Below are 108,900 nucleotides of genomic sequence, written 5' to 3'. Positions count from 1 at the left end.
CATAAGCACTGTCATTGTTGACAGGGCTAAAAGATTAAAAGATTATAATGGGAGACAGCATTGCACTGTGTCAAACAGTCCATCATGACTTTGTTTTGTTTCAACTCAGCTGTATTCTCATTCTTTATTTTATACGTGGGGGGTTGGGTTGGTGCTGTGTCTGGGTAAAATGCCACCGTAGACAAAACGCAAGCGAAGCGATTTTTATAGGCCAAACAACATCATGCATTCATGTCTGAGAGGGCTACGGTCTCGTGGAACCATTCGATTTTTCTTGCGCTGAATTTTCTCCCTGTGTCGCAAAATTGCATACAGGTAGCATAGATCAATGGAATGCTTCTTGGTATCACAAGACATTGTAAAACATCACATTTTCCCTTCCCTGAATACACTTCCAGAAATCACAAATTGAGTCAGAGAGTGCAGTATCATGTTTTACATCAGTACACAAGGACAGCACGGAGGAGTAGGAGACAGGGATGGTGTATCAGATCTGCCGGTGCCTCAAATCTTGACTTACGGGGCAGTCTGTCATAATATCTGCTCTCCATGTTTCCATGGGTTCACTGCTATCTTAACCACCATGCAGGCAACCCTCAGACAGATTATGTTCAAATACAGAGAGCAATTCCTTTTTCTGAGTTGCTGAACTTCATGTCCTGCTATGACCCTGAGTGCGTCTGAACAGTTGATGCTCAAGGCAAATGTTACTGAGAAGTGCAATTCGAAACTGAACGTACATGCTGTTGTCACATACAATTGTCATGTCCATCTTCCACAAAGAAGGCTGCACTGGCCACCCAACCAGTTCAACAAGGGCAGAGATGAAGAAGAGGATGATCCGGAGCATACATAATTTGTGTGTGTGTGTGTGTGTGTGTCTGTATGTGTGTGTGCGCTTAGAGACTCTGAACACACTAGCTTGCCCTTTGCCTTTAGCCTAGTGTCCACCGTCTAAAGATTGTAGAAAACATATTAATACAAGTTGCTGGATGTAGCTGCTTTACTGAAGCATTCAATACTCCAACAGTGCCGCGAAATATATCAAAACATTTTCAACACGTATAAGCATATTATTTACAATGTATATAGGTTGCATAACATTTACTTCAGTGTTTTTCGATAATGTGAGAAAACCAGGAAGAAATGATTGAACTGAAGCCTACCCAGGAATATGCCCTGTACTGTGTTGGCAAGTAACTTTCAACGGCAAGTTTTAAGGACGCAGATAATTGCTCAAGGTTGTGTTTAAAATTCAGACCTTATCATCAAGTGACTTGTTGTTTACTGCGTGAAGACAGATGCATGGATCTTCAGCCGAACAGGAGACACAGAATACATAATTCAGGCTACTTCTGATTACACACCTAGTGAATACCCATTGGTCAATTTAACAGTAATGGTTTTCCAGATCCGCTCTTCAAATTCTCTGCAGGCTTTTTTTTTTTCCTCAAATGTCAAATGTTTTGGTCATTTTTTTTTTCTACAGTAAACAGGGGTACTTAACACCCCATTGCGCTCCTGAGCAAAAAAGGCCAATGGTGCACATTGTCATACGAATGCCTCTAGTGATTTTAATATTATCACACAAATAATATGGAGCTTACTATGTTGACTATCATAAATGATAATTATTAGTGCTATATTCATGTTGTCATAAATATTTATCGAAAGACCAGCCCCTGTACACACATACCTTTGTGGCCTGCTCTTGACCTCAACTCTTTTTTGGGTCCCCTGACAAAAAATTTCATAACAAAAATTTCCTCTGGCATAGGTCGATTCACCTTCCATACTGGCAGCTTGCAACCATTCAGAACAACCAATTAAGTGAAAGACCACTTTTTAAAAACTCGCAACAATCTTTTTCCAGCTTCATGGTGTTCCGTTTATCAAATTCAGCAGCTTCATTGCTTCCATTTTGTTTCACTTGTGTTACTTAATGTAAACTTAATGCTAATTACTGGCTAACACATAGTAAAAATGATGGAAACTTAAATGTGTAGGAATTACAAATAGTCCTCTATTATTAAGGACTGGCTTTATTTCAACATGGTGTTTTTTTCTTATTTGTTAAATTGTGAAATATACATTTCATTAGCAAGCTGCTCTCAACTAGTTTACTGGTTGTATACTAATATGTTGTGACATGTATGCTGGCATACATATACAGATAACATATGCATCATTAAGCATGAATCCCTCACTTGTTGAGCTTACTAACTGCTTCAATAAACATCAAAATATACAACATATCAGCATAGCATGTACCCATATTAAATCAGTACCATATTAAATCAGCATCTGGCAAAAAAATCCCTAGTTTTTCTATTGAGCAAATAGCTTTGCTGAGAAACCTTACAGTTGTTGTACAGCAATATCAATTTCCATTAGGCCTTCTTTTAACCCTTTTTCCCTCTAGCACTTCATGGTATTTCTGTCCATATTTCATAAAGGCACTTGGGTCACAAGGGAAGTCTGTGATCAGATATTTGTGGTTTAAAATTGCTGGCCATGTAGCCTCTTAATATCACAATATTGACTTATACATAGCACACAGTACAAGTGTTTCATTAGGTGTTGAGATGATTGTGTGCGATGTTATACATTTCTGCACAATCTGACCACACACAGAGTAAATAAAATGTTTAATCACTTTTAAATGTAAGGGTAAAATAAATATATACATTAATCTGCAACTATCCAGCTGCCAGCAAGAAAGGGAGAAGCTCAATGTACTGAACCAAATTTAAAACCCAAAGTAAAAAAAAAACACTTCACAAAAATGGATACCTGTCAACCTTGTGAGACACTATTTATAAAATATCTGGCCAGCTAGCTATCTATATCAAACTTGCACGTGCCATAAACTACAGCGTAGAGTGGCAAAAGGCATAGATGCAAAGAAGAAGAGCAACCTCTGGCCTTTTTAGAAGGGCTTGGCTCCATTTGTTTTGTGTACATTGAAGACATTAAACTACAGGTTGTTCACATCTACACCCACATAGGAATTATTGAGTGTGTTCAGAAATATCTGTTTTGGTTTGTTTTTTAGGTGTCATTTCTAAGGGTGTTTTTTTTGTTCATTTGTGTTTATGATGCAATGAGCTTTCATTGGCTTTGTAAACCATCTGCCAGGAATGAGTGTGTAGAAATTATTCAAGCAATTCTGTTTTCCATGTCTGCTTTTTTCTTTGCCCAGATACATCACAGAAAAGCATACATGGTTATGAAATACCTTGGAAGCATTCCTTTGTTATATATGAGCAAACCAGAAAGGTTGACGGTGATGGCCTATGCCTGGCATTTTCTCCCTAGCTGGTGGGTGCAAACTGCCTTGTACCGTTTGTTTTGTGTTCCCTTGCTTGCGGTAAGAGCAACAACCTTGTGAACATGGCTTAGATAGACAAACAATGGATATTGTTTGTCTATCTATCCAATCTAGCAATGGATCTAACAATGGATATGGTGGGTGATGATCTCTGGCACAGACAAACAGCAGCTATGAATAGAGGATAAGGATTAGAGTTATACATTGAGGAAGTATGGTGGATTCTGCCAGAACACAATATTGTTTAATACCCAGGAGGGAGTGTTTGTTCTAATTAATAATGTTACACCAAAGAGACTTCTTAATCATCAGTCAACTGCCCCAACAGATTTTTATACATATGTGGGCCAACAGCAGTACAGCAGTTTACAATAACTAAACAATTGGTAATATGCCAATTTCCAATATCGGATTACAGAAAGTACTGTACATGGCAGTTGCCCAATGATTGTTCATTTATCAGCTGCCAACACTGATATATGAATGACAGGTGCCAAATGGCCCACTGCCCATTCCAGGCTTTAGCACACAACTGTATACTATAATTAGAAACACCCAACCTCTGGTCATCATCGGCTCATTGACATGACAGTTCCCCTCTGGTTGTTCATCAATTACCAGTCAAAAGAAAGGTCAGGATTGTTATGAATCCACAAAGTTTTAACTGATGACATAATCATATATTATTTATCTACCATGATATTATTCACTGTAACAGTCAATATAACAGGTCAACCTTGGAAAAAAAAGAAACAGTGCTGATTTCATTTTGTACAGTTGCCTCCAGCACCCCTTTTCTGAGAAGGACTCCTCACTTAACATGAACAAGTAGAATCACAGTTGGGTGTTAATTTTGTACAATTAGCAAACTGTCATATTTATGTATTGGCAATCCAGTAGTAGTGAGCAAAAAAGATAATCTAATGCAGGTCCAATAGAGGCATATAAAAGTAAATAGGCTCTGTGGGAGAGCATTGAGACAATCAGGATCAGAAAGCAATTAATAATAATTAGAAAAACTAGCATGTACAGTAAAATATTGCTAAAAAAAACCTCTACACATTTCCCATTATATAAGGAGTATGTCTGTATACGACATGTATAAACATTTGTATACTGACATTTACTGCACATTATTAGAATACAGAATACAGAATATTAAATGTTTTTAAATGTTTTTCATTACATATTTTATTTCATGCACAGACAATGGAATAGGGCACAAGTCCATAAATCACATAGAATTACAAATGCAAAATGTGAAACTCACTGACATTAAATTTATTCTTTATACTTTGGCATTTGCATTTCATTGTATATTAAACAATAGCTATATATATTAATATATATATTATATTATATATTATATTAAACAACAGCTGAGAGGGCTCAGTGTTGGCCTGATAACTCACCAACAGGACAATTCAACTTGTGTCACATGATGGTTAAAAATAGTTTTTTAATGTAAATATGACAGCCCTACTGCAAAGCTGAGAATACAGTATCTGTCTGATAACATTAACACAATGTCTGTGTAGGACAGTTGCATTTTAGTCACCATTACGTTAATATGAGATTTAATGGTGTAAGGATGACAACATGAATGTTGAACATGTTAAAGAAGGAATGTCAGATTTATGATGTTGCTGTGCAGATTATCAATTGCAGTATTATTTGAAGACCTAAACTGATTATCAAAAAGGTTATATAAGAGCATATTCTTAACATAGGGATACTTAACATTAATTTGCCATTTTTGAAGCAAAACATTATGAGGAAGGCAAGCTATTTTTCTTTCAGTAGCATTTCTCTCTAAAACTTTTGTTTCTGTAGGTTGTTAATACACTATATACAATGTCAGTTGATTTTCACTGACCTAGCTGAAAAAAATCCTTAGCGTCCTCTTGCCACTTCGCAGAAGTAGTCTGTTTTTGAAGCAGTGGTGTCCAGCAACATATCTAAAGTAACAGTGAGGGTGAGGATGAACGTTTCAGAAAGCAGGGTCCCCTTGTGATGAAATGGGCCTGTGTACAACAAAAAATGGTGGAATCCAGTTATGTTCCGTCTCTCTACATCTGTTGGGGTTGTACGTTGCAAAGCAAACTCAGTTGGAAGTCTACCCGATAGTGACACCAAGTGGTCTACAATGTGACCAAGTTAGGCAGAGGACTACCTACTCCATGTCTTTGAATCGAATGATTATTCACATTATATACTCCTCACATCCCTGGTATTTCTTAGTGTGAAGATGGGAGCATCACAAACAAGGCTTCCTGAGGATAACCTGGAGTCTCTTCCCCTGCCTCTGTAATGTTGCCTGGCTTTAGATTTTCCCACTCAGGAAGAAATTATTCATATATTTATCTCACAATATTAGCCAGACCTGACTCCCACTAGACTTAAGTAGAGGCATTCCATCACCATTAACAAATGTAATTTTCTCTACTTCTAAGTCAGTTTGTTGAAGCCATCTTAATATTTCCTCTTTTGATCCCGGTGTGTTTTATTTTTCAATAACCTGGATAATTTTAGGTGTATTTAAAAGTGTGCAAGGATCCTTTGGAAGCCAAATGATCTCTTCTCTGAGTAGCTGTCAAAGACCGCTTCAGATTTGCCTTCCACATTGGTGATCTGTGGCCCGCCATTCTGGTAGGCTGTTCCACCCTGCAAATAACTTTTAACGCAAAATTTCCTTTGCCATTCGGCTGATGTAATTATCAAACAACAGGCCTCAGTGTCACTGACTGAGGAAAGCAAGCTGCGATATTATTTAGTATTTTGTCCCAATTTCTTAAGAAATTTTGTACCTGCTAGTGGAAAAAGATGTTCTAGCTAGTTTGGACCAATGCAGTTTCTACTGCATTATTTTTGTACCTGATCTTTGAATAATACCCTGAAAAACAAATGCAAACAGGTTGCGCTTTATACCTATTGTACCTGTTAACCAGATCCAACCCCAGGAAATAAAGATGCAGATCATAAAGCGTACAACAGTTTTAAGCACATTTAAAAAAAAAAATTAATAAATTAAAATAAACATTTTTAAAGATTTTGGTGTAGGGAAAGCTTTTCTATTCTATACTAATCTCATCTCACATGTGACACCTCTGTGCTCATTCCTGCCATACACTCACACGCAACCGGCAGTTATTTTTCGCACTGCAAGTCACAGCGTACTACAGCAGATAGTGACATCATCTGAGCAGCTCACAGATGCCTGACAAGTCACAGGGTGCCTAAGAGCAGTGAGACGAGGACTCCCTTGGCAACCTACCCACCCCTATCCCTGGCGTGCTGAGGCCAATTTGTTATGCTGCTGTGGCCTCCTGGTTTTTGTTTGCAAATGACATGGCTGAGATTGAACCAGGCTGTAGAGTTGAGCTTGCACTCAAGGCAAGAGTGGTGTTTTTTTTTTAATTACTTAATTTGCCTTACTCTCCTTTCACACATATTCACATAAATTGCCTCTTTTTGCATTAGTTTCAGGACATGACAAGTCCATGACAGGTCCAGTGACATTATTTTTATGCTAGAGGCAAAAGGCTGGTGACCTGAATTCACAGGTCTAGCAATAACAAGAGAAAATACTTCCAACAAAGGAGACTCTGTGTCTCTGTATTTCACAACAAGTTTGCGCTTCATCCATCAAAACAATCCTATTCAATACTAATCAATTCAGATCCTATCAATATTTGACGTACGCACTTTTCGGAAGTGGTGATAAATTGGAGAGAGATCATTTAAGCTGGACAGAATATAAAATGAACACAAACTGAAGTTACTGTACATTTCCTACAGTTCTCAGTCATAATCACAATGCTAACCAGATTACTTACATATCTTTTTTAATTCTCTAATTTTCTTTGCCTGCTTTGTCTACTAGAGGCCAGATGAGGAAGTCAAAACAATATAGCAGTTCTGTGTCACTATTCCCTAGGATATAAATCGTTTCTGCTGTAAATAATGAATACTTTAACTTCTACTTTCTACTTTAACTTATTTTTAGTTCTATCATTCCATCTCCAGAAAATCCAGAAGTCCTGGAATAACACTGTTTCATCAATGCACATACAGAATGTCATTAAGCTTTTGAAGTTTACTCAATGGTTTACACCTCCCCCGAGTGAATGACAAATCATCAGTAATTTATATTTCCTGATTATATAACATAAACAACTGCTGAAATTATGACAGAACAAGAAAGCACAAGTTATTCAGAGAACAAGACTCAACACATCTATTCCAAATACAAACTTTTTGCTTTCTTCCTTTTTTACATTTTGTCATTTTACATGTCATTTCACATGTTGAAAGTAGTTGAAATGTTAAATTGGCAAAGAAGACCCAGCAATTGCAGCCTACTCCTGCAATAAATACCATCAGTCAGAGCAGGCAGTTTGTGTGGTTCTTGCAAGAAGTGACACAGGTAAATATGGAGGACAGTCGTTTGAGCATGACAGGAAAGTGGCAGGAAGGGTGTGATGGCCCACAGTAACTAATTGACAGAGGTGTGTTTGGTTTAAGGTTACTTCAGTGTCATACAGAAATGTACGACATGACCACTTAGTAATGATGTCAGTGATTCTGAACCCTCAAGAGCTGTTTATTGCTCTCTCTCTCTCTCTTTTTTTTTTTAATACGGTCACGGCAGCATGAAAGCCAACAGAGAGCTTCCACTTCAACTGTGGAGTGGTGGACAAGAGAGCACAAGACTGCAAGGGGAGAGACAGTCGTGGGGGCTCTTAGAGTGTCAAATGAGTCCCAGCTGTGTCTTGTTCCCTCATTGTACAGCAATGGATGCTCACAATGATGACATCACACTCAACATGAGGACAGACAGCTGTATAAGAGTAAGAATCGCACACGGCCTGTCAGAAGCCATATGCCCCCTCACACAATCATATGCTTTTCCGACTCTTCAATTCCTCCAACAGCTTCCAACGAGCTTGCATCCCCGTTGAATTCTGTACTTCATGGCTAGCCAGTCCTGCTGCACCTCTCAGCATTGCTGATCAGCCATTTGTGTGCAGGTGAGAACTGAAAAAAAGCAGGTAGAGCTGAAAGCAGTTGTTGAGGGCCTCTGGCCACAGTACCCCATGCAAGCATGTTCACTATCCTGCCCCTGAAAGGCTGCACCTATCCACCTCCCAGGGCCACAAATGCATATATTTACAAGTGGTTAAAAGCCACCAATGAGCATAGCTATATTTCTTATTCCAAAATCAAAACTACGGACACAAAAAAAGATATTTAATGGAGCATCCATTTTATAGATATAAACAGATGTGCATAAGAGATACTTAGAAAAATGATGAATCCCTGATGGGGCCAGAAAGCATTAACAACTTCTGTAAAATTGATCACAGGCTTTTTAGTCATTTGTTTTCAACAGCATGCACTCTCTGAGGGAAAAAGCTGTCTCCACTTCAGTGTGGTAGATATTTTGCATGTGAATGAAATAATTTTCTGTACCAGCAATGATAGATGGGATAGGAGGGATGCTGAGTTTTATACACTTAGTTTTTCCAGGATTTTTTGCTTTTTTGCTTGTTGAAAATGAATTATAACATTTACAACATTTATAAACTTTATTACACACCTTTTTAAATTATGAATTTGGGAGAGATGCTCAAATTCAGAGTGATTGACAAGCATATGGTAAAATATATGAAATGCATGTCATAGGAGCAACAGACACAAAGACAGGTGCAGTGCAGCCTGTAACATAATGAGCATGACAGAAAAAAAATCACTATTAAAATTAAAGCATTCAACGGTAATGAGCTTCAGTGCACATCTAGCAATCATGCATCACATTAATAATTACTGTAATACTGTATTTTTAAAATAAAATGGGATTATATTAAACAATATGATCTCGGGAAAAATCTTTCTATTAAATCAGCGCACATTATACAACAACAAAAAATCACATGCACTTGTATGCAAAAAAAAAAATGATATATTATCTACATATTTAATGATACATAATATCAGTTTGATATGTATGTGTATTGTACCTTTCTTAATCTAAGCATAATTTAGAACAGTAGGTAGTTTGGGTTGAGAATGAAAGAAAATGGTTCATTTCTAAACAATGACCGGTCAACAATATAATCCTCTTTCTTTACCTCTCTTTGTCCTATCACATATCGTGCCGTGCAAGGTGGCTTATCCTTACATGAGTGGCTAGCTAGCATGGTGACAAGCTTATATACACATTCTCTCAGTAAACATGGGGTGAATTGACAACGAATTGGAGGCAACAAGTTGGACAATATGTTCAGTGGAGGCAGTGGGGAGCAGTGGGCTGTCTGTGAGGGGGCAAGTGCCTCTCACCCGCCCCCCATGCCACCCCAGCTGCTACACTCCTGAATGTAGCTGCTATTAGAACAGGCACTGGCATTCATACATTGACTGACATGAAAGTAACCTCCAATTTTTGCGTGTGTGATATTGTGTGTGTCTGTGAGCATATGTGTGTGTGTCTGTGCATTTGTGGGCAGGTGAGTTGGCAACATCTTCTCCTCCATTTCTCAGTCTCTTGAGACTGACAGAGCGCAGGCATGTCCACATATTCCTCCCAAATGACAGTGTAAGTCACAATGTCACACAGTTCAAGGAAATGCACCTCTACTGCTTCTTCCACATCCCTGTGAGGCCCACTGCCCTTAAAGAATATGTCCTTGACTTTTTCTTAGAAATGTTTTTTTTGACGAGATTTTTAATCCATCCTTCCATTAATGAAAAGCCATTCTAGGGTTATCCCAAGAACATATAATCAAGAGGCCATGCATGTTACTAGTGTATGTGGTCTGTCAAACGTGAAATTGAACACACCATGACAGATCCATGGTAAGGCCTGTCTATCGTTGCAGATAGTTCATTTGCACTCTAACGCAGCAGGATTGCTCTGAGGGACCACAGTAATACCAAGTGTAAAGCATGTATTCGGGTTCGCTCTGTGGGGATTTAGAGATCACTTTAACATCAGCCCTTCTGTTGCCTTTCCATTTCTCCTGCCCCCTCATGTGCTGTTACTGCTGTGGTGATTAATATAGAACCCAGATGAGCCTCCGATGCAACTTACATTAGAAATTCTATGTAATGCACGGTACATGTTCAATATTCTCTTTGTGCTGATGATGACCCAATTTGCAACTTCGATCACCATGATAACTGAAAAGGAACATTACATATCATGGCAGCCATTAATAAATAAAAAAAGAAAATTTTTAGATGGTTTAGGACAAAAAGGCATTTATCAGGCATTTAAAAAGGCAATATTGCATCATAGGACAGGGGCCTTTCATATTTACTAAGAAACATTTGCTTTGAAAATCCATCCACAGCATGTGAACCCCCTACAGTTTTGCATGGTGAGTGCCTGTCATGTTAAAACAGCTGCATGTTCATTGGCTTCTCACCTATTGATGCCTACCAATTTCAAGCTGTGTAGCACAGTGATAAGGAGCAGGGCTTGCAACGGACAGGTTGCTGGTTTGATTCTCCGTTAGGGCACTGCTGCTATGCCCTGGGGCAAGGTACTTATCCCGGAATTGCCTCAGGATAACATGTAAAACTGTAAATGAAGTCTCTTCGGTAGGAGTATCTGCTATATTACAGTAACATGCAGACACAATTTTTGGTTCAGAATAAGGATGTGTTAGTGTATACCTTATGTATGGGTATAGCAGGCAATGTGAATGACAGACACATCTCCTTTCTAAAACAGGCTGCATATATCTATTCTAAATTTAAGACTTACATCCAATCAAGTTTTACTATTTGGTTGTACCTGCCAGGCGTTACTCATGTCATTCCATACAGCGATATATTCGCAGAAAGCGACATGTCTACATTACTAGAAGGCAAACGTTTGCGTCATGTTAAGTGCACACATTATCGCCACTAGAGGGAGAAGGGAACGACTCAAGTGTTCTCAATGAAAGGGCAGAGAAGCTGTACGCGATATACAGAACGGTGTATTCTGAGTAGAGGTGCTGCTATCTACTTGAAGAGAAGTACTGTAAGAAGGACGAGCAGGCAGAGTGGGTGAACGCTGAAAATTTTAGTGCGGCATCTACGTCAATATATAACGACGATATTCATGGAAGGTGATGTATTTTTTTTAAATGCTGGTAAGTAACCGGATTATTTTAGTTTTATTAGTGTTATTAGTATGACTAATATGAATAATTAAGTTGATATAGTTCCATTCATAGTTGTAGTTCTTTACCTCCGTTCTTAAATAGATACATATCAATCAGTGCATGATCCAAAAATATATATTTTTTGCAACTATTGAAACAGTGCTAAACGTGCCAAAGGCAAATGCAGAGGAACATGCATATTTTTTCTCTCAGGAAAAAGCATTGTTTTATAAGTAAAGTTGACTTGTGCGCATCATTACTTTAGGGTTGCCATACCTGTTAGGAAAATGCAAATCAGCTACCATAATACCATATAGATTTAAGAGAATAATATATTCAATTTATAATCAATAAATCGTTGATTTTACTTTCAAATAAATGTGTTTGTTTGTTAACGTTTTATCATTTGTGAACATCAGTGGGAACAGCCACAATGAAATAAAAAGGAAATTATGTTCTCTGACTGATTTTGTTCGTGCCGCATTTTGCTTGGATACTTATTAGCTCAAATGTAAATTCTATCAATAAATAAAAACTAATGTTCGTCGTTGTTATATTTGCTGTTTAAATTAAAATGTATTCATATCATTCACCATCCAAGAAAACACTTTTCATCATTCCTTTTTGCACGCAATAACCTGACGAGGTTGGAAGGATATTGGGTATTTTATCTTAACATTTCAAACCTCTTAAATGGCACGAATTCGAAACGAGTATGTTGCACAACTGTCATTAGGCGGGTAAGTCAGAGGGTGTTAATGGCGATACAATGCAGAATTACTGTAATACCCCATCTACGGATGTCGAAGTATCATTGCAGCATTTCGTAGGTGAGAGTAACACAATGATGTTGACATTGTAAAACTTTTCTATAGGAAAACAATTATGGTTTATTGTGTGCGCAGAAAGAGAGGCACAGCTCGTGGTAGAGTTCGCGGAGTTGTGGTATTGCAACGCCACGGGACTAGTTTTGGATGCTTTGGAGGTTTTTGTCCCATATACTGGTGTTGAGTTATTACCAGCAAGAATAATAACAATAATCATAATTATAATAATCATAATGGATCTCATAGCGCATTATAGTGAAGAGTGAGGGCATTAGTCACCTCAACTATCACCAATACACAGAATCCCCTGTGTGATGTACAGCAGCCATTTTGCGTCAGAACTCTCACCACTCATTGGCTATGGGGGGGGGGGGACCTTGGTTTCAAATCCCATCCAAAAGACAGCATCTCCTAAAGCCCAGTGTCCCCATCACTGCAATGCCTCCAGCTGGTGGGCTTACTAACACCACTTCCACTTGCGGTCTCCTCAGGGGGTCTCTCAGTCTCATCCATCAGACAGAAAAGGGTCACAGGGCAGTATGGGTTCGTGACAACATTTCTTTGCTGGTAAAAGCAAATTTGTGTACACTATAGACTTTCTTCTTGGTCCTGAACATCCTTCAGAATATTGTTGAACTCTCTGGTGGTTTATGATCTGGCTAATAATCAAATAGTACAAGGGAGCATGTTAAAATGAATTGGGCAGACTGCTGTAACATCTCAGAATAAAAATTAGGGCATTTTTTGGAGGCACGAGATGAGGTACATACTTGTAACCTAAACAGCTAGGGAATGATTTGGTAATGGTGGATAGTTACATTATTGCCAGTTAGCTAGTGAGCAGTGACATGAGAGATCAAAGTATCTTACATTAGCTAGCTACTGATAATTGAACATGCTCTCTAATCAACTGACGGGCCATATGCGCTGCATGGCCAAGGTAAACTTGCATGTCAACAAAAAAGGTAAACTTGCATGTCAATTCATCACATGTCAATATTTCAGCAGATAGGAGACCTGGTTAGGCTAGGGGAGTAGGTCTTGATAGCAAAATCCTACAATATGCACACAGTTGGGGGTGGGGCATGGAATGGTTGGCTATCAGACATAGGGTGGTACTCACTTTTTTTGCCATGTTGGCAGGTCTGAAAATGGGTCTATTCTTAAGTGCCTTTAAGGGCTATGTCCACATGTTGTGCGGTGGTACATGTAGGCTATTTTATTTCCTCTAAAGCAGTTTGTTTTGGGTGATCATCTGAAGACAGTACAACTTACTGTAACACACCTACTGCATTTTCAGTGGAACCTAGTGAAAAGTAGATCATATAGATGTATTTCTTTTATATTCGTTAGTTTTTTTTGTCATCCACAGCTGGTGTTGCTGGTACAGATGTACCTTGTACAGAAGGTAATGTCTTTGCAGTGTTAGTTACATGTGGACTCTGATGTTATCTCACCAGGATTTCTGTCACTAAGCCTCCAGACTCCGGCTACATTATGAAGACCCTGTGATTCAGGCCTGCAATAATAAATCAAAGTTACAAGTAAAGAAGAGCCAAACAAAAGAACAAAGGGAAAAAACATTTCAGCTTGAAGTCATGGGCGAGCCTAACAGCAGCAGCCTGGCTGCTGCACATAGAGAGTCCAAAGACCACCTGCTCGAGAACCTGCCCAGTTATTTTGCCGACAACTACGACATCTATGACTATGGCGTTCCAGCTGAAGAGGTGCCCGACACCACGCAGGGGCGTGCCTTCTTCGTTGCCACCATCGTCATTGGCGTGGTTCTTGTCTGTATCATGCTGGTCTGCGGCGTGGGAAACATCTTGTTCATCGCCACCCTGGCGCGGTATAAAAAACTGAGGAACCTCACCAACCTCCTCATCGCCAACCTGGCCATCTCGGATTTCATCGTGGCCATTGTCTGCTGCCCCTTCCTGGTGGATTACTACGTGGTCAAGCAGCTGTCCTGGGACCACGGGCTCATGCTCTGCGCCTCCGTCAACTACCTCCGGACAGTGTCTCTGTATGTGTCCACCAATGCCCTGCTGGCCATTGCTTTTGACAGGTGGGTATTTTTCTGTATTGATTCACTGCAGTTTCAGTGAGGTTCAATCACATTTTACAGCAAAGGAGCAGCTCTAAAGCCTGATTTAAGATGGCAGGAATATTGTGTTCAGCTGCGCTGTCCATCGCGTTCCCCTGCGCCCCATTCATGTAATCCATCACTTTAAGGTATGCAGTGACAGTAATCCAGCTTTTGTTGACTGCAGACTTATTCCAAAGTGAAAGGACTGTCACCTTATGATCCTCAGAATAAAAAGGAAATGGAACAATTTCTATGGGATTAACTACATTTTGGTGATCTTGTTGTCATTATGTTGTGACTGTTATTTTCAGCCAAGTCAAATTAACTTTAATCAAAACATGACCTTCAATATCTGAAGGTATGTGAAGGTGCCTATTCACTACAGATATCTACTGTAATGGAATTTCGGAGCTTTTATCTCAGTGCATAAGGTAGTCCTCCGAGAAAGAACAGGCTTTTATGTCCTTTGGAATCCCATGAGTTCCATGTAATATTTTGGTAAGACAGAAATTGAGCTGAGGGCATTTAATTGTGTCCAATTAATAGTTTCAAATGCCTGAAGGCAAACTATAAACACGAAAACATATAAAATTTCATAGTGCATGTGTTGTGAATTACAATATGTATTTGAAAAAAAAACCCTCAAGACTGTATTTCTCACAAAGAAAAGATGCTGAAAGCCTTGTAATGTAGCTGAGAGACAGGTATTTCTTGTTCTCTGTTTCTAAGGAAAATTATTTTATTAATTTGCCCTTAAACAGGGCAATTTATATAGCTTACAATTTTGTATTGTACAACTAAGTCTTTTTTTAAGGAATTTAGATCAAATGTCTCTTACTCAAGGTTACAACAGCAGGGTACATCTCACATGCTAAACCTGGTACCTTCCAGTAACTTAAATTCACTTAACTGATAAAGATGGTAATGTTTATCAATGGGCTAGCAATGTCTGGTCACTGATGCCTCAAATGATGACACAATATCTGCCAGTGATATCCACTAAGCATCCTTTAACAGATTGCATCTCCTTCACCCTCAGGTATATGGCGATAGTCCATCCACTGAAGCCTCGCATGAAGTACCAGACAGCCTATTGCTTGATCACAGGGGTGTGGATTGTTCCTGTCCTCATCTCCATACCATCCGCTTATTTCACTTCCGAGACCATGTACCCGCACAGCACCACCCAGAGCAACAAGATCTTCTGCGCGCAAATCTGGCCAGTCGACCAGCAGCTCTACTACCGCTCCTACTTCCTGTTCATCTTCGCCGTGGAGTTCGTGGGCCCGGTGCTGGCCATGGCGCTGTGCTACGTGCGCATCTCGCGGGAGCTGTGGTTCAAGAGTGTGCCGGGGTTCGAGACGGAGCAGATCAGGAAGAGGCTGCGCTGCCGGCGGAGGACAGTGGTGGTGCTGATGTGCATCCTGACGGCATACATCCTCTGCTGGGCCCCCTACTACGGCTTCACCATCCTGCGCGACTTCCACCCCACCCTCATCTCGCGCCAGCGCAACTCCCTGCTGGCCTTCTACATCATCGAGTGCATCGCCATGAGCAACAGCATGATCAACACCCTCTGCTTCGTCAGCGTCAAGAACAACACCGTCGGCTACCTCAAGAGGATCGTCCTGCACTGCTGGAGGTCTGCTTACCCCGGCAGCAAGGCTGTGGAGGAGATGGACGCCCGCACGTCCTCCATGCGGGTCACAGAGGAGGTGGACTGCATACGTCTGCAGGAAAGGGGAGGTCTCTGACTGACGACACTGTTTACATTGAGTTAGAAGATGGGGGTGGCATTATTACCAAGAAGGGTGCGGTTAGTGACAGTTTAATGGCGGCTACTCAAGGAACAAAAGTTGTCATGTTTACATTGTGTAATTACTCAAAGGGGAATCTCTATACAGTGATACTGTGAATTTTATTTTCATAAGGACTGCATTAATACAGCACTGAGAAAACCTCAGACAGTGAGCAGAAAGACTGTATTTAAAGGCATGTATACCATCTGAATGTAACAAGAAGCATTGTTAAATAGTATTCTGGTCATGGTCTGTATAACTGAAAAGCGTTCAAAGAGTCTTTGTTTGCTAAATATATAAAAATGATGCATTACTATTTGTATTTTTGAAGAAGATCATTTCTGTTAAGGGAATTTGTGGTTTACTGAGGTAAAAAAAAATGTAGTGTTGTGTTTTGACTATGTTTTTTGTTCTCCAGGCAAAAATAAAACCAAACTATTCCACACTGAGCCATCAGCACCCTGAAAGGTTATTTCTTTAGCAGGACTTAACTTCACCAAGTGATATGTCATTATTTACCTTCACATTACATGATTTGATATCAACACAGGGCTTTAATGAAAGTGACTTTTCTGTTCCAAACAAAATGGAATAAATAAAAGTTAGACTTCAAAGAGGACTCATAGTGTCATTTATTCATGCATTGAACTGGACAGCTGTAATAACAAAAAAAGTAAAATTTCAGTCACATTAGTTAAATTGTATATGGCAGCAAGAGAAAGCAATTAGAACACAGCAAAAACAACAACAAAGATAATCATAAGGAAATTACCATCATCACCTAGTTTACCATCCAGGCAAACTGAAATAGCAACAAAGAGAATAAATAGCTGAATATGCAAGTATATTGCAATTCTGCAAAAGAATCCAACCTAAAAAAATTCAGCTTTCATTTCTCTGGAGAATATTGTGAACATTCTGCTATAAAACTGCAAGCTATTTTAGATTTTTACCAAAATTATTTTTATTCCTATATGAACATTCACTGCTGTCTGCCAGAGAAAAATATGATCACTAGAATTTCTCTTGAGGTTAAGGCTGGATATTACATCAGAAACATGCATTAGTTTGTCATGTTTGGTTGTCTATTTATGTGTAAAGGCTTAGAAGTTTTAGTGATACTGTAAAGACTTTAAATAATACATATATTGTAACGAAGATCTGTTTGAAATGGCTTCAGCAATATTTTTTAGAGGGCAATAACAGTTGACATATTTCATACTATGCACATTGCATTGAATATTAACAATTTCTTACAGTATTATTTACAGTTACATTTTTTTTACTGTTTATACATTTTTTTTTAAATGTATAAACAATATAGCTGCTGACTTAATTTTACAGTTCTGGGAGAATATGTCCACAACAGGTGAAAGAGGACAACTTCCTCCCTAACAGAGGCAAGTATGTCTTAAATTAGAGAAAAAAAGATTTTTAAAATAAAAACAATAATGAAAAATACAGTATTTAATATTCAGCATACAGTACTCTTTTGGTTGTCCCTCAAGGTGTATACTGTGCTGTCTTGTTGTGATTTTCACATATCTCACCAACAACACAGAACTTTGAAAGATCTGTTGCATGAAATGTCGCTGATGTTTTAATAAATTTCACCCCTAGTTCCCACATGTTCATTTTTTATGAAAAAAGTTTTGTAGGTTTGTTGAGGTTTGTAAAACCAAAGAAACCTGAAGAGATCTTTACCAAAGACTCACAAAACACAAACAGGCCTAGGCAAGAGTACACACACACACATGCACACACATGCACACATACAGACACAGACACACATGGTCGCACCGCTTTACATGAGATGTAACAAGTTTTATTTGCATGGAATGGATGGTCCATGAGAAAGTATGTCTGCTGCTAATATGCATATTACTTAAAATGACAAAAAATCTAATATAGTGGAACCAGAAAATATAAATTGGGTAAATTTATGTTAATGCAATGGGAATATGTATGCAAAGCACCTTTAGACCCCTAATAATGGCTCTGTTCCTTAATTGTACATTTTCTATTACCTAAGATAGTAGTTGTAGACTTCAGCAAAGTCAAACCCATGTCCACCTAGCAGCAGAGTTCAATACATGTGATTCTGTCTCATAAATCGTATTTTTTTTCCAAGGTTCGAGCCCATGATTTAGATGTGTGATAATACTGCATTTGCTGGTTACAGTTATATGAAAACCCAGCCAAATATCTTTACAACCTGTCAAACACTACTCACACATACATCCATAAATGGAGTGGAGCAGCTGAACAAGATCCCAGGTTGAGTTACCTGGTTAAGTATTTAATATAGTTAGGCTTACATATGAAGACATAAATTTTAGTTAAGGATCTATCAAAGAGGCTGTCTCAATGAAAGTGTCAGTGGATAAAGGATCAAATGGAACAAGACTTAACAACTGCCCACAGAACTATTGCCAGATTGTGGATCAAGCCGAAAGTCTTTGCAGCACAGCCTCTTGGTGTTGAGCCTTTTGAAGTACAATGACAGATGCTCTTTGTAATGCTTCCAGAGGGAACACTCCTGGGCCCTGCATCTCCATGTGATCATTTTGCTGTCGTCCTATGATCCTAGTGATGGTGTAGAGACAGCAAGGAGTAAAGTCTTTATTGGGAGAACACCAGCTTCCACCACTTTTCTACACAAAAGAAAAACCTTGAGACATTGCATCAGGTGAGAAACCACCATGATCTGGACTGCTTTTAGAGGCCACTGGTGCACTTAAGAGTCATCACCACAAGGTCCAAGGAAGCTGAGAGCTTTGAATACTAATCTGAAGAGTATAATCAAGGGCATGATGTCTGATGCAACTGAATACGATAATACAAAGTCATCCCATCCCAGATCAATAAATCTTGCTTCACAGCCCTAATGTTTTATTGAAAACTGGCACATGTGTCGCATTTCTCTTGTCAGGGGCACTGATCACAAGAAACTTCACCTTCATGTGCTTTTCTAAGGGGAAAATAACATGTCCTTTGCACCCTAATGCTGAACCCTACAGTAAATTAATATTGGTTTCTAGTGAAAACCAAACAGTAAATACATTTTGTTGCAGTATATATGCTTGTAAATCAACAGTTTAGTGTTCGTCAGTTTAACGTTTCAGCCTCAATTAATATCTCTCATTGTCTTACTGAAAATCAACCTACAGTCCACTGGGTGGATGTGTCGTAAACTGTGGGCTACCCCAAAGTCACCACTCCACCATGTAAGCAATTTCCACCCAACCCAGCAACAGACAAGTATGTATGATTACAGCATAACTTTATTCGATTTTTTAAAGGGAGATGACACACATGAATGGCAGGAAGACTGATGCTCTGTTCCTAACTCTCCTACTACTGCACTGTATCTCTCCCTGACCTCACATGGCCTACCACAGGCAAGTGTGATCATGTGGTACACAGCATGCTCACACACACACACACACACACACACACACACACACACACACACACACACACAAGCACACACAGACACACACCTCTTATTTGTACCCTTACAAAGGAAAGGCAAAAACAAGGCACCTGTCCCTTTACCAATGCATGTGTCAGGGAGACAACAGCCACGGAGACAACGTCACTGACCATTTATACCCTTCCTTCTGCTGCCCTAATTACAAATGGGGTATAGCTGCTGACAGACACGTCATCTTTTCCCCATTTTTTTCCCCATCTTTTCATGTTGGCACCATTTCATTAAGCTCAAGCACAGATTCTGTCTACGAGCAAAGTAACAATGATGCTCTCAAAAACCTTACTTTTCCAAATCATGCCAAAGCAGGAGCTGATGTTATTAGGTTAAGTCCTGTTAATGTTCCCCATTAATTAGAGGGTGCTCATTTAGTGTTCCACTGAGTAATACCATTTGTTTTCCATTATGCTAATTCAGAATATGGCAATTTTAAAACTATGAGCCATTTGCTGTCATTTTTTGGGTGGTATTTATTACAGACATTCGTCTGTCCCATGACAGTTCCAGCTGTTCTGCAAATAGCAGCAAAATAAGTCTTATTCAGTTGTTCCTGGTAGTAGTGTTAATGGAAAATGCAACGAAATGAAACAAAATTTTTAGAAATAAGGAAACACACCCTTTTGGTGATACATGATGATGATGATGATGATGATGATGATGATGATGATGATGATGATGATGGTATGAAGGCATGAACTTCGAGGTATGAGGTTAAAATTTCCCACACACTACTACTGTATTTGGGCTTTTATTATTCTGTTTTTTAACAATCTGCTAGAAGTTATTAACTATAAATATCTAATCCTGGCAAGCCTTGCTACAACCTTATGTTTTTTCAAGACCTGTCACATCAGCCACGCACTGGTAAACAACTCATCCGCCTGATAAGAGAGATAATCCTTACATAATTAATTGGTTCCCCACTCCACACCGTTTGCTCTTAAAGCCATAATGAATTAGAGAGGAAATTAGCTTATTTAATTATCATGTTTAATCATCTCTTCAAGAAAGAATGTCACCAGCTGAAACAACACTCTCCAAAGTTTACAGCTTGAAACTTTGAAAGGGTGTTTATCTGCTGAGCGTATGAGCAAACTCACGTATAAAGTCCATAACACAGCAAGAATGAGGGAGAGATCTAAAATCACAATTTTTCTTATTCTGATAGAATTGGGCTTTGTGGTATATTTACAGTAAATTTGAACCGTTGCTTCTGAAGGTAACATTGTGTACCTAATTGAATTGAGGTTTGCCAAAGTGAAAGGGGTTGAATACTTTTGCAAACAGCATATTCCATTTTTCATTTTCTTAAAAAATAAATAAAAATGCCAGGCTGTTGTGAAGGTAACAAAGTAAAGGTGTGTGTGTGGGGGATCTCTGATTTATTCTTTTTGTAATAAAAAAGTTTATGAGATCATTTCCACTATAATCTGTTGGCCAAGGCTCAGATTTGGCATCAGTTTCTTTAGCAACAGTATTAAGGAGGAATCTAGGATTGTTTTTATTTTCCCCAATTAAGGTAGAAAAGTATGATAATCGGGCCCGTAAAAATACACATTTGTACTGTAAATGACTGTAAATGACTATCCTTCCTTGCCAGACAGAATGCCTCTAGATTTGTTTAGTGCCATTTTGCAAGATGCTTGTTTATGTTTACACATGTAATCTGTGTACCAAGGGGCCAGTGTTCTCTAAGTTGCTTTTTATTTCCTAAGGGATCTAACAGAGGCCAGGGTTTGGCATAAGGTATTGCTGAAAAACTCATTTGTGAAATTTGGCTATTGAGGTCTATTGAGAGAAATCTGAGAGCTTCATAAAATTTAGAACCGTGAGGGAAACTAAGGCATAACCATGGGATTTTCAACTATTTGATTTTGAGACAGGCGAAAAGAATCGCAAACAGCACTGCATTTTGCAAAAGAATAGTTTTTTACAGCCATACCAAGCGTGATAAAGAGATCTAACATGTGTTTCTGACAAAGCGTTGGCTCAGCTACACGCTGAATAAAACCAAGAGTTGAGAACAGCCATAAAGGACAGTTTTAGCATATCAGATACACTGTCAATATGAATTTTAAAGCACCCCCTGCAGATAAGCAGGCGTTCAAATCACACATAGTTACCTCACACGGTGCAGCCCCCTCAGTCTAAGAACACACACACTCAGTAGCTTAGCAACATGACAGTCATCACGCACTACCTCACCTACTGCTGCTTCCCTTACAGGCCCACACCCCTCCCCAGCAGAGTACTGCTTAAAGCACACAGAGCTAGAGCAAAAGAGCACTTACAACACAGACAGACAATTCACACAACTGATGTCAAAGCCACCACCCAAGATGAAAGACCATTGAAATAAAAACATGAACAAAAGCTGTTGAAATTCACCCCCAATGTCCAATAATAAGATAACAGATTTTTTTTTTTTTTCCAAGCTCATCCAGATGTTTCTGTAAGTCCACCATGATCAGGGTGGTTGGCTACGGTCTCCCTCCTCCTGCTGACCCCTCTTCCCCAGGTGGGTTCGGGAATATGTGTCTGATTTCCCCTTCCTGGCTGCTGTCAGGCTGCACAGAGCAGCTGGTTACCACCCTCTTCTGTCCCACACCACAAACAACGCCATCACCGCACAGTAAAAATCCCAAAGCAATTTTCTATATTTATAGATAAGAGAAGAGAACCTCTGCAGCTCAGGTGAAATCTGTCTCTCTTCACCAGGATAAGTTCTAGTCGCATGTAAAGGCCAGATTTTTTATATACACCAGTCAACCAGCCAGCAGCAGAGACATGAGCCTGCTGTAGGTCTCATCGCATCTGAAAATTGGAGTGGGACCAGAGCAAATTACAGACCGACTCAACCTTTTAGCAGTCGTGCACACCAAAACAGCATTATTTCTAAGGACTTCCCATTGCCTCAATCAGACATTATTTACATCAGCATGAATATCAGTTTTAGAGAATTTACGTTTACCTTTAACCAGCACCTCTAAATTTGTTTCAGTATTAGTCACTCTCACACTTGGGAGGTAGCTGATTAGGTTGGTGACCCTATGTTTATGTGCCTAACAATGGAGTTACCAATCAGGGGCACTATCTCAGCTGGTGAGGGGGAAAATCTGTTTTATAGGTAGATGTTGGGATTCCGTCAGAGAACTCGGTTTGCAGCTATGTGTCTTTAAAACTGCAACAACTGCTAAAGCACTGCTGGGACACTAGGTGACTGCCTACCTGCAACATCTGAAGCTATGAAACCTTCAGCGTCTTTAATTTTGTGCAGCCTCTGGATGTTACTCTATAATTCAGCAACTTTCTCTGCCAGTACAGTATTCAGACTACACTTGCTACAAGGGACCTTATCCATGTAAGCAGTATTGGTGGAGACAATGGCGGAGTGAACATGAGAGCCATAAAGGGTGGATTGCTCATTTTACTCATGTTTTCTTGGAAGGTGACATCCAGGTGGTTGTCGATGCAGGGGAAATATTCGCAGGATGTCAACAATATGTCCCAAGTGTTGATTTATTCTTGTAAATTTTCTAGGTTCAACGTTCCATGAATGATTTGAAGAAAAGTGCCAACCACAGCAGACAAAGCACACCTCAAGTTCAAACTCAACAGGAAAAGTATGAGAATACTGAGAATAATGGCTGTCACACTCCATTGTAATTTAACAAAAACTCAAGGATACTGCTGAAAAGATGGCCTGCATTAGTAACCATTTTCTTATTAGTACTAATGCTTTCCAAAAAAAGAAAAAAATTAACCTGTTTTATAAATGCAAACTCATTGTGCTTGAGAGTGTAAGGAACATGTCAATGTGTGAAGCACAAGCAATTCATCACTGGTGATTACTTCAAAGGTACTTGAGCTGGTACATCATTTTGACTTCCCATAGAATCAGTGAATACAGAAGTGATTCCCTGAAAGGCTTAACCACATATTCATTTAGTGTTTGAGCCACTGTCACGACAAAAGTGAACAGCAGATTAGGGCAAGTATCAGCCTCATCCCTGCTAAAGAAATGTCTCAACAGTAGAGAAATCCTGGCATTTCCTGGTGGGTTGTGTTCATATTGTTTTTTTTTTTTTTTGTCCAAACTCTGCTCTCTGATATTTCATTAGCTAGTTCCAGATAAATGACAAAGCAAAACAAAACAAAGCAAAAAAACAGCATGCATACTGCCATACAGGGATTGAATTTGATGCTGCTGCTGTAGGCTGAGACAGTACAGTGAGGGCCTGAATTGTACCTGAGAGAGCTACACAGCATAATGCACTTAAGATGACTCATAGCATCCAAGACGGAGGGGAACACTGTGTTTTGGTGAATGTAGTAGCCTTCACAGTCATTGCAATTACAGTGATTCCATCCACCGCCTTTGCTTTTAACACTAAATTAGACCATGGCTGACCTCATTCCCCAGGAAACACAAATAGTATTTTTCTTTGTTCACCATAAGGTAACTTCTTAGAAGCTCCGGAAGACACTTGAATTTCCCACTGCCATTCAGACAGCCGAAAGAAAGACTTATCATCATCATCATTTCTGAGTAGACCACCAGAAAGGAGGACATTCCTCAGAAATTTCAAAAATTACATGACTAAACTAAATTAGTATTGCTATCCAAATAATTGTCATAGACGATTCATCTTTTCCTTTAAATGTCATTACTGATGGTCCACTTTACAATTTGAAGAAATTATTTTTTTTTTTTATTTGGCCAATGACATCGAGAATTTGTCAGTTTCACAATAATACCTCACCCCAAACTACATGATAAGAATAATTTGCCCAAAGAAATGTAACAAATGGTTTATCATAAGTCTATACCTTACCATATTTTTGATAAGAACACAAGCTTTACTTGTGGGCAGTGTGGTGTAGTGGCAGGAAGCATGACTTCTAACCAATGGTTGCTGGTTTCCTGCTGGGATACTGCAGTAGTACCCTTGGGCAGGTTACTGAATTCAGAATTTTAAATGGCCAGCTGTATGAATAGATAAAAAGTAAAAAATTGTAACTTCAATAAGACTGTCTGCTTTGTAAGTAAATGTAAGAGGTTTATTCTGAGCTAATTTTTGTAATAAATTGCCCTTCAATTTCTTTTTTTTTTCTCATACGTTTGGATAATGACTGTCCATGAACTAATGAATTGTGTCATAGCTATAATACAACTGCAATGGCCTCTCAATGTGAAAATCATTTCCTGTTGCTATGACAAAACAGTCTGATAGTTCCTGTGGGGAGCTGCAGACACCTTTGGACTCCTGTTGGATACTGGCATCACAACAGGCCGGGGGAATAGTGTGCTGAAATATGACACTAACTAATCTTTACAGTGACATATCCAGGAAGAGAGCTCAGAAAGCATGGTTAATGACAAACACGTTTACAGAAAAAAACTTTTTATTCAAACCTTGTGAATGATTACCCCTCAAAATATAACGTAAATCAAAATTAATGTTTTTTTTTTTTTCCTGCAGACTGCACCTGCCTGTGAAACTGTCCCATGGTGTGTGTTTCTCTGATTTACAACACACCGCTGATTTGAAAATACTGCCTTTCAAAGCAACAGTTATAATACACGCCATTTTGATTCAGGCATTCCAGCAAATTGAATGTACAAATGAAACTAAGAAGCTATCATGCTAATTTTTAGCAGAAGGCTCATTCTTTGGATACCTCTGTCAGTTGAACTGGAGATGAAAGGATAGATGAAGATATGGGGCTGGAGAACAAGAGATAGCCGGCTGGTTGATTGTTTGCCACCCATCTGTAATAGCCAAGGCTTTAGACATCACACTTTCTCCATGGCAACAGAAATAAATTCAATCAATTGATAAAAAGGAGTTCCTTGTGACTCTTTCTTTCCTTGTTTATTTAAGGTGTCTGACAACAGAATGGGCAGAAAGTCATACCTTTCACTGTTACCCAGCTTTGCTATTCCCATCTGTACATCCTGATTGCAGAAATGATATACGTTATTCTTCCAAAAACTGCCCCTTTGAAATGTGTCCAGGCAAAGGTCAGGCCAGATGGAAGGGACTGACCTTCAGTAAATATATATCTGGTTTCAGTTTTAACATGTGGACCACAGGGGTGATGTCATGTTGGAATCATAAAGTATATGGCTTCTAGAATGTATTTAAAATAGAACCAGAGGGATAGTAAATATCCTGGTGTATATCAATTTACGCTAACAATTTTGTCAACATTACTTCATGTCAAGTAGACAGTTGCAATCAAAGAAATGTCACCTAGTATTTCCTAAATTCTTTTATGGCACTTTGCCCTGAACACAGAGTGATCTTTCAAATATCAGTGTTACATAAGATTTTCAGCAAACAAAAATGTCAAGGAATAAGAAACCTTTTCCGCTCTGTCTTGCTTTTAAGCTTTTAAGTAATTTCACATGGCTAAAAGAGTAAATCCTAGATAACAACCCTTGTGACATAACATAAAGCCATGTGGTTCATTTACAGTTCTGTTATTACATACATTTCCATAAACCGTCATTCTCTGTGTTTGAAGTGTTCAATATTTTATTTTATTTACTAAAATAAAAAACATGACTCTCTGCAATTATTTCAATGTCACTGTGGATATTCCTGGAGCAGCTCCAGCTACAATGCCAATCAGTCAACATCCTTAAATAGAAGAGAAAATCATATTTTGATATTTTAATATTATTAATTATTTTTGACTGTCTCCATGATAAATGACCTGCTATATCATGCCTGTTTGTATTCATGATATGACGCCTCTTTAGTCATAGAATCTTGGACAGTGTAGGCTGGAGAATGCCCAATGTCTGAGCCACATTTCTGTCATTGTAAGACTACTGTAAGACTCACAAATGCAGAATAACTTTTTCTTACCCCTGTCATGTTGACTGGCATCCTTGGTTAAACTGTACAACTTTCTCCTCAAAACACTGCATTTGTTAGGGGCTTTGGTAATTATTGTGGGATGAGATTTGACAAGTATTCAAAAGCTCTTTCCATTAATTCTGCACCATTGCACTCCATCGAGCAGTGTTTTCATTGATGTGCAGTTGTTTCTCATATCAGTGTTTCTGGACTGCTCTGCTCTTATATCCAAAAATAAATAAATTAAAATAAGGTAGCCTCCAGCCACATCTCCAAAAAGTGATATAAAAACACTTACTCAGTGGCACTGATCCCTGAATGTGAAATATTTCTGGAGAATGACATGAGCTGAGCTTTGCAAAGCTTAACTTATACCACAAATGAGGAGTTTCGGTGTGAGAGATTAAGTCATTGCAGCACCAATGTAATGCAAAGTAAGCTTTGCAGAGCTCAGATAATGTCATTGTCCAGGAATATTTCACATTCAGGGATCAATGCCACTAAACAAGCCTAATACTACACAAAGCGTTGCTGGAAAATACCTTCATCGAATGTATCAATAGCAAACTGTAGTAATATTTCTGCTTCTGTTTACAATGAAGTACTACATTGTTTTGAATAGATTGGTCTTGAAAGTCTGATGTTTCTACTCCAGGAAAAGGAAAGGCAAACAGCTCCAGAGCCTTTGGCAATGAGGTTTATTCTGGAACAAGGCAAGAAATGACTGTATTAAATCATCCTGATGCTTTGCCCACCAGAAACAATAATAAAGATAAATTATTCTGTTACCATGAACATTTGTAAATTACCCAATGACTGAGTGATCTCTGAACCTTCAGAACATTGAAAACCTGTTCAGATATTGTAGCCAGATTGCATCTTATAAAAAAATTAAGAAATTAGAATGGAAAACCCCATCCTGGTCCCCATCTGCATCTGTATCTATGATCATTTATCTATGATCATGTGTACAGCTAAACTTTTGCTGCAGTGGTCTTAGTTAAATTAGGCTGTGTGTGTCAAACACATAGGACTCTTGAGGGATACCTAACTATTACTGCTTTGATGCCTGAAGAAATCCATAGATTAAAAAACACATTGTGAGCCTCAAGCTGAATGCAGTTAGTATCTTTTATGTGTTTACTGTCAAGAGAGCTGATTGAAAATTCACAGGTGCTAGATAAAGGTTAAGTTTTTTTCTCTGTACAGATTACAGTTTAGTCGGCAGGAGGTCTTATTGTTCACGCTTACTGCAATTTACTCTGCAGTGCATCATTCAGACTTGTTACAGGTCTCTTAAATACCTGATTAATTCCCCATGTGCCCCAGGGAGAATTATTTATCATTATTATGGTATTTTTTTTCAGGGATCAGCACATCTTCAGCTCAGCAACTGCAGCCAGTCATATTGTATATACTATTGTCTGCCCAGAGCAAGAGGATTGATGGCCTCCACTCTCTTGTCTAATGCAGCAACATCCCCAGGGGTCGGCTGTTATTAGCACATCATTCCTGATCAGTGAGAGCTGAGGAACAGGTGGATCAATCACACAACACCCATAAATGGAAGGATCTATTTTGACTCCCCCCCCCCCTTCTTTGTTTTTCTTTTCACCTCTATGGTCCAAAAAATGACACAAGGAGCCTGAGTGGATGCACAAATATACCTTTGCACTTGCATGATCCATTAATATATACATGAAAACTCCAGAGAGGAAATGTTCTAATATGTTTAAGTGCATGTTTGCTTCGGGTTGTTGTTGTTTGTGGCATGCTTTCACAATTCATTGAGGATAAGGTCAAGCACTTCCTGATAACTCATTCCATTACTCTACAGGGAATGAACTGAAGGGGAAAAAATTTGTATGTTTTTCTTCTGTGAATCACAAATTGGAAAAAGAGAAACATTTTCCCTTTCGGATTTTTGTCACTGCTAGTAGTGTTTTCCTGTTTTGTAGTTATTATGTTTCGCAACAAAAAATATTAGGGACGACTGCCCTAGCATTCCAATTTGGTTTCCTTTTCTCGTATTCAATTTATTCCCTTGACATTTACAGTTTGAAGCCCACACAAAAACAATGGCTGACAGCGAGTGAGCTTGGAGAATGTGAAAATGAATCCTTTGATCTTTTCAAAGGAGTGTGTCTATAATAAGTCCCAGGGTTGTCAAATGAAACATGCATGCATTCAACTCCCCTCATATTATTAACACTATTCACAAAATATTATACATGCTATTTTACATGGTTCATTGGCAGACAATGAAAGTATCTGTAATAATCACTAAGATAGCTAGCTGTATACTAACTGTATACAGTTATGCCTCTGAATAATTGGACAACTAACTTCACTTTCTGAACACAAATGTTAACTACGTGGCTTTCAGGCCAACGATTACCAGTCATCAATATATTTATAATATATCTTTAATATTATATGTTTAATATATTTTTTGGCTGAAAATATTGAAACTTTGACAGAGAGTCATATCTGAGAAATATAGCACATTATGAATTTTTGAAATTTTGTTTTTTAGATGACCAATTATCCTCCAGTACAATTTTCGCACTGCAAAACGGACCAAAATCAACACTTATGATAATAATACACTGTGATGAAGAGGATTCACATGTATTGTTCTGAAGTCATAGATGAATTTGTATATACCTGTCTGAAAAATTAACAGTCCAACAGCACTGACCACAGCTTTGGCTGGTCTTAATCATTAAATCATCCACCACACATCCATGCAGGCATGAAAGCACATACACATACATACAAACCTCAGGCCACTCGAGAGAGTAAACATATGTTTAGGGGTCACAACCAGTTCAAAACTAAAACTACACAAGTGACTACAGAGTGAAAAGTGAGAACCTGTTGGTAAACATCCAAATCCAGCAAACCACCCCTCCATGAAGCTTTGAACATGCTGTATGATCTATGAAAACAGCCCTTATCAAACAGTATCCATGATAGGATAGTACAGATGCTCAGTTCTTGTAGTGAATTCTTGTCAAACAGAGACCAACATTTTGCAGAGTTTTTGGTGCTCACAAGCTCTCACAAGCAGTTACAGGCTGCAATTCATTTCCTCGCAAGTCAGTAATCACATTGACCACTAGGTGTCACATGATAAACTTGGGATACTGAACAGCTAAAAATGACAATTCAACAATGTCAGGTTCCAGCACCTGTTTTCCCAAGCTGCTTCTTGTAGAGCCAACACAACAACAAAGAAATGAGAAAGTCTTTGAAGAAGAAAAACACGATCACCTCAACATGATGTGAGCACCAAGGGGGAAAAACAAAGACTGGATAGTTGTGAAAAATCAGTTACTTATTAAGCTGTGGCTACACTGTGAATGTGAGAAGGTATGGCTTATAAAAATTAGCCACACATTCAAGGAGACAGTAACTATAACTCTTCAGTGAGAAAAATGTATGTTTTGATGCCAATCATAGTGCAGCAAGAAATCATATTCAGCATTGTGTCACCTGCTTAAATTTTAAGTCTCACAGTGTTTTTGTCTTAATAACAAGCCTGAAATCCAGCTGTGAGTCGACTTTACTAGTTGACCTTCTGACTACAACAGCTCTTCAGCCAGGCCTAACTTAAATCCTTTACCCATCATCATTAAATGCTTTAGGATGTACTGGTACACTCCTCTGCTGGTCCACCTCAGACACATCTGTCTGAATGGGAGAGATACAGCACTTCCATTGAAAACATATTTTGGCATTTAAACTTTCACAACAGAAACATCCAGCTGGCCCTTGGTCTTCTTTGCAAGTTTTATCAGACAGGGCCTTCCTTAGCATGGGGGGGGGGGGGGGGGGGGGGGGGTGGTAAATTAGGAAAGCTCTACATAGCTGGGCAAGGCTTAACTGTGAATGAATGTTGGTGCTATTGGAGGGAAAGGACAGGAATATCCAAGTACCATTCTGTGTACAAACAGCTTTGAGCACCAGTACACCTCTGATTACATCCAAAGCTGATTTCTAATATCTAAAATGACAGCTGTGCTTCCCAATGTTCTGTGTACTAAGGTTAGATATGATAATGATATTTCCTGGATGTGAGTCAATTGCATGAGCTACCTTGGCTAAGCTCTATAAATTGCAGAAAATAGGACTAACATATACAAGTGTGTGGAATACTCTTTCATATCCCAGGCTCCTGGAATGAAGTTATTTTTGTTTGTGTAGAGGAGATAGGTGCACCCACTGGAATCAAAAAAGAACATAAGGTAAGCTGTGATTTCTTTCACATCGCCTTACTTATGTGGGGAGAAGTAATCAAAATCAAACCAGAGTTTTACCATGTAGGTTAATGAAATCAACTTTTAACCAAATCTGACTTCATAAACAGGCAGGAGTCTGTAGACAAAATGTGAACTAGGTTGACCTTGTTAATGCATCTTAAGTGTCTCCAGTGTTAGAATCCATTAGAAGAGAACAGGCTGCCGAATGCAAACAGGATGCAGGAAAACAGGATGCAAACAGAATCTTCCATTAAATTTATTTTGTGAACAAACCTAATCGGGAAATCTGTGACGTAAAACGAGGAATACTGCGAAAGGTCCTTCTGTGTTGAAGTGACTTTCACATACCCTTTCTCAGAAGCTTCATAGCCTCCCTGGTAATGTTTGAAAAATTGAAAAACAAAATCTGAACTGGCTTAACTTGCTGAACTGTGTTAAGGCCAAAAATGGCATCTATTTTTTCAAAATTATTAAATTTATGTCCTGCTTTTGATGCCATTCTCAGTGTGTTTTGAAGAGCTTCAGTATTGTATAGAATTTCAGAGAAGACAGCCGTAATTGTTCTGCTCTCAGAAAAGCTGAATATTCTTACCTGAAATATACCGTATGTATGAATGCATTTCCTTTACTAAGTTACAATGCAAAATGACACAAAGCCCCAGTTCCAGCAGTGCTGAAACCGCCCAAGGTTATTTGTGAAGTGAGAAATTCTAAAGAGCTTTTCACATTATCATTCAAGTTCATAGAAGCGAAAATATATATTCACTTTAAAAATGCATATGAAGAAACTATTCATATTGAGATGGGAACCTAAACATGTGCCCAATTTCATATGTCCCTATTTGTGATTATATAACTGGTGGTACTATTAAACCTCCAGTACTGGAAAAAGTCAATAAAAAACAGTGTAGCATATGTTGTTATGTTCTTGAGATCGAAACAAAGATTTGTAGTCACTGAATGCAGGGGCTTATAAGAATTATAGCGCTCATTAAAAGAGCAGGGGACATCTAGTGAGGGCAGAAGATTCCAAAGAACAAACAACAATATCCTTTATCTTTCTAGTACTGTTCTCTTAAGTAATTTATTTGTGTGTAATAAATTTCCCTGTGGTAATCTCATTATGAAACATCCAGAATATGTTTTCACACCCCTGACTAAATAGAAAGACAGAAGGAATATAAAAGACAAAAATGTATATATTTTTTATTTTGTTCTGATTATTTAGTTCAACTGACCTAAAGGCAATTTGCCCCTAGCCTAACAGTGGCAGTGTAGTATGCTGGTTAAGGAGCAGGACTTGTAACTCTAAGGTTGCCAGTTCAATTCCCTGCTGGGGCACTGCTGTTGGACCCTTGGACAAGGCACTTAATCCACAATTGCCTCAGTAAATATCCAGCTGTATAAATTGATCACATTGTTAGAAAAACTGTGACTGATGTAAGTCGCGCTGGATAAGAGTATCTGCTAGATGCCAGTAATGCAATGTAATAATGTATTGGCAACAACACTAGTTAACCAGATCTCTCAGGGAGTGATATAACCACTGTAACTGCTCAACTACCTGCTACCCCACAGGTTTTACGCAGGGCTCACACGAGCTACTCACTTCAGCTCTGCCACACCCACTGTGAAATATTGTTGGAAGTTTATTGTGTTTGGGGGCTGTTAACGAGTAAATATGATCGTAACGTTTTTATTTTATAGTATGATTTGTTCAAATTTAATGGTCACGCTTACATATGAAGGACACTGTACATACAGACAAATTATTCTGCAGTTTTGTGCCCCTACAGTGTGCTGAAATCAGTTTCTCTCAAACATCTAAAATACCCTTATAAGACAAAGCTAGCTCATGCAAGGCAATTCATCATTTCTCCTCAAATTTGTTTTTATGTACCCTTTGAAGTCAATTTAGGCTGAATATGGAGCAAAAGCTTTTTCTCACTCTTAGATAATCATCTGTGGAAAGTCAGCAGGTTTTTTTTTTTTTTAATTAAAGTATTAGTCATGCCGTTCTACTATTATCTCTTCAAAAGCAATAAAATTACATCACTGCATGTCGTTCTTTAATTGTTTATTCTAAGTTCATTAATCTGTATTATCAGCCAAAGGCAATATTTTGTGAATTCCACATCTGCCTCATGTGAGTTTGCCCATGGAAAAGCAATTAATATTCCTATTTGAAATGTGTGCTTTTTATAATAAACACATCAAGCACATGTGGCATGTATTATATTTCTCAGCTGTGTGTGAATACAGTGTGGCCTTCATTAGACTACCCGCTGTCACCCCACTTATAGTTTTGATGGCTTCCTTTTTTCAACATTTAGATCTGCCAATTTAACACATTAAAACCAAAACATTCTCTGCAGTCACTCAGAAGCAGGGCAAATGCAATTATCTGCCACATTTGTGTGGCTGTATTTTGCATTAGACCCACAATGTACCACAAGAGAGCAAACACTAAATGAGGAATAGGTGCATCTCCAACAAATGTTATGCGAGCAACTGATTACCTTGTACACTTCTATCGATTCACCTGTGTGGACTCCTAGTCAATGTCATTCTCTGTGGCATAACCTGGTCATTACCTTGAGTCTGGGCTGTAGGGGTTGACTTGCACTATTCATAAGCGTGAAAGTGTGATTAACGTTGCTGTGCAATGCCTGGCTACCTGAGCAGAAGGTGCTGAAGAGTATCAGAAATGTTAGCGCTTCCCCTTTCAGTGCTAGAGAAGGATTGGACAAGCATTATCCAATGATATCTGTGGTTGTACAAAGTTAGCTGTTAGATGACTGTTAGTGCTTACAATAGCTGGGCCACAATTTACAGTACAAATAGCTTTTGTGACATCAGTGTGACTTTTTGCTATCCATGTGCTGCTAGTCATGGTACATTTTCATTGTTTCTGTTTTTCTCAGCTGACTCCAGTGCGTTTTCAGTGGATGATGGTCTGGGGAGATTGATTAACAGGAGGTGACACTGTAGGAGCAGGAAGCCAGTCTGGCTTCAGTGTTGGTCATTCCACAAAGACTATACATTTGTCCATTACTGAAGCTCTCCAGTCAGCCAGAGTGTTCTCCCACTCCTCAGTCTTAATTCTTCTGGACCTTTCTGCGGTCTTTGATATAATGGACCATTGCTAATATTTTACATCGTCTCCAGGTTCTCCCCATTTCAAAACCTTTCCTTCAGCCTAGTCTCTACAAGCTTTTCACCAATAACACTGCTACTGTCAAAATTACCTTGTGGTAATGCTTAATAACTAACTGTCCTTCTCCTCTCAGGTTGCAGTGGTGAGTTGGGTGTGCAGATTCTTTTTGTACAACATCTGAGGGATCTGTCCCTACCTCACTATTGATCCTATGCAGTTCCTAGTTCAGGCTTGGCCCCCTCACATCTGGACTACTGTAATTCACTCTTTGCTTGTCTTGCTGCCTGTGTCATCAAATCCCAACAAATGATTCAGAATACAGTTGCATGATTTGGCTACAACCTCCCTAAACATAGTCAAATCGCATGCCTCCGCATCTCACTTCAATGGCTTCCTGTTATTGCTCACACCAAGTTCAAAACCTTGGTGCTGGCATACAGGACAGTAAATGGGATGGCCCTCTCAAACCTACAATGAGTCTTCAAACCATATGTACCACCCAGATCACTATGCTCTGCAACCTTGGGGCAACTGACTGTGCTGGACTGTTGCCCCAGTATTTGTTGCCTGCCTGTACTAGTCCTGCAGTAGTGGAATGGACTTTCCATAGGGGTCAGGACAGCGGAATCACCATCTTCCAAAACAGACCCACATCTTCATACTGCATCCTCAGTTCCCACGCTAACACCTGCTACTTGTATTACTTGCTGTTTATTTTACGTGTGGTATTGCAATATGTTTTGGATTTTATGATATAGTGACTGATGTATGGTAGTATACTTGACTGCCCTTTCCTAGTTAGGTTGCAAAAAATAAACTGTGGTAGGGCTTGGATTGTGCTATGCTCACACTCACTGGCCAGTGTTGTTAGTCTGGTCTGACACTGTTGCTCTTTCAACTTGAATGAATACATTTGTTTTCTTGTGCTGGAAGTCACTATGGATAAGAATGCCTGCTGAATGAATGTTATGTAATTTAATGTAATTGGCATTACACAATGGGTAGAGGGAATGAATAGCCACATACTAAGAATTATGTCATTTGCTTTCACAATGTTGTGAAAAGTTGTTGCAAGCGTCAGTTAAGACCTTTTGTCTTCTTTCTAATCCATACGCTAACATGATTCAACATTTTAATGATTTATAGATAATAACTGTGAACTTAGCATTTGTATACAGTGGAGGAGGGTTTTTGTTGGGATAGAATAAACATTAGACCAGAATGTGAGACATTTCTCCCCAGCAGAAAACCCACACACACACACAACGTCCCTGAGTTTTTCAGTGATCCTGGCCACAGATAGCTGGGAAAATCCTTGATCTTTACACAAAGAGGCCATCACCATCCTCTATTCAAATCACTCCCTTCCCTGCATTAATTGAACAAGTACCCTTGTTTTCCTTTCCCCACATTGTTAATTGTGGTTCCTGTGCTGCCTTGCTCCCTCCTCATCAACTAAACAATCCTTCATTCTTTATTAATTAAGCAGATGGAACAGCAGCTCTATCTGCATACCAAAAAGCCAGCTGCTCTGTACCTCTCCCCATCAGCCAAGCAGGATGAGGTGACCCCAGAAGCTCTCGACCAGTGTCCCACTCAGCATGGTATCTTCTGGGGCAAGAAGCAAACCAGTATCTCAGGTAGGAACATTTTCCAAATCCTTCAGAAGGGTGGGTGATCTCCCAGCTATAAATAAACTTAATCAAAGGAATTTTTTCATCTATCATCATCTGTCCACAGTCTGTCCACAGCTGACATTTTAGGTGACATCTACTCTGCAGCTGATAAAAATAACTGAATCATGCTTTTTTCCAAGCCTCTATACAGTATATGTAAATGAAACTGCTGTCCATCTCTTCAGGAGGAGAAATGGTAAAAAAAAAAAAAAAAAATGTGAACATACTGTACATCCTGTTCTGCCTTGAAGGCACTTTCCCCATCTTTAAGATGGACAACGAGGAATAACATAAGGAAATATTTAACTCCATGGTGGGAGTGATAGGCTGAAGTATTGGTCTTGGAACAGGCTCAAAGCAGTGTGGGCCTCATCGCTTGGATCTCTCCATTACTTCCCCTCTCGACTTTCAGTGCTCTGTGAGACATCCCTGCAGGTATGGCTACAGCTCTGATCCCATTTCTTCATGCATTTGTAACAATGGAGCCTCACAAACTTGAAATACGGGAGGCAAACATGTTCCAGCAAACTGTTTATGGACCTTAACCTTTTCTGTTGTTTTTTTTTGTGTGTGTGTGTGTGTGTGTGATTAACAAGTGTCCCTCTTAAATCTAGCCTACTTATCTGCAACGGATGCATTTCTGATTAATCACAGGTAATGTTTACAAATATACAAATTTTCATAAAAAGAGACAGGTTTGTGCCAAGCCTTAATTTTAATCTTATTATTTTAAAACTATTATAATTTTCATGGTAACATTGCCACCGATCTCTTTAATTACTCATATAAAACCATCATGCAGTGTCCTAGCAAAGACTTGGTCCAGGTCTTTGAGGCATAAATGTGCCCTTGACCACAGCAGCACCTCTTCCCTTCTAATTTGTGTGCTCCAGTGCCAGCCACACCAGAGAGAAGAACAGAAACAAAGCAGCAGTTTGGTGTAGTTAAGAAACTCAGCCAGTAACCACATTGTTGCAGGTGTGATTCTGTTGTGGTGTTGACATCTCAGTGCTGCTCTGCCCTTGGGCAGCATACTCCATCTGAATGTATTCATCTCTTGTCCAGCTGTATAAAAGAATCTATAAAGAAAAAAAAAATGAAGCCATGTAAATTGACCGCACAAGGGCATTTGCTAAGCAAGTAAAATGGTAAAATATTCACAAAGATCGGGCACACAGGAAGTTGGAACCTCTAAGAAGGCTGTCTTGAATAAGAATTGAAGAGTACTGCTTTTAGGCATTCATAATTGTGTGACTCTTTGTAAGTTACAGCAAATGATGAGAAAACTGAAAATGCACTCAGAAGAAAGACGGCGCAGAGAATCAAAAGGTTACATGCTGCAAAGGGAAGCTATACTTACCTAGGCAGGTACAGAGCACCAGCTACATGTACTGAAAATCAGGCCAAAATAGAGAGAACCATTAAGTACTATGTTTTCCATAGATCATTGTTACCACAGAGCTGCACTATCATTTAGCCTGGAATTGATGTTTGCACAGATGTCATGTTGTGACAAATAGGTGACTGACCATAAGAGAAGTTGGGAGAGAGCAGGCACTGGCTGTCTGAGTCCAGCTCAGAAACTTGAAAGAAATAGGCCTTTAAAAATAGGTCAATTCTTCTGAATTCCACTGTGTGCATGTTTATAGACAAGATACTGTACCTCTAACAGTTACGTTCTCCTTTTGTGTCCCATGGTACACTTTAATGCATGAAAGTTGCTCACCCTCATCCAAAAATGTCCACCATAGTCATTTTCCATATACTTAAGGCAGGTGAGAAGCCTACCGCGGAACCAATACTTAAGGAATCAACTCCAAACTGCAATATGTTTTACAGTGTGAAATCAAAGGAAAATTATAACCTGTTCTATACATGTGCCTACATCCTTTTTTCTCTCTGTGTAATCATACTTCAAAGGTGTTTTTCCATTGAACCCCTAATGGCAGCACATAGATTGGATCTCATTCACCCTATAATTATCAAAGCTGTCTGTAACATAATCTGTTTAGATGGGATTCCTGCATTTGCAAGAAAATACATCAATTAATCAAGATGGTACATTAATTCTAGTTATTGTTGGTGCATTATCACAATGCACAGTGTTAGCATTAGAAAAAAAAACAGTTTTTAAAAGTAAAAAATACAACGGGACATTAAACCAAAAAAAGATAAGCAATGCCACAATGAAAAACAGACAGCAAGTCCATTCCATGCCAATGTCCCCCCTTTGGATACCGGTAAAGTTAGAATCAGGAAAGTCTTGCTCCCCTGTACAGATGACTAAAATGAGATTTACTGTAACTGCAACACAGATTTGCACACCCTTTACTATAGCATTTGAATCCAGCAGTCACCCAAATATAGCAAGCTCAACCATTCGAGAGGATTTCCTTCCTTTTCTTAGCCACTCAGTCAATGCCTTTTGAAAACAAACCTCAGCTCTGTCTGTGCAAGACAGCGTTGTTGCCCAGTCATTTCACCTCAAGTCTGTATTGAGTTTCAAGTCATCGGTACTCACATCCAAGTCCAGTCATGAGGCATGAAAATTGTGGCTCAGATTGCACTTGAGTCCGAGCGCTTGACTACAAGACTAGCACAAGAATGACAAGACCTCTCTTAAAAGATAGTGCCCTCCAAACTGGTTGCTCATGTCTGAAAGATACATATTCATGAAAGTTTTGAAAAAAAATCTTTGCATTTGGCTGTCTTTTATACAGGTTTATCAAAACATATTTGAATTTCAATGGAAAACTGGGGTGAAAAAATCATGTTATTGTTCTAGTCCTTCTGAGGCATTTATATGCGGGCAATGTGTGCTCATCGTGGTTGCGTGTCTGCAGTGGGCAATCCCATGTTTCAGTAAATACTAAGAGGAAAGGGGTTTGTGCCACAGTGCTGTATCAAAGAAGGTAAGTTGTTTTCGAACAGATGTGATTTCATTGTGTTACTCAACCTGTGTTTCCATTATCCACACATAGTGCAGTTGAACAGCCCATGTGGCTCTTAGAGTCACTGTGATGTCCAGCTGAGAATGGACCAGTGACCAAGGCAGTGCGTTACCAATTACCCCACTTACAACATGAAAAGTTCAAGGACTATAAAATGTCACGACTATTCTGCATTCACCACACATACTAAACGGCCTTGTTTGGTCCTGCTGTTGTCATGACACAAATCAACAGCAGAGGTGTTATCTTTCATGGCTTGTGCTAAAACCAGTCTTGGCTAGCACGGGATTGATTAAAGAAATCTGATTTGCGTATTGAATTACTAACTAGTTGTGTATCCACAGGTTATTCCAAGTATTCAATCATTCTTGTAAATACACTAATTATTCCTTTTATTCTTTATTCCAAAGGACATTGCTTTGTTTTTACACTTTGGGATGTGATGATTTGCCAGAATGAGTTTAATCCCCTAAAACCATATGTAAGTGGATCATTTTGAGCTCTTATCTACCCATGAATAATCAAAATTCAAAATGTATATAGCTGATGTAATATTAACAAACAAACAAATATATATATATATATATATATATATATATATATATATATATATATATATATATATTTTTTTTTTTTTTTTTTTTTTTTTTTTTTTTGCATATTATAAAATATATAAAAATGTGTGCATGTGAGTGTGCATAAAGTGAAAATTTTTAATATTCTTTTCATGGGTGTTTGTGTTTGTCTGGTACATTTTTGGCATATGGTGCCATCTTGTGGTATAGCATGTGAACTAAAAAATGGCACTTTCAAAAGGTCAGGATCGCATAGGTTTGAAACAAAGGAAAATGCCAGAGGGGAGGGATCCGTTCTTCTTTCTGAACCCCAAGCAAAGGTAAAAGCTGTACAGGTGTCTAATGTCATATGTTCAAGTGAGTGGCACTTCTGAAAAGGAATGTATTTTTAAAGCTGAGGAAGAGGATTGCTGAACGTTTGCCATTCTGAGAATTAGAAGAGGAACAACGGTTTGCTTGTGCTGTTGAATTCTTAAGAAAATTCACTTCCTGGCAATGAAGTCTAACATCTTCCACGTTCCTTCCATGTCTTACAGGGTAGTTTGAAATTTAAAACAAATAAACAAAAAAGACAAACCAGAGCTTAAAATCCTAAAAGATCCTAAAAAAGAGGTTAAAATTGAGCAGTTGTAAGATGAATAGTAACGAAAATGTTATAAAGGCCATTGTTCAAATGCAGTTTTTGGGGGAGAAAAATCAGGGAGAAAAATTGAACTACCATATTTTGCTACACTATAGATTAAAAAAAAAAAGATCACTTAACAGCGTTTAACTGCAGTGCGCCTGCATCAGATTGAAGGTCTAAGGCTCCTTCCTCTCACATTGTTTTCGCTTTCTGGGTAGCAGGTTTGCAGACGGGTGGAAGGCTTAAAACAGTGTTTGTGTATCTGTGGGTGGAGGGTGTCGGCTAACTGCTGCACGGTGTGAAGTGTGAAGCTGAGCATGGGGTAGGTTTGCAGGATGGCTGTGTGTGCAAGAAGCTCAGAATATGAATATGTCGCAACAATGGGGTTCACATGAAGCACTCGAAGTGGGTCTGAATGTCTCAAACTTGAGTAGAATACACCCCATGGTAATACTTTCCAGTGACGTATTTCAAAATGGAAAAAAAAATGTTCAGCTGCAAATAGTAAGACAAATACATTCATATAACAAATACATCCAATGCACAAAATATACATTTTATGATCTAACATATGTAATAAAACACCCAGTACTTTTTGTTCTGTTTTGGAGTGTGATGTTTTTGTCTCTCCATACAGCTGAAAATATCAGGCATGTGGAAGCTGTATGTTAGTTTAACCACATTAGACTGAAAACTGAATGCGACGGATGTGGTTTGTGATGTCCCTCTGTCAACTTTGGTGTGGTGGTTTTTAGTGGGTGTAGAATACTGTTACAAAGAACACTACCAAAGACTTTATATTAGACTAAGGCATCCAGCTATCTTGCTTCCTTTCCTGAGCTTTAGGTTTGTGCGCATGCATATCTGTGAGGACATGCACGTGTGTGTTTCTTTGTCATGAACTCAAGAACATGTTAATAGTACATAAAAATAACTGCAGTAAAATATATGATCAGTTAATATACAGTTAAGATGAATTGATTGGTTTGGCTTGCACATTGTATCAACCATCAGGCATATGTGCAGTTAAATACTATATTGTGTTTTGGAGTGATTAGAAATGCCGACTGTTCATCGTGGCTTTGAAACTCTTGGTGAATAATTATTTGTGCAACAGTGCTAGACATTGTCAGGAAACCCACATAAACCACCAAGCCCATTACAACTGACATTTGTAGATAAAATGTAGACGTTATGGTCAATAAAATGGCAGCTGTTTGAATACAGTGACAGGAGTTCCAAAGACAGGATATGATAAGAGTTTGTTTTGCAACAGGAACTGGCTGTTGCAAAGTGATTCTCCTAAGATAAGTCTCTGTCCTCAGCTATGTTCTACTCAAAATTCACTATAGTCAGCCAGGGGAGAGGTTGTCTGGAGGAAACTGAATTGACTGTGGCTCTTACTGATGTCTGTGGGCCTTCCTTTTACTCAAAGCAGAAACCTAAGAAGGTTACTGTGTTATAAAAAGGTTGTTTCATGCATTGGTAACCTTACAAGAGAAACTACAATCCATAAAAGACTAAAGAAATTATCATGATCACTTCCATTATGTCTTTCATTCAAGTTAAAAGGCATGCTATCTGAATCAGACCAGTCTGATACATAAATAAGTGCACATGACTTTTAAACAAGTGCAACAATACAAACAATACAAAATCAATGATAAAACTGAAGGAACATTAAAAGAAAAAATCAAATAGATTACAGATACAGTGAAACGCCCTCTCTCAATTCTGTTCATGACCCAAAAAAAAAACAATATTGATATAAATAGGGTATAAACAAATGATATAAATATCCTCGGTAACTCTTCATGAGGACATCGCTATTTTAAAGTTATGATATCAGCAAACTACAGCACAGAAATATCTTGCCCTATCAAGCCAGCCTTCTACATTCTACTTAATTTTGTAATAAGTATTGTATTGTAACAATCACTACTTATTGTAATAAGTAATGATTGTTTATGCAATGTATAAGTCTGCTACAGATATTTAAGTTTGAATAAGTGCAAACGCTAACATGTGACTTTAGAAGGAGTTAATTAAGGGCCAGCAATTTACCATTTATTATGTATGAGCATTAGACGCAATTACAATGTCAAAAAAGTTGAATCTACAATTTGTGATGACAACAGGACTGCCCTGAGAGAGTTCTGTCAACAAGTCACATGTAGTAAAAGTAGTTAGTATGGTTCCTCTAACCAGTGGTTGTGTACACAAACAGTAGTGGCAGTAGTGAAGTTGCCCTGAAGGCGTGTGTCTGCTTGAATCCCTGATATTTCTTTTTCTCTAAAACTCCTGGGAGATGAAACACTTTTCGCCCAACCAACTCTTTTTGATGAATAATATTTCAGTCTAACTTGCAAGTCCACGTCCATTTAGAAGTCCATTTCAGAACAGTCTTTAATTTAATGACTACTTTCCAGTCTTGGACACAGTGTGGATGGCTTTGATCCATTCTTTACGTTCATCTTCCGTAGCTGCCTGCAGAAAATAGTGTGTTTCATCCGACGTGATGATCTCAAACAGATTGCCATCCACAGAATACCTTTTAGCTGGAAAGAAATGAGACAGAAGAATCCTAATTACAAAAGAAAGAAAATAATACTCTAACGTGTGGCTCGTGCTAATGCACTCAATTTTATGAAGGGCATTTGCCACTGTTACTCCCTCACCATCCGGGACGTACTCCACCGCAGTCACGACTGAACCCCGCAGGTGTATGGAGCCTAGGGGTTCATCCTCACCCTGGTTAAGACAGACAGGCAGGCGGGCAGAAGAGCAAAGAAGGCAACTGAGTAGAGCTAACTGCAGTCTGCTGCTGACACAGTCAGGATCTGGTCAATGTATGGCATCACTCATAATCAAACCAGATAAACACTGACGATAATAGTTTGACAAACAGTTTCTGATCTTGTCCGATAATATAATATATTAACAATATAATTTCTGATAGCAGCATGTTTAATATTGCAGACACCACAATGATGCAGAACATAACCATTTTACATAGTTCTTGTGCGTACCTATAATTGCCATGTCCAGTGTGTGACCTAAAATATTATGTAGCTCACGTTAATATGGAAATTCTTTCCCTCACATGTGAAAATATGACTAGCAGGGGGGCAGGACTGAACATGCGTGACGTTAAAGAATGCTTTTTATAGCCATAGCTCTCTGAAGAGATGTGCCTCAGATCATTTGATGAGGTTAACAGGCCTACCTTGGTGGGGTCATAGTAATGCATGTATGCAGGATCATCTCTTAGGATGAACTTCCGCACCTTCCAGTTTTTCCTTCGATGTCCCTTCAAAAACAGTGAAACCCGGGTGTATAAGGCAGCTCAGTGACAAGTGATTATACAGCTCAATCTTGGTGTACCACACTACTGAATGAACTTCAGTGCAACGCTACTGTTCTGCTCATAGCCATAGCGCAGTGTGAAACATTTTCACTTCCTCTGTAAACGGAGGCCACAGCTACTGCAGGAGGTTATATTTAGACATCCACACAAATGTCTCAGTACTTCTCTTTCCGGGTTTTGTGACAGATATTAATCGAATGTGCTGTTCCTTGCATGGTTTAATGATAGCATATAAATTGGACTTTTTCTAAAGTTCACAAAGGGATTGAACTTTAGGTTGTTTTTATATGTGTTTAAATGTGTGTGTGTTTGAATTACAGAGTGGTCTAAGCTGTGTTGAAACGCCTTAAAGCTGTGAAAGTGTGTTTAAATGACACAATAGCTAATAATAATAATTTAATATTAAAATCTTTGCACTACAAGTGCATAGCAGTGAAGCAGGTGCCAATTGGTGCTACCCTAGCCATAGAGCTCAGCTTTCATTTGAAACCAGCCTCAAAACCACCTCACCAAATGAGCCACTTGGGAGCCACTCGAAAGTAATGAATATTTTAAATGTTTAACGGACACCTTGATTTGAGTCATCATATTCCAAAAACTTAATGTTTTAAGTGGAAAGCATTTCAAAGGCTTTATATTGTATTGGGCCTATAATGCTTACATTTACATATAGTCACTTAGTAAATAATATTATCAAGAGTGACTGACAGAATTACAGTACAGAAGTGCATCTAGATAATTGGAGGAGCATGTTGTAATACATGTAAGAACCATATCTTGCTTTGAAATAAACTTGGGTCCAATACTTTGACCAAAAAAATGGGATAAGACGGGAGCTTCTTTAAATGGTCTTCACTTAGACAAAAGCTTTTGGGATTAGGAATGAAGAGGACGAGGCAATGCCTTACCTGTTTCAATAAACATCCCTGTTTTATGATGGCCCCTCTGAACTCTTCTTTGACTATGACGTCCTCGTCACTGGAGTACCCCTCACAGAAAAAGCCACTGTCTGCCTGTAACACATGGCAAATAGGTTACACTCCAAAAACAGACCCTACAATAGTATGTACTGTTGTATCTCTGAACACTCCACCTTTTCACCAGCCTTTCCATAGGGACCCTAATCCAGGACCTGCTGCCACTCCGCGCCCTGTATTCTACTTCATTTATCCCTTAATACAACTGCAAACACACACTTTTCTCTCGTGCTCACTTCATCCCAGTCCCTCAACCTGCTGTGTAGTTATGTGTGTAGCAGACGCTAACCCCTTGTTAGCAAGGTATTCCAAGTGCATATTTCATATTCTTCATGTGAACACTCTTCGGTAGTTTTCATTTCAAAGACCAGCATTCGTTTCCTTCATTGGGCATCGTCCACTCACAAAATAATACAGTGCATCCAGCTGGTCCAGCAGGACTGATTCGGCTGCCCCCTCGGCTGCCCCCTTGGACAGCTCCCCGGCTGGTTGCAAGAAGCCCTCATTCAGGAGTCCTGTGGCCAGCATTAGCCCCTCCTGCCTGTTCCGTGCCTTCTCTTTAGAGATCAGCCAATCAATCACGGTGTTGCCTGCCAATGGGAAAAGATGGTCAACCAATCCAGCAAGTCCCATAGAGAACATCCAAAGACCTCACAGAGAAAGACAGAAATGTCATTATTTTATAGGTTTTGTAAGTGGTATAATAGTCAGTAGAGTCAGTACATTTCTCTCATATTTGTGGGTTTGCACCTGTGAAACAGTGGTTGAAGATTCTCTTCTCCTTTTCCAGTTTCAACTCTTTCACTCCTGTGTCTGGGTCTTTCATTGAAACATAGAGTTCACTGACAAAAAACAGACAATAGAGGGAGAGGTTTTCTTCAAAGATTATCAGAGCATTATAGTCTATACTCATAGTATAGCATATAGTATAGTATAGTATATAGTATATAGTATATACAAGTCAATACTCAGTGGTGACACATTCCAAGACATGAGTGGGAGGTAGCAGGGTGAGAAAGATTTGCCCATTAATGTAGAATTTTTTTTTTCCAAAATGATGACCTAATGAGGAACTGAGCTTTTGTGCACTTGCTATTGTTTTATAGTAAGTGTTACAGTTACAGAAACTGTTTACAGGTTCATACCTCAGATTGACTGTTTCAGGTAAGCGAATGGACCTGCGAGTGGACTTTCTGGCAAATTTTTTGCCCCCTTGCAGACAGGTGATGGCTCGCTTGATGTCTTTGATCCAAACCTCCCTGTCCTCCAGGTGGGTGGCCTGGAAATAATGGTCCTGGTTCTTTGAAGTACTGACCTTGAAAACAAGCTGCAGAAGAGAGCAGTGGGTGGTTGAACTGAATCTAACAATAGCGATATATGATTTATATACCACTCCCATTAATTAAAATTGCAGGTAGTTGTAATGCAATGTGAATTTGCTGACCGTCCTCTTGCTGAAGTCTTGACAGGGGCTGGTGAGGGTGGCTCCTTTCAGTGGAATCATTCCTTTAGGACTGCTGTCTGTCTTCTTCTTGTAGAACTCCACTCCGTCATCTGACAACACCACCCACACCACTTTCCAGGAGTTCAGCATTGTACCCTTTAGATGGGTAGGGAAATGTGGTCATTGACATAAGGAAAAATGGAAGTGCTTACATATCCTCTTGTATCACAGCAGAAAGAAAACAATTCAATAACCACTGCATAATATGTCAAACTGACTTGTTCTTCTTGCTATCGCAGGCAATTGCAGTTCATTGTTTAATGTTGTGCAATGCATTGTGGCTGAGATGCTATAAATGGACATCTGAGAAGTCTAGTAATCAAGAATAGACGCAGGGGAATTTTTAAGGTTAGCTTAGTCACATCAGTATAGTTAACCTCAGCAACTTGTGTAATAATATCCATTCTATGCAGAAGTTAGTTTAACAGATGGACTGCTGGTAGTTAAAATCACATTGTCAGCGATTTTATGTATTAAAGTATTATCAGCTGGTCCAACAGCATGTCTTTGTTAAATTTATCGGATAGTTCCCATCCACTGTGACCAGCTTTTCACCATTGTTTTATTTATTTTAGTTCATTTTCATTGATTTTACTCTTAATTCACAGAAGCTAAATGCTTAGTTGGATAAATGCTCAGCTAAATGTCCAATTGAGTTCCACACATGTACTGTATGTCATTTGATTTTTTTAAACTTTATTTTAGCAGGTAGGGTCAGTTGAGAACCACTTCTTTTTTGCACTGATTTATTGGTGTTTTTGGGTCAGAAAACATTCAGTTCTGAAAAGAAATCATTCTACCAAACTATACACATTTTAACTAACTGAAAGTGCATTTCTGTGAATTCAACAGTTACGAGTTACAGGAACCTTGTGATCTCAAAAGTGAGATCAAGAGGTTCCTCATTCACTTTCTACTTTTACTACTACTGGGATTAGAAACATTTTCTTTTTTAATTAAAGGGTATGGTAATGATATGTTGATTGACAATCTAAACTCAAGCAAAGCAATGACAGAATGCAATGACATCAACTACATCATTAACGTTTTGATGTATCCATCTATTTGTACATACTTATTTGTTTTGATTTCTAATATTAACCCAGGATACATAGTGTCAGCGGATCCATATTTTGAAAGTCACAGTTAGACAATAACAACAAAACAAACTGTTATCAACAGTTCCTCTAATGTAGAGTACTATAATATGGTTACCGCATTTCCCCCTTTGGCTTACTAATTATCAGCAACATATGACTCTATCTGACACACCAACCTGCTTCTCATGAGTAATACAGATAGTTCTGAGGGACACAGTCTCTCTATGTTACTACTATGTTACTCAAGTTTCACTCGGCACTTATGCCAAGAAGAAAAAGCAGATGTGTCTATCAGCTGTAAAAATGAGATGTTTTCATGAATAGCACTGATAAAAGCACAGTTGTGCAGGCCTAGGAGGTGAATTAATACAGAGAATTTGTAACTGCTGTTTTGTTGTAGCTGTTATGGTTTGACTGGAATGTAGATGTATGCCACACCTACAGCTTTCATAAGAAACCACTGGTTGTTGAAAAAATATGTAAGCATAATTCAGTGAGAAGGACACTGAGTACTCTTCTCTGAGTCAGTCTAAACGAACATGAACCTTTCAAAAACAATGTTTTGATAAGTCTATTTGCTAACTGTGTTCCTTCATTAACTTCACTATTCCCAGTTCCTTTTCCTCCAGAAAGGCCCTGCACTCCAAAAACAGAAATAAAAAAGGGCGCCAGAGATATTATGTCAATGAAAAATAATTTAAAGATTTTTAAAATACTTTTCAAATGTTTGTGGTTCAATGAGCACACGTGAAAGTTCAAATATAATAGCATTCTTACAGAATAAAATTAAATGTAAGCATATTCTGGAGAGAACAAATATTCTAGTACAATCCAAATTCACTTATTTTGTGGCCAAGAGACATGATAGCCTTCAAACACTTGCATTTTCTTTCATTTAAATACTAACACATTTGCATTTTACAGACAGTATAACATATGATGAACTTACTAATATCTCGAGCGACTAAGATATGCGGCAACAAACCCCAGATTCTCCTCAGCCAACAATATATTGTTGTCCATACTTTTACAAATACACATAATTAAAAATATCAGCATTTGACTGCATTAGCCTTGAAAACTTCAACAATACAGTTAATTCTGTAACAGACTACAGGAACATTTCATCATGGGTTGGTTTTGTTGCTGACTGGGACACAATCTTTATATTGCAATCTTTATATTACCTTTTTGACCAGGTAACCCTCTCTTATCTGCTTAGGCTCCATGTTCCCGCTAGCTCTGAATGCTACTTCGAACTGTAAAAGTAAAACTCGCCTCACTGCAGATCAGTCAGAGTCCCAGCCCACCACCTTCTGACTGAGCGCTCGAGGGCTTTCAGCAGGTCCACCCACTGAGCTCTGACAGACAGCTTGCTGGCTTCCAGTAAGACCGCCCACTGCTCTTTGACACATAGCACAACCCCAAAGGGAGGAAAATTCCTCATTCGGGTGTGCCACGTGGGGGTGCGTGCTGAACAACTTTTCATCTTTTTTTTTTAAGTCAGTGACTGTGAATAGTCACTGACTTGCACTGCAAGTGCAAATGTTCACCATTTACAATTCCTTCATATTTGTGTTTTATGAAGCATGATGCATTGGGATGTCCCGCCCATCTTAACATCTTGATCCTGATTTTTTCAGCATTCACAAGGGTCCTACTATTCCATCATGAGCTTTCTTGCATCATTTTCTGTTTACTGTTGAAAACTGATCATTGACAGTGCATCCTGTCTGACTTACACTATGCCCTTTGCTTTAGTAACTTGCTAGTCATATGCATAGGTACAATCTACAGTTAGCTTTGTTTGATTCAACCCTGTACTGTACTTTGATTCAATACTGTATGTATTTCAGGCAATTATGTTTAAAAATGAAGTTTCCCTTTTGTTCAGCAAGACTCTCCATTTAGAGTTCAAAACCCAGGCCTGTAGTAACACTTCCACATTCATTTTCAGTGAAGTCTCAGCACTTCATTCCCTTTCAATGCTGCTAAAGCATAACCTTCTGTATTACATTGCACTCAGTTGAGAAATAGCAGGTTGTAAGGCTGGTTTGTATGTTTTGCTTACATTATTCCTTTTGCTGTGATATGCTTCCCACAACACTTTTCATCATGGTTGAATCTTCAACCAGGCAATTTAATAATGACAGTATGTTTCAGATATTGTTATTTTAAATTATTTGTGATGAACCACGAGGGGAGGACAGAGGTGCGTGTGCGTGCGTGCGTGCGTGCGTGCGTGCGTGCGTGCGTGCGTGTGTGTGTGTGTGTGTGTACCTGTGTGCATAAATGCTTGGATCTGTGTAATTTGGCTCATGGTGGCTTGAGTCTGATAGGTCAATCTACTATAACCACATTTGCGTATGTGATGGCATCCTATTTTGGGACAGAAGAAATCATTTGTCAGATGCTCAAAACTGCCATAGAAAACTTATCTTGACAGCACATTTTGGGGAGTTTGGAGTAGTTTTTTGTGAAGAGTAACCATATTGTATTCAGATAGGAAAGCTTATCTCTTGGAAGCAGACAGGAAAAACATTTAAGCAAGCCGGTTAATGAAGGAAATATAGAAATACAAATAAAAATACATACAAATGTTTTGTCATTGTGCTATTTTCAGTTAGCTATTCCTTGCTTTGAGAGCGCCAGACTTAATTAATCATGTACTCTGTGGATTCAGTTCAATTAACAATAGTTAAGGGTTTCTTGCAGCTGAAATTGTTGGGGGAAGAAAGTACCTCCACAATTTTAGTCTACTGTAGGCAGTGTTTTGCAAAATAAACACTAGATGAATGGTAATTGTAGTATAGAACTAACCGTGTATCTGCTGTAAACTAAATGGCTCAAGAGCTTATAAAATATGGGAGTATGACATTGGATGACTTCACTACTTACTCTATACTTCATTAGATTCACTCTGTTAGATTACAGTTCTTTTCTACTCTCCCTTGCAGTTGGGTGTGGATTTTCACACACAAAGATAGTGTACATATAAGGAGTGTGATGTCAATGTCCAAGAGCGATGGCAATGTACTAACAACTTCCTAGCAATGGGCTTAAACTTCCTGCTAGCTTGTTCCACTCCTTAAACAAAAGTAGAAAGACAGCAATAGCTAGCTACGGGAGATAAGTGTCAAGCATGCTAAACGACAAAAATAATTTACCAACCTAGCTAGCTGAGTCAATCTTATGACAAGATCATGCCCAAGGTTCTTTTTCTACTACTACCTATAATGGCATAAATATTTTTTCTGAGTTTAAATACTGGAACATGGCTACTTCATGCTATACAATTTGGAGATTTTGATGAAAGCACAAAAACGTGGGTCATAGCTTATTAACCTGTCCATTGGTGTTTTTGAGTCTGATGATCTATGCTAAATGAATAGTTTCACTAAGGAACAGTGATGAAAGACTGGTATTTCATCTAAAACTATTACTTATACATGAAGGCAAAACCTAATTTCAAATGCAATTTGTGAAATCAAATTTTAATAAAATATACAATATATGTGAAATGTAGCAGTCAGTAAAGCTACAGTATGAGCTACGTTTTCCCATATAAACTATGGGGAAAAGAGCTAATGCTTTGAATTGCATTCTTCTCTTTTTGTTGGGGTGGGGGGAGCTTTTGTTCTCATTTCGTAGATGTGTGTGGAGATTTGATTGATATGTTGTCGATTACAGGGACTGGAGCGCCCTCTGTTGTTGTAATTATGTATCTACGTAATTTCCCCGTCAACCCATGCAAACCACGAAACAAAACATGAAAGCATTAAATCACTTGCGGGTTTTCTTTCGTGTCATTTCAATTAAAACGAAGCCGTGTTTTAATACTATATGTACTTTAATATTATTTATACTTTAACACTTCTAAAATCATTTCTCAAAAGCAGTCGACAAATATAGCAAAACAGTGAGTTTAATACGTTAGATTACTGCATTAATTTCATAGTACTCATTAAAACAAAGCGCAGATGTTGGGAAATGTGTTTGCAGGTTGAAGTCGTTTCCGTGTTGGTATGCTTTTCATTCCATTTCAGTGGGCATCCCCGACTGGATTCCGATGGAGTTGTGAATATTTTGGGATCCAAAAATCTCTGCTTCAGACTCTGTGGCACCTCCTGTGTCAGATGTCTCGAACGTCTTTGGAGTAATCAAAATGTTACTGAAATTAAAGCAACGGAACGATTTCAGCACTTCGGACAGAGCAATTTGGTATATGCACGGTTCGCTGTGCTCTAATGACCCTATTACTCTCGTAGCAATTGAAAATTTAGGAGTATTCTGGATTGCATTAAACTTGTGTATAAAATTTGCATTTCGATAAAGCTTTGTATCATCACTTATCCACGGTAAAATAAATTGCTTTTAAACGGGAGTTGCAATGATCAAAGAATGAAAGTGAATGAAAGTGTGAAATAAAGAGAAGTGTTCGTCATACCCCTTATATTTTCCCATCATGTGGATAGTTAAACGGAGGATTTTACTCTGTTTTCAGGGAATTATTGGCAGGCAGATGAAATTCTCCTGTAATGTTTAGTCGGCGATGCGTTTTTACGTTTTCCTTGCTGGGCGCACGTCACAGCATCCTTGCTACCTAGCTAGCATTAGCTACTACTGGGAAATCCGCTGTCTCCTTCCTTTCTCTATCTAGGCCATTTGACAAGAAAATCGGTCTACCAAAAGGCATTTTATTTATGAATAATGGGCGAGGTTCCACAATTGGTCAAAATCTCAGTTTCCTTGAAAATACAACCCAACAACGGGCCGGTGTTTTTCAAAGTGGATGGAACGAGATTCGGTCAGAACAGGACTATAAAATTGCTGACAGGATCAAAGTACAAAATTGAAGTGGTTGTGAAGCCAGGAGCGGTCGAGGCAACGTAAGTAGTCTATACATGAGCGAATAGACATTAAAGCCTGGATGATCTTTTACGTTTGTGTGCATTTCTTATCCATTATGCAGTGTACAGTCTATGATGTCTGTCGGAGCTACCTTTATAGTTATTCATTTCGTTCGTTATTTTATAGGCCTTGCATGCTCTGTATTCAAGCGTATTGCAAGTAAACGCCAACGAACATTGCTAAATGTGAATTTAAAATCGGCCTGTAAATGTATGCACACTGAATTGAATGCTATGTTCGTGGACTACAGTTCAGGGTGTGAACCATCGGCAATCATGATAAAGGTGTGTCCTGAACCCCCATGGCGGATGGAAGCGAAATAAAAATATTCCATTGGCGTATTGTGCCATAAACTGATGATTCGTGTTATCTATTGATATCCGAAATCAATCACACGGTTGAGTCGTGTGTAATTTTTTTTTAGAGTGTGATATATTGGATGCTTGGATGCTTTCCGTGTAATCGTCTAGAGGGAAATGGTAAAAGTCGCAGCCAGTTTGCCTGGCCTCACTGCGTCTGAAATATTTGCCAGATGATGAATTCACGATTTACGAAGGAGCAGGGCCTTTTGTTGCGGTTAGGGTGACGTCCTTTTCAACTCTGCTTTATAAACGATACAAACGGGGCAATAGAGGGTTGTGAGACTCGTTGGTTTTTCTGTCCTGAGGCTCAAGTGCGTGTGCTTTTTTGGCATGTTAAATAAGACAAGCCTATTTGCCACCGATCAGTACAATGAAAGCTTTACCTGAGAGTATTAGATTACAGTAATACATTGATTCATTTCACAGCACCATGAGCATAGGCGGGGTTACCTTCCCCTTGGAGCAGCAGTCCAAAGATCCTCAGTCGATCGTTTACACCGGCATCTATGACACAGAGGGTGTGGCGCATACAAAAAGCGGGGAGAGGCAACCTATTCAAGTCAATATTCAGGTAATGTCTATATGCCATAATTCATCCATATTAGATGTGATTTTGACATACAACACAAAATTACAGAAAATTTACAGAAGAAATGCAAAGACCTACAGATAAAGTCTACAAATAATAACCAAAAATTTTTCAGTATCTGAGTATGCATTCATTTTTAGGTTCGAGGCCTAAGTATAATGGATTACATCATCTAACTCTCATCACACTGCAATTCTGCCATGTACTGATAGAGACATTTTTTGTTCTGCATGCTGAAATAATGCACACAGCATTGTGTATTGAAAGAACATGTATAAAAGAACATCTGTTTGATAGTTCTGTCTTTTGTCAGTCCTTCCTCTTACTTTAATATGGATCAATGATTATTGACTAACTGACACTCCACCCCCACCAACCCTCCCTGCCCCCACAAACCACCAACACCACAGCCAGCCATGTACCAGCCATGCCTATTAACTCCCATTAATACCCATTAACTAAGGCAGCACAGCAATATTGCCAGCAGTGTATGTATGTAAGCAACATACCTCACCACAAAATCTCAATCTACAAGCTCATTGTAGTACATCTACAGCTGCATGACTGGCTACTGCAACTGGCTTTATGTGGACCATGGTATCACACAGATACACAAGGCAATACGTTGAAAACCCGGGATAGGTATTGTTTTATATTAGGCATTTATTAGCTCATATATATCATTTTATTAAGTTTCTCGTAGAAATTATTATTGAATATGCACAGGAACTCTGTAAAGCAGCTGGTTTGCTACTGATGTAGTAATGCAGTAGCACATTTTGTACTATCAGTTATTAAAATATATATTTAAATTTATAGTGAGCTTTAATAATTAGCTTTGATTGGGTTAGTATGTTTGTTTTTTCAGCACACCATCTCTCATTTGAAGGCCAGTTGTATTTTAAATACCAAATCCTCTATTTTATACCTATCATGGGAACTGAAGGTGTCTAGATTGAAATTTCATCAGATAATTGTCTATCATCTGAGCAAGCTCTGTGTCTCACTCTCTTTTCATCTTTTTTGCATGTCAGTTTACCGAAGCTGGCCTGTTTGAGACAGTGTGGCAGGTGAAATTTTACAACTACCACAAGAGGGACCACTGTCAATGGGGGAACAGCTTTGCCAGCATTGAGTACGAGTGCAAGCCCAATGAAACCCGCAGTCTGATGTGGATCAACAAGGAGATGTTTGTCTGAGAAGGACAACTGCCAGCGTGTGTCTGGCAAGACAAAATCCAAACACAGCACTGAACTTATCAAATGACTCTTCTATATCAGACAGTATGAAACCTTATCAATGGCCCATATATGAAAATAATAAAGCTTTCCTTTGTTTCTTCTCTTATGTAGAGTGTAGAGTACAGTAGAGTTATGTTGTCGCATATAAGTGTGTGCTGAAATTTTTCCTGCTGGTAATCTGTGTGATGAAGTGTTGTGTGAGTTGATGCTGTTATTTAGTTCCTCAGTTTTTTAGCATTTATGTGCAGTAAACATTGTATACCATTATTTATATTTATTTTCTACCTCTAAATAGCACAAGCCGAATGACAGCTACAGTACAACAAGTGTTTACAGAGTTTTAATTCTGGCACTTTTATTCTTTAATTGTTTTCTTAATGTATTTGCAAGCCAAGGTTATATCATTCTGTTATAGTGCTTTACCATATCGATGTTGCTTTCTTTGTGGTTTGTTTGCAGTTATTTGCTAGAAAAATAAATATCTGAGAAAGGCAAAATACATTTACACAAAGTTCAGTTGTATCTTTCTCATTAAAACGTATTATCTGTAATTTTTAAATTATCAGTTGTCTTGAAAAGAAGAATATCATTCACAACCAGCATATGCAAATGATGACCCCCCCCCCCAAAAAAAAAAAAGAGAACTGAACATGGTGCAATAAAGGAATTAAGAAGTATTTGTTCTTGTGCCTCATTTTTTCACAATGTGAAATGTGTGTGTGTGTGTGTGTGTGTGTGTGTGTGTGTGTGTGTGTGTGTGGTACCTATTATTTGTTGAAAACATGGTACTGCAGGAATGTGAATGCTAGTGTTCCATTGCCAAGTGCTTGTATGAAGAAGTACATGTACAAGAAGTCACCTGTAGGTGGAGCTAAGTGAGTTATCAACACACACCACAGCTTTTTACCTGAATCAAGTGGAAACAGTGAGATTCAAGTTTACTTGTTTTGAATGACAGATATTCTAATCATGGAACTTTTTTTCATAGTCCTCCAGTAAAATCAACTGATATACTATTGCTCTGTAATCCACTTACTAATTAGCAAAAATCTGGGAATTGATTCCAGCCAGAACTTTAACCACAGTACCAATAGGTGTATAGTGCGAATCAAAATGCTGTTCAGTGGCAAATGCTCATTGTTAAGACTTTATAATGAGAGGTTAAATAAGGAACCAAGGAAATTATTGCAATATATAATCCTTAAGTGCCTTAATACCATGAGCAGAGGCATGGATGAATCATGTCTCTGGTAAAATTCCAGTGTATACATTTTTGGTTTTATTTTTTGTGTGTTTAGTTATTTGTTCTGGTCAACCTCATTTTAGTAACAGAAGACACATTACAATTATCAGTTATAGTTACAGTTTAGATGAGAGACCTGGAAAATACCACACATTTGCCATAGGATTCAACTTATTTTCAATGCAAACCTTAATTTCCCAAAAAATCAAGTTAGTGTCAGTTTTTATGCAGTTTGTATTCACAAAAGCTAGAAGATAAATATTATCTGCAGGCAGAGTGAGACACAGCATGTTCCAAATGTGGCCTTCACCATGGAACATTGTGTAAGCAATATGTCCCTCTTTGTATGAGGCTGTATGAAGTGACCTTGCTTGTAATTTATTGACTGGTGATTAAACAACAAAATTCCATTTAAAGGAAATGCCTACCATACCTACATCCATGATCTGAACACAAAAATATTTGCTGCACAGTAATTCTTTTGGTTTTAATTGTGCTTCTTAAGACAACTGTTAATTGGTTATAGTGCACTTACTGTTCCCATGAGGATGACTTAACACAGATTATCGTATAATGTGAATACATATTATAACTGCCGGGTCCAAGAAAGTTGTTTTTTTTTTTTACTTCTACAACAGCTACAATAGCAATAACAATACCCTCTATGAATTACAAATAAGTTGATGTGGTGAGTTTGAGAATAATTTACTGGCAATGCATTGACAAAATACATATATACACGAGGATACTGCAATCACCGCTTGTTCAGCCATGAGTTGAACATGAAATACTCAAATGCATTCACGTTACAAATGGTGTCCACAAAAACGTAGCCGAATAGTCATATTTCAGCAATTTAGCGAGAAAGCCTGCTTCAGCGCAGTAACATTTGTAACGTTAAGGTATTTTGTCAAAAGAGCAAAGGGACCGTCGTAACCACGCTTAAAAGAACTTCAATGCGTTAAAAAAAAGTCTGTTAAATTGGATTTACTCCATCGTCCCACTTCAGTATAAGTAGACACATTCTAAAATACAGTATTTTATTTACAAACGACTACAGTTGTCACTTTGGGGACTGCCTATGCAAATTGTTCGTTGCACTGGAGAGACTATAGGGTAGCATAAAGGAAGTACCCGGATGCACTGTGCTGTTGCACCTCCTCCTTCCTCCTCCTTACACCAACACAACACCACCTCCGCTTCTCCTCCCTCCCTGCAGGTCCGTCGGAGCCACTGCAGTAAAAACCGTCATCAGCAGAAGGACAGAGAGCGAGCAAATCAAACGCGACTCCAAATAATAAGACTATCTGCTTGCAAGAAAACAGCGTAAAATAGTGTTTTAGTATATCTGATTTACGTCCTCACAAGTTCCCTTCTTGCAAATCCATTCCTATATCCGGGAGAAGCGTTTCAATATCCGACCCTCAAAATGGTAAGGATCGACTGTTGTTTTTAGCCGTCTAGGTAGCTAACGTTAGCCAGTTTACTAGCGAGCTGGGTAGCTCTGGACAGTGGATACGCCTTTATTTAGCTAACGTTAGCTAGCTAAGCAAATATGTTCATAACCACGCACCCACAGGCTAGCTACCTAACGTTAGATAGCCAGCTAATAACCAAATGTAAGCTAACTGGCTAGCCTATAGCGTGCGTGGTTAGGAAGCGAAGTGTGAGTTGTCAAAACGAAACCACGCAACTGGAGACAAGAAGACAGAAAATGACAAGGAAATTATCTTCGTGACTGTAGTTATAGCTGTAGACGTTGGCTACACGAGTGTGGCCCATAGTGTGAATATCTGGGTTGAACATCGGACACCTTTTCGAGCCAGTCGAGTCGCTAGCTAGCTGTCTTGATGCATGAGTTAGCTAGTAAGAATACTAGGAAGCTAAACGTATGCACGTTTCGCTCCTGTTTTGTAATGGGGCGATCTGAAAATTCATCCACAGGTTAAAAGGTTTAATTTCGGTATGTGCTAACTTAGGTAGTGTTTGTTGGCAGAAACCTGTTTAAAGAAGACATTACATGACGGCTACCTACTTGAGTAGCATGCTGGTATATACATGAAAAATATACTAAAACAAAAAAATAATAATAGCCAACATTAAGTTAGCTAGCTTGTTAGCAAGACATGCTCCTTGTGCACCATTGCATAGTAGCTAATTGCATAGACTAGCTAATGTTAGCTAGCTTGGAATAGACGAATGATTAGCTAGCTAGCTCTTTAGCTACTAAAAATAGTAAAATGGCACAACATCGAGGGCGATGGCGTATTCAGCGATGTTAGCTAGCTAGCCATCTGCGGTCTTTGGAGGCGAAAAAGTGATCGCTGATGATTTGTTGCTTTTGAAAACAGCGAAACTTTGATTGCTTTTAATGTATTTTCCTGATTAGTTAATTATGATCACTTTCGGCAGGTACAGCTAACGACAGATTGTGTTGAAGCGTGGAATAGTGTCACCCTCTCCAGCACTAGCAACCGGTGAAATGAGTGTGCATTTAGTATTGTATCTAGTCTTCAGCTAATTACCTAGTTAACGAAAGATAACCGTATAATTTTGTCGCGTCAAATTTATGTTTGCCGGACCGCTCAGCATTATTGTTAGACTACGATTAAATAACTATCGAATAGTGCTGTTTTTCTGCGATCCAAAAATTAAAACGTTTTTGCGCAACTAGCAAAGTATATTAAAACTAGTTGTGTCCTAAAGCATATTGATTGTTGGTTAACTAGGCGATTTATGCTCGTTGCCAGACAGTTCATTTAACATAGGCCCGTGTATCATAAGATTGTCGCGGAGCGTTCATAGTGATGTACGTGGCTGTATATGTATATGTGTGTGTGTGTTGGTGTTGGGGGTGTCGTTCGTTCTTTAATCAGAAGTGTCACACACCGGGAAGATTATGTGATTTTAGTATCGAAAACGACTGTGCACACCTTGTGGCAAAATGCGGTGCCTGATGATTGTATCACTTCAGAAGATTCAGTCGCTCCTTTAGCATTAGACTTTTATTTTCTTCAGCTTTGAGTTGATGTGAAGATGTATGGTAGCACTGCTCTCCACTCCTTTTCTTTTTCTATATCCTCAAATTAGTGGTGTGCCCAATCATATGTGTAAGGTCAGGTTTTTAGTACTTTGAGCTCACTGTTGTAGTAACACTGGGTGTATCTTTAACTACTCCTAATAAGACACCCTATTTGGAAGTAGTGTTGGTTTATATGTGTTTTGGGGTAGGATTATTTACCCCAGTGAAGACAGGGGAATCGTAAGAGGCCGCATTGATTGAGGAGCTTGTGGGTTTACGCAAGCGCTCCTCGTTTTAGTATTATCACGACCCGAGTCAGTTTCTTTAAACGCAAGTGCAGCGGTGAAAAAAAATCTTATAAATACTCACTTTTTACCCCCTGCTGCTTTTTGGTAATGATACTCTAAACATTAAATGTGTAATCGATGATGAACCGGTGATTTGGTCGCATTGAAGATTTATGTTAAGTCAAAACATCCCACCTTTGCTCCAGACAGAGTGTAGCAATTAACATAGATGTTGTGGATATGAGGTACGCCAGGATAACAGGACCCATAAGGAAGGAGTCCGCTAACACTCTGCTCAATGCAAATTGTGGTAGTATTAACTTAAGCAAATTGATGTCTTTGACAGACATATTTCAGCAATTAAATTCAATCAATACTAAAACATAATCTACAGACTGTTTTGTTTGAAGGCATGATGACCCATTTGTTATGCAACTTCCATCAAGAGAAAAAGCCTGCCAGATGTGATAGAATTTCATTAAGATGCTAAGTAATTAACTCATTGATTAATTTTAAAGCATTTTGGTGTACAGATACTGTCAAATATTTTTTTCCTGAATAATTTAGTTATTGCAGTATGCATGATGTCTTGGCTTGAACAACCAGGAATATGCGCATTCCACATATGCCATTACCTAACTAGCTTGGACCCTTCTAATCTGACTGAAGAACATTCATGTTAATACTTGAGAAGGCCTATGTCTTTTCTTCAACCTCAGTGGTAAGCTAAGAGCAGTAGAAGGAAGTAACCCAGAAAGAAACATTAATATTTCAGGCATGTTTGTGAAGCGGTTGTTACTGCAGACCGTTATCAGTGTATTATGGTCTTCGCCATCTGTTCAGTGGGACCTTTGGTATAGCAGCCTTTCACATGCACATTGACATGTATCTTTGTGGAATCAGAGACATAACGCAGTTCTTGACTCCGTGTTGATTGAATATGTGTCCTGTACATGGCATGCGATGGTTATTTATTCCCTGGTCTTTCTGGAGAATCCAGTATTATATCAGAGAACATGTGGATATATGAGTGAAATAAGAGTAAAGCTTTAAGAGGATTACCCTGCCCGCTCCGCCTGCTGAGGTTCTAATTATTTTCATATTTGCATGTAATCCTCTCAAGTTTTGCAGTTTGCTTTTTCAAGGAGCAACTCATACGAGGAAAGTTAATGCCTGGAATCAAAATGTAACTTTTATAATTAAAAGCAGTGTAGCATTACTGAATGTAACTTTGACATGTCAGATCATACTTTAAGTGTGAACTAATGAGCAGATGGAAGAAGGTATTGCAGGTGCATTTGGTCAACAAAATCTATGTGTCGGACACAGACCAGCTACCTCATAGTGATAACACCCCCTCCCTTCGCACCAGAGGCCCACAGATCCAAAGACATTCTTACAAAATATGTGATGGTAATGGCTGGAAAAATACCTGATTATACAGGACATCACAACTAAAACATGTACTGTGCTATTTGGCAGTATAAGTCGTGGGCAGAATGGGCTCTAAGTTTAGAAGTATAGTACATGACTTTCCAGACCAGTTGGCCCTCGTTTCTATAGACTGAGTTTCAACTGTTGGTCTTTTTGCTTAAGTGTTGCACCTTGGTCCACAATGAAGAGCTGTTTCACCAGGGTTTAATTCCCTCACCCAACTTCATTTAACACCGAAGCTCTAACCAGTCAGCAACACCTCCGACTTTACCAACACGTTAATCTGTATGGGAGACAGAAGTCGTGCATGTGGTAGGAGGGACGCTACCCTGTGTGTACACATAAGAAGCATCCCACAGGCAGTGATCTCCGTCTGACACGATGGTCTGACATCAGACTCCAAGAGCAGTGGCTGAACATTATCACGGATGCTCCGGTTACAGGATCCCTTAAGTTACACCTGTTAGGGTGTGCGCATAACTGAACATGCTTTGGTAATGCTTACTGTTCTTACAGGACAAACAGGAGCTTTTGATATACAGAGCTGCCTTATATATTTTTTATTTGATGCATTTTTAAACTTTCTGATATCAAATATCAAACAACTAATGGTTTATGTACATTTATTGCTCAGTTTAAAAGGGTAAATTTGATAAATGTAATTCGTGTAGTCTTGTCGTTACTGGCAGTATCTCACAATATATATGTTGACTCCATATATTTAATCATGAAGTACACCTGCTGTCTGTTCTGCTGCCTCAGTATATTGGTGGTCCCCGTTCCTTTCAGATAAATGTATGCTTTCATACTAGATGGGTTCTTATAAATAAGTTGAAATATGATTGGATTTCTAATCACATGTTGTGAGGATTATTTGAAGTTTGTTGTGATGATACTGGGTTAGAGAGAACTGCTCACTTGGAGAAGCATTGAGGGCCTCCTTGTTCATTGTCTTGCTACACCAGATCATCAGATATCACTAATTACAGTGAGTCAGTTATCCTGCTTGAGAAGCATTCCATTAATTGCTGAGGCACTCGATAGCTCTGAACGAGAGCCTGCTGCTTGTACCTCTCTACAGCTCCCCATATTTGGCTCACTGTTTCTGTGACACATCAACTCATTTGGGGTTGGTGGTGGGGACTTCTTTGTTCCTTTCAAGTAATACATGCGATTCAAAGCAAAGAATGATTCAGAATTGTTCTCCAATTACAGTACTTCAGACATTTCCTTTTTTGGAGTAATCATCCAAAAGTATGAAAACTACCGATTTTTTTCCATTAATGGGTCTGGAACAAGTGCAGCACCATTACGTATTACAGAGTATTTCTTTGGATGTTGCGCAAGAGAACCTGCCAGTGTATGCTTCCCTTGCCATTTGCAAAGAAACCTATCCCTCTGTCCTATCAAACCCATTTGTTGAAATGCACGCATTTGGAAGCAATTGCTTTCAGCATAAAATAATATTCATGGTAAGATCCTATTACATTAGATCTGCAGAAATACTGAATGAAAACAAAGCTCTCACATTTTTTTCCTTGAAAAATTGAAAGCATTTTAATAGCACAGCTGATGCTATTACAGTGCCATGATGTTACAATTGCAGCATAAAAAATGTTCTTGATGTTAGACCTTTCAGAGGCTCCTTATGTAGTTCAGATGTGATGGTCAGAGACAGCAAATAGTGGTCACAGATCTGTGATGGTGAAAGATTGTACAGAGAATTAAAAGTCCTATTGCAGTGTTGTATTGTAAACTTAACGGGTATCAACAATACTTGAAACCGGCTTTCAATACAGTTACAGGATGTGTTGAGTGAACCTTTTGACAGTCATTGACATCTGTTCAGTTTCCTGTGGAACTGGAGAGAATGCATTACTTTTTTTCTTTTAGATTTTTACACATACCTGCATGTCCACACTTGCTGAATATTCTATATTCTTGTATTTTGTATTTTTAATAATATTTTTCTCCCTCCCCCCCTTTTTTTTCAAGTTGCCAGTTTCATATTGGTTCGTCACACTGCAGCAACCTCAGCACTCATGTAGGAGTGCTAGGGGTAGCGAATGAAATCCTCAGTGCACCGTAATGAAGCAAACAGCATTTGGAGGATAGGTGCACTGACATTCTCAGAGTAGCTCATTTGTGCCTGACATGTTGCAGGGTGCCTGACAGCACCGAGACGAGTGCTGCCAACGAACCCGCCAGTGGAACAAAGCCAATTGGTCATTCTCACCAGATGACACAGCTGGGCATGAACCTGGCTGGAGTCCGTGCTTACGACAGGTTCCTTAACTGACTGAACCACTTAGGAGCCTCATTGATGAGAGTTTCATCTTAATTTAACTGTGCTGTTTTCACTCATGAAATGCTCCATACTTGTTACAAACTGGTGCTATGTTTGATTTCATGAAGTCACCCACTGAGGGGAAAGGGGAAAAAAAAACTGTATAAACCTTTGAGGCTTGGAGGAAGCTGTCAGGAATGGAAAATAGAAAATACCCATCCTTGAAAAAATTAATCTGCCAAGTCTGAACGATTATTTTAGTTTTATGCACTCACCTTGTGTCCATTTATATAATGTGTTGAGAAACATTTAAATTTTTTCTGGTCACAGTATTACCAACTGAAGCAGCTGTAACTAACACAGTCACTGTCAAAACTGTGCAAGACATGGTTTCTGCAAAGCAGCCAAAATGATTTTTAATGAAGGATGCATTATTTATGGGCAGCACAGAACGCTTCACCTCCCATGCTACCAGCCCATTTGCTCATCCTCTCCAGTGATTTATGTGTGTTGTTGCGCATTATTGCATTGTGAACACAGCCGAATGCATCTGGTCCCATAGTTACCCCTTCAGCCTATTACCGTGCATAAAGGAACCATTTTCTGTGTCTTAAAACAAATGCAAATCTAGCTGTCATGCTTTTTAATGGGTGGGCCAGTATGAGACACCTATGGGATGGTTGCAATGTAGCTGACCTGACCTTACTTATTTGCAGAGTAATCCTAAACCCTCAATCCCCTTTGCCTTAATTCGTAATCTATGAGGCCTAAAGTTAAACTAGCATCCAGCAATAGCGCAGATCCACAGCGATATATTGATACAGGTCATACGCTTCTTATCTGGCAAGAATAAGGGCTTCTGTTTTATTTGAGCTGTTACTATGTTTAGGAAGAAACGGGACAATTCAACAGTAAAATGAAAACACACACATGACATCTTTAGAGCAGTGAGTTACATGCTAGTCTGCTCAAGGCTAATCCTCCTCAACCTCCTGATTACTACTGTCCTTAAAGCAGAATACATCAGAAGGTAATGCCAAATGTCTCTCAAGGAGTTAAACCATGTAGGCTGATCAGAACCCTAACAGATCCATATCCGACACGTGGCAGCAAGACTTTTCCACACATTTGTTGCCTTAACACAGGCTGTTAAACTTGGCAAGGCACTGGTAATTATCTGCTATGTTCTGCTGCCATTACTGCTGCTCTGACTTCACTGGAAGGCTGATAAACCTCAAATGGCCAGTTTGTCACAATCAACCCTCAGATTTTTAGCTGAACTGACATGACACCATCAACACTTCAGCATCAAATGTTACCTAATCTGGAAAATGCTTTCTTTTTTTTTTTTAGTAAACCAAGAAGGTCAACTGTAGTCAAAATGCCACCTCCTCGTGGATGCAGCATTGGTTACATAATTTCTGATAGGACTCTTTTAATAAGCTCAGCAGTTTATTTAAAGCCAAATGAGTGGGAGACTCTCGACCTAAGAAAGGGGTTGAGACTTTCCCTATGTAAGAGCATCTCACCATAGAAGTAAATGGTTAAATAATGCGAGAGAGTTTTTGGTTGAATTTGTTTTGTTTAATTAGTCCTGGAAACATGAATTGATGGGGGAATTCAGCTTGTTAGGTTTACACACTGAATTAAATTTACAGATGAACATTATTAGGTATCCCACACAACAAACAAGGTTTGCTTGTTAAGTGTGATCCCATTTGCAGGGATAACCTCACCTCTGATCTCGTGCCTTTTCCTGTCATTCAAGGACATGTCATGCAGAGACTTTGACCTTTGCTCTTCTCTGATACAGGATTTAAAGTATTCAAAAACAAAGGTGTTTCTGGTCTAGTCATGTTTCTCTGTTGTGTGCCATTTCTCTGTTGTGTGCCATTCTGTAAACATACAAGAACTCCAAAGATCATTTGCATGACAATTCGATTGATATGTTTTGTATTGCAATACTACAATTTTGTGTTATTACAATGAAGAGTCAGTTGTTGGGAACATTAACAAATGATACATGGGTTTGCGTGGCACTGGCTAGTTTGAAACCAAACAGGAATCAATTGTACGCTGTAGTAGCCTTCAGAAGAACATAGATCTCCAGAAATACCCTGTATCTTACAGAAAACAGTTTTTTTTTTCTTTTACAAATGTGATTTTAGAACAATGTGCACACTGCGTTATGCCCTGTGTCATGTATCCGCGCTCTGTCCGGGCGATCTTGTCGGCTCTCCTCCGCACACCCAAAATCTGTCCAGTAAGCAGTTTTGGGATGGCAATCTCAAAGGCAGGATTTCCTTGGAGGGAAACCCCGTGCTGGGTGTTCCGCACTCGCCTGGCTCTCTCTGTTTATAATGGAAGGCCAGAGGGAGCGGCGTGGGGAGGGCTTCTGGCACGGGCACAGACATTCCCCCTCCTCACTAGACCCACGCTGCAGAGCACTGAGGCCGGAAACCCAAGGACCCTTTGTGGTCATCTGACGCAAACGGCTGTCACAGAGCGTACGCGATCCGCATTTCTCGGTCTCGAAGCAAAGCAAGCCTTCAGCCACACTGCCGCGGAAACAAAAAGCCTCTGTCGCACAGGCTGGAAGTCCTTCACTTTCCTCGGAAATTTATTCAGAGGTGCTGCGAGACGCTGTCACTTCCTGCCCTGTCACACAACTGTGCTCTCCCTGTCCTCTCCCTGGCGCTCATTAATAACCTTGAATAAGTTAACATTTACAACTGCAGACTGTTTAGAAAGTTTTTGTTGAATATTTGGTTTACTCGACTGGGCTCTGTCCGGACTTCTTTTTTGGTTTCCCTGTGCATCCTGTTTGTATTTGAAAAGCAGTATTGTTTAAAAGCCAACAAGGGTAGTTCTGCGAGAAGGTGTAACCCAGCCAAAGTAGGATGGATATACCGAGCGGAAGCAGATCAGCCTGGTAAGGGTTATTGAATTAGTGTGTGTTTGATAGATTCTAAACACTTTTCATGGGGCTCATTTTCAGGGGTTTTTCCAGGAAAAAATACATGTTGTATGTATATGTATATGTATATGTATATGTATATGTATATGTATATGTATATGGATACATACATACATTACCAGGTCAGAGGCGTCGGAACAGTGCCATTTCATTTTACATCACAACATGCCTGGGAGGTTATGGTTGGAATGTGTGTTTGTGCTGTAGGTCAGGTTGATATGAATCTGAGCGATAAATCACGGAGTACTGAGGATAGGGAGGGGAGACTCCCTTTACGGCCTAGATGACAGACTGAGGAAGATCAGAATCCGGTAGTGACATGTTTGAGTGTATGAAACAGGCTAGCATAGGCCTGCTCTGTTTGCCAGTTCCCCAGAAAACTCATTGAAGGATTTTTAAACAGGCTGTATGTCTGCACAGCTTTGTACAACCAACGTACTTCCTGTAACTGTGCCATGAAAAGAAAACCGAAAGAATTATTACATTATTTCTGACTAATGGGATGCATGCAGACTGGGGCCTTTATGTGACATGCAAATGAAGGTCTGTCACTGGAACGAGTGGAGCTTTGTCACAGCTGTGCTCTTCAGCATAATGACAGGCCGACCATCAGTGTCTGCCTGGGGTTTGTCTGCCCAATAGTGTCCCTGATTACCAAAAGAATATGAACTCCATTGTGTTTTGGCTGTAGAGCTCATGAATTTTAGAGCACACGTTTTTGTAAATTAGAATGAAACGTCACTCTCTCTGTAGAAGAAGGTTTAGCATGCAGATTGACTGTGGCAAGTCCCTTGTCTTCTATTCGTAAACCTACTGACTACCCTGGCTGTTGTGTTCAGGTGTTGTCTGGAGGATGTTGGGTCCTATCACTGAGCTGCGAATGACAGTTGTCTCATAGTTAGAAGAAGAACATGGTAAGAGCTAGCCAGTATTCTCAGAGCTGCCCGCCATGGCCTTCTAGTGCTGTAGGATAAGCTGTGTTCCATGTGTGACTACAGGAATTTGAATATTAGACATTTTTAATTGGCCTCTGTTCATTCATACCATACCAATGGCAGTTTATTACAGTAGATGCGGAGGGCTGAGTTGCAGGGGTTGGACAGATCTTCATGTCGCAGGAGAGGGTCAGGAGTGGGACATTGTATGTGTGTGTCAGGGGGAGATGGTGGGTGTGGGCTGATTATGTCTATTATGGTGCTCAATTTCTGTCTGCGTATTTCCATTAAGTTTACATTGTAGGCTTCTCTTCAGTGTGCGCCAAGCAGCCTCTCCTTTGTCAGGGTTCTGTAGCTTTCTGTTGGCTTTCTGTTCCAAGTACCCTCAGTCCTGCAGCACTTCAGAGAGGCAGTGAACACTGGCCCAGTTTCCAGCACTGGCAGAACGGTGCCCTGATTCCTGTACATTTTGTTGATTCTTGTACATAATTAACTTGCATTAAAATTTAGAAGCGTGCTCCTGGGACCTTAGTGGCAGGGGAATGAATTCAGCATGTGTTCTGCAGCAGAAGATAAGAAGATAACTAAGCGGGATCTCTGAGGCCCTGTGGACGAAGGCCTGATGTCCCTGTTTATAACAATCTTGTGACACCGGATGCAAAGGCGTGTGACTGAAAAGGACTGCTAAGTCCTCTCAAGAGATTTGCTCCTGAATTCTCCAATTGTGCAGATTCACACTAAATTTCATTAGTGGGTCATGGAGCCAAAAGGAAACCTCTTGCGTACAATGGAGCACACTGTTGTCTCAATCTGTTAATGTTACAGACGACAATCCTATCACATCTTTGATCAGTACTTCTGGATTCATTCTCTAAGTGATATCCCTATTTTGTGTTTACTTACAACTTGAAACACAATGTTAGTACTCTGTCTAGTAATTGCTTATTGGAAAAGTCTGTATTTTCCTGTACAGAGAGAGGACTGACATGGATATTTTTTCTTTCTCTCCTCTGCAGGGAAATGAAGCAAGTTATCCCTTGGAAATGTGCTCCCACTGTAAGTATTTGGATTCACGCCTCCATGATTGAAATTATGCCATATGCTACTGTAAATACCATATGTTAAAGCTGAAGAATTTGGATGCCGTGTAATGTGTGTATAGCGCTGCAATCTGCATGAATGATTGTTTGACTCAACCTCTATTCAGATTGAAGTGTTGCTGACATAAGTTTAGTTCTTTTATGGAATAATATTCAGGACACCAAAACCTCGGCCATAACACAAACATTCAAGCTGTTAACATTAATGACATCCTTAATGTTACATAAAACCTTTGACTCAAAAGTGAAAACTCAGTATTTCAGTCAGTTTGCATATTTCGAATGTGAGTGCATGGTCAGCACAGATACAGCTCAAAGATAAGGCTTCATGTTGTTCACTGCCTGTAAGTTTTTCTTTTTTTTTGCCTTGCATATTGGCAGCTAGCTCGCTAATTAGTACAGCCTTAAGACGGTGTGTGCATCACAGTGACTCGTTAATAATTTATACTTTTTGGCTGCACTCGGTTGATACCCTTGAATGTGATCCGCTCTGCGTGCCTGCACCTCTACAGACCCCCCTCGCGTGACTCAACGTTTTCCTCCGATGCACGCCACTGGATTCGTGCTGTATCCAGTTGCCTGCCCTTTACGTTTAGGGAATGGGGTGAGCGTGGGCTGTCCCAGCTGCGGCACTGAATTATCCCATTACGGTTTCTTAAAAGCATGGCACTTGGAGTCCCAAGCTTGGTTCTGTCAGGTTAGATGCACTGCCTAACTTTCCTATAAACCCCCCCCCAGACACGCACATGATCAGATCAAGACCTCAAAGCGTGAGGCTGTTACTCACTTGGCAACCATTCTTAAAATTTCTTTCTAAGTCTCTTCATTTTTAGGTCTTCTTTTTTTCCTCTTTTTTTCTTTTTTCTCCTCCTTGTCTTCAGCGCTCTGTGAAGATTCAACTCAGTCCGACCTACAGCTCAAGTACCGATACCTTCCATTGCCTCCTGTGCATAGTGTTGTGTAATATGGAATGGCAGTGACCTGAGGACTTTAAAAAAAGCTAAGCACAGATTCATTTCAGAAAGTGGCTCCTTTCTCGGTCTTGTCCATACGTACAATGTGGTTTACATTAGGTTGTATGTCTGTGATGTTGCAGTGTTGGAAAGTCGATCCCTGCAATGTTGAGAGTAGGTTACACTGAAAGTGGGTTTCTGCTGGGGTTTACACAGACCTTCATGTGAAACCCTCCCATGGCGCTAGAGTCTCAAAGAGAGGTGAAACAGCTGGCAGAATAGCAGCATTGAGATAAAGGCAGACGCAGCCCACACGTATGCCGTCTGTTCTCCCATGCTGCAGTCCCTGGTACAGCAGTGTGAACCACTCTTCACCGCTCTAGCAGAGACGGGAAGGAGTTCACCTCACCACAGAGGCTAAAAATTCCCCCCTCGTCTTATAAAGGTCAGCTCCAGGGCTGGTGGGGGGGTCTTGTTTATTTTTAGTAGTGATATTCTGTCATCAGTTTGTTGCCCTGTCCTGCCCAGTCCTGTTCTGAGGAAAGTCGGTGTTTCAGGATGAAGTCGGGCCCAGCAGTGCTATTCCTTCCAGTGGATATTAGTGTTCAGCAGGTTGGACCATAAATTGTATGAGAAGTGAGAGTGCCAAGTCCAGCAGAAACTCCTGCACCTCCTAATGAGCTGTGAGGCTTTGCGTCTCCCATGGGGGAACGCCTGGGACATTGCTGTGTGATTTATTGCATCACTTATCACTTATCAGTCTTCTGGAAGCACAGTCTCTTAGGTTCTCCCTACCTGTCCCTCTTATTGAAGTCTGGTGCTACTCTGAAACACAGTCCCTCAAATTTCTGTGCAGATGGACATTTTTCGGCCACTTTCGTGTCAAATCCATTTTGGATACAGGTTTTGACTGCCATGCTATGGTATCAGATCCAGTGCTTCACAGCCAGGATCCTTTCAGACGTTTCAGAGTCAGGCTTTGGCACACAAGCTGAAATTACAGCCCTAGTTCCATTAGCAGGCGTTGATTGATTGTTTATTTGGTCAACACCCAGCACACACCTCCCGTCATTTCTGGGTCATACACCTGCATTTATGCAGAGGGCAAAAATAAACAAGTGCTTCACCATGACCCCCTCACTTCTAGCAAGTCACACTGACAGCCTTAAGCCATATGCCATACGCCAAGGTTGCAGCCAGAACTCCCATTACACCAGAGCTTCTGGAAGAAGACAGTTGAAGTGACTCCTGCAGTTGTGTGCTGGTATAAACTCAGTTCTCAGTCCCCTGCGGAGGTGTGCAGCTTTAAACAGCGCAACGCTCAGACCCCGACAGCTGTGTATAGGTATGTAATTTAAGCAGTTCAACACATGGGGGCTCTATAGCCATACAACAAATGTGCAGCTCAGATCCCTGTGGCTGTGTAATGCAACAAACTCAGCACTTGATTTACTGTTGCTGTGTACCAATATAAAACAGATAAACACTTAGACTTCTAACTGTACTCAGGTGTCATAACACTCCGAATCCTGCAGCTACGCAATGTAAAATGCATTGACCATTTGAAGTGTTCTGCCAAGAGCTCTACCTCTGGCTAATGTGAAACTGGAATTAGGGCAGGGATAAAAAAAAAAAAAACCTAAACTGTTACCCACCTGCTAATCCTGACATTTTAACCACTATTTGAAGTGGTATTAATGGAGTCCCCTAAGAGGTTATCATGAATTTTAGAATTCATATTGTATCTTATCCCACCGTTTCGTGTTTTTGGAGGCTGAGTCAACAGTACACAGCTCATAGCCCACGGAATCCCCCGATTCCCCATCTCTTTTTGCCAGCCTTCGGTGCATGCTGTGAGCTGCTGATGCGAATTTCACAAGGGCTTTAAACAAGCACCAGGATACAGCTGCCACCCACGCACTGACACACTCTCTGTCTCTCTCTCTCTCTATCCCTCTCACACACACTCACACGCATGTGTGTATGTGCATACACACACCTACACATGCAAAGCAGCATGTGTAACACACACTTCAGTGCTCCTTCCTGTATGTACACTGCAGCATGAATGACAAGAAAAAGTGGTGGAATCCACTGTGCTTGTAGTGCATCTGAAATCCATTTCCCAGGGCGTTTTCACCACACCTCTGTGTGGAGTGGCTTTGAGTGAACCAGCATGATTGAGCCCCATGTAGGAGGTGTTGTGTTTCTGCGGCAGTAAATTATGGGACGCCATTACAGTGAGAGGTGCATTCGCAAAACCCCTCACAGAAATGGCAGTGCGCTTAGCATATTTCCTGTAATCTGCTTCAACAATCTGTTCAGTCAGGAAAGTATGTTCAGTGCACCCACCCACCTCAAACACAGTACCATATATGTCGTTAATTGTTTGTTAAATTGTTACTTTTGCAGTTGATGTCTTTTCCCCACAGTCAAATGAATTCATTCCTAAAATAGGAATGCTCATTTAAAAGAATTTTGCATACAATTTTTTTGCCACCCAAAACAGAATATTTGGTTAACCAAACTCCACTTTTAATCCAAGCCACTGTGTGACACTCTTCCTGTTATACTTCTGTGTGAAACACAGTACGTATTCATTCTCACTCTCTAGAGAGGCAAATCAGTATCATCAATGACTTGCCTATTATTTAATGCAGGCCCCCCCTTTGTGTGTAGTAGTAGCACTAGTACTAGTTAAAGTGTAACTGGATTTATCTACATTTTAAAAATAAGCACAGTACTGATCAAAGTCATTAGTGATGTCATGTTGAATTCATTTCATGTTCAGTTCAGTCTCATCAGTAACACAAAGCAGCTTCCCTCTCTTCACAAAGCTGCAACTGTTTGGAATATGGTTCAGACAGATAACCAGCACTTAACCTACCCAAATGATTCCAGAAGTAATGTGTTGACTATGCTGGTGATTTCAAACACACAGTCCTCTTCTACTTGCAGTATGAAACCTGCTTGATATGTCTTGTTTAATGACCGGGCAGTCTTCGAAATCATCTCTTGCTGCCTGCAGCTTCCCAAAGTAAGCAGTCTGTTAGCTGGGTTTTTCCTGTTGCTAGGATTTCCTCTTGGGGCAGGGGAGAGGATTGAGGGGTATTCTCCAGATCATGATGCTATTAATACTTTTTTCTCTTGCACTCTCTGTACGTTGTAGGAATAGAACTGGCATTCGGCCAGTGAAAATTCATGAAATGTATGGCAGTCCAATAGGTGCTGAGCACTATACATACGAAGCGGTTCGGTCCACAAAACATGGATGCCACATCTTTCCAGCTAGTCTCGGTCTCAGTTCAGGCTAAGTGAGATAAGGTCATGTTGCACTTAGGGATGTGGACTGGCTTGCTTCGGAGCACAGTGCCTTTTTTGGTAGTTGCATTATGAAGTAGTTTGACATACATTATGTGTGTATGAAGGCAGTAATTATCACTCACCTGCAAGCCATATCTTTTTATCTCCTTCACCTTCCTGTTTTGCAGTTAAAGTAAACATGCTGAGATTAGTTTGTTATCCTCACCTGTGTAGTATCAGCTGTCTTTTAAACAGTGTAGATGAGAGGAAGGTGAGGAAATATCTTTTAATTAAGCAAAAAGGTAGTATATCCAGATTCCAGTATACATGATCCCCAGTTCCCTTCATGGGAGTACCTTGATTGGTCTCATGTCTGTAGTGCCATGTTCCAGTCAGCGAAAATGATGTCATCGACGCCCTGGCAGGAAGTCATTTTCAGAAGGAAGTGTTTTGTTTACAATATTACAAAACATGAAGTTGCCAATGACAATTGCTTATGAACATGCCTGGCTCTTTGCATGCTTACTAGTGTGTGTGCTCACACATATGTAAGATAATGAATGCCAGTTTTGAATATACCCAAGATGTTTTTTTTTTAGGTTACATGAGGGCGTTTACTCCATCACCTTACTGCCTGTATTTGTGCAGTGGCACATCTAGTGGTGTAACTTGGTTATGACAGTTGACATCTGGGCAAGACTGCTGGTAGTTAGAAAGCATTTGGTAGCCTAATGTATATATTATAACATGTTACTATGAATGCAGCATCTTCTTAATTATAACCCAAGGGACAGTTGCCTCAGGCATTAGAAACAATTTTTTAGGACTGCTTAAGGACAGGTTGAACCTTGGTCATTTTTGTTTGCTGGCATTACCAACAGATCTTAGTTTAACATCTTTAGTTTATTAGGGATTATTTGTTTGAATTGCACCAAATACGTCTTTAACTCTTGCCATACAAGAGAATCTGTACATTAATTACCAAGCATACAGTTTTAACATTTTTATTCAGTGCTCAAGTTACAGCATTGCATATTGCATTATTTCGAATGGGATAGCAATACTGTTTTTTCTTCTGTAGTATTAAGTCTTAATTACCCTGGAGGAGTAATACTGTATACAAAGATATTTCTCGGCAAAGCTTCAATGTAGATAAATACATTTTACTTCTGTTAACAGAGATGTACATTTAATGCATGGAGTACGTGTTTCTGTATTTGCATACATTCGCTCTGTCAAACAAAATCAATTTTTACACGTACAAAAAGATATTATGCAATCATAATACATTTCTCCCGTTCGTAAAAATACCCAGAGATCTGCGCTGAATGCCCCCAGCAACAACCATGTGCTACTTGTCCACCACGCACTTAATCATTGGTCCTTTTTTTCTGATTAGTCATCAAGTGAAAGCATTATCTCATACACCTTCGAACCGCGCACAACGAGAGGATGAGCCGACCACTCTACTGTATCCTGCACTCTCAGGATTTCATTTCAGCATTCCAGAACCTGTGCGGTAGCTCTCGGTCAGATCTCTCTCTCTCGCTCTCTCTCCCGCTCACTCTCTCTCTCTCTCTCTCTCTCTGTTTCTCTGTCTCCCCCTCTACCTCATCTCTTGCTTTCGCGGCTGTGTAAAGATTAATAGGTATATCTTACAGAGGAACTGATTAGTGTTGCCGAGGGTGTGGGGGACAGAAGGACAGGGTCATGTGACTGTGAATGAGCTTAGAGTTGGTAACTCAGTATGTGATTCCAAGCCTTGCCGTTAGTACAGTGCAGGGGAACGGCAGCTTGGGATCACTATGGCAAACACAGACAAGGCAGAGGGTAAGCTTCCATCTGGGCAGGGTTGTGCTTTTCAAACGGCAGCCAAGGGCCATAACACCAGATGTAAGTTTATGGCCGAACGGACCCTTCTCTCCTTTGCTGTAACTTGTGTTTCTCTCCTTGTGTTTGCATGACGGTTTTTGTGCTGTTGAGTGGAGGTGGGAGGAGTAGCTGGCCGTGGAATGAGCTGTACGGTGAGGCGTTCCTGTTGTCCTGCCTGAATCTGTCCGTCTGAACATCTCTTTCTCTCTCTCTTTATTACAGTTGATGCTGATGAGATTAAGAGGCTAGGGAAGAGATTTAAGAAACTCGACCTAGATAATTCAGGCTCGTTGAGTGTGGAAGAATTCATGTCTTTGCCTGAATTGCAACAGAACCCCCTGGTACAACGAGTTATTGATATATTTGACACAGATGGCAATGGGGAGGTTGACTTCAAAGGTAAGACTTTTTTTCCCCCCTTGAGGTCCTTGTAGCCTTCTAATGTTTAGTTACCACTCTTGCTAACTTAAAAATGTAGGCATTTAGCTTAATTTCTTAAATACAAATATTTATGTGTACATTGAATGTAAAATATAAGTATATTTTGTATGTGCATGTATTCCTATATGCAGTTTGTATTTGTATGCACACACTGATGTATTTAAGTATTTACTGACCTGTTGTGCTAATGATTTTTAATGAAAGCATTTAGTCACCCATTTGTTTGTGTTAATTGAGGTCTTGCAGTAATTGCAACCCCAGAGTGATTATGAAAGCAGAGAATTGAGATTGGCTGTAACAATATTTGAACAATGCCGATTTAGACAGGAAAGCAAGACCTGCTTGAAGCGGATAAATGTTTTGCAACGATTTCTGAATTTAAGCTCATTTCTGTTAATCGAGGCCTATAAGAGTGTTTCATGTCGTGGTTCTTTGTGGGGAAAACACAGGCCTGTTGTTCTCATGTCCTGGAATTTCCCTCTATCTTATGGCTTTTCCAGATCATTAATCACATTTCATGATTAACAAACAGATCTCGATAAGCAATGAAAAAGGTTAGGACTTTGGCCTGAGTTGTCTCTAAAGTGGAGGCCAGTTCCAGATTACTTTGAGTTACTGCCGTGACGTGAGGGACAAACATTGACCGGATAAAACGTCACTGCACCTGTCTGTCAGTTTACATGCTGAGCAACGAGTGTCTGCAACTTAAAAAAATGTTTTTTTTTTTTCCCTCTCAGTTTAAGTATTACCAAGGAACGTTTCCTTGATTTCCAGGGCTTTAACCGTCATGCAGCAGCACTAATTTAAGCCTGGCCAGAGCTCCCCTTTTTATCTCTTTGTGTATTTACGTCGGCAACTTGCTCCATATGTCACCTACGTATTCCCACAAGTCACAGCTGGAGACTTACAGCTAGCATACAGATTAAGCCACTTACAAAACTCCTTATGTCTCTACTCACTGTTCTTTACCCTGGTAAGGATTGTGAGATGCTCACAGAATTGGCCAGGCAGTAGTGTGTACGGTAGTGATTTTAGCACTGTGACCACAAAGCCCTGTTCCGTTAGCTCAGGGGTAATACTAGTCAGTCATAGTCCCTGGCCATGGTTTTTGTCCTTTAGTTTCTTTCGGTGACTAACCTTCTCACAATTGTTATGATTGGTCAAATTAATTACTCAATTATGCCAATAGCGAATTAGTTAATTTGTTAGTTAATTAGTTAATTTATATCACAGTTAAGCAGCTGGCTGGAAAGGGAAGCAACTGCACTCTACCCTGCTGGAATATGATTTGATTCTTCTGCCTTACGTTTAGTTTTAGTGCTCACTATGTACACCTGTTGTATTTTTGTGATACCCATGTCTCTAAAATAACTGTAATTTTTTTTCTTTTCTCCAGAATTTATTGAGGGTGTCTCACAGTTTAGTGTCAAAGGTGACAAGGAACAGAAACTGCGCTGTAAGTACAATCCAGTGGGCCCCGCACCTATCAGCCTACATGTTGTTGAATCTGTTACTTTGCGTAGACTGTATTACCTTAATCAATGTCACTTACTAGAGCCTAATAGCAGCATCATTATTTGAAATGCATCTGCCTCAGTAAGTAATTTTTTTCAGATCAGCCACATCAAGCATAATCAGTGTTCGTAATGAATATTTTCATGTAACTTGCACAACTATTCATGAATAACTTCATGAATGGTTATTCCTTTCTCTCTGTGTGTCTCTGTAGTTGCCTTCCGGATCTATGACATGGACAAGGATGGTTATATTTCCAATGGGGAGCTCTTTCAGGTCCTCAAGATGATGGTGGGAAACAACCTTAAGGACACCCAGCTTCAGCAGATAGTTGACAAAACCATTATCAACGCAGACAAGGATGGGGATGGGAGAATATCCTTTGAAGAATTCTGTGCAGTAAGATGAAAGATACACTTAACTTAAATATAACTAAATAAAAGTAAATTTAAAAATCAGATTTATAAAACCTCTGAGAGTTAGAAACATGTTTTTTCCAAAATTGTGTTGCCTCAAAGTGAGGATTACGTTCAGAAAGATGAGGAGGTACGTTTTCCTCAAAACTCTTTAGAAAAGGGTACGCAGACCTTGTTTTGAGTAGACCATTTTTTCCTGAACTCATCAGGGGCAAAAATGCGGCTGTATTCCCGCTGAGGCTGCAGTATAAATTGGCGAGAGGGTTTCCAACATTTGATCGAACCTGAGCCAAGGCTGTGGGAACGGTATCACAGACGCAGGCCCAAGGTCATTAGCAACTGTCCTCAGCATTATTGGATTTTCAGTGAAGAAAACAGAATTGTGATGAAATGTAATGCCAAAAATGGCAACCACATGTAGCGAGGGGAGAAGAAGAATGCCAAAATGGAAGCGTGATTGTAAATGTTTTGACGCATGCCAGGATCAGAGTGTTAACAGCAGAGTTGGTAGGGCATTGCAGCAAATATGGTGTTTTGGCAGTCACACCAGGTGTTACATGAAAGCAGATATAGTAGCAGTGGGAAAACAGGCTTGGTTGCAAACCTGCTTGACCATGGCAAAAAAACGTACATCATTGTGCTTGTATTTCCCTTCTCTCCATCAGGTTGTAGGCGGCCTAGATATACACAAAAAGATGGTGGTGGACGTGTGACGGGTCCCCGAGCGCCTCTCAACACTCGCTTTCTTCTCCATCTCTGAAGATCTGCTCAAGATGTCCAGCAATGCTTTCTGTGTATTTCAATGGAAGTATTCTCTCTTTGAAGCCACTTTTTTTCCAACACGAGCCTCGTGAAGCCAACCTTTAAGTGTTATTGAACTTTGATCCTCTCAATGACTCGGTGTAGCACTTTAAAAGCCTGAAGGACAGCTATTCTTCGTGAACGAGCATCTCAGTTTGGTGGAGCAAGGGAAGAGGGTTGGCTTGTTTTTTTTTTTCCCTCATTTTAATTTTTATTTATTTTTATCTTGTCTTTTTTTTAAGGAAGTATATCTATAGCTTTCAAAAGGGGAAATGTATAGTTAGCTGAGGTGCATCTTAAAGATACTTGATTTCATTTCAAAACAAGTAGAGTATGAAGTGCCAAGCAGAACATACAAATAAACCAGTTGAAAGTACGATCATCATCTACCATCGTTTAAGGTTTTAGACAACTGGTTAGAAGTATATGAAGCTCTGTGCGATTGATGAGATGCAATTTCTTTTCCAAGTGTATGGCAGTTTTATGGCAGTTTGTTTTTTTCTATTTACACTTTGTAATATGAACTGGTTTGATTTGAACATTTTAGCTTTCAATCAAGTATACCACAAAAGTAGATATTGTTGGATTTTTTTGTAACAAGGAGATTGTATGTTTATTTATACATGTTTATATTGTTGGGGAGTTAATCTATTCCTTGTCTTGCTTTCTGAAATACAGTAGAATAGAAATAGATGCCAAGAAGGTGACATGTCTTTGCATACAAAATTGTGGTTTACTTTAAAGGCAGGTCTTTGTTACCCAGTGAATATGTGAATGGTTTGCGTCCATCAAACTATTCCCAAAACACAAAATACATTTCATGACTCCTGAAATATGTCAATTAAAATAAGTTGGAACATTTTAATGTATTTTGTATTTTATTACCTTTTAAACAGCAATTCAGGTTAATGCAGCTGAATATTCTTAGTTAAGGTAAAAATGCACCACAGTTGTGGCTTCTGTGATTGTAGGGGGGAAGTGCATCTTTATAGTGCGTTAATTTACAAACTACTGCAGGCAGCATTTTTTAAACCTATGTATGTATATTAGGTGAAAGAGGGATACATAAAGTGTATGTAAGTTTGACCTTTTACTATTTCAAATGAGGAAAGCTTTAAGCTAAATGTATACCTTCCTAGTTACTACTTTACAGTGCCCTATATTTTAAGTTTTAATTTTAGCGAATAACTAAAGTTGCTCTTAAATTGTCATTAACATGTTAGCGCAATAGATGTTCAAAGTGGAATACACTGAGTGTGAGCATGTTCTCTGTGGAAATAATTTTTCTGCCCCCTTTCTCATATCTAGCTTTTTTCTGTTCTGTGTTTTAGATGGGGGTATAATGGAGAAGAGGGATAGGAGGGAGAATACATTTAAAACAATCTACATTTTACAAAAAAAAGCCTCATTGGTTTGGAAATTTTGTCTTTTCATTGCATAGTTCAGCTTTTGCTGGACAAGTTGCACGGTCCAGGCAGGTGTTTCTGGTAGAAGATGCTAGACCACGAGCATCTTTCTGTCCTGGCAGTTTTTCAATCGAGTGCTGCATGTCCACAGCTTGGTCTGTTCCAGAGGCCCTGGGGCTTGATATGCTTGCATGACATGGAGTTTTTCTTTGTGCATGTAGGTCCATTTTTTAAAAAAAAAAAATGTTCCTCTTGTTTACATATGAATTGTAATGTTAATATATTTAAAGAATCATGGTATGATATGGATGTTGCCAAACTTTGGTAAATGTTAACATATGATCATTGATAATGAAACTCCACTACATGTAAACCTTTTTAAAATCTTCTGGATCAGCGCATTGCTTGAATTCTGGCAAAGTTTCATATCTGTTCCAGTGTCAACTGCCATGTGCTCTGCTTCAAGGGGAAATAATTTGCGATTTTTTTTTTTTTTTTGCATAGAAGTGATGTAAAAGTAGTCCCAGCTCTCTCCTGTGTAGGTAATATGTTAACTAGGCTGTAGTTGTTTAGTGCTACCATTCCCTCCCTATGAAGGACTGAGTTCTTTAGTTTGTGTGGGGAAAACAAAATGGTTCAAATTTGAGGTTTAAATTCTTTTTCCTTCTCTGCATGCTGCATCATGTGCTGTGGGAACTATTGGAACATTCATACTGTATGAAAATGAGTACATAAATAAACCATTGGAAACTTGTTATTGAAGCTCATTTACTTTCTAACAATACATGTCACAACCATAATTGTTTGGTTGCTTTAACATACACTTTGTATTTTTTCCCACATCAATAAGTCATTTGTTAATGAAAGCCATCCATGGACTGAGATGATTCCAAAATTTCCTTTTGGAAATTCCCAGTATAAGATACTAAGGGTGAGGATGCAGTCCGAAGTCCATTAATTCCTGTTACTTTATGCCACCAGGCTTGTAAAGAAAGTTTTCTGCCAAGCCAAATGCACACATACAATGTGTTTCAGTCTCAAAGAGGATGTCCATGAAACTCCAGATATTAGAATCTCTCCGCTGCCCGACTGGCCACTGCTCTGATGTTACCGTAGACCTTTGAAGGTGGACTTCCTGTGGTAAAGAAAGAAAAGCATTGCTCTATCTGGTGTGGCTCTTGAAATGTCCAAATTCACGTTGTTCTCAGCACATACCAATTTTAATCACAGCAAGGTCATGGTAAATCACACTGAATAATCAAGACCAAAGTATATAAAATCAACAAGGGCTCTCACCTAGGATTAGGTTGCATATTGCAGTCCTAGCCATTTTTATGTTCTGGAAAGATCCCAATATGTGCACTTTCCTGAAACAAAAGAGGCAGACTTTCTATACATTTAAAAGAGCAACACTGTCCTTCAAGATCACACACTGTTGCTAAATCACAATTACTACAAGGCCCTCATCTGAGCAAAAAAATGAACCAAACACTACTCACGTGTCAGCAAGCACAATTCTCGTCCTGGTCACATTTTCAATCGTGAATTTTGTTTTTCCTCCTTTCCCAGCTATTCTCCCTATGGCTCTGGAAAGATGGTCTCCTTTGAGGGGTTTCACTTAGGGAAAACATAATAAAGGCAATAAGAATACTTCTGCATATATTAACCTTTTTACCTGAATATACAGTAAATTCCATGCACATCCCACTTAACATGATTACAATCACACTTAATTTTAAACAACCTTCACCATTTTCTATGCAGAAGTTGTTCCTTTCTTAGTTGTACAGCCTATATATATATAACAAAGCAAGCTCCAAAATATGTATCAGCCTACAAATTTAGGGACCCATTGTCTGACCTTTGAACAAACAACCCCACAACAGTGGAAAAAGGAGCTTGTTTTCTTTTTTCCATTCCAAGATAAGCAGCAGCAGATTTATAAACAAACACAGTATGGCTTTCTTTTATGAATCAACAGCAGCTCCATGTCTTAATACTAAGTCTTAAATCAAAGGGTGCAATCTGGATGTCATGAAAAATATGGGAATGGAAAAAGATACGCTGCAACTTAACCTAGGGCCACATCAAAAAAATGTTTGTTCAATAAATCTTTAAATATAAAGTTTACATCGATTACTTACCATCTGTCACATCAAATGTTTCAAGAAAAAGTTCATCTAATCTGATCAGAGCGAGTGCATCCTATGAACAAAGATAAAATTAATTTCATGGGATTCTACTACATTATCTGTTTGATCAAAGGGCAGTAGATTGACCCAAAAAACCATTCAAGATACTGACCTCTACTTGAAATCCCAACACAAACGCCTTCACAAAATCTGCAGCCCTTGTGAGTGCGCCAATGTCTTGCGTTTCTTTACATGTCTGAAATTCCAACAAGAAAAAATGTTTCGGCTTTTTTTTCCCCTACTGTGCAGCTAGTAAATTTTACCATGCAACTGAGGTAGCAATACTGGTCGGATACTTCTCCAAGGTGAGCAGGAACAGCAAAAAGCCTCAGTGTTTGGTACAATGTGTGTGCCCACCACAGAATCTCCAATGGAGTAGCTGGGAAGAGTTACTACTCCGCAAAATACATAAATGACTGCTTAATACGCATTAGTAGACAGTTTCCCTGGACTTTGTGGGATGTATACCGACAGTCATATTGCACAGTGATTGTATCTGAGGCTACCTACAACAGCGTCCACCCTTTCGCATGAAGGCAGGGTCTCTGTCCCAGAGAAAGAGTACTATGGAATTTACAGAGCCACAAGCTCATGACTTGGATGGCAGGAGAATACCATAACTGCCTATTGTCTTAATAAATATTTGCATAATAGAATGATTCGATATGCCTAGTTAACTAGGGAATAACCAAGAGTTATGTACTTACCTTAATTTCAACATTTCTTGTTTTCAGGTTAAACCTGACTTGAAGTTGTAAATGCTCAACGATGGGAGTGAAAATCTTCAGCCAGTTTTCTTTTAAAGGTGTGTATCGGTGAGAAGGTACAGGAATTTTCCGCATTTCATCAGAACCTCCCTAGAAAATAAAACGAGTATCTACTTTAGTACACAACAACATAACCAGGATTGAAAACCCTTCAATTGTTTTTTTTTTTTGTTTGAAACGCATCAACCATCCATACCTCAACACAAAGCCAGCACTATGTATGAACTGGGCTGTTTATTGTTTAGAGAAAAATACGTGTATGACGACAGCACCTTCCACAGTGTTTGTAAGGAGGAAGCATGAAATGATACACACATAAATAACGGCACGATGTGGTGACTATGATCTGCCAATTAAGTTATCTAACTACTTTATGGTAGACAGACACAAGCGATTTTTGGTAGCACTATAGAAGTAGACGTATTCTAATGTTAATAGTGGAGCTTACGCAGATATTAATGTACTTCTCACTTATACACATCACTTACAGTAACACGACCTGGCATAGCGAAGTCACTAATATGTGTGTTAGATATGTCTGAACATATCTACCAATATTTGTAGTGCAAATAACAATGGGAAACTAATGTGGCACAGGCATATTAAATAACATGGCAACTTATCATTTGCCAAAACACGTTAATACCAAGGTGTCAGTCAGGGTTAACTAGATAGAACACGCGCTGCTGCCATCCGATTTGGGTTCCCCTAGAGATCACAGAAATAACCCCGTCAATTCGTAAAATACATTACACTCGACAGGAACTGATTTTTGTCTGCAGCATTTTTAACTACCTTCAATTTCTCCCCAGAGATTGGAGGAAACTCAGGTCTCTTGTGTGCCACAGTCTCGTCGGATTCCATTTCTACTTCTCCCAACTTGCGCTTCTTAGTCTTCTTCGATTTGACTTCCTTAAATTCTGCTGTAGTGCTGTTTTCACAGTCCATGGTGGCGCTTCCTTCGGCCTTTGTTTCCGTATTATTTTCACCATCCATTGTAAAACTGACTAGAATTCGTATTATAGCTTTTAAAAACCCTCAGTATACAACTGATAAGTCGACCACATGTAGTTAGCAAGTCGCCATCTTGAAAGAGGGCTTGATATGGGCCAACCAGAGACTGGTGTCAGAGATTGAAAATCATCATGGAGATTGTCTGATCTTTCTTCCCGCAGGCCTCAGATAAGGAGTTCCGGTTTTTGTTGCTAACCTCTCACCGCCAGGTGTGTCATTTAAAGCAAGTTCCGGTTACGGACGTTGCTGTGCAAAAGATCTTACTACTATAAAGTATCTCTGCTTTTCATGTCACTCAGGCCCCCTTTTAGTTGGCTTTGCTATATGAAATGCAAGAACTTTGGAAAAAAAAACGACTATTATTTAGATATCAGTTTTTCCTTACAAAAATAGTACGTATACTAAATTGTTTGACATAAAAATTCACATTTACTTATGTATCCCTAAAATGAATGATATAAGTGAGCACGTTAATAAGGCAGATAATTGGTTTCCTATGAAGCGTCCGGGGTCCTACAAGTGTGTTGTGAATGTAGGCATATGACGGAACTTGCCGTTCGCAGGTGGTGTTAATGTACCGCTGCTGCAGTTGCTGAAGCTAGTCCGTTGAACTTTACATATTATACAGAACGTTCTGTTTGCTTAACAGTTTGTGTTTCATATACATTTATTGTTTTGCATCTGCCGAACCATGACAACTCCCTTTGAAAAGCCACAAATCATATCTCATATCCAGAAAAGTTTGAATTACACAGTATTTGACAGCAAATGGATTCCGTGTAGCGCAAAGTTTGTTTGTATGGGCAACTTCGCCAGAGGAACCGGAGTGATGCAGATTTATGAGGTTCAGCACGGAGAAGTTCAGCTGGTGAAAGAGGTAGCTAATACCATTCAACTTCACAAAAGAGGCGATTGTTTTATGTCCCTAGCTAAATGGCTAACTAGCTCGTTGTGCATTTCTAGAAAACTCTTAGCTAGGTTGCCATGGCGATAACTTGCATGTTTCCTCGCATCATAGGCCAGAGCACCCCCTTTTCAAACCCCAAATAGCCATCGTTTGTAGACTTTGGCAAATGTACCGCTGGAAACTAACTAGTCTAGCTAACTAATTGTATTTTGCTTTCTCATGTGCCTTTTGTAGTTTTATGTTATACGCTCTTAGCTATTATACAGTATGTCTCTCAGTAGACAGCTTTCTGGCTGGTATGTGGCTCTGGCCATCGGTTTTCCTGCATGGAACTTCTGTAATTTTATGTCATCTTTTATGTGCTCTTGGCTAACAGCCTATCTGTCAGTAAACAGATTACTATCTAGATAGCCAACATGTTTCGAATGCCGTTCTAACCATAATGTCGGTTCCCCTACAGATTGAAAAAGCGAAGCCCATAAAGTGCGGGACATTTGGTGCCACGTCTTTGCAACAAAGGCATATAGCAACTGGAGACTTTGACGGAAACCTCAATGTTTGGTGCGGTATATCATTTTGTCATTTTACTTTGTGCATCGTTTTACTAACCTACAGCCTATGAAGTTACATATCAAGTACATATCCATGTACTGACATTTATCCTTTAAACATGAGTTTATGCAGGTTAATTTAGTTATATTTTCATTGTGATTCAAAAACCCAAGTCTGTATCCTTAAGTTTTTTTCCTGAATTAAAATTTCAATTTATTTACCATGACATCAACCTTCTCAACTAGCATGTAAGAAAACTGCAAGTTTTGTAGCGGGGTACGTTAAAACACACATGGTTTTGGTGGACTATAAGAAACAACTTCGAAAATACAATTAGTGTTCAGATCCAGGGAAGTTCATTTTTGTTTAGGGTGACCTTTATGTCTCTGCAGGAATCTTGAGGTACCAGATGTTCCGGTATATTCTGTGAAGGCACATAAGGAGATTGTGAACAGTATTGATGGTGTGGGAGGCTTGGGGATAGGGGATGGTGCCCCTGAAATTGTGACTGGAAGCAGAGATGGTATATATATATTTTTCTCTCTAAAGGATGTTTTTGTTCTTCTGTAGTTGGATAGTTCCACAATATTTAATCATGCATGCTGCAATGTAACTGTTATATGACAGAATGTCTTCTGTTTTTTCAGGGACAGTAAAGGTTTGGGACCCCAGGCAGAAGGACACACCTGTGGCAAATATGGAACCAGTTGAGGGAGAGACCAAAAGAGACTGCTGGACAGTCGCATTTGGTGAGGGAAGAAAGTTGTATTTTTTAACTTTATATATCAAGGCAAGCAAGGTACTTATCCATTATTGCTGCAGTAAAATACTCAAGCATATAAATGGATGATATGTTAATATGGTATATAGGCTAAGCTGTTCTGGATAAGCATGTTTGTTAAACAAATACATTTAATGTAATATTGTAGGAATTTTTTTTGCCATTGTTTCACTCATTTTTATGATGCTATTTATGCTTCAAATGTTTTTTATGTTATATGATTGAATTCAGATAATATTTTACAAAAATAGTTAAGCTATATATTAAAAATTTTCATGTAAGTAATGTCATGATTGATTATTGTGTTGTGTTATTAGCGTGGAGTGTTCTTATATATGAATTGCCTCATAAACACAATTACCATGAATATATAAATCTCATTCACTTTTGCTTTGCTCAGACTGTGCATTTTCTGTTCTGAATTGCACTGTTTTTTTGTTTTGTTTGTCAAGGTCACGCATTTAATGACCAAGATCGCTGTGTCTGTGCTGGATACGACAATGGGGACATCAAACTCTTTGATCTCAGAAACATGTCACTTCGGTGGGAAAAGAACATCAAAAATGGGGTAGAGTCGCACTACAGATAAACCCAATAAAAACATGTTATAGTTGAACATAATTGAACATAGCATGAAATGCTATGAGCAATACTAGTCTTCAATTGGTAGATTACTTTGGAAGTTTTTGCTTAAATGATATCAGCAAATTTAAGGCCAAGTAGCGTCATGCTGAATGGTGGTATGTGTTTACACATGTTGTGTTTGTTAAATCTTGAATAACTGGACACATGAAGAGGGATATTGTCTTGAGTATTTATGGCATGTAGCATTACTCTGGCTTTTCAAATAGTAGTACAGCTTTCAGATTATTTTATCCCATTGGTCTCAAAGGCTAACCCCTCTTTCGACACATTCTGAGTCATGGAACCAAATTGCCTTGGGAGATGTTTTTCATGACAGGGGTTATTTTTTTAGGTCATGGTTGTATGACAAATATGGAGTGAGACAGTCTGTGAGATGAAGCCTAATTGTTACTTTTTTCTTTGTAACTGGCAGGTGTGCTGTGTTGAATTTGACAGAAAAGATATCAACATGAACAAACTCGTGGCAACATCATTGGAGGGGAAATTCCATGTTTTCGACATGAGGACACAGCACCCCACCAAAGGTTTTGCCTCGGTTTCCGAAAAGGTAATTGAGTAAAAAGAGATTTGCACAGATGGAAAACGTGTCAGAGGCTATATTTGACCTGTTTTGAACATGTAGAAAGTGCTCTCTTCATAGAGTTTTCACAGCTGGAACCATTTGCAGCCATGTTTTCTTTTCTTGCTGTTGAACCTGTGGACATTGGCCAAAGATGACATTTAGCCAGTGGGGTGAGAATTTGAGTTTTCGCTCTTCCTCTGTGGAAAGGCACCTCACTAGTGTTAAACAAATATTCAGGTGGCCCTGTGTAGACTTGGACAGTTCAGAAACATGCTTCTTGATAAATTTGTGCAGTTCACAGAATGGTCAACAGTTAGCGTGTACAAATGTATGCTTTTTTAATATTTGCAATGCAGTTGGTAGCCTGATCAAATACATTCTGTACCAAGGGCACATTGTTCCTCATAAATTGGCATGTGCCTTCCAATTTAGGAGTAAATATGCAGCTGAGGTTGAAGTGAAAAGAAATTTATCACAGTTGAAAAATCCAATGTCTGTAATTGGATAGCATTTTAAACATCTGTCATTGTTCATATTTATATAAAGTGTACTGTACTGTATTATTAATGCATTTGCCATGTAAGACAACAGATTTTCATGTGATGCGGAGTTGATTTTTTTGTGAGATGCGGTAACAAAGCATACATACCAGAAGTGTGGTCCTGTGTGCCTTACGTACTGCATTTTCCATTTCAGGCCCATAAATCTACAATTTGGCAAGTGAGACATTTGCCACAGAACAGAGATGTCTTCATGACCGCTGGAGGAGCAGGCAACCTTCATTTGTGGAAATAGTAAGTATAGAAAAGAGCCATGTAAGCAAAGAGGATACAACAGCACTGTCATGAGTCATGCTCATTATTAAGTCGAATTATCGTTAATAGAAGTAATAATAATGATGATAATTGTCATCATTAGCAGAAGCAGCAGTGGTCAGGGTTAGTATCGGCATGTCATTTACCAGGGCATATGGTGTAAGACGTAGAGTGCGTATAGCATGAATTACATTTACTTGAGTCACAAGGATATTGGATTGTGTGTGAAAGGTTTAAAAACTTTAAAAAGATTTTGGCAACATGTGACAAAGAAGCTTGATGGAACATTTAAGAATAAGGGAAGTAAGAACGTGGAATTGCAGTAAACCTTGTGATGACCGAACACTTTCTCGGTTCTCTCTCAGCGAGTACCCAGCTCAGAGGAGCAAGAAGGACACTGACAACATTGATATGGGTGTGGCTGGAATGGTGAACCTCCTGCAAAACGTGACTCTGTCCACGCAACCCATCGCCAGTCTGGACTGGAGTCCCGACAAGCAGGGTCTCTGCGTCTGCTCTGCCTTCGACCAGACTGTCAGAGTCCTTATCGTGACCAAACTCAACCGGGTGTAAGCTGAGCCTGCCACACCCCTCTCCAGCCCCCCCCCTCAGCCCAGGCTGGCACTCTGAGCTAAAGAGCTACGCAGGCCAGCACTGCACGTCAACTCATTGCTGTCCACACAGTGTTAATGTTCTAAAAATTAATACAATGTCTTTTTATAGATAAGACCTTAATATGTGACTTGATCAGAGTTGAGTGAGTAGATGAGCGTGAGTTTCTGCGATGCTGTTATGTGATTGTAATTTCACTCACAGCCCTTGTTCTTAATTGATGTTGCTGTTCTAAATTTGTTCATCAGAATTTCCCTTAAATACACAACGTGATATGAAAAGTACCGTGTTCCAAATGTGGCATGTAACACAACTCAAGTATTTTACAAAATGAACCCCAAAAAAAAAAAACTGAAGTGACAAGAAAAATTAAGAAGACACAAAATGCAAGTTAAGTAATTAACTAATGATATGTTCAAAACATGAATCTCTCAGAAGTTATATTTTATATTCCTCAAGAAGGTACTGCAACAAAAAGGTTTATTTGAATTTCATCAGTCTTATTAACTTTTCACCATGCTTAAAACTTTAAGCAATATTAAACCACTGAACAAACATATTTAGGTTGTTTCTAACCTACAATTTATTGGGTATCCAAAGGAAGTTCACATAAGCACACTGAGGCAGAGAACACTGCCTTCCATTTCTCATTGTTTGTACACTTCCACTCCAGTGTAATACAAGTTAATGAATATTTGATAGTAGCTCGAAAAGCATTTTCAGGTGGCGGTTAGCCATTTAGATTTTTACAGAGATTTTATTCCATAAGATATCCATCAGAAAATAATGATCCCTTCAACACAGCTCCTCTTCCTCTCCCATTTTCCAGCATGCACTGAGGTGTGCTAGGATGTGATGCTATACTGAATTCTCTCAATTTTCAAATTGACTCATCTAAAGAGCTCATTTGTGGGAATTCTTAGTTTCAGTGACAGTGAAGAACAACACATCCATTAATAGACATGTTGAATGATGCTTCAATATGATTATAAAACAGCACATTAACTGTCACTGTGAAAACATGATTTCTTTATATCCAACACTTGAATTTGAAAAAATCCTGAAGGTCTTCATCTTCCACAGATTTGTCATGGATACCAGCATACACAGTCTTCAGGAGGTTTGTTTTAAATTTTCCATCAAGAACATCAATATATTTTTCCAAACATCCTGCAAAAAAGCATAATATTTGTTAGATCTGCAGGATACATTCAGCCATGCCACTAAAGTATTTCTTAGAGATTGAAACCTTGACTCTAAAAAATATAAAAAGTAACCTGAGTAACCACAAATCTTATAAAACAGAATGAGCTTAGGTATGTTTCATCATCTCAGCAGTTTTGTGAGATCCACTGTCTCTGTGTTACTAATGGCTTTCTCCAAGTTCATCCATTAACTTACCGAGGCCCATGACTTTCCCATATGCAATGAGACTAGGGCCCAGCTGTGGGTGGTCATACAGCTCATGCTTCATGAGAATGTGGACAATCTCGCCCGTGATGAAGGCATCGTCAAAGCTCTGCTGACTGTCGGGTTTGAGAGGGAACCTGCAGTAAACGTCCACAGCAGCCAGGGGATCCGAATGTACCAGAAGCTCAGCCAGCTCAATGTAGGCATCGTGAACCTGGAACATAAGCCTACTGTGCTGAATGGTCCTGTCTAATATATATGAAGAGCAATAATATAGTCTTTGGCCAAACAAAGCAAGAGTAGGGTCTTTGAAGTACATTAGAAAATAAAGCATGAAAACCACAATGCTTATGATGCTGACCTCTGGTGCCATGGCGATGACCTCTTGATAGAGTTTGCATGCCTGTTCCTGGGTCTCAGTTGAGCGAGAGAGGGCCCGGGCCAGACCCAGACGTGGGGAGTGAGACCGGCAGTTGATAGAAGTGGGGAATTCACTTTCATTCTCCATTACTGGCCTCTCAACAGTGAGGGCTAACACAAGCATGACACATTAAATTGAGTTCACAGGCCTTTGTAATTTAGATTACATACACTTGAGCATAAATCTGGTCTAGAAAGGCCTTAGTTAAGAAAACCAGTATGTGAATAAAACTGCAGCTCTTCACTACTTGACCATGGCAAACAATAACATGAGGAAGTGTCATAATTTCAAACACCTATTTGTTAAGCAGTTCAGAAAGGGAGTTGTAGAATCTGAGGCATATAGTTACAGTCACCAACCTTCTGTATCCATCGTTTTTGTCTGAGGTGGGCAGCTGTTTGGTTTGGTTTTGGAAGGAGTGAGCTGAGTTTTTGTGCTAGATTTGACAGGACTCTTGGCTGTCACTTCTGTCTTGGCTGTAGATGCTGCTCCAGTCCGCCCTCTGCTGGAGAAACAGAAAGTGTCATTGTAGGGTGAAGGTATAAAACATTAAGAAATCAAAGTACAAATACACATATATATGTATTTGTACTCGTGTACATATTGTGTACTTCACTAGAGCTCTTCTGTGTTTTCTTGATTAAGTATCAGTATTTTTTTGCAAATGTTTTTATGAATTAATAATAGAGTGCAACACGTCCGCGTCTGCATGGCACCTTGCCACACAAGGGGTGGGTTTGGATGTCAGGGAGGTCTTGCATGCTCGACCAGGACCAGAGGCCTTTGCTGCTGCTGTGGCACCCACTCTGACTGGGGTACCCCTCCCTCGGGCTACTCCTCTCCCTGCAGCCACTACTCCTGTATGCTCTGTCTTTCCTGCTGGACTGGCTGAAAGCTGAACAGCTGTCTCCATCTTCTTCACTACCAGCTGCTGGTCCTGCCACCACCTCTGACCTGAGTGAAGTAAAAACAAGTATTTAAAATATTTAATTTAACATAGGCATAATGTGATGTATAGTACAATTTCAATATCTAAGTGAAATTGTAAACTGTCTAAGTAAGTAAACTGTCCAAGATTCCAGGTTAGCACAATGAAGACTGAAGTGGTATCTACTGCACTGACATAAAAGGAGGGTCCCTTGCAGCATGCTTACTTCCCAGCTGGTCGGGGGCCGCTCCGAACTTGGGCGTCCCCTCTAGCTCAATGCTTGCTTGGAAGCTGAGGCGACAGTCAGCAAGCGCGGTCTGGCCTCTCTCAGATTGTGGGTCGTTGTCGTACTGGGCAAGCTGAGCAATGCCCAGCAGGTAGAGGGCCTGACTGCAGCGTGGTGTGGTCACCACGCCAACCTGGCACACCTTGTCAAGGGGGACATGCACATTTAACATCAAATTTAGGCTTACTTTGTAATACAGTGTATAGTGTAGCTTTGATATTGACACAAAAAAACATGCTGACACTCCATCACTGCTATGGTCATTTGCTCAGTGCTTTCAAGAAGAGGTACCTATTCTTAGTTTTGCAGGTACCGTTAATTGTAAAGAACAATGTCTGGGACAAAATAAAAGTTTCTAAACATATTATTTTATGAGATTACTTCATATTAAATTATATGAAAGCTGCTGTTGGAAACAGTGACTTCAAGTGTCTCTATGAAGACTTAATGTTCCAATGCCATCTCAACCAGACGGGTCGGTAAATTCACCTTCTCTTGCAGGTCCAGGAGTTCCCTGCAGGGGGAGATGGTGGTGAGTCTAATGAGGGCAGTCAGGGCCTGGCACCTTTTTGCAATCCAGGGCTGTTTCATTGTGGTTTCTTGGTGGATGAGAATCTGGAGCAGGGCGAAATGGGCATCTAGCAGCACCCACTCCAACTGCTGTGCCACCTGCCCCCGACACACACATCTACACACACCCTGCACTGCCAGGACCACCACACTGGGGAAGGAGACAGAGCAAAGACAGACAGACAAACGGACAGAGGCACACTACATGAAAGAGAGACCTGAATTAGGTCATAGCATTAGGTCATCACACATTCAGTCATTCTTCACTTGTTATATCTCTTTCCTCAATACGTTAGAATGGAATTAGAATTAACTACCTGCAAATTAACTTTGATCATCACCATGTTACAGTATATATGTTACTTTAAAATGTTACAGTGTGTACAAATGAGTACAGTGTGAATGTATGGTCCTCAGTTTGTGAGAGACTTACATGTGATAGACCTGCTCCGCGCTCATAGATCTCTCAGTTGTTTTGGTCCTTTGCAGTAGATCTCCTAGACTGAGGCAGCCTCGTAGGAACTGAGTGTTTACAGTGGACAGAGGGTCTGTCATGTTTCGATTGTCTCCCCTGCACAGAGGATCACATGTAAAGAGGGACGCATACACATACACATACACACACCTGTCCTGATTCTCTGGGCTGAGGATGTGTACACATACACATACACTGGTATGCACACACGCACACACACACACCTGTCCTGATTCTCTGGGCTGAAGCAGTTAGTGATGACATGCTCCAGGCCTTGCTGGAGAAAGACTACTGCCTCCTCTTCCATGGTGCCTAAGCCTCCCTCCTGCTGCAGCATGGCCAAGCCTGTGTAAAACCTACAAGGGCATAGCACACACACTGTATCTTAGACTAAGACTGACAACAAGACCAGAGAAGGACTAGTCATACATGTTCCTGAGCAGTTCATGGGTATCACATTCTAGCCCTTGAAAAAACACAGTGATTAGACTTCTCATCTAAATAGGGTCTTCAATTAATTAATAATTACTGAAGCAGACCGAAACCTAAGAAACTACTGCCGCGCTTGAACAGAAGAGTCACGCACTTTGCCTCGAAAGATCAAGTGATAGAAAGGTGCACGGTACGGATTGCTGTCAGACATCCACACCCCCTCGTTCCGCCCAGAAAAAAGAGCAGTACATGCAGCAGCCAGCAGGAGGCAGTCAGCAGCAGAGCGGCCCCCTGCGTTACCTGAGGGCAGGGTGGGAGGGCCGTAGAGCCAGCGCAGTCCGCAGATGCTGCAGTGCCTCCCTGCTCCTCCCCTGTAGCAGCAACAGCCTCCCCACGTGCAGGCTGTGCTCCCAGCTGTCAGGCCGCAGAGACCAGGCGTCCAGGTACTTCATCAGGGCTCTGTGCAGCAAGCTCTCCTCGTCTGGTACACAAACTCTCCCATCCTGAAGCAGTGCCACACCATTGTCGTAAGATCTTACATCTTCACTGAGTTATATTTACCAGTCATTTTCCCAATTATTAGGTGGGAATTAAGATTCTAATAATTACTGATTAAAAATAATGACTGATGCTGCTCATTTGTGCTCATAAGTGTCAAAAAGACAGAACATAGGGGAAAAAAAATGAAGAGAACAATCCATATAGCCCATCTGGGCTAATCATTTAGACTGTAGTCTAGAGAGTACCCATCACTGTGTCAAGCCTAGTCTTAAACACTCTGAGAGTTTCCTTCTACTGTGAACACTACTATGCTTTAATACCTATTTTTTTGCCTAACTATTTTATAAAGGCTTTTAAATTACTCAGTTATATCTCCCTTGAGTATACAAAAGAGTACACAAGCTATGCAATGCCTCATCCTATATATAGAATATTGGGCCAGGTTTTTGTAACCCTATTAAATAAAAGATTAGCGCTTTTGAAAGTTCAGAGAAAAGTAACGAGAGGTTTCAGGCCTGAAACAGATGATTCATGAGGATGAGAGGATCAATCACATAATTTGCTTTGTCATACTAAAATGAGGCAGGGGTTCAACAATTCAGGTTCGGTGAGAGGAACTAAAGGACAAAAGTAGATTAGCTAAATGTTAGCGTCAACAAAACTATAAGGACTTCCCCCAATGTGCGGGTGTTGTTGGCAGGAGTTACCTTTCCCGCTCTCTTTGATAACCAGATAAAAAGGGTCTGGATGTAGTCGGCCTTGACGGACTGCCCTTGCTCCTTCAGTTGGTGGAACTCCATATCCAGGGCCTTCAGCTGGTTCTCCAGAGTTGGTGTGCCAGAGAAGCCATGGAGCTTGCAGATGGCGAGGATCTCCTCCTCCCTTCCCGCAGTCTTAGCAGTGCCCAGCTCCTGTGTGTCCTCCTCAGTCTGGGGAAGAGAAAAGCCACAGTTACCACACCAAGGATCATGCTACTGCTCTTACTCTCTGATCTAATGCACATTAAACGCTATTCTAATGCATACATTTCACAAGATATTTCACTAATCCTAACGTTATCACTGATAACCTCCAAACAAAGGACTTGAACGTCAGAACCAGTGTGACCAATTAAAATCCTCTTCAGCAGAAGCAGAAAGCAGAATAAAAGCCTTCTTTTAAATCAACTGTACCTTTTTCTTAAGACCATACATCTCTGATGCATAGTACTGCTCCTCCAGGGCCTGGCCTAGCAGGAAGTGCAGCAGAGGGTCTCTGGGGTTGAGTTTGATGGCAGAGGCATAGTGGACAGTGGCCTGCTCCAAACAGTCCAGTGGTGAGCGTCCATGCTCGTATTGTATTGTGTCACCTAGATTCACACACGGACAACCTGCTGTAAGAAGGTATTCTTCAATGATGAAATCCTTGCCACTTATTTAGTATTTCTTACATATTTTTGTATACATTATTTAGAAAGTGTATATTGGCTGTATAAAAAAAACCATTATCTGCCAAATAATGTAATTAGACTTTTTCATGACAGCTTGTTAAAAAGGGGCACAGGATTTTGTTTAGTCGTGAACAAAAACGACTTATGACAGACTTATGACAGCTTGCTTAACACCTTAAGACCTCTGTTCTCAGAGAAAATTCAATAGTTTCACAAACAGCAGCAGGATCCATAGCAACGTGTCCTTATTTTCAGTAGACTCATCTCAGAGCAATGTTCCTGCATGTGGGAGGAATTCACCTCATTTTGCTTTTTTAGAAAACACAAAAAACATGTGGGCGCTGCGAGTCAGAGAGCAGTTTTCAAAACACAAACCACTGGAATTTGTATTGATCTCTTCACATTTGCCATTTATAAAAAGCACAAATGTATTCTGTTCAGCACAACTTACTCCTCACCTCTTCAATTTATAGCAGAGGAGATGAAGCATGAATATTTCCCTTGCTTATGCTTTTCGATATGCTTAGCCACACTGTAGGAAGCAAACCTCAGGAAACCTGCTTTCTAGCAGAGTTGGGAGTTTCCCAGTATTAGTGAAGCGAGGTAATTGATCCCATTTACAAAGACTGTATGCAACTCAGTCCATTGACTGGACTTGAGGATGTTACATCTCAGAATCACAGATGAACTGGCACAGACCCCAAAAAATTCTGGTAGTTTGAGTGCATAGATGACATAAAATTGTAGGTAGCCATTTTGTCTATATTTCTGGTTACTAATGGGTTAAAAGCACAGCACTCTCCCGGGTTTGACATCACTGTTGTTTTATAATGTCTCACATACCTGGTTTGGGAAGCCTTTCTCTGTATAATCTGAGTTGCTCGCTAGCATAGGTGCAGAGTTGAGAAACACTGCCCTCTCCAATCGCCTTCCATAGTTGTTTCTCCCAGCTCCGCATCTTAGGAGAAACAAGGTAACATAGATTATTGCAATTTAGAGCTGATCTGAGTAATTTACTAAGTTCTAAAAAATGTTTAAAGACAAGGGTGTACATGTGAACAAATGGTAGTATTATTACAGTAATAACAATAATTAATAAATAAATTCACAGAACTGAATATGGCTACTATAGTAAGACTAAAGTACTGTGGTTACCTCCAATGTGTGCTTTGTCTCAATTTCTAGGTGACTCGAAGATGCAAAGTGTCTTTTGTACCACTCGGTTTCAGTAACATCCTGCAACAACAACTAAAAAAGATCAATCCCAGTTCTAAATTGGATCCACTTTGATGTCTATTTTCCGATAAGGAATGCAATCTATAGCATATGTGGCACTGAAACACACTCTCATGTATAAATGATGACAATGAAACCCAAATCAATAGCTTTGATTTTGGCACCAGGCAGGCTTTGCATATTTCATGCTGACCTTTGTGTCCAGCTCTGTAGATGGTTTATGTGGACAGTCCTTTGCGTGTGACCCGACCTCTGATAACTTCATCACACTCTCGCACCCTTGAAAGGCATGGAAACCATATTATTACTCCCATGGTAATAAGTGGCTAAATACCTAAGTCCCAACAATGACAAATACAACTTGAAGGTGGTTGACGTGACACACCCTCCCTCTTGCCCTCTTGCCTTGGTGCTACCAGTGTACAGCCAGTGTGTCCATACCACGGTAAGTGAAGAAACACTTCACAGGAGTGGCAGACATCTCCTTGTCTAGGTTGAGTTCTGACACCTTCCAGCTCTCCCCTAAGGGACGCTCATCCAAAGGATTGACCTTTGACCTCCGGGTGAGCACATCAATGCAAGGGGCTGAGTAGGTGTGCTGAGTGTCACTGCAGAAAGAAAACTGCATTTCCCATCAATTGCCTCAAACTACCAATATTTACATATACCGATGTGAACGGTTAGTGGGACGGTGACAAACGGCTACGCACCTTGAGTTAATAGAGACGGGTCTGTAAAAAGCTGTTAGAGAGACAGGACATTCATACTTCATTTGGTCTCTCACATCGTTGAAAGAAACCGCCAGGGGAATCTGCTCTCGGGTGATACATAAAGTGTACACCTGAAAGAGATGGGGATTTCCAAAATATTCAAGAAAGACTATTTAAAGACATGCCAAATCTTTTAATGTGTGATGTCCACATAGTATTTATGACTTTTTGTGCACCCCCGTGGATTGCAACTGCACCCCTCTGTATTTTCTACCGGCGCCAAGCCTCGTCTGTAGTACTGGACACAGTCATTTTTCATTTGACTACTTTGTGCTTGTCATATCCTGCAAACAATTAGTATGTAATAAACCTATACCATGGATTAACACTATCATTTAACAAAAATAACTAAACCTACTGGCTGGCCACATATGAAGTTTACATTATGAAAATGATGAGGCACGAATAAGGCCACAGTATAACTTAAAGAGACACTAATATATATTTCGGGTTATGCTCTCATGTCATCTCTTACTTGGGATTTGGTGCCATCTGCCGAGGAAACTTTGATTCCAACCAGTGTATCACCGGCATTTAACAGGACGGGCTCTGTGGTCTCTGCCCCGTTCACCAGAACGCGCATGTTTTCATCCTGCAGCTTTGGCAGGATTTTAACCGTGGATGTCAAGAAATGAACTGTGCCTAAGTTAACAAATACGTGAATAAGGTGATTAAGCGCATATTCACTCTACAGGCATCATAGCTTCACACTGACCATGAATAATTGCATATATTATCTATTGACAAGTTTTTTTTTTAATGTGAAACAATACACTCACCTGAGTATTCATAAATGTTTGCTGAGAATGCAGGCTGCAGTTGCACGTTCCCCGCTATTTCCAGATCCGAAAGCTCCGCGGCGCTGGCTGACAGTTTTGTAATTTCAATACAGTACTTCTTCGATGTACCATCCTCAGCTACCACCTCTATATTAACTGGATTTATCCCATCATTCAGTTTAATAACTTTTGAACCATCGCCAAAAAGCTGTAAGACAAAATACAGAGGTGTTAGCTAAATTATCATAATGACATGCAGTGAAGCCAGGTGTATGCCAAACAAACAACCGCAAAAGGTAGCTAATATGGTAGCAAATCGTAAGACTTCATACTCACAATTTTATATGTGGCCCCACAATCGCTGGTTTGCAAGATCAGTGCCAGTTCAGTGATATTGCTCGGAGCAGTAACTTTATAACTTGTTACATGCGGCTTGAAAGCAGGGTTTAATTCCCCGAGAGACGTCGAGAGCGTTTCTAAATCACAGTTGTCCATCGTACTGAAATTTAGTTCAGGTACGGAGACTATAACGACACTGTTTCCAAAGTGATTCCAATTTACCATGGGTAACTGACCTTGTCTCATTATTCTGCGGCTCAATAACCATAGCAACAAGAACACTGCAATTATTTACCGTCTACTAACGTCTTCGTTACTACCGTACTGCAGTCTTATTAAAAACGTTTAGTAACATAAGATTTATCATGAAAACACAAGTAACGTGTTATATATATACGTATTATTCATATACGGATAATTTTACGAATTCAGATTTACGCCAATGAAAGGTTCCCCTTTCGAAATAAAAACTACATTGCCCAGAACTACCAGCCACCTCATTCATTTCCTGTACGTTTAGTTTAACACAGGAAGTACATTCCTGTCTTTCGCAGCAGCTGAGAAAAACGTGTACACGGGAGCAGAGGTAACTTATAATATAGCAAAACAGTTAGATTACGTTAACTAATAATCTTATGTCCACTGTGTGTTCAGAAGAAACATATATGTTGTCCCATGTTATGAATGATTAATATATCTTGAATATCAAGCAAAACTATTATAACATTACCAAGCTAGCAGCCTTAGGTCCACCTTGTTGGTAAGCTAGCTAACTAGCTAGCTAGACAGTGATAACCACCAAACATGACTTGTGTCCTGTTGCTAGACTAACTAGTTCTTTACGTAATCATAAGTACACCATATATTTTAAAAAAATATTTTTGAACTTTGTAAAACAAAAAAGCTACCCTTACATGTAACAAACATGGTGTTCTTCTACGGAAGACAACATTCGAATTATGTCGCTTTTGGAACTGCTAGTTAGTTTGAGTGGTCGGGGAAACCAGCTATATAGTTAGCTAGACCTAACTAGCAAACACAGTGCATTTAGGTGTAAAGATTTTAGTAAATTTAGCTTTGTCTAGATAAGGTTAGAACGTTGACCAGCAGGAGAAAATGTCTCTGATTCAGTTGTTTTAAATGTGAGTGCATTCCTTTCGGCGAAACAGGAATGGCTGAACAAGAAATATTTAGTCTAGATATTTAATCGTGCAGTGACCACCTTTCGCCTCTCTGGCTGCAGAAAATGGCGGATGAAGATGGAAGTGTGGAAGACTATCCGACTGAGATTGATGAGTATCTGACAGGATTCGACTCTTCCGTAACTTCAGTCAACAAAATGGTGCAGACTTTGATGTCCGTGTCCAGAAACGAGCTCCTCCAGAAAGTAAGTCTGCCACGAGAAAGTCGACTTTATAACAATGTTTGTGGAAAAAAAAACGCTGGAATACTTGTCATTATATGCACTGCCACAGTGAGGTGAAAAGGTACTAAACTACGAAATATATTTTGCCTGTGTGTTAGTGTATAATGTTGGCGTGTTATTCTGTGAACATAACTTGCCTCACACTGTTTAACTTGTAATGGTATCCTCAGCGTGTTTACTCAGGGCAGGAAGTCTAATTGCGTGCATGTATGATGCATTGTGAATATAACTTATACAGTAAGGATTCAGGAACGAATCCTTACTTTACATTCATAGTCAAGTTCTGGAGTTTTAATAAGGTCTTTAACAATGGAAACGTAAGGTGTAATTAAAAGTTAATTGATTTTATATTAGCTGGATCCCCTCGAGCAAGCCAAACTGGATCTGATGTCTGCATATGCCCTGAATTCACTTTTTTGGAGTAAGTCTGCTACACTGCATCTCTTTTTTGGTAGATTTGCATTACTTCTCTCTTTCTGTTCAGGATTAACATATTCTTTTTTTTACACTGGCAGCATATTTGGTGACACAAGGAGTAAATCCAAAAGAACATGGCATTAAGCAAGAATTGGTGAGGACCTTATTTTTTATTTTAAAGAAAACTCATCAGTGGTAGGAAGGCAATGATATTAGATTAATGTATTAAGCAGAGTATCTGTGAACTTGTGATTGGGTTTGATTCAAAGGTGACCTCTCATTCAAATGTGTCCTGTCTGCAGGGTAATTTTTTTTAATTAAACTAGGTTATAACAGTTATGACATAATGACTGCACTCTTTAATTCACATTGAATACTTGCTTAATGGTCTTTCCATATCCCCTTCAAACCATTGTTAGGGGACAAAGTTGGCATTGGTTTATCATGCTTTAATTCTGAATACTTGCATGTCTTGCAGTGTGCCTTTACAGTATTATCTGTCACCATTGGAGAAAACCTGACAATAAAAAAATATTTCTTCCGTTCCTCCTTAAAACCGAACACATATCATCCAAAAAAGTGTGACATTAATGGGAAGTTATGTGTTAAGTTCTCGTTGTAACTGCTTAATCTTGTGAGTTTGTCATTGGTAGTACTGTGGGCAATGGTACATGAACACTGTAGTTGGACCACATACCTTCTGTGCTTCTGACTCACACACCTAAATGAGAGACTTTTCAGCTGACCTACTCAGTAGTCTCAGCCTTGTAATCAAGCAAAAAAGTTCTTGCCAGCTACATGTTTTATTTTCTGTATATTGTGCTGTATCAAATATTTTTCATTAGAAGAGTACTGTTTTGGTTCCTTTGCATTGGTAGCTTTGAGTTTTAACGGCTTTAGCTCAACTGAGAAACTAGCAGTTGCAAGGAACCAAGCTAGCCTTTTTTGTTGCTGATTTTCTAGCAATGACTACACTTACTTGAAAAAGGATTGATTTGCATTACCAAATTATACTGTTACATTCACAGCATAACTATATGTAAATTTGGTGTACACTGTAATAATGGTGTTATGGCAGCTGCAAAATATAAGTATATCTTTGTGGACGAGAAATGACATTGTGTGAATAATTAATTGCGTCTTGATTCTGAAACTATTCAGTGGCAATGAAAAGATAACCAAAAATGTGAGCAGTGATTTTCGTCCACTTACATCAATGAATTTCTTTCATTTGAATTTATATTTTAAAAAGACAGTAACATTTTTGGCCCCTGAAACATGATGAAAGCACTTTTTGTAATTTAAATCCCAGTCCTTCTCCTTTTATTAATTTATATTTTTTGGATCTGCTGTTACTCCAGATTAATATCTGTTTATAGTGAAAAGGTGCACCTGCTGTTTTTAGACTGTTTGGATAGTAGTCATTTAATCTGAAAAATAAGTATGCTGACTGGGGTTACCGCTACATTGTCTTGGTGCTGTCAGTGTTTCACTCTTTGGATGATTCCGGAAATCTTAGTTGAAATTGGTAATGGAATTTTGTGTATTCTGATGAACAAAGGACAATTTGGGTTACGTTTCATTTGTCTCACCGAGCAGGAAAGAATCAGAACATACATGAACAAAGTCAAAGAAATCACGGACAGAAAGAAGGCGGCACGTCTTGACAGAGGAGCAGCATCTCGATTTGTGAGAAATGCCCTGTGGGAGGCAGAAGGCGAAAAGTCAAAAGCTACATCTGATGACTCCCATCAGTCTAAGCGGCGGAAGCAGAGTTGAATCAAAGGGGATTCACAAGGGATGAGAATGATGTTCTGAACACCATGGCTGAAATAGGCAGCAAGGGAAGAAGGCTGACACAGGACAGTGTAGCAAGGAGATGATAGTCATTTTTTGTTTGCTTATAAAGAAAGTAATTTACCATTGATGAAGTATTATATTTGTAACTGTGTTTGGAGATGTACAAACATTTTTTTACATATATGTAGTGCCCTTTATATTTATTCACACATGAGATTAAGCGGGAACAAAAATAATTACATGAAAGGAAATTGTACATACTGGGTCATGCTTATACTTTACTTTTAATATTGTACAGAACAAATTCAGATTGTCCATAAATAATGCATTTTATACCAGAATGCATGAATATCACATTTTGTAAATCTTTTAATGATCTTTTAATTAAAATCCAACAAAAACATCTACATTGAAAGTCTACATTTTGGAAGCGGGCTGAAAATGGTCCAAAGCAATTATCCAGATCTACAAATAAATGGTTATCTGAGCACAAAATCATTGTTTGTAGCTGGCCTTTTCAGTTTTCATACCTCAGTCCAGACTAACATTTGTGATTCTAACTTGAGACGGCTGTTCAGAAACAAAACCCCACAGATCTTTTGGATTCTATAAGAATCTTGAGTAATTCTGCCAGGAGGAGTGGTGAAATATCCTTGCTCAGAAGTTCCAGAAGCTCATGAAATGGTCTTAAGTGCAGTCCATGCAGGTGGAGGATTTATGCAATCCTGACTACAGGGGTGCAAATGTATGTGACCATGATGTCTGGAAGAAATTTTTATTATTTTAAGTTGTTGTTTGGGAACTTTTCTCTGGGTGATGATATCAAGTAGTAGTACATTCAAAACAGTAAGCAGGAAAATTGCAATATCCAATCCAATATTCATTTATTTAATTGCATCACATTGCATTCATTTATTTTCCAGAGTGACTCCCACAAGAAAACAGGAGAGTATCCATCCAAGTTATTTATCTGTTGTATAATATTAAAATGTAATTAGAAATATGAACAAACATGTAGGACACTGTATAAACAGAAGCAGCAAATCTTGATTTCTCTTCTTTTTTGTTGTATGCAGTAGATCATAAGTGGTTTGATGAAGAAGCGAAGAAATGCAACTGTCTCTATGAGCTTGTTTTTTTGTATTACTCAGTGTCTCCACAGTGGCTGGAGGGCATAACATGATCAAGAAGACTCCCAGCCAAGCTGCAATGAGACCAATGCAGAAGAGATTACTTGGGGTGGGTGGGCAGGACATTTTGTGGATTGGGGAATGTGCATCTTTTCACATGGTATGTATTCTCTGAATGGAAGTAGCCTCTTGTATCTGTCCTTTCCCCATCTTAGTTTGGAGTCCATTCAGCTCAGAAGACCTGTCTCACTTTTCTCTGGCACCAAGCTGAGGAGGAACCCTGTCATGTGAGGGCTCCTCTCAGAACGTATTGGAAAAGTGTGTGCTTCGAAGTCCTTGAACTTCTAACCAGGCCATATGTGCTTACTGAGGATTAATGAGGTTACAAACCAGGAATTTTGTATGACGGCAAAGTCGAGCAAACAAACTTCAGTCAAGTGACACACAGTAACATTCCCCATCTTGAGTCAGTTGTGTTTGTTTATGCCGTTTGCTAGGAACATTACTAGTGGGGAAGTCAGCGTAATAGCTCATGACATCATCAGAGTCGCCCAGAGGCTTGAAGGGAGCAGATAGGGGTTCCCTGTCAAAGCTCATCAACTCAAGATACACTTTAGAATACAAAACTTTGGTGTCTCGTGGAAAAAAGGAATTTGGACTGAAACAACAAATAGAGTGAAGCTGTGTGCAGACTTGTTTGAAAAGTGTCGGTCCAAGGCAGATGGGGAAAGTGTGTGTTGGAGAGTGCAGGGCACGAAAAAAATGTTGTGGGACTAATTAATGCTTCAGAACAGCGTGAGTATTGTTGCAGTGCTGGAGGGTGTAATTAGATGGTAGCTTCATGAGGAAGCTGCTATAATAAGGTGCAGCGCATTTGATCCTAGGCCTTGATATTGTCGACCATTATTAGCTCAGATGCACCTCTAAATGCATGCATGAATATGCTTCACAGATTTCTGAATAAGAAATAATTATGCTATAGGCAACATACTGAGATTGAAAGGGGGACAAAATATCACACATTTTTGACATCTACTGTAGGATTTAGAAAGTGTTTGATCCATGGGACAAGGTCATAGAAATTGGCTAGAGAAATTGTTTTAGCTGTAAATGAAATCATTTTTGTTTTAACATGTTGTATTGTATTTCTTCTTTTAGTTAGCCATTTTCATTCAGAGAACTTTGGAGTGTGTGTGCTGTATCATTTGTCTTGCAGACTAATAAAGACGTGTCTGTAGACTATGGATCTTGCATCTTGCTGTTCGCAGTGTTCTGTCATTTCACGGCATCACATAACGTGTCTCAAAATACTGAATATTTATGTTGTACTTCATGTGTAAGTATACTTAAATTTAGAAATAGTTTGTGTTAAAGTCATGAATAGTTGGCTTCATCCCATATGTACCTTTTTGTGGAAAATTTGATTTCTAGTCAGTGTTCAGGAACGTAACCCCCCTTATAACGCTGCATCAGTGGGAGTACAGGCTTAGATTCACAACGACCTGGTTTATGACGAGATATCAAGGAATGCGGTGTGTCGTAAAAGTGGGGACCGCCTGACGTGTTTAAGGCATTAACTGAAGTGGAGAGCAGCCTGGTGAAAGTTCGTGTAAGGGACCCAGGTGTTTACAACTTATTCCGTGCACGTCAGGGCGAGCATAGAAAACCTTTGAAAGCCCTCTGCACAGATCCACAGCTGTTCCTGGACGGCTTGTAGATATTCCTAGAAATTGTGCAAGACCAGTTAAAGTGGGAGCTTCAGAGAAAACAAAACATTGACTGCACACATTTGTCTGTCAAGATTTTTTGGAGGATATTGGAGTTTGGTTAAAAAAAAGACCTTTAGTAGATTAAAGGGAGAGTCTGCACTCCCGTTAAGTAATGGAGCGTCTGGTCTCCCATGGCACATTGATACTGTCCTCTACAAGGAGAATGTCAGTGTAACTTCACAGAGGAGGTCAGTAATATTCCTAAAATCAACCCACCAAAGTCTCTAACAGCTAGCTGGTGTTTTTTTTTAGCCCTTACGGCTACTTGTAAGGCCTCTGGAGGAGAAGAAAGAGGTAGCACCTTGGCGTTACATACTTCACCCTGTGGATATCAGCAATGTCTGTGTTTTTTTTTTTTTTTTTCAAACTCAAGTCGCTGCTACAAAGCAACACTTAGCATGTGGCTAATGACAAACTAATGGCATTCTTGCTGGGGTCACTGCACAAAGGGCATCCAATGTCCTTCATCTGGAGGCCTAGGCTAATAACACTGTCATTGACGGTAGACATGAACAAAGGGAAAATGAGGTAGTGAGAGAGAACTGGGCAGCAGGGACCACTTTGAGCCAGCAGAGGTCCACCAATGAGTTGTTACAGTTGGTTTATATTGCCTGTGGCCTATTAAAGTTCACCGTTTGGAGCCAAAGTGAACAATGTGCCTTTTCCCGATTAGAACTCAAGAATTCCCTACTTGCAGCTGGGCCCCGCGAAATATTACTGCGCTTTATAACCCGAGGCAGAGGAAGATTAATGATAGTAACTGGCATCGTCTCTGAGTCTGAGTTATTGCAGAGGCTTCTAGTCCAAATGGGAGAATGCATCCAAATCCCAATCTGTTTTTATTACACATTTTCTTTTTAGAATATTTTCCAAGTCACATTTTTCTCATTCTGAGTCTTTCTAATGTACTTCTATTGTCTCGTGTGTTTTGTGGTGGAGGAGCACGACGCACACAAGCCCGTCTGTCAAAGGTGACCCAGTTAAGTTGTCACAGAAGGAGAAAGATGGGAGCAGACGGAATTAACTTTGCTTTATCCTTTTGTGCGTTGCATGGGGAGTTTGCGAGGGTAGGGGCTGGAGGAAGAGGAGCTGTCCCGAGCTACAGCTCCCCCTCAGCCTAATCAGGCCCTGCGACCTCCCTGGCAGTGGCATTCACTCTAAATAGAGCTGGCGGACGCGGAGCTCTGTGGAGAATTCCTGCTCGGAGTGATGGAGTGGAGACCCGGCACAGGGGTGTTTATATAAGCACTCAAAACATTCTTCCAAGCCATTTGTGCCACCTTCCATTCACCTTGCACCGCGCAGACGGAGAGATTAATCAAGATAAGAGATTTTTATTTACCCGCGTCGGGCCTGGGCCGAGCGGAGAAGTTACTCTTTGAAATCCTGAGACGTGGTTGTGTGTGCCTGGGCCCAGCCACGAGGCCCGCCTATGCATCTGGAGCGGGCCGGCCCATCTCGCTCTCACACAGGGGTTTCGCATTAGAGGGAAATTACGCCATGCTAGAAACACGCGGTCGGTGGTTTTCTCAGTTCCGCTGGCCCAAAGCATTTCTGCTTTATTGTATGCAGAACTTTGTGAAGTATGGGAACAAAAGCAAACCATCTTCCTTGTCCTCAGCAGCAGTGTCATGGAGTTGTACAGTAATGCCCCTAGTCATTGTCTCCCACACACGTCAATTGCTGTGTTGTATTGGTAATCTCTGTGTTAACCTCCTCCGTTTCAGTGTGCCTAGCTAACAAAGACCAGTGTTCGCGTGAGGCCACCCTAAGCTTTGCCAGCATTTCCCATGTATTTTAATGCCATAGAGAAAGGATCAGGTGGAGTGCGTGTTAACCAGTGACCTTTCTATAACCAGAACTAAGACAGCCGCCTGAAGACACCACTTCCACAGAACATCCACATTGGAGGGGTGTGTAATGGATTAGGCTTTCCCCATTACTGGTGAGACAGTGGTTTATTCACTGGCCATGGGTGGACTGGAGTGCAGCTGTTTGGTCATATATTTTCAGAGGAATGTTGAAGCCTCTTAGTCGAGGGCTGTGAATTCACTTTTTCCCCAATGACAAATTATGGTTTTAACAGCCCTCCATATATGCACACTGTTTTGATAGCCCCTTTAAAAGAGGGGATAGGTTTGTTTCTCTTGTGGGCTTGAGAGAGTAGCCGCTGGGACCCCGATCTTTTCTGTGCTCCACTCTGGCATGAGGTGGATGGAGCGAAAGGCCAGGTCCCTGGGGTGCTTACTAACAGCTGACAAAGGGAGCTGTATGTGAGGAGAGTCTCCTATGTTTCCAAAGGGCAAAATTTCTTTACAACCATTGTTTTATCATTTTTTGTCTTTATTCCATAGCCTTGAGCTAGATTTTATCTCATACCCTTTTTAAAATTGTTGGCAGTGTAGAGCTAGTATAAGCGATTGATTTGAAAACACATGGCCATTTAGCTCTCAGTTTACCGCAGCAGACTGGAGGATGACACGAGGGCGAGATAAAAAAAGGCACTTGAAAAAGGAATGTGCACTTTTCCTCATTTTACATTGATGACAGCCTGAGAGATGTTTGAAATGTAAGCACAATATGTGGTCATTGTACCTGTTCATGCATGCTGTACGGTTTTTGTCCCCACTTGTTTGAGCTGACCCAGACGCATACACAGCCTCCTTACTACAGGGATATTTTAATATGCTCCATTTCCTTCCTTCACAGATAGAACAGAATTTCTGTGAACCATTTATTCAATCATCAGCCTCTTTCAGCACTGCTTTTTCATGGCAGGATACACTTGTAGAGGCATCTGAGGGCTCTGCTCTAACTGTAGAAAAGAATCCATAGAAATACAGATTCCCGACTTTTATGGTGGTGTAATCTGAATGATGCGACAAAGAAAGTACAAATGAACGAGATTTTGGAATCTCTTGCAATGTTTGCAGATGGGGTATTACCGTTTCGTCATTGTTCCATTGATTTGCTCCGATGGGGCAGATCCATTTAGAAGCAGAGTTGAGCAGTAACGCAGAGAAACTGACATCATAGAGCCCCTGGGTACTCTGCCAATCAAATTCCTGCACACTGCTTGCTTGGCAATCTCCAGTTTTGTTAAAAGATTTGCATGGCTCGCGTTCATGTACCGTGCTGGCTCTTCTGCCAGTTCACCTGCATTTCAGTCATAATAGCAGCACAGGGATTTTTCCATCTCTCCTGGATTTTCAGAGCCTCTGTGGTGCTGTGGTTATATTTTTCCACAGGGTATCAATAGCCCAAACATTGTCTCTGGAATGTATGAGAATGGGCTCTGTTGCCAGGGAGGGTGACTGAACTGTGCTTAATGTACTATTGATTGGCAGTGACAGGTGGGAATACATCTTAACAAAGCATTCGGGCTGCCATACTCTTTCCAGTTTATCTACATTCTGACAAGATATGCAGCAACAAGAACTGATAATATAAACTGAATTTTCTATGGCACATGGCTCGAATGGTTGAGTGAATACATATGATAATGTGGTAATGGTTATGTTTGCCATTGTAGTTTCATTTGCCTCTCATTTCTCAATAGTTAACAGAAGATACCACCAATCAACAGCTACATATTTGCTAACATTAGCATATTTGGACCATGAAGCAAAAATGAGACTTTTCCAAAAATCCAGGGTATGAATGTACCTGTTTCATATCCAGAGCAGAGCTCCTCCCGACGACCCCCACAAATGGTGACCCCAATGTTTAACAAGTGTTATATGCAGTAACAGCACCAATCACAAGAAAGCCGCTGCCACTGTCATACCTTTGCTCTCCACTGTCTGTCTGCAGCGCTCTTGTTAAGAACGAAAGCTCATGCAGTGCATTTGTGTCAGATCAGGTAATATGTGTGGCAGTCCTGGGATATGTGCTGCTTGTGTTGTTACTTGTTTGTATTTTTATATGTTGTTTCATGCAAACTGGATCATTTGGGTTTCCCTCTGAAAAAGACAAGGCCTTGTGTGAATAATATTTGGAATGAATTTGTAGGCATACGAAAAGGATGCTGTTTTCATTTTCATGAGTGCCCACTAGATGGCAGCAAAAGACAGTTCCATTTCCCACCCTCTTGAGAAGGCCTTGGTTTGTGGAGGCTGGGCTAATGTTGCTGAACCACCATGAGATCAGAGTGGATTAACACTCGCTCACCCTTTTATCACACAGAGAGAAAGGAATAATAATAATAACAGTGATAATTGCAGTGATAATTATTTTCAATCTCCCTTGCAGTACCAAAATTGGGGCTAATATGGAGAGCAGTGCAAACAAGGTACACACTTCTGTGAGAGAGCCTTGGCTGTTAGTCTGAAATGGGGTCCACATTTAGAAGTTATTCTTTAAAAAACATAACTGCTGTTAAATCCAAAACAGTCATATTTGCACACCACTACTGAAGTAATGGATAAACAAATAAAAATCACCACATAGTATCAGAATTAGTGCTGTTAATTGTGGTACACATTCTCTCATATTCATATGTCTGCCTTGTTTTTATTTTGTAACCTTATTTTTCGGCATAATGTGATATTACAATTTTAAGCAAATTGCTTATTCAGCTGGGGAACTACAAGGTCCATAAATACCAAATTTGAACATGAAAGACGGAGAGGATGGATTCCTCACTGTTCCTTCAGCAGACAAGAGTGACATTAAACTGATACCGAATGTCCAAACAGTACAGGCCTCATTTTCTTTCAAGAGGGTCACATTAAAGGAAACGTTGCATTTCTCCTATCTTCTTCAGTGCTACAAAGAGAAAATATTTCACTTCATGAAAGAGCTGGGTAAACCACCGTCACAGCTGTTTATCAAAGATGTTTCTGTCATTACATGCAAAGAAGACCAGGTCACATTGGGCTGTTTAGCTGGACAATGTCATTCTTTGAAGCAATCATTATGTCTCTCTCTTGTGGGCCTGAAAAAAAGAAGTATTAGAGTTTTGCCAGACTATCTGGTTTCACTGAGATCACTGGAGTAATTTTGTTGCCGCATTAATCCTGGACTCTGTTTTTGTACATGTGTTCTGGAGATATTATTTTCCTTCAAGGAATAGCTCTAGTTCACTTCCCCAAGGTCAGTATTGCTTATGTTATTAAAGATTTCCCAGGTGAATGGAATTTGTGAGAGATAGTTGACCTCGGTATTAAAGGCTTTGCATTTTGATGTGGGCCTCTAAAATACTATTTGCAGTACTTCATTCAGATATGTCAGTCCTGCAAGACAGCAAAATTTACAGCTGTACATTTTCATAGGACAGACACTGAAAAGCATAACGAAGAGCAACAATGACTCCAAACCTTTATTGTACCCTGCTGTGCTCTCCCAGTGCCAATCCTATAATTATTATGAGACACTGAGACGTTATTTGAGTATGATATTGGTTAGTTTGGTCTGCCTCTCCCTCCCCCTCCTTCTCTCTACAATGCTATATTTTTCTACAGAGACAGAGAAGAAGGGCCATTGGGGTCTTCCCTATGGCCTAGCATTCTGCTGTTCACTGTGGGTTCAAGAGGCAGGACATCCTGCCCCAGAACTCCCATCAACCAATCACACACACACACACACACACACACACACACACTTGCAGAGACACACAGTAAATGAGCACAGGCTTATCCTGGTTTCTATGCTTGCCCCAAATCAGTTGTGTGTTACAGGTGTGTTTGGTTTACAGGGACTTTGTGGGGAGCAATGTTTACACATTTGTTAACCTCCTGCTCAGTACTCTTAAAACGGATGGCTTTTAACATCGTGGAAGATCACCACACCTGGCCATAGTACAAAGCACTCACCATTCCAAATATGTGAAAGTTTGAAACTGATGGAGAAAGGTCATACCACATGTTTAAAATGATTGATTCATCCATAGAAAGCATTATATTTCCCAGATGAGTAATTCAATCAAAACATAACATGAAAAAATATGAGTGTTCCCGGTGATTCTCTGTCCCAGTCTCTGGTAGAACCTTGGGAGGTCCATGCAAGGACGTTCAGGTTCCACACTGAAGGTTCAAGCTGCTGTCTTGTTTGTGATGTGCTGTATGTAATATCTGTAGTAATA

The 108,900-nt window shown here is 39.7% G+C and overlaps 7 protein-coding genes across 7 annotated transcripts; 5 read left to right on the top strand and 2 right to left on the bottom strand.

Moving 5' to 3' along the window:
* The first annotated feature begins 13,909 nt into the window (after window positions 1-13,909).
* Window positions 13,910-16,154, top strand: LOC118790318 (prokineticin receptor 2-like). The gene is made up of 2 exons (XM_036547227.1): window positions 13,910-14,379; window positions 15,440-16,154. The coding sequence occupies exons 1-2, from the start codon at window positions 13,910-13,912 to the stop codon at window positions 16,152-16,154; spliced, it is 1,185 nt and encodes a 394-aa protein (XP_036403120.1).
* A 25,691-nt stretch (window positions 16,155-41,845) lies between these two features.
* plek (pleckstrin) lies at window positions 41,846-48,045 on the bottom strand. Its single transcript, XM_036547149.1, has 9 exons — window positions 47,946-48,045; window positions 45,599-45,754; window positions 45,300-45,481; window positions 44,905-44,996; window positions 44,560-44,744; window positions 44,086-44,190; window positions 43,037-43,120; window positions 42,489-42,561; window positions 41,846-42,368 (listed from the first exon to the last, which is right to left on the bottom strand). The coding sequence occupies exons 1-9, from the start codon at window positions 47,985-47,987 to the stop codon at window positions 42,229-42,231; spliced, it is 1,059 nt and encodes a 352-aa protein (XP_036403042.1). The 5' UTR covers window positions 47,988-48,045; the 3' UTR covers window positions 41,846-42,228.
* Window positions 48,046-51,343: 3,298 nt separating this feature from the next.
* Window positions 51,344-54,483, top strand: LOC118790203 (CB1 cannabinoid receptor-interacting protein 1-like). The gene is made up of 3 exons (XM_036547082.1): window positions 51,344-51,647; window positions 52,458-52,602; window positions 53,655-54,483. The coding sequence occupies exons 1-3, from the start codon at window positions 51,469-51,471 to the stop codon at window positions 53,817-53,819; spliced, it is 489 nt and encodes a 162-aa protein (XP_036402975.1). The 5' UTR covers window positions 51,344-51,468; the 3' UTR covers window positions 53,820-54,483.
* A 1,958-nt stretch (window positions 54,484-56,441) lies between these two features.
* LOC118789863 (calcineurin subunit B type 1) lies at window positions 56,442-78,245 on the top strand. The gene is made up of 6 exons (XM_036546555.1): window positions 56,442-56,536; window positions 67,063-67,102; window positions 73,497-73,673; window positions 75,112-75,171; window positions 75,445-75,629; window positions 76,312-78,245. The coding sequence occupies exons 1-6, from the start codon at window positions 56,534-56,536 to the stop codon at window positions 76,357-76,359; spliced, it is 513 nt and encodes a 170-aa protein (XP_036402448.1). The 5' UTR covers window positions 56,442-56,533; the 3' UTR covers window positions 76,360-78,245.
* Window positions 78,246-78,335: 90 nt separating this feature from the next.
* On the bottom strand, window positions 78,336-81,898 carry pno1 (partner of NOB1 homolog). Its single transcript, XM_036546553.1, has 7 exons — window positions 81,608-81,898; window positions 80,753-80,902; window positions 80,158-80,241; window positions 79,998-80,058; window positions 79,353-79,470; window positions 79,150-79,220; window positions 78,336-78,988 (listed from the first exon to the last, which is right to left on the bottom strand). The coding sequence occupies exons 1-7, from the start codon at window positions 81,806-81,808 to the stop codon at window positions 78,921-78,923; spliced, it is 753 nt and encodes a 250-aa protein (XP_036402446.1). The 5' UTR covers window positions 81,809-81,898; the 3' UTR covers window positions 78,336-78,920.
* Window positions 81,899-82,355: 457 nt separating this feature from the next.
* On the top strand, window positions 82,356-87,033 carry wdr92 (WD repeat domain 92). The gene is made up of 8 exons (XM_036547190.1): window positions 82,356-82,703; window positions 83,194-83,294; window positions 83,678-83,808; window positions 83,933-84,034; window positions 84,519-84,634; window positions 85,124-85,258; window positions 85,970-86,067; window positions 86,454-87,033. The coding sequence occupies exons 1-8, from the start codon at window positions 82,518-82,520 to the stop codon at window positions 86,659-86,661; spliced, it is 1,077 nt and encodes a 358-aa protein (XP_036403083.1). The 5' UTR covers window positions 82,356-82,517; the 3' UTR covers window positions 86,662-87,033.
* Window positions 87,034-96,820: 9,787 nt separating this feature from the next.
* On the top strand, window positions 96,821-102,116 carry c1d (C1D nuclear receptor corepressor). The gene is made up of 5 exons (XM_036546733.1): window positions 96,821-96,862; window positions 97,520-97,663; window positions 98,057-98,123; window positions 98,218-98,273; window positions 99,719-102,116. Exons 2-5 carry the CDS (start codon window positions 97,523-97,525, stop codon window positions 99,896-99,898), a joined length of 444 nt encoding a protein of 147 aa, XP_036402626.1. The 5' UTR covers window positions 96,821-96,862; window positions 97,520-97,522; the 3' UTR covers window positions 99,899-102,116.
* The last annotated feature ends 6,784 nt before the right edge of the window (window positions 102,117-108,900 follow it).

This window comes from Megalops cyprinoides, chromosome 15 (genome assembly GCF_013368585.1).
Source record: "Megalops cyprinoides isolate fMegCyp1 chromosome 15, fMegCyp1.pri, whole genome shotgun sequence".
Taxonomy (NCBI): domain Eukaryota; kingdom Metazoa; phylum Chordata; class Actinopteri; order Elopiformes; family Megalopidae; genus Megalops; species Megalops cyprinoides.
Note: the sequence above shows the minus strand (reverse complement) of the source record. Positions and strands in the feature narration are given on the sequence as shown.

Coding starts and splice junctions, on each gene's coding strand:
- LOC118790318 (XM_036547227.1), top strand. CDS start 13,910: ATGGGCGAGCCTAACAGCAGCAGCCTGGCTGCTGCACATAGAGAGTCC. Junction 14,380..15,439: donor CTGGCCATTGCTTTTGACAG/GTGGGTATTTTT, acceptor CTTCACCCTCAG/GTATATGGCGATAGTCCATC.
- plek (XM_036547149.1), bottom strand. CDS start 47,987: ATGGAGCCTAAGCAGATAAGAGAGGGTTACCTGGTCAAAAAG. Junction 45,482..45,598: donor AAGACTTCAGCAAGAGGACG/GTCAGCAAATTC, acceptor TCTCTTCTGCAG/CTTGTTTTCAAGGTCAGTAC. Junction 43,121..44,085: donor AGGGATGTTTATTGAAACAG/GTAAGGCATTGC, acceptor CTGTTTTTGAAG/GGACATCGAAGGAAAAACTG.
- LOC118790203 (XM_036547082.1), top strand. CDS start 51,469: ATGGGCGAGGTTCCACAATTGGTCAAAATCTCAGTTTCCTTGAAAATA. Junction 51,648..52,457: donor CCAGGAGCGGTCGAGGCAAC/GTAAGTAGTCTA, acceptor TTCATTTCACAG/CACCATGAGCATAGGCGGGG. Junction 52,603..53,654: donor CTATTCAAGTCAATATTCAG/GTAATGTCTATA, acceptor TTTGCATGTCAG/TTTACCGAAGCTGGCCTGTT.
- LOC118789863 (XM_036546555.1), top strand. Junction 67,103..73,496: donor CTTGGAAATGTGCTCCCACT/GTAAGTATTTGG, acceptor TCTTTATTACAG/TTGATGCTGATGAGATTAAG. Junction 75,172..75,444: donor CAAGGAACAGAAACTGCGCT/GTAAGTACAATC, acceptor GTGTCTCTGTAG/TTGCCTTCCGGATCTATGAC.
- pno1 (XM_036546553.1), bottom strand. CDS start 81,808: ATGGATGGTGAAAATAATACGGAAACAAAGGCCGAAGGAAGCGCCACC. Junction 80,242..80,752: donor CAAGAAATGTTGAAATTAAG/GTAAGTACATAA, acceptor TTGGAATTTCAG/ACATGTAAAGAAACGCAAGA. Junction 79,221..79,352: donor AGAATTGTGCTTGCTGACAC/GTGAGTAGTGTT, acceptor CTTTTGTTTCAG/GAAAGTGCACATATTGGGAT.
- wdr92 (XM_036547190.1), top strand. CDS start 82,518: ATGACAACTCCCTTTGAAAAGCCACAAATCATATCTCATATCCAGAAA. Junction 82,704..83,193: donor AAGTTCAGCTGGTGAAAGAG/GTAGCTAATACC, acceptor GTTCCCCTACAG/ATTGAAAAAGCGAAGCCCAT. Junction 85,259..85,969: donor TTGCCTCGGTTTCCGAAAAG/GTAATTGAGTAA, acceptor TTTCCATTTCAG/GCCCATAAATCTACAATTTG.
- c1d (XM_036546733.1), top strand. CDS start 97,523: ATGGCGGATGAAGATGGAAGTGTGGAAGACTATCCGACTGAGATTGAT. Junction 97,664..98,056: donor GAAACGAGCTCCTCCAGAAA/GTAAGTCTGCCA, acceptor ATTTTATATTAG/CTGGATCCCCTCGAGCAAGC. Junction 98,124..98,217: donor CCTGAATTCACTTTTTTGGA/GTAAGTCTGCTA, acceptor TTACACTGGCAG/CATATTTGGTGACACAAGGA.